Source organism: Panicum virgatum, chromosome 8K (genome assembly GCF_016808335.1).
Source record: "Panicum virgatum strain AP13 chromosome 8K, P.virgatum_v5, whole genome shotgun sequence".
Taxonomy (NCBI): domain Eukaryota; kingdom Viridiplantae; phylum Streptophyta; class Magnoliopsida; order Poales; family Poaceae; genus Panicum; species Panicum virgatum.
In genome coordinates, this window is record NC_053143.1 from 43,445,162 (window position 1) to 43,584,014 (window position 138,853).

General features: G+C 46.6%; 13 protein-coding genes, 3 long non-coding RNA genes and 2 pseudogenes across 18 annotated transcripts; 9 read left to right on the forward strand and 9 right to left on the reverse strand.

The window, feature by feature from the left end:
• Positions 1–2,139: 2,139 nt before the first annotated feature.
• Positions 2,140–8,203, reverse strand: LOC120644789 (CRM-domain containing factor CFM3, chloroplastic/mitochondrial-like). The gene is made up of 9 exons (XM_039921498.1): positions 7,403–8,203; positions 5,976–6,459; positions 5,758–5,888; positions 4,843–5,190; positions 4,250–4,406; positions 3,295–3,587; positions 2,967–3,026; positions 2,722–2,811; positions 2,140–2,589 (listed from the first exon to the last, which is right to left on the reverse strand). The coding sequence occupies exons 1-9, from the start codon at positions 8,186–8,188 to the stop codon at positions 2,200–2,202; spliced, it is 2,739 nt and encodes a 912-aa protein (XP_039777432.1). The 5' UTR covers positions 8,189–8,203; the 3' UTR covers positions 2,140–2,199.
• A 7,212-nt stretch (positions 8,204–15,415) lies between these two features.
• Positions 15,416–19,395, forward strand: LOC120644790 (protein WVD2-like 1). 2 transcript variants are annotated; one of them, XM_039921500.1, is made up of 6 exons: positions 15,416–15,611; positions 17,337–17,550; positions 17,634–17,911; positions 18,103–18,246; positions 18,349–18,420; positions 18,562–19,395. In XM_039921500.1, the coding sequence occupies exons 2-6, from the start codon at positions 17,382–17,384 to the stop codon at positions 18,958–18,960; spliced, it is 1,062 nt and encodes a 353-aa protein (XP_039777434.1). In that variant the 5' UTR covers positions 15,416–15,611; positions 17,337–17,381; the 3' UTR covers positions 18,961–19,395. The 2 variants fall into 2 exon arrangements, with proteins under 2 accessions (XP_039777434.1, XP_039777433.1); XM_039921499.1 differs by having other exon boundaries at positions 15,431–15,611; positions 17,325–17,550.
• Positions 19,396–21,113: 1,718 nt separating this feature from the next.
• On the forward strand, positions 21,114–26,205 carry LOC120644791 (GTPase HflX-like). 2 transcript variants are annotated; one of them, XM_039921502.1, is made up of 13 exons: positions 21,114–21,569; positions 21,845–21,987; positions 22,240–22,356; positions 22,946–23,060; positions 23,191–23,328; positions 23,575–23,670; positions 23,756–23,869; positions 24,076–24,144; positions 24,285–24,355; positions 24,437–24,530; positions 25,031–25,156; positions 25,269–25,358; positions 25,738–26,205. In XM_039921502.1, the coding sequence occupies exons 1-13, from the start codon at positions 21,162–21,164 to the stop codon at positions 25,834–25,836; spliced, it is 1,680 nt and encodes a 559-aa protein (XP_039777436.1). In that variant the 5' UTR covers positions 21,114–21,161; the 3' UTR covers positions 25,837–26,205. The 2 variants fall into 2 exon arrangements, with proteins under 2 accessions (XP_039777436.1, XP_039777435.1); XM_039921501.1 differs by having other exon boundaries at positions 25,031–25,186; positions 25,738–26,193.
• Positions 26,183–30,372, reverse strand: LOC120644792 (CDK5RAP1-like protein). Its single transcript, XM_039921503.1, has 3 exons — positions 30,049–30,372; positions 27,863–28,917; positions 26,183–27,004 (listed from the first exon to the last, which is right to left on the reverse strand). Exons 1-3 carry the CDS (start codon positions 30,285–30,287, stop codon positions 26,502–26,504), a joined length of 1,797 nt encoding a protein of 598 aa, XP_039777437.1. The 5' UTR covers positions 30,288–30,372; the 3' UTR covers positions 26,183–26,501.
• Positions 30,373–30,744: 372 nt separating this feature from the next.
• On the reverse strand, positions 30,745–54,033 carry LOC120644793 (disease resistance protein RGA5-like). Its single transcript, XM_039921504.1, has 5 exons — positions 52,878–54,033; positions 50,492–52,461; positions 50,360–50,401; positions 50,183–50,280; positions 30,745–32,232 (listed from the first exon to the last, which is right to left on the reverse strand). Exons 1-4 carry the CDS (start codon positions 53,696–53,698, stop codon positions 50,267–50,269), a joined length of 2,847 nt encoding a protein of 948 aa, XP_039777438.1. The 5' UTR covers positions 53,699–54,033; the 3' UTR covers positions 30,745–32,232; positions 50,183–50,266.
• LOC120644795 lies at positions 40,208–42,980 on the forward strand. Its single transcript, XR_005663958.1, has 4 exons — positions 40,208–41,200; positions 41,286–41,473; positions 41,548–42,262; positions 42,348–42,980. It is a non-coding gene; the product is annotated as an uncharacterized LOC120644795 (long non-coding RNA).
• On the forward strand, positions 47,800–48,040 carry LOC120644794. Its single transcript, XR_005663957.1, has 2 exons — positions 47,800–47,858; positions 47,890–48,040. It is a non-coding gene; the product is annotated as an uncharacterized LOC120644794 (long non-coding RNA).
• Positions 54,034–61,044: 7,011 nt separating the features above from the next.
• On the reverse strand, positions 61,045–63,334 carry LOC120644796. Its single transcript, XM_039921506.1, has 2 exons — positions 62,772–63,334; positions 61,045–61,502 (listed from the first exon to the last, which is right to left on the reverse strand). The coding sequence occupies exons 1-2, from the start codon at positions 63,219–63,221 to the stop codon at positions 61,323–61,325; spliced, it is 630 nt and encodes a 209-aa protein (XP_039777440.1). The 5' UTR covers positions 63,222–63,334; the 3' UTR covers positions 61,045–61,322.
• Positions 63,335–65,611: 2,277 nt separating this feature from the next.
• On the reverse strand, positions 65,612–67,436 carry LOC120646336 (non-specific phospholipase C3-like). The gene is made up of 3 exons (XM_039922949.1): positions 66,578–67,436; positions 66,295–66,465; positions 65,612–66,163 (listed from the first exon to the last, which is right to left on the reverse strand). The coding sequence occupies exons 1-3, from the start codon at positions 66,966–66,968 to the stop codon at positions 65,820–65,822; spliced, it is 906 nt and encodes a 301-aa protein (XP_039778883.1). The 5' UTR covers positions 66,969–67,436; the 3' UTR covers positions 65,612–65,819.
• Positions 67,437–69,938: 2,502 nt separating this feature from the next.
• LOC120644798 lies at positions 69,939–72,708 on the forward strand (annotated as a pseudogene).
• Positions 72,709–73,182: 474 nt separating this feature from the next.
• LOC120645787 lies at positions 73,183–74,266 on the forward strand. Its single transcript, XM_039922527.1, has one exon. It carries the CDS (start codon positions 73,220–73,222, stop codon positions 74,264–74,266), a length of 1,047 nt encoding a protein of 348 aa, XP_039778461.1. The 5' UTR covers positions 73,183–73,219.
• Positions 74,267–78,883: 4,617 nt separating this feature from the next.
• Positions 78,884–80,723, forward strand: LOC120644797. The gene is made up of 3 exons (XM_039921507.1): positions 78,884–79,467; positions 79,550–79,767; positions 80,464–80,723. Exons 1-3 carry the CDS (start codon positions 79,244–79,246, stop codon positions 80,514–80,516), a joined length of 495 nt encoding a protein of 164 aa, XP_039777441.1. The 5' UTR covers positions 78,884–79,243; the 3' UTR covers positions 80,517–80,723.
• A 1,352-nt stretch (positions 80,724–82,075) lies between these two features.
• Positions 82,076–82,552, reverse strand: LOC120646337. The gene is made up of 3 exons (XR_005664388.1): positions 82,387–82,552; positions 82,240–82,301; positions 82,076–82,151 (listed from the first exon to the last, which is right to left on the reverse strand). It is a non-coding gene; the product is annotated as an uncharacterized LOC120646337 (long non-coding RNA).
• Positions 82,553–82,716: 164 nt separating this feature from the next.
• On the reverse strand, positions 82,717–90,659 carry LOC120645789 (replication protein A 70 kDa DNA-binding subunit-like). The gene is made up of 9 exons (XM_039922528.1): positions 90,463–90,659; positions 89,393–89,476; positions 84,326–84,469; positions 83,824–84,097; positions 83,630–83,729; positions 83,322–83,540; positions 83,113–83,233; positions 82,869–83,026; positions 82,717–82,762 (listed from the first exon to the last, which is right to left on the reverse strand). Exons 3-9 carry the CDS (start codon positions 84,467–84,469, stop codon positions 82,717–82,719), a joined length of 1,062 nt encoding a protein of 353 aa, XP_039778462.1. The 5' UTR covers positions 89,393–89,476; positions 90,463–90,659.
• A 9,811-nt stretch (positions 90,660–100,470) lies between these two features.
• Positions 100,471–102,285, forward strand: LOC120644800 (annotated as a pseudogene).
• A 105-nt stretch (positions 102,286–102,390) lies between these two features.
• LOC120644799 (hexose carrier protein HEX6-like) lies at positions 102,391–104,513 on the reverse strand. Its single transcript, XM_039921508.1, has 3 exons — positions 104,242–104,513; positions 103,818–104,143; positions 102,391–103,663 (listed from the first exon to the last, which is right to left on the reverse strand). The coding sequence occupies exons 1-3, from the start codon at positions 104,378–104,380 to the stop codon at positions 102,593–102,595; spliced, it is 1,536 nt and encodes a 511-aa protein (XP_039777442.1). The 5' UTR covers positions 104,381–104,513; the 3' UTR covers positions 102,391–102,592.
• Positions 104,514–106,105: 1,592 nt separating this feature from the next.
• LOC120644801 (hexose carrier protein HEX6-like) lies at positions 106,106–107,983 on the reverse strand. Its single transcript, XM_039921509.1, has one exon. It carries the CDS (start codon positions 107,807–107,809, stop codon positions 106,250–106,252), a length of 1,560 nt encoding a protein of 519 aa, XP_039777443.1. The 5' UTR covers positions 107,810–107,983; the 3' UTR covers positions 106,106–106,249.
• A 1,635-nt stretch (positions 107,984–109,618) lies between these two features.
• On the forward strand, positions 109,619–111,088 carry LOC120645790. The gene is made up of 2 exons (XM_039922529.1): positions 109,619–110,552; positions 110,585–111,088. The coding sequence occupies exons 1-2, from the start codon at positions 109,683–109,685 to the stop codon at positions 111,086–111,088; spliced, it is 1,374 nt and encodes a 457-aa protein (XP_039778463.1). The 5' UTR covers positions 109,619–109,682.
• Positions 111,089–138,853: the final 27,765 nt, after the last annotated feature.

Here is a 138,853-nt window from a genome sequence, read left to right on the forward strand (position 1 = left end):
CGCCGGGCAGCGAGGCAATGCGGCGACGGGCGAGCGGGCGGCCGGCACGGACGGCGGACCCTCCTTGTGGCTCGGCGGCCTGCGCGCGCGCCATGGCGGCCGGCTACCCTCCTCCCTCCCCATCGCCTCCCTCCCTCTTCTCCATGCCGGCAAGCTCGGCCACGACGGTGGAGACCATGGCCGCAGCGGTGGAGGCCGCGCGAGATCCGGCCTCCCTACCGCGCCGGCCGTGCGGAGAGGAGCGGCCGCAGCGGGCCAAGCGCGATGACGGGCGGAGCACGCGGTGCCCAAGCGCGACGGCAGGCGGAGCGCGCGGCAGGCCAAGCGGCGGCGAGGCAGGCGGCAGAGGTGCGCGCACGGGCGGCCGGCTGGAGCGCCGCGGGCGGTGCGGAGGCGACGGCGGCTCGCCCTTCCCCTGCTCCAGCGGTGTCGACGTCGGGCGCGCGGCGTGCGGCAGCGGCGGCGGACGCGGACGCCATGGCCGCAGCTCTACGCCGAGCACGGAGCTCGCGCGCGCAGATGAGGACGGCGGGGCGGCCGTCCAGCGGCATCCGGGCGTGGGAGGAGGCGGGAAGGAACTGGCGTATGCGGGCCCCTCCTCCCTCGCCGGCGGCGGCCTCGTCCCTCGTCGAGTTCCGCCGGCCTCGCTCCTCGAGTAGCAAGTTGCGAGCTGGAGCGGGAGCGAAGCGGATCCACCGGCGGGGCGCAGAGCAAGCGGTGGGGGCGGCGCGGAGCTCTTGGCGGGAGCTGGGGTGGTGCGCGGGACCGCCTGCGGTGGTGCGGAGCAGGTGGCGTGGGACAGGGCGGGGGCGGCCAGGGACGGCAGTGGCGGGGGTGGGGGCGGTGCTCGACGGCGGCTCGGGACGGCGAGGACGGGGGCCGCGCTCGCCGGCAGCTTGGGACAGCGGCGACGGCGCTCCGGGCGGCCTTGGACGGCGGTGGCAGGGGCAATGCTTTACGGCGGCCTCGGCGCCTCCTCGCGCCGGCCATCCTCCTCCCCGGCGGCCATCCCCACGTGCGACGGAGCAAGGGCGTAGGAGGCGAGTAGGGGCCGGAACCGGGGAGGGGCGGGTGGGAGAGAGAGAGAGGAGGCTGGGAGTGAGGAGAACCGACGTGGCAGGCCACGTAGGCGGTCAGACCCGGTCAAAGGGGTTTTGGACCTCCAGTGACACTTAAATAGATTAGGGGGCCGAATTTGTATTTTCGGAGTTCGTGGACCTACTTGACACACCCTCACTAGTTTAAGGGCCCCAGTGCATTTTACTCTTTTTTTTACCCGTACTCCTGAACCCGACACGGCGGTTAGGGATGGCAATGGGTATTTGAAATCGAAACTCGAAGGGTTTTTACTCCATTAGAGTACGGATTTGAGTCAACTTTTAGATCTGTGGATTTGTTAATGGATACAAAATCCTACCTGTTGGGTTCATGGACACGAGTTTGTTCCTACGATACCCAAACCCGCAAACCCATCGGTTTTTTAAACCTGATCCAGCCTAGTACAATTGTTATTTTTATTTATGATTTTTCAATAAACTTAATATCCGTTCTCTCCCACTTTTTATTTTGATGAACTCTCAATGTTGCTTTGCAGTTATAGTGTTTTTATATGCATATAATGGATTGATGGTTTTGTTTGGTGTTATGAACATTGAATATAAAACTTGATATTTATATTTATATTTTCTCTATTAATTATCAGTGAACAATAGATTTCTTGCTCATCATGTATTTCAGTACGCTATAAAATTGATGCTTATTATATTAAACTTATTGATTATGATAAATATTAGTATAATAAACTATAGACCCATGGGCGACCCTGGGTACCTGCTAACCCGATGAGTACGTATTTGGGTATAAAATTAAACCCGCGACAGATAATAAATTTTTTAACGAGTTTATATTGTATTCGCGGTACGGATTTGGGCAAGTAAAACTCAGCAGCAGATTTAGACCCGTCGTCATCCCTAACGGCGGTTGGGCCGGCCGGAGTACGAGGACGTCAGGTTCATGATTCGCCGCGTCGGGCGATCCGGTGCGCTGCAGCACGCACCAGGCCCAGGCGCCCGGATCCGCCGCCCAGTCTCGGGCAGGGATCACCGCAAGGAGCCACAGCCACCACCCATGCCTGACAGCGATCGTATAAATCAACAGATAATGCTGTGATTTACCATCTGTACATACAGGAACCTGTATTTACAAGTGATTCGTGTTCAACAGCTCGGTCGGCTGCTCATCAGCGTGCGAGTTCCTGGCCTCACGTGCCGTGCTACACTCTCCAATCTGACCGCCTTCCAACCTGTACTCTCTGGCAGAAAACTCAAAATCCGCTTTTTCGCTTCGGAAATCACCGTCGGGAGCTCCGGCAGGCTCGTCTTCCTCGGCATCTTCGGAATCGAAGCTATCGTCGTCGTCGTCGACTTCTCCGGGGTAAAAATCGCCAGCTTCGTCTTTGGAGTCAGGGTAATTGGCCTCGTCGTACACGGGGTCATTGCTGTCGCTGCCGTCGAGCGAGGTCCCGCCCTCGGCGGTGGCACCGGCGACCTTGTTGTCAAAGCGCTTGAGGTAGGCCTCGTCATCCTCATCCTGCGCAGCAGCAAAAGTTGTGAAGAAGGTTTACAAAATTCCAACAGCAGGACATTGACGGAATGGTACAATCAGTTGACTTCACTTGACCACGCATGTACAGCCGTAATGTTCAGCATTCTCGGTGCTCACCTCCATGTCTTCCTCGTCGCTCGAGTACGCGGAGTCCAGCTTGGCATACAGCTCCTCGTCCCCTTGCTCCTTCACGCCCTCCATTTGGACCTGCAAAAAAAAAAAAATCAAAAGGATGCCATGGCATCATGTATCCAGTATATTTTTAGATAAAGGAATATTTCAGTATTCCGACTGCGTATCCAATATATAAATGAATAATAAATAGTTCACTCTGACCAAATCGGTTGGGTAGTTGTACATACCAGTTCCGCTTTCAGCTGCTCCACCTTTTTGTTCAACTTGGCAAAGTGACGACTCAGGGCCTGTCAGGGTTTCAAGGAATGGAACAAGTGAAGGGAAAGGGATGGAGATGAATGAGCATTTTACTATCACGAAAACATATGCCAGATGAATAACAGTAAGTCAAACAGAATATGAACCGATAATGTGACAATATGTTCCTAGTTTTTGAACACCTAACCTGTTCCCCTTGTTTTCAAACATATAACATAGATTGAACTGCTCCTTTGTTTTCAAACACCTAACTAGACTGAACTTGAGGAACCCAGCACAATAAGATATAAATAGTACCTGGTGTCTCTGAAGCTCAATGGATCTAGCTAGAGCCTTCCGCTTGGACAAGAGATTCCTCGGTCGGAGCGTCGAAGGGCGTTTGTAGTTCTTCCTGCGGAACACAACAATGGCGTAGCCTTTGGAGACTTTGTCCACAGAAACTAAAATACCACCGCTTTCAGCTTCAAGTGACAATGCTGTCTGCTTGACTTCTGTAAAAGATTTTGATTTCACTAAAATCTTTACTAATTCCCTGTACTTCCAGTGCAAGTGCATGTTTTCAATCGTGCCATCAAATACTCCTCTTCTGCCTGAAAGCGGTGAGAAGAACAAACTTTAGAAACTGGAGCCAAAGAAAAAAGTGATACAGGGGCCAAGGAAACTATATCTCATGGGAGTAAATAACTGCTCAGATTGCAACAAAAAAACAAAGAAACTTGCTGATCCTTCCATAAAAAAGAAAGGGATTGCAAGGTGGAGGATTGTTTTTTTGCTACTCCTTTCTTCTTAATACAAAGATACACAGCTCTCCTGCGTGTTCGAGAAACAAAAAGGAAAGGGATTGCAAGGAATGAGTAGTATGATCCAAATAGGTTTTCTATCACTAAAGAATGCAAAGGAAATACAATGACCCTTAAAATGTTGACATAGTTTACTCCCTCCGTAACTTTCTATTTGATATTTTAGGGATGGAGAAGTGTATGTTTTATTTGATGGTACAAGAGTTATACAGTAGAGAATACACATAGGTTCATCTTCCGAAATAGCCCCTACCACACTTAGTATGTGCTACTTGTACGAAAATCAATTCATTATTTGGTTACTAAGATAAAAAAAATGGATAGTTGACTTGAAGAGGCAAGCAAGCTGACAAAAATGCAATATGGCATATGGTCATCTTGTGCCTGTTGCTCTTTTCCTAATAAGTGTGCAAAAGTCCAACAAAAAAAATATAAGAGAAAGAAGGAAATACCAAGGAGCAGAAATGCCTTCATCCTTAGACCAAGTTTCCGAAACATGAACCTCTCTTCATCTGTTATTGTTTCAGGCGGCTTGGAACCTTCAGTTGGATTGAGGGCTGTCTCGACTTTTCCTAGTACCCTTTCAGCTTTGTCCATCTTTTTTTGTGCCTGTACATAAATGAAATGTAATCAGATCAATTCACATTGCATATCATGCATCATCAAGTGCATTTTATATGAAACATGCAAGCATTTTAACACATAAACTTAGTTGAAATGTCAGTGCACTAAATTACTTGCAGTTTAAATTGTGCACCAGATTTCTTCAAAAACAATTGTGCATCAGCACTGTGATGAAAAAAAATGAGCTAGGTCAACTTCCCTACTAGTTCTCAAGTTATATATGACAGAAAAAAATTGAATTAGGACATAATATGGTAATTTTCATTTCTAAATTAGAGTGTAATCCATACTCCATATTGTGATAGTTAATTTAGAAATATTGATGGACAGATTAAAAAGACTACTTTATTCACAAAACATAGCTCAGATAAGATGGATTCAAACATAGTGAGCTTAGATTATTCAAACTTGGGTCACTTACAAGTGCAAGCTTCCACTCTAGCTTTCGCACAAGGTCAGCATGTCTTGCAGCTGCAACTGTTCTTGCCATCTTGTCCGGATGATCCTCATCCAGTTTATTTCCATATTTAGAGTTAGCCTCAAGAGTCTCTTCTAGAGTACCAGCTAAAGTAGGTTGTACATATGCGTCAATGCTCGAAGAAAATGAAGACACTGCCTTTAATCGTGCTTCCTCTTCATCTTGTATGGACTTTGCTAATCTTTCTCTTTCTAGAAGCACCTCTGCAAGTTCTGAGGACAAGAAATCCTTCCCTCTGTAGAAGACTATATATTCGTTGTTCCTTGACAGCATTACACCACCTGTTAATTTCTGAGGTGGACCAAAAGAATATTAACTATGAATCATTAGTTCAATATAGAAGGCCTACCTAAAAACCTGGAGAAATGGAAAGGTGAAAAGAAACACAGAAACAGCAGGATAAAAGACTGTTCTCTATAACCAGGATCCAAAATGTAAATTTAGGGCTTCCTAGAAGATATGGTTTGTTTCTTGCAAAAAACAGCCAAACTTTTATTGAGCAAGAGCCCAAAAGATTTCATACACAGCGCATGCCATTCATTTAGCAAAGACTACAAACTTCAAGGTGCACAAACAGACAAGTATGAAAATAAAATAAAATAAAATAAACTAGAAGCACTTCTGTTGCACTTATGGATCCATAATGCACTATTGCTAATGATCAATGAACATTTCTAACTAGTAACTAGGCACTAAGCTGTACATATGCTAAACAAATTTCTAACAAGTTGCAGTGGGTGTGCGTGTGTGTGTTGGGTCTCTGTATACTCTCTTCTCTACTGTTAATACACTGATACACAGCACTCCTGCATATTTGAGGAAAAAAAAATTCTAACAAGAAACACTTTCTATACTCACTTTGATATCTTCAGCCATCCTCTCACTGGTGGTAAGTTGTACCCCTCTCTTCAAAGCAATTTTAGCAATTGAACTTTTCTCCCACAGCTTGACCATAGCATTGGCTAAGCCTTGCAGTTGTCTGCTTCGCCCTAACATCCATCAATAAGTGGAAAATCAAAACACAATAGCACAATTGATCAATAAAAGCTCAAAGTTTACTAAAGCAATAGAGTTACCAAGAGCAAAGTGAGGGGGCAGTCCCCGGGCAAGACGGCGTAAATTGGTCATGTCCCTTCGGCTAAGAGATGGCCGAACACTGTACGGAAGAACTCTGAAAGGGGGCTTGTAACCTGGAATAGTTGCAGGAAGCAAATCTGCATCCACTGGTAATGGATCAGATCCAGGCCAGTCACTGTACCTTGGGCCAAGTTCATCCAATAGCTTGTCAATTTCATCTTCATACTTGATTTCTGGCGCTTGTTCAACTATTTCCTCTTTCCCAGTATTAGCAATAAGAGTTCCATTGCTATCTTGTGCGCTGTCCACTTTCTCAGCAGGTCGTAAGGAAGAACTCGGAGACCCTTTAACTGAGGGCTTCATACCAAGGGACTGCGAAACCTTGTTTGACCCCTTCGCCGATTCAGCTTCATCATAGTCTATTCCCCTGTACAGAGAAACTGAAGTCCCTGACCTCCATATTACCAAGCCTCCTGTTTTTCTCTAATCACCGACCAACAATACACAAAGAAATAAGGGGGAAATGATGTCAGATTACAAGTACTTCAAGATAGTTCAGAAAACTTGAGTTTAGAATCAGTCAACTCGCCTCTATATTCAACTTATTCTTTCTCTTTCTGGGAACAGTTCAGTTTTTTGTAATAAAAAGAGGCAACAGAGATTCAAAAAGTATGGTGGTTTTTAAAAGATCTAATTTTAAACCAAACCCATCAATTTGTGCTATAAATATACTGCACTAGTTTATCTAAACATCCCATGATATGATCAGCATTTTTAATGCAATTTTCCTAGCAACTTTTGTCAAGTCGAATAAACAATAGCAATAGGATGTTGAATGCTGTTTCTAACTCAATTCTACAGTGGTAAAGAACCACAATAGGTGAAACTATAATCATTAGAAACTTTCAAGCACTACAAATATGCAATTCATCATTACTCTGTCTTGCACCAAAAGTAACCAAAAGCTTTATGATATAATGTGGTAACTACAGCAAACACCCAAAATGCATACATTTTCAGTGCAGAAAACCTTGGACCTTCGGGTGATGAAGGTAAAAGATGGCATAGAGGAGTTTGAACAATGTAGATTGGTAGAGTCGGCTGGTGATTATAATTCTCTCCTTAGCATTGATTGTAAACTGTAACAGACTACCGATCATTTCCGAATTTGTCTCAAGACAAGTTAACATTGTTCTTCTCCTTGTTAATGTGCAAACGTGTGCAATCTTCTTTTGTATTCTCAGAGAAAATGCTAAAACCACAGTAATTATGCACTGCCTAGGCAGGGTGCAAGCTAATTCTAAAAAGCACCAGCATACTTCCAGTAAGCTACATTTGCAGCTCTAGTCGGTTCAAGTAGTTTATAGTTTATACACGTGAATGGGAGCTACGCAAGCACAATTTCAGTGGAATCCGTGACACCCACCTCGAGTATTTCGTGGAAGAGGCGCATGTTGAGCGCGGGCGTGCCGGAGACCTTGACCCTGACCACCTCCTCCGTCTTCCATTTCTCCCTGATCTTCTCCACGACCTCGCGCGTGACCCCGGCGCCGCCGACCTTGGTCCTCGACTTGACCCTCATGGCCGCGTGCCGCAGGCGCCTGAGCTCGGCAGCGGGGAGCGTCAACTCGGCCATCCACGTCGGCGACCGCGCGGCCCGCGGCGCAGCCTCGGGCGGCGGCATCGGGCGCTCCCACGGGAACCGCGCGTCCCCGAGCGCCCGCCCCTCCTCCTCCTCCCCGGCGTAGGCGGCGGCGTCGGAGTCGAACCCGCCGCGCGCGTTGGGGAGCACGCCGTCGTCGGCGCGGAACACGTCCTCGACGGACCCCCGCGGCGGGCGCGCCGGCGGGGGCGCCGCGGCCGCCTCCGGGGAGAAGCCGGCGCGCTGGAGGCGGCGGAGGATGAGGGCCATGGTGGAGCGGCCCGAGGAGCGGCTGGTGCCGACGGCGCCCTCGTCGTCGGAGTCGGAGGAGGGCGAGGGCTCCGGGCGGAGGTCGAGCGCGGAGGCCGGCGCGCGGAGGCGGCCGCGCTGGCCGGCGCGGGACCAGGCGGAGAGCCACGGGTAGGAGGAGGAGGAGGAGGAGGAGGAGGAGGAGGAGGAGGAGGCGGAGGTGGAGAGGGGGCGGGAGGAGATGAGGAGGAGGCAGAGGCGAGGTGGGTGGCGGAGGTGGCAGGCCGCCGCCGGGGAGGACGCCATGGCCGCGGCGGCCATGGGTGGTGGTGGAGGTGGAGGTGGATGACGGGGGTTTAGGGGATTGGGGATATTTCGGGCCGCATGATGAATGCTTCGGCCGTCCGATCGGGGACTGACGGCTCAGATTGAAGATACTGAGCTGCTTAATTTTGAGGCACCGGATTATTTCGATTTCTTTTCACAAATCGTATCGCAAAGACGCAAAACCGCTGAACATAAAGCTGTAAAAATCCTCGCGGTCGAATTGGCTACAAATTTAACAGCACTCTCTTTTTTTAATAGCATGGCGTATTTATTTTGTTAGGACAAGCTTTGGGCTAAAAATTACCGTTGGTCTTTTTTAGGTTGAAACATGAATGTAAGCGCAAAATTAGTGTTCTCTGATAGTATTACTTTCATGTTCGAAAGTAATAGCTTTTGATTAAGTCTCTTTTTTATCAAAAAAATATATATTAGTAGAGTAGAGTCTGCATAGTGTTATGTGTGAGAGAGAAAGCGGCTGCAACTAGTAATACCTAGTTATTCCACCTTGCAACGTGGGCTTTTGATTAAGTCTCTTAGGGCCGGTACTAACTGTGACCGGTTTCTTTTGTAGCTACTTTTTTTTTCTTCTTAATGAAAAACATGTCCAGGTACGGTTGCGAAAAAAAGAACGCGTCTCCAAAGACCGCGTGATTCAAATTCAGAATTGCCTGTAAAGTGGCAAATAAATCGCACGAAACAAACGGCAGGACTTCCATTTCTCTCGGTCTCAGCTTCGACCGGGTCCGTTCATGGCCCAGGACGACCCTCTGCATGCGTTGATCGCAGTACAGGAAGTCCGCCTTTTTCAAAAAAAAAAAGAACAGGAAGTCCGGCACTGCAGTTCTGTCTACAGTTTTATACTGTAGCAGAGAGATGAGGGCTGGAGCGCTGTTTGGATTAGACGGTTGTGGGAGGGCCGGCTTAACCCTGTTGCAAATCACTGTACGAGTTTTATATCTTCCCAAATTCTGCGTGCGAGCGAGCGAGCGCGACCTCGTCGCTGGGTGGTGGTGGCGCAAGGGGGAAATCGCCACACCGATCCCCGGCCGGCGGCCGTCGCCCAACCGACGCGCGCCGGCTGGCCGGCCGGTGCAGCAGGATTATCGTTTATTTACTTGATCAAGATCATGAAACCGTCGATCGCAAGATGATCATCTGTCTGTCTGCCGGTCGGTCATCTTCTTGTCTGAACGAACGTCCGTGCGCACGAGGAATCCGGCAGCCGGCAGAGCCTCCTGATCGATGACGACGAACGTAACCACCGCTGCGGGCTGTTGCACTGGCTCGGTCCGGTCCTATTCAAACTCGATCATATACCGATCCGCTAGCTTTCCCGTTGGCGTCAACGAACCTCCCGATCGACCCGGGCTCCGATCCCCGGCCGGGAACGAAAGCGCCGCCGCAACCGCCACGCGCGCCCATTCATCGGGCGCCTCTAGCCGCCGTATCATCGCACAAGTACATCTACTGGATATAAAAATGTTCTAGAGATAAAAAAAATTATTTCAAAATCAAATAAAATGTCCCAAAACAAGATGAAAATATTCCCAAGGCAGAATAGTTCCGAAACATATTCCCGAGGCAGAACATCTCAGAAGCGAATAAAAATATTTTTTTTAAAAAATATCATCTGAATACATATAACCTAGCGTGGTTTAGTTTTGAAGATCTTGTCGTAACAAATTAATATAACTGTGCAATAGAAAATGCCACAAACAGAGGGTGACTGGAGTTTCGGAGAATTTCTAAAGTTTATCAAGGCAAAAATTGGAGGCTTGCCTGCCACACGTGCGAGAGCACCAACTTCCTTTTTCTTTTAGTAGATGGTAGTTCGCACTTCGCACGATTGGCACCAAAGAGCCTGCGCCGGCACCGGGCCTAGCTAACTACCTAGTAGCTCACTCACCATTGTCAGCCACCTCTCAGCCTATAGTACCAATCAACGTAATGGCCCCCTCCATGGACGACGTCGATCATCAGTTGCTTGCATTTTTATTATGAAAAAGCCGGTATCTTATTCCCTTTGACACTATTTCCAAACTCAGGTTTCCCGGGATGGAGCTCCAATTCTATGTATCCTATCGCATCGTCGCTTTCGAGCTTCGGTTTCATCATCAGCAAAACTTCTCCAGGAAAAGAAAAAGGTGCCTTGTCCACTTATGCAGTTGGACTGTTCACTCATGAGAGAGAGAGAGAGAGAGAGAGAGAGAGATGTATCGTCCCGATAATGCGTCTTTCAGAGAGATCGATCGACTGGACTGTTGATCCGATGGCCCCCCTCAGCAACCAGCTGAAACAAAAAAGGACTGGAATTTTTCTATGTACCCAAAAAAGTATTAGCTCATGAACTAGAGTTAATTCCTTGAATGCCATCAAAATTTATATCAATCCCTTCAATGTCACTGAAAATTAAGCTATCCCTTTGTTGCCATCAAAATTTAATGTTTTATCCCTTCAATGTCATTCCGTTCAATTCTGCTGTTAACATAACGGAAGCTACTGCGGACCCCACGTGTAAGTGAAAGGGAGGACTAAGGCGAAGGGCCGCGCGGACGGCCGGGCGGGCCGGCAGCAGAGCTCGGCGCCACGGCTCCTCTATCCCGCCATGGCAGGGCGCGCGGCCGGCCCCCATGGCGCTCGCGACCGGCGCCCTCCCTGCTCCCTCTCCGCGCGGAGGCATGACGCGGGCCGGCCGCCGGCGCTCCCTCACCCATCGCCGGGGACGGTCCTCCCCCTCCCTCGCCGGCGACTGGATCGGGGCGCCGCCGACCCTCTGCCCCCTCCCTCCCTCTCCGCCCACCCTCGCCGGCGCCGGATCCGGAGTGGCGCGCGGCCGGCCCCTCCTCCTTTCCTTCCATGGCAGGCGGCCGGATCCGGAGCAGAGCAGCGGCCGACGAGCGAGCAGAGGCCTGTTTCCGCTCCCCCCTGGCCGTGGCCGCGCGACGGCTTCAGCAGGCGGCGCGTCACCGTGGGGGCGGCGGTGGAGGCTCTTTGCGGCGGCGGCACCCGGCCACGTCCTCCTCCGGCGAGCAGGGCCATAGCGCGGCGGCCCGGCCGATTCGGAGTGGCCTCGACGGCAGAAGCGCACACGACGCCCTCCCTGGAGCTCGGGGGCGCTCGAGCTCGGCCTGCATCGACCTCTGCCCATCGGCTCGCCTCGGGGCGCCACGGCCGGCTCACCTCGCCGCGCCGCGCCTCCTTCCTCGGCGCCGCGCCGCCTCTTCCCTCCGCCGGTGACCGGAGCTCGGCTGCTGGCGGTGGGGCAGCTGCGGCGGGCGGAGGCCACACAACGCGCGGCGTGTTGCCCTCCTCCTCCGGCGCGCGTCCATGGCAGAGCGGCGCGGCGCGCCGGGGGGAGGGAGGGAGGAGGAGCAGGGGCCATGGCGCGGCGGGGCGGAGCGAGCGGAGGCGCTGTTGGGGTGCGGCGCGAGCAGAGGCAGCTCGCCACGCCGCCGACCATGACCTGTCGGCCTTAGTCTTAGTCTTCCCTTTCACTTACACGTGGGGTCCGCAGTAGCTTCCGTTATGTTAACAGCAGAATTGAACGAAATGGCATTGAAGGGATAAAACATTAAATTTTGATGGCAACAAAGGGATAGCTTAATTTTCAGTGGCATTGAAGGGATTGATATAAATTTTGATGGCATTCAAGGAATTAACTCCGTGAACTAGGTCACCACTTGCGGATTATTATGATTGTTCTAGTAGCCTTCCTTGTAGGTGATGCGTGGGTGCACATACAGGGTTGGTAGCAAGTCATGGTGTGCCGCGGTTCGGGCCTTGAACAAATCATACATCCACTGTGCGCAGGGAGACATGATTTTTTTTTTGGTTCATTTATTCATCAGCAGGTGATGATTGACCATGAAGATGAGAGATGGACAGGATGCACAGAGTCGCCCTGTTTCCTAGTCCTGTTTGTGACGCAAGGTCGTTGTTCCTTCTCTAGTCCTGTTTCCTTTTCTCCCTGGATTCCTTGTGATTTTTGTTTTGGAGGGTAAAAGACTTTATTTAAACAGACCGGCATGGCGATAACAATCACACGTGTGCAGTTGAATAACATTTGTCTGTCTAAGAGGGATTAGTCGGATCAATTTGTTTGATGTTAATCATTTGGAGTATGATTGAGATCTTATAATTCTGCCGGTTAGTTTGTGCTAATGGACTACTCATGCACTCTAGCTAGGAGTACACCTTAAATTGTCATTAAGTAGGACGCATGATTACTCTTATTCTTTTTTACATCACACACATGTCAAAGGAAAACCCTAATTTTCAGATACATTGGAGCGAGTTGCAAAGTAGGAAAACCCTAATTTTCAGATACATTGGAGCGAGTTGCAAAGTAGGAAAACCCTAATTTTCAAATCGGTGGAAGACATAAATAGATTGTTCTAGTCCTAGTGGATGGTGATGTGGATATATAGCTTGTATGTTGAGAGAAATAGAGTTAATGATTTTATTGGGTGCTATCTATATATGATATATAGATAGGAGACGAATATTTCTTGATGACAAATGAATAATTTATTAGCTAGCCCATAAATGTGTTTCCAATTTACATACTTTCGACCACTGCAACAGACTAATTTTCTAGATCTAATATTCTCAAAGACTCTTCCTGCAAGTCCTTACTGTAAGCCAATAAGTTTATGATCTATAGTTTGCAAGCCCTCCTGCAAACAAATGTGCAGTCAAGCTAGAGCTTGGTACAATCAGGTTATATGCATTTACCTTTCCTTGAGAAATGAATATAATATATTCTGGTTTGCTATCATTTATTGTATTGTTCTTTTTTACAACATGTTCACATTAGATACAATTTGTACATATTTGTTAGAAAATCGCCAATCCTATAAACATTTCGTTTTGTGACATTGATCATCTAAATAATTTCTATAAATATATACACAAAAATTGTGAAGTCCCCCAAGCTCTATAATTCTAGGCTCCTGAAGGTGCACAGTGCCTGCTTGAACAACTATTTGGTTTGAGATCACGTATGTTAACTTAGGATGGAAGAGAAGTAGACAACTCCACTCCGAGCTGAAGAAAATCCATCCAACTATAGCCTTTAAATAAAGTTCAAAGAAACTCTTGTACCAGATAGCTTCAAAAACCAAAGAGGACCACTAACTTTGGTTTGATTGCATCATGATAGAATATGTGAGTACTTCCACCACACCAAGCCAATTTAATTTCAGGCGTAGTCAAGGCTTAACTGGAGTCATCAATCAAAATAACCTATAGGCTTGTGCCTTCAACCAACTAATCAACTTCCAACAATATTTTTGAGGAGAATAGGCCAACGTTAACTAATTAGGTTCCCTATTACAATGCATGGACATATATATAGGTGCTCTAATCCTACCATCATGTATACCTTGCAGCGATGTTAAACTGTTTAACGAAGTTAGTAGAATTTCTTTTTGTTATGAAAAAGTTCACATTAGTGTAAAACTATATAACAAAGTTATTGTGAATCTTGTCTTTTGGAACACTACTTCCTGCTGCTAAGATATCCATTAGCTGAACTAATCAAACTAAGCCTTATTATACAAGCATCACTTTGCTTTTTTGGGGAGGAGGGGGACTATATGGTAGAGGACAGGATCTCCAGTTTTTTTTCGGGACAGTCATAAAGTTACAGTAAACAAGAGCTCTGCACCTTGTCACGCTACAGGAAATTTCATTAGTAAGCAAACTTCCGTTCCTTGTTTGAAAAGAATAATTAATAGCTAGAAAAATATCTGTCATTGAGTAAAGATCGAATGAGATGGATATCGAGCCCAGGTGGGCATGCAGTGAGGCTCAAACGCCTCCATGACATCAACACCTTGGCCTACTCATGCTTAAGCAAGGCTAAACTTGCTCCAAAAGGAGAACATTAAGAAGGGAACATTTTTAACCGTAGTTTTTGTTGTTGTGATTTGCACGAGTTTTCACGAAAATTTAGTTTCCACCATATATTAGTTCTCAACAACACCACACACAACTAAAATCTACCGTCATTGAACAACTACACATGCCAATTTTTCTTTATCCGATTACCATCAGTACGTGGACGTACCATTAATTGTTCAATCCTACATTCCTACCATGACATACATCATACTACTCACAACTAAGAAAAAATCCTGCTGCGCTACTATCAACTTTGTCCTTCACCTAGAGCTGGGACTTGGGCAGTGCTATTTTTGGGCGGGCTACGACACGATCATTTGACATAACCCAAAGCACGGCACGGCACGAAATATTTTGAGCCGTGCCGGTAGACACGAACATAAGGGCCGTGTCGTGCTTACGATCTCAGCACGATGGGCCGTATGGCACGGCCCGGCACGGCACGAAACAACTGACCCATACTTAGCCCGTTGTTCTACTATAGTAGTTAATCTTCCTTTTTAATTAACAGCAATCGTGGAAGTAAATATTTATTCAAGAAAATCACATAATTTTTATACCATCCATAGTTTATATGCTTCCTAATTGCAATAGTAACATTTGTCGATCGATGCATATAGAATCCAATTGCAAATATCTGTAGGGCCGTGTTTGGGTCGGCACGACACGAATACATGCCGGCGTGTCTTGGATCGTGTTTGGACTTAGTAAAAAACTTGTCACGGCACGATGTGCCAGCATAGCACGGCACGATGTGCCGACCCTGTCTAGAAATCTAGACACGGCACGAGGCACGAGGGCCGTACGCTCCAACACAGTCTGGTGTCCATTTCAAACATAAGATCCACATAAGATCCTTTTTTCCACACCAGAAATCTCATGTCCATTTCAAACGTTACTAATTACTCCCCCCCCCCACACACACACAAAACTCGTCGAATTTCAAACCGTTCTTTCAAAATTCCCACATCTCCCACCTGGCCTCCATCCATATCCCATCCCTTCCCTATTGACTCTTCTCCTCAAAAAAAAAAGGAAAAAAAAACTGGCATGGAGCAACCAACCACCTGCAGGAAGGGAGGAGGAAGACGACCGACCGATCGAGCTGCTGAGCTGCCGGCGACGACGACGAGGAGGTGGCGCCCGAAACGTTCGAACCAACCGCGGCCCGTACCGCCACCGTCACCAAAAGGCAGGCGGCAGGCGGAGCCCAGCGCCGGGGCAGTGGGGCCCGCCCGGAAAGAAAAGCGAGCCGGCGGCGGGCCCCACCCCGGAGGAGGCAAGGAAGGAAAGCTACCGGCGAGCGAACCCCGTTCAAATCAACGAACCCACCTCGCCACCACCACCACCACCACCTCCACCTCCTCCTCCTCCTCCTCCTCTGCTCCGATTACAAATACCACCACCGTGACGCCGCCATCCTGTGCGCCCCCGTCGTTCGAGCCAGCAGCAAAGTTGCGCTGCGTAGCAAGCAGCAGAGAGGTGAGGGACGACGCCTGGCCGGAGACGCAAGGTAATTGATGTGTTCGCTTTGTCACCCGTTTCCTGCTCTGAATTCTGAATTCTGATGACGCGTGCTCTGCTTGCGACTCTGCTTCGTGAATCCTGAGCCCTGACGGGGCTTCATTTCGGTAGCTTGGGATGTGGGGTAGTGGCAGGATCGTTGGGGGTTCTTGGAATGAACAGCTGCGAATGTGTGTCTGCATTCCGGCAGGTGTTAGATCGTCACAATTCAGAAGGAACATCTTTTTTCCCCCCTACGATCGTGTAGAGAATTGGAGGATTTGGTGTGGGTGTCAGGCTTTTCGCCCCTGCATGTCACGTGAAACAGAGTAGTAGTAAAGAAACACTTCATTAGATTAAGTTCACCCTGCCATCTTTTAATGTCTCCACTCCTAATCCTGCTTGAGAATCAACACACAGGAACAGCAGTTGACACCTTCCATTAAAAAAATACTAGTACATTCATGAAAGATGCAATCCTCTGCTCTCTCATCTTCTTTCCTCGTGCTGATATGTCATCCGCAAACACGGTTTTAGTCGCTTCGGTGCCGCCACCGTCCCGCGGGGTTTTGAGCCTGTCCTGGTGTCCCCTGTCACAAAGGATCTGCAGCTTGCACTAGTTTGGAGAGTTTCCAGGAGATAAAAGGGGATTAGCTTTCTTTTAGAATGGTTGCAGTGCTCTGAATTCTGATTAGTCATTGACTCGCTGTTGTTAATTCAGTAAATTATTGTCGACAAGTCTGCACTAGTTTATCGTTGCGAATATATGTTCAGTTCAGGTATGGCTATCAGCAGGATGGCCCTGCGCTAGATGCGATAATGTTTAATATTAGGGATACGCAAAGCCAACTTCCTTTTGGGAAGCCAAGTTCTTCTGAGGAAGTGTTTATTAAAGCAAAAGTTTTAAGGAAGTTGTTAACATGTCGCCTTTACAGGCTCCGGATCCGATCAGATGCTAACAAATTCTGCAATATTTTGTAACTACAACCGGGTCATATCAAAATCCTTAAATAATGCAAGCAGTGCCACTTACAAATGAGAACCATCCACTTTTGGAATTGCAAAGGATAATAACCAATTAAGAACTTTGGCATACTGAATAATCCTTTTGTCATGCTCAACATGTAGTACTATCAAACCTTCATATGTTTAATACTCAGATTCCTTCAATCATTCAGTTTGTAGTGTCCCTTGTCTTCATATATATTGTTTTTTAGGTCGCCTTTATTCCCTTGTCTTCTGTTCTGCAAATACTTTTATCCTCTTATGGCAATATGATGCAGCCAGTTTTATAATACATCAAATAAGTCCATAACAGATAACGCCATACCGACATACAGGATCTCAAGTAAAATAATTAATGGCTTGATCATTGTCAATTCTCGTGGCAGATAGGTTGTCAAAGTACATGAGTCATGCTATCCACCACTGCGATGTCATTTTATTGGTAGGTAGTGAGGAAATCATTGTCCACATGATGGATATATAAGGTTTTCATACAGTTGGCCTGTCCATGTCGGCGCTTCGGAAGATCGGAACATCCTGTTTCCTCTGTGGTCACACCGTTGCCTGTTTGCATGTCCTTGTTGTTTGAAAAAAAAAGGTTTCAGTTTGTTGTAACATTTAAGATTGTTCCTTACATGGTTATCGACAAGTGTTGATTTCAGTAGTACTTTTTTTTTTGGGAATCATTATGAATATGGATGTTGAAGTTGTGCTTCAGTCTTCTATACAGGACCTGGATTCTGCTGTTAGCCCTCTGGCCAGTGATACCATCACCATGGATGTGTCTGATGAGAAGTGTGCTCATCCGTCAGACCTTCCTAGTGCAGTTGATGTCGAGCAATCTGACAGTGGCAACCCTGAACATTTGGGGTCTGTTGCAGTCAATGGAGCAATTGGAAATGAAGGTTATTCAGGAATGGATTGTTCTAAGCAGACTGACGAAGGTAAGTTTATTGCGGTTGATTTTGATGGTTCTTCAGTATCAAGTTAGATGTGCAATGTACTGACAATGATTCCATAAATTCAGAGCATGGTGGAGATGAAGACTCTCTTGTTAATGCTGAAAGCAATGTTGATAAACAAGAGAATCAGGAAAAGATTCCAATGGAGGAAACAGCGATGAGCGATGGCACCTCGATCACATCGATGGAAGATGCTCTGGAACCAAACAATGATCTCCCTTCAGAGGGTGAAGATATGAGCAACAACCACACTCCTGATCTGTCAAACGGCAAGACTTCCAGTGGAAACAGTAACGTATTCCAGAGTGCAAAGAGTGTGTTGACTTCCACCAAGAAGGCGAAGGTAATTCTATCTCTTTAACCTGTCTTCTCATGCATAATTCGTTTATCATCTAGCAGAATTTCATTCATACACCCTTTTGTTACATTTCTTTCTTTTGCAAACTTTAGCTTCGATGAATAACCTGGTTCTAGCATATCTTCATGCATAATTCTTGAATACTAGTTCTGAATTTCTCTATATTTTCCTTACAGAAAACTTCATCTGCAAAAACACGGAAGCCGCTGCAATCTACTAATAGAGGTAATCAGGATGACGGGAAATCATCAACTGGAAAGCCCACAGTTCCATCAGGCCCAGTCTTCCGTTGCACTGAACGCGCCGAGAAGCGCAGAGAAGTATGTGTCATGTAATTATTCCTTGTTTATAAGAAAACTTGAAGCTTCCTTAGGGGATAAGGTAATGTGCTCACAATTATTGTCTTCATGTTTCGGTTGCAGTTTTACATGAAGCTGGAGGAGAAGCACCAAGCTATGGAGGAAGAGAAGATTCAGTTGGAAGCCAGGCTGAAGGTAATCTGTCCTGCTGCCATTTCAGAAATGCAGTTGATTCCGCCAGCGATAAACAATGGAAAACGCATTGATACATGCCGAACAATTTTCAGAACCATGTCTTGACTCCATATGTTTTTGCGTGCATCTCTGAATCTGCAGAAAGAACAAGAAGAGGCTCTGAAGCAGCTGAGGAAGAGCCTGACCATCAAGGCCAACCCGATGCCGAGCTTCTACCACGAGGCGGCGCCGTCCCCGAGGGCCGAGTTCAAGAAGCTGCCGACGACCCGCCCCAAGTCCCCGAAGCTCGGCAGGAGGAAGACGACCTCCATGGAGACGTCCAACTCCTCGTCGGAGAGCGAGGGCACGAGGCCCTGCTGCCGCGCCAGCCGCGACGGCCTCGACAGCAACTGCAAGTGCGGCGGCGGTGCCGGCAGCAGAGGCGGCGGCAGGGCGCAGGCCACGAACGCCAAGCCGGCGCCCAAGAAGCAGCAGCCGCCGCCGAAGCACCGCGCCCACAAGATCGCCGGCGAGAGCGCCATCAACATCGCCGTGCACTAGCTGCTGCTGCTGCTTCTGCAAGATGACAATGGCGTTTCCTCTGAAACTTCTTGCTCGTTTCCTCTGGCCGCATGCAGGACGACGACAATGGCGTGGGAACCTTTTTTTTCTAAGTTATGGGAGTGCTTGACGGCTTGTGGATTTGGTGTAGATAATAAGTTGTGGTGACGACGAAGACGAGCATGGGTGAGCGAAGCCAGTTGGACAGAGGTGGTGTTTATTTGTGTTATGCTAATTTTATTTAATCTGCTGTGCTGAGGGTGTGAGGGATGGCCTGTACTTTGCCAATGTACAGGGCTGTTTGTTTGTTTTTCTTCCTCTTAATTTATGGGAGATGTGGGGTGTTGGATGTAAGTTGTACAAGCAAAAACTGAGGGTTTGTTGGTGGTGAAGGCAAGGAACTATTTATCTGATTTATGCTCACTCACTGCACTAGAACTGTCTTGCTTTTTCTCTTATCTGAGTTTGTTTTGGATGCATGGATCTTTGTGCTGCGCAAATACAACGCGTGTGACATAACAGTTTGTTGTGAAAAAAGCTGCCAGCGATGCTATATTATCAAGGCAAGTCCTTATTTGCCAGCAGAGAGGTTTCACAGCTCTCTTTGTTTGGTATCCATTTGTCTCACACCAGTGGTATCCATTGTCTCACACCAGTGGAGATGTACGTGCAAATATTTAATTTTTCTTTTATATTCTTCTAAAGATAATACATGTCTCTTTTCCTTCCATAAAATAATAATGTCAAATATTATCCTTTCAAAACAAATAATGACTCAAATTATGGGCGAATGCATGTGCAAAGAAAAAGTAAAGTGTGTACCAAATAAAATTAATAAGCGGGTACAAGAGGTGAGTATAAAAATTGCCGGTGTAAAAAGTATTAGCATTTTGGTAGAAATATTTTTCTTCTATAAAAAAATGGATCTCCACCCCCTTTCGTCAAACCTCTTGGCATGACAAGTGGAACCTCCATGAGGAGTAATCTTAGTGAAAAAGAGTTTCAACTATTTCAATTTTTATAGTATAGATATAGATATAGATATAGATATACGTATGTATGGAACTATCTTATCAAGTTGTTATGGACATTAATTTTTGAATAATAAAACGAGTGATCAAAGTCAAATAAATTATAATTTGAAATAGAAATTCATCGTGTGCCATGATAAATTGTAAAGATGGTGCAACGTGGCCCCCCAGCAATGGACTAGAGCCATGTTACCTCTCTAATGGAAAATGATAAATTTATCCTATTTTTATGGGCAGCTGAACTAGCTACAAACTTTAAACTCTTCGTTTCCTAAATTCCTGCACCATCGAATGAAAAATATCTTTTTTTCCCTAGAATCTCAAGACAAATTTTTTCAGATATTTTTTTGCACCCAAAACCGGCCGAGATGTTTCGGCCCTGTCCTGCCAAGTAGGGATGAAAACGGTCGGGAACGGTCGGGAAAACCCCTCAACTGTTCCCGCAACTGTATTTTTTGGTCGGGAACGGAAAAATCGGACGGGAAAACGAAATCGGTATTACGGGATATCGGGAACGGAATCAATCGGTCGGGTGCATGCCGATTACGATCGGGAATCGATAACTCAAAACGGAAAAATACATACAACCACTTCAAACATTTAACTTGATAAAATAATTACAACTATGCATAAATAACATATAAACAAGACTCGTATAACTAAGAAACACAGGTAAAATGAATTACGAATTCACAATTCACGTTGGAACACATGCAAACAACAATTCACGTTTCCAACACAGGTAACACATCCGACTACGACAAATACGGGAATTCCCGCGGGAATTTTCCCGGCTGAAAACGAGAACCGTGAAAACGGTCGGGAAAACACCCCAACCGTTCCCGTTCCCGTTCCCGCCCGTTTTCCCGTTTTGTTTTCCCATTTTCCTATTTTTTTCGCAGAAACAGTTTACGATCGGTTTAAATGGTAAACGGAGCCGGTCGGGGCGGGATTTTCCCGTCCCATTTTCAACCCTACTGCCAAGTGGCTTTTGTGTCAAAAATACACTACCCCACCTGCCCTGCCTCACGATTCGCCCGCAGCACCGGGCCCACATCGTCAACGGCGTTGACCACGCCACGTCATCACCCGCCTATCCACTCGGCCGTTGGCGCTCACGGAACCACCACCCAGAAAGCCTCGCCCCGCTCGCTCTCCCACCGCCGCGCCATGAGCGCCGCCGCGTGCCTCTTCGCCGGCGCCGCCGCCTCCCCAACCCCCCGTTCCACCTCCGCGCCGGCCTCCGCGTGCGCACCGGGCGCGCGCTGCCGGCGGAGCCCTGGCCCCCTCCTCCGCTCCTCCCCGGCTCGCCGCCGCGGGCCGGCCCGGGCGCTCGACGAGCGGCTGCTCGAGGCCGCGGCGGCTCGGGATGCGGAGGAGACCGAAGGGGAGGAGGCGGGCGTCGATGTAGGAGGTGGGTTCGGGGACGCAGAGGGCGGTGAAGTGGGAGGGCAGGCGGTGGTGGAGGAGGAGGAGCGGCCGCCGGCGAAGGCGTTCGTGAAGAGCAGGCGGCAGAGGCAGGAGGAGGAGGAGTCCGCCGCGGGGCAAGACAGGTTCAAGCTCATCAACGGCAAAGAGGTAGCGGCTCGTGTAGCATCTGCTGCTTGGTTTGTGGTCTGGACGGCCTGATTGAGCTGTTTTTCTCCTAACTCTGCCGCGTGTGCGAAATCTGATAATCTGACGACATCAATCAAGTTCACCGGAGACAACTTGTGATTGTTTTTCCCGTTTAGTCCTTGATTCCGCAAAGTAGATATTTTGGGCAGTGCTCTGAACATTGGAGCTGTGAATTTGTGCTGCCTGGCAATTTCAGCGTGTCTGATTTCTGAACCTGCGTGCCTGGCTGCCTGCAGATATTTCAAGAGAAGGCTTATCTGGTTGGTGTCGAGTTCAAACAGAAAGGAGGGAACCTCTTCGGAATAGAGGAGTCTCTTAAGGAGCTGGAGCAACTGGCTGATACTGCAGGGCTCGTGGTCGTCGGCTCTACCTATCAGAAGTAAGCTTCTCTCTGCCAAGATCATCTATTGAGCCTGCCTTGTGCTCCACTGGCAATATGGTTTATATGCCCTCATGATAGATAAACACGGCTAGCTTTGGGAAAACTAATATGCCTGCTCAATCTGATGTTGCAAGTGGAATGGCATATACAAACCGCATGCCTAATGCCTTGCCTTTTTATTCCAAACTCAGTGTGAACTTCTGAGACCAATGTATTCCAAACTCCCTTATGCTTTCTATTTTCCATTAGGCTTTCTACCCCAAACCCAAGGACTTACATTGGTTCAGGCAAGGTTTCTGAAATCAGGAGTGCCATTCACGCCCTTGACGTTGAGACTGTAATTTTCGATGATGAGCTGTCCCCTGGGTAAGACTCTCAATCGTTACTCTGCTATGAGGTTCAATCAGTTTACCTTGTTCCTCATGTCTCAGACCGGCAAAATAACCCAGTTGTGTTCGAGAAAAAAAAAAACAGCTGTATGATCTTTACTTTATGTTGCTTATTATTATTAGGATCAAAATATTGGTTATCCATAGTGCTTGTTTATCATTAGTACATAGATACCTGAAAGGCTGAAACTGTTGCCCATAACTATGCTATTATTTTTATCAATTGGATGTAAGAATCTTGAAACTGATAAAACTTCCTCTATTGGAAAACTGTGTTATTTGTCAAACCCGTGGACCACATACCCATATACTAGGTCATAATTATGGTCCTATATACTACTCTGGAGTCTGGATGTTAGTACAGTCAAATTTCCATTTTTTGCTTATACTTAACCAGGAGATATTTGAAGAAGTTATCATATGATTTTGACACCATGTTCATGTGTTGATCATATTATGTCTTCAACTGCTCCCTAATCATATTTTATGAAACTAGTAACCACCTTAGCTTGGCCAAGTAGTTTCATCCCTGCTCTTATATCTCATATTCCCAATACTGATTTCAGACAACTACGTAACTTGGAGAAATCATTTGGTGGGAGTGTCCGTGTCTGTGACCGAACTGCTCTTATTCTGGATATTTTTAATCAAAGGGCAGCAACACATGAAGCTGCTTTACAGGTAAAGATCACATACACGCTAGCTTTACTAACAGTAGTACCTTGCGGACATGAAGTTTGCAGTTTTATGTAGAATGAACATAATTGTTGTCTGCATGAGTTACTCTATGTCATATCTCCTTTTTTTTTAGGTCACCTTGGCACAGATGGAATATCAACTTCCTAGGCTGACAAAGATGTGGAGTCACCTTGAACGGCAGGCTGGAGGTCAAGTTAAGGGTATGGGAGAGAAGCAAATTGAAGTCGACAAGCGCATTTTGAGAACTCAAGTAATATTTTGTGCTCAAATAAATTCATACAGGACTGTCATTTGCTGCATATACATGGATCATTGACAGGATACTCTAATCCTATGTGTGGAAAAAAAAAAGTAGATGGCTTGTAGACATTTTCCTAGTTATATGATAAACTCTGTCCAATAATGCATTTATAGGACTTTTATATTTTTGTTGCCATATTGTGCATTGCTGAACTTGTACTGATTATCTTTCAATGAACCCATATGTCATTGACAGATAGGTGCATTGAGGAAAGAATTGGAATCTGTTCGAAAACACCGAAAGCTGTATCGCAACCGTCGCCAATCAGTTCCTATTCCTGTTGTTTCTCTGGTATAACCATGCAAAATTCATTAAAGTAATCAAAATTTTCCTATTCTCTCGAAGCTATGAATGTATTCAGGCCCAAAATTTTCAGGTAGGGTATACAAATGCTGGGAAAAGTACACTCCTGAACTGCTTAACTGGAGCCGATGTACTTGCAGAGGACAAGTTATTTGCCACGTTAGACCCAACAACAAGGAGGGTTTTGGTATGTTACGAGAAAACACTCTTGTCCCATAAAAAATGAAAAATGAGAGAAAACTGTTCCACCAGAGTTATGTAAGCTGGACTGGATTAATTCTACCATTATGATTGTCATTTATATGCCTTTGAGAAGGATAAATTTTGTTATAATGATTCATTATTATCTGTACATATGACCATGACTGGAAGTAATTTTGCATTACTATGCAGATGAAGAATGGGACTGAGTTCCTTCTAACTGATACGGTCGGATTCATTCAGAAGTTACCCACTATGTTGGTATATATCCACAAAGCATATTCCTCTTGTTTGGATGTTATACTCCTGTAGATTGAAACTGCTAGTCTGCTAGATACAATGAATTCGCCCTACCTTTATGATGTCAACTTTTAATATATGAATTATCGGTACTTGTCCAGGTAGCAGCATTTAGGGCAACATTGGAGGAGATATCAGAATCAGCAGTTATAGTTCATCTTGTTGACATCAGGTATATATGTAACTAACAATAGGGAATGTCTGTTTGTTGTGAATTCATGTGCACTGTCTCATAGTGTATTGTGTGTTCCAGCCATCCATTAGCCCAACAGCAGATAGATGCTGTTGACAGAGTATTGAAGGAGTTGGATGTAGAGTCAATCCCCAAATTGGTCGTGTGGAACAAGGTTTGTCTGTTCAAATATTCAACATTGTTCTAATAACCTATTCAACATTTCTAGTTAATTTCATATATTGTAGAGAGTATAGACGAGATCCTGATGATAAGAGTCTTTGTGCGCCTAATTTGACTTTAGTGCTATACTGCTATTCTTATGGTGAAATTAAACATGGAAGCTCCTTGAACAAAAGTTGCTGCTGAATTTGAATTGATTTTCATTTCTGTTCTATCTACCATTCACTATAAATAGGTTCTATTTTTTCCTTGAATCTATTGGAGTAGTAAATCCCTAATAATGATATAAATGGTGTTCTTGCCTGTGGAGCTTTTGATTGGCATTGGCTCATTTTTTCTCTGTCCAATTTCCGCATTCAATCACAAGCATAGTTAGGAATTTGGGATAATAGCTGAAGCAAGAGATTTCATGAATACAATAATTTCTTCAAGTGCTTCCTTGATTACAATAATTTCTTCTTTGGACCTGAGTGCAAGTTGTATGTCATGCAGATTGACAATACTGATGAACCATTCAGAGTGAAAGAGGAAGCAGAGAAACAAGGGATAATCTGCATATCAGCAATGAATGGTGATGGTCTGGAAGAATTCTGCAACGCCATCCAAGCCAAGCTGAAAGTATGTGTTTTGCCCCTTTTTAGGAAAATGGTTTGTTTCTCAAACATGTCTCTTTTGTTATCTGGCAGTCTTAACTTATATGGAACAAATCATGTGTATTTGTCTTCTATAGGACTCGATGGTGCCAATAGAAGCTTTTGTCCCATATGACAAAGGAGATCTACTAAATGACATACATAAGGTTGGAATGGTTGAGAAAATGGTGAGTGTTCTGTTTAATAAAAGATGCAATTTCTTTGGTATTGGTTACTTTGAGAACATTATTTTCTTATGGCGAAATTTTATACCTCTATATTTTCATTTGTTCTAAGCTAAATATATCTTAAGTTAATTCTGTCATTTGTTGCAAAATAGATAATTCAGCATCTATTGCGAAAGCAGAGCATTAGTTATTACTTGCTATAAATTTTTTCTAGCATAATTACAAAACTTACTGCATGCCTGCCAATAAAGATATTATCTGGACATATACTTATTTTATAGTAATTTCTTGAGATGTTTTCGTTTCTGTTAAACAAGATCTTGTGTTTTGTGTTCTTATTAGGAGCTAATGATGACTTTGCTCGCAATATTTACTGCAGGAGTACAAGGAAAATGGGACATTTGTAAAAGCTCATGTGCCTCTACCTCTCGCAAGGCTTCTCACACCTCTACGGCAGCAGGTGGTGGCTGGCGTATGATGTGCATGTCATCCAGCAGTTCTTGATGCCAATGGCACTCACATAATTAGCTCATCTTGTAGATTCGCAAAAAGAATGTCCTTGTTGTAGAAAATTTAGTCATAGATTGCCTTTACCGTTTCTTTTTGATCTGTGGAGGGCATCAACACATGTGCACTGAATTAGAGAGCTGTATATAGCCACAACAGAATTGTAAATATTGTCAGCTGAATTTTATTCTTTTCCCATTCTGAGAATCATTCACTCTACGAACCCATGTAACTGTAATATCTGCTTGCATCCAACGAAAATAGAACAGAAACTGTGGACCCTCCGGTCACAGATTTGCAGATATATTCAATGTAGCTTATTATTCTCATTGAAAAACCATTTCAAGCTAAGTGTATAGTACAAGCAAGAACTTTGTCAATATTGTTTGATCTTTACATCGCGATACAACCTTCAAAAACATTGTAATCCACAAGACCAGCAGGCTTTATGCAGAAAATTCTTGACTCCACCCACTAAAAGCATAGCACCATGCTGCCATATCAAAACTAAACAACCAACAATTTACCATAAGGCCAAGATGTGTGTACCAAGTTAAACTTCTCTACATCAAAATTTAAGTCATTTGAAATATCACTACGCATTTAGTCCAGAACTGCTACAAATTTAACCACTACTTATGCAGCAACAGCCTGCACTTCAGATGCAGCACTTTTGTGGAACACGCTCAAGCTTGTGCGTGCAATTGGTTCCCCAAATAATGTTGCTGTAGATGACCTGAGAATTTTCACCTCAACAAAGTCACCAACCACTGGCTTCCGCGCCTCAACACCTTCAAATGTGTGTGGTATAGGGACACTGGCAAATGATACCTTATGCCCCCTATCAGTCTTGCCTATCAGCTCAGTTTTGGGAGCACGCTTGTTGGGTCCCTCGACAAGAACAAGCTGCACTGTACCAATTTGAGAGTCATAATTCTTCTTTGTGGTCTCACGAAAGGCATTGATCAGTTCCGTGAGTCTCCTCTGCTTGACATCTTCGGGAACATCATCCTCATAATTCCTGTGAGCATGAGTCTTTTCTCTCATGCTATATGCAAACATGTAGGCCATATCATATCCAACAGCCCTTACAAGACTGAGGGTCTCAGCATGGTCATCTTCTGTTTCTCCACAAAAACCTGCAATATGTCACGGACGTACTTCCAGAATTAAAACAGAGTAATCTAATTAAGTGTGTTACGAAAGAATCTTCAGGTTGGCTCAAAGATGATGAAACTAACAAAATTGCATGCCACCATGAATCACGCATGAAATGCAGGATATTACTGGTGGCATAAATAACGCCAAATGCTAGTGCTACTGATATTACTTATCAATCGAGCAATCTCAACCTCATTTGAGCAACTTTGTAGCATCATGATATAAAGCTGAAACATCTCAAGTTATTAGCTCTTTTAAAAAAAAAGCTAATTAGCTGTAAATTGTTGCTGTATTTCCAGCTTATCAATACACACAACTAAATAAATATCAAACTAATTTTGTTTTCATATTTCAATAAGGTATTCCACTCAAACTACAAAGTTTTAAGGAAAAGCAAGAGGAATAAAGAGAGGATTTGGATTCAGATAAGGCAAACATGGGGCATGGTCTGTATGATTCAGAGTGTATGGTACTCTAGATTGTAAATAAAGCATAATATATATTATAAACATCTGAAACTTTAACGAATAAAAAATTAAGAAGCAATAGGGACTTAACATTTGACCAAGAGTCAGCCTCAATGCAGCATGCCAATTTTATCTGGTTTGTCTTGCTGGTTATTAGTGACTGCATTTGGTTCTAACTCCTTACGACATGAGCCATTCTATAGTTGATAGAGCCTATTCTCATTCCTTTTGAGTCAGTTGTAGAAAAATACAATATCCAAGTTGAGAGTAATTTGTTCAGAAGACCATGACTACAGAAAATCAGGAAGCACATAGTTAATCTGCATAGCCAAGCCAATGCAGATTATGGGATAATAAAAGATAACTTACCAGTTATGAAATCACTGCTTAGCCCAACATCAGGAATGACATTACGAATTTTGTGCACAAGCTCTAAGTATGCTTCTCGAGTATAACCCCTCCGCATTCGTTCCAACACTTCTGTACTGCCTGATTGTGCTGGCAAGTGAATAAGATTGCATATGTTATACCTATCCCGCATCAAATACAGTAGCTCATCTGGGAAATCCTTTGGGTGTGGTGAGGTGAACCTGAACCGCATCTCTGGGTATTCTACAGATAACCGATCGAGGAGGTCAGCGAAACGCAGTCCCATATTTTTAACCTTGCACATGCTAGAAAATCCTTCACTAAGTTGCCAGTTTTTTCCAGGCTCCAAATCTTCTACTTCAGAAGTGTCATTGTAACTGTTTACATTCTGACCAAGAAGCATCACCTCCTTCACACCCGCTTTCCACAGCTCACCAACCTCTCGGACAATAGAGGACACTGGACGAGACCTTTCCCTACCTCTAGTGAAGGGGACTATGCAGAATGAGCACATGTTATTGCAACCTCTCATAATCGACACAAATGCTGTAACTGAATTGTCAGAGATCCTTACTGGGGTGATATCAGCATAAGTCTCCTCAAGTGAGAGAAGCGTGTTCATACCCTTATGCCCATAATCGACTTCCTGGAGCAGCCTAGGCAAATCCCTATATGCATCAGGTCCACAAACAACATCAACCATCTTATCAGAGTCAAGTATTTTCTCCTTCAGCCGCTCGGCCATGCACCCAAGGACAGCAACCTTTGGAGGCCGGAGTGATTTTGATCTCCCTTCAGCGACATTAGATTTCCATTCCCTTTTGAGAAACCAAAAGTAGTTGAGCCTCTGCCAGACTTTCTGCTCTGCATTGTCACGGATTGCACATGTGTTGATAAATATTATCTCTGCACTCTCAGGATCCGGCACAATTTCATCATAACCTTCTTGTTTCATGATAGAAAGCACAATCTCCATGTCATTTATATTCATTTGACACCCATATGTCTCGTGGTAGATCCTTCCCTTGCTTGACGTTGTTGGACCAGACACTAAACTAGACAAAGCACAAGAAAAGGCATGTGTTTTTTATGTTAGTACCAATTACTCCAGGCAACCGGAAATCAGAATGAAAAGCACCAATTGTGTATGGTACATTGGAACAACGAAACAAGTTCTGAAAACAAAACAAAGTTTTCAACTGTTTCAAATTCAGTAGCTTAAGAAACAGAACTATCTACGGCTCCAGAAAATTGAATAACTTGGAATTGATGCATAGATACAGCCAACTGCCAAGTACTAATTAGTACCGTTGCAACCTTCTTAAGCACCAAAGGAAAATTCAATAGTCATTGAAGCAACACCAAGCTAAAGAACCATACTATATCCATCCTTAGGCACCACTTGTGCAAAAAATCAACATAAACAACATCATTCATTTTATGCAAAACAAATCAATGCTGGTTTGCTTTACAGTTTTACTAGCTTCAGTGCATGGTTTCCCCATTGATCTACAACATCTTTTGTACAACCTTTTTCAAAACAGAAGTGCATGGTCCTCACATGTCACATCCTTCACGAACAAAACATATTGGGTCTGATCAGGCTGCTAGCAAGCTTCAAACTCCACAACAGACCTATCGCAAGCTTGGCATCCATAGAGTTATATAGCCAAAAAATACGCATGCCACCTATCAATTCTTCACATCCCATAGTAATTCACCCAGTAACCCCCAGTCTTACGCTACCAACTGCAATGTACGCAATCACCCATTCCAGCTCCACCACCAGCCTACTCGAGAACTAGTCCCACTCCACAGGCAGACAGAACTTGAGAACATGCAAGCAATATTAGATATCCACAGTGCATCATACAATGATACAATCTCCCTCTCTAGCCTCCAAGAAACAGCCATGTATTTTCTTCTCTATTTACTTTTCGTCTTTTCCTCCTTGGGCCCAAACCCAACTTGCATAAATTTGAGACACAAAATGGCATCACCGCGGCTCTATTCCCACTAACACGCACCAGCACTCGCACGAACACCAAGTAGCATGATTCAGGGTATCGCATTGCAACGCACCACTAGCAAAAGATCAGATTTTTTTTTTCAGACTACAATTTCCCTGCGGCGAGCAGGACGGAAGGTGGGGGAGGACGGGGAATGTAAGCGCAGCAGAGACTTACTCCGTCTGGGGCTCGGAGACGGCCGTGGCCGCGGAGGCGGCGAGCGTGCGGGCGAGGCGGCGAGGAGGCGGCGGGGTCCTCGGGAGCCGGCGTGCAGCGGCGGGGACGGCGGAAGGATGAGCTGGGGGAGCGGAAGAGTAGGGACGGAGCGACGCGAGGACCCGGTGGCGGTGGCGGAGGCCGCGGCTGCCCAGGCGGAGCGCGGCGGCGGCGGTGAGGGGGGCGAGCGGCGCCGCCATCGCGTTCGGGTGAGGTGGGGGTGGTGTGGAGAGGCCACAGAGCGAAAAAGCTCAAGAGGAGACGAGAGCAGGCGGCGGCTCCGCGAGGATAACCATCTGGGCGAACGGCGTCCGTCTGATCGGTGATGAGCGGCCACGAGAGTCGCTGTTCAGGACTCCATTCATGAGGAATTGGGGACACATTTTTCAGTCAAATCTTCGTGCATGCCATCTCTCCGGATTTCAAACTACTATGAAATTGTCATCACAGCTATGCCAATTTTTTGGGGGAGTGCTGTGTATCAATAGAAAGAACATTTTGGCTTTTATTTTATGAATCCATCGAGATTAAAACTAATCATGTATTCCACAAATTCAAGTCCTTGCAGGGGTCTTTTACTTCAAATTTATGCCAATGGCACGAGCGAGCGTGAGGGGATACGGTAGGATGAAGAAAAGAAAATGACTTCAGTTGCAATGAAGCAGAAATCACTACATTTTCTGACAAACAATACAAGCTTCCCCAAGAAAATCTGAGAGAAAAATGGGGAGCCTATATTAAGGCTGACATTATCGAGCTAGGGTCACCACAACCCAACAAAAGGGGAAAAATTCAACTGCTTTTGCACCTAGAAGATGTACTATTAACCGATAAAGAATTGAAGTGTCAATGTCGCTCAGTGTCACGTTTGCTAAACAAAATGCACATTCTGAAATTTTCTTTGCCATTACAGATCTTGCTCAGGCGTTTGGCTTTATGTTCATGATGGAGGCACGCTCTGGTTTCCTTCATGCCCAGATGGCCGCTCCATCTTCAGGAGGTGATGGAGGGCAGCGATAACGTGCTGACGGCTGGTTGGTACCCCAGTCTTCGATAGAGCTCTGCCGTGCTTGTCCAGGAGCACAAAGCAAGGGACGTATCTGATATCGTAGTGCAGAAGCTGCAAGTGCACGCATACAAATTGCTCTTAGAATATTGAAAATGTTTACCAAGTTATGCGGTGATGGTTCTGCATGTGATACAGAAATGCTAAAAAGACCTGAAACATGGAGACAAAAAAGTAGCCTTTCTCTTGGACATACAAGATGCAAGTTCAATTGTTGAGTAGCCAAAAAAAAAATGAAGAAAAGTTTAAGCAAATTAGAAAGTGAACAAAACAAAGGTGCAGGGTAATAGGACTAGTAAAAAATAAATGTACACATTCAAACGTAGAAGGGCTTTCAAATGTTACTACAAAATGCCAAGCCTAAAATGCCACAAAATAAAAGATATTGAAGAGTTCCTACAGCACATACATGATAGCCTAAAATGCCAAGCCTCTACTTTACATGGGAAGAACACTCTCAACAGCCTTTACATAGAAGTTTGGAGCAGTACTACTATGATCTTCCTGTGCAGACACAGAGAAGAGAAGAAAAGAAAAGATAATACTCCGGACTCGGTTGGTTGGTAAATAAGGACATATATTTTGTGGCAGCAGAAGAATAAAGTACGACTCAGTGATATAGAAATTTCATCGTTAGTTTCAGTCAAGGACCACAAATATAGAAACTTGTGGATATTTCAGCATTCTGACATGACATAAAATCTAGCTGTTCCATGCAAATGGGAAAAATGGCAGTTTCTTGCCAAATGGGAGTACTTGCTAATGTTTCCAAAAGGAACAGATTGCAGTAACCAAATTACATCTACAGCTAACACCCATAGTTGACCTTGAGTCCATGATTCATATGACAAGCAGGCCCAGCAGAACTATCTCACAACTCAAGAGCGTCTCCTTGATGACTGGCCGGAAGTAGTGCAGGTTGTTGGTCAGGCTGCCCTCGGCCACCTTGTCGTGTCCGGCGAGTGCCCGCCGGACCTCCTCTTGCACCTTCTGCATCACCGTCGGGTTCCGCATCAGCTCCCCCATTGCCCACTTGAGCGTCGTCGACGACGTCTCGCTGCCGGCACGCCAAACATGTCCTGTGGAAGAAACAGAGTAATCAGTACTACAGGGGAGTGCTGTAAATCAAAGTCAAAACTGAGTAAATAAAAGGAAACTTTGATAGTGGCCAATTTATTGAAGGAGCGAGTTCATAAATAACAACCGTGATCTACGTAGCCTCCACACTGTAAATTGGAGGTCACTCTCCCATTGTAAGCTGCTCAACAAGAAATACAAAAAAGCTCTCCTTTCCACTACTTCCTGTGAGTTCTCGTGCCTGCATTTCAGTGTGTCGTGTGTGCAAAGAACGCAATTTCTAACAAGATCAACCAAGTTGAGGAGCAGAGTTTCGCCAAGTATAGGTGGTGTTTTACCACCAGGTCTACCTAGAGATACCCTTAGGTAGAGAGATAATTATGGGGGATCGCCGAGATCAAGAACATGATGGTACAAGCAACATAAGGGTTAGACAGGTTCGGGCCGCAGATGTTGCGTAATACCCTACGTCCTGTGGGATTTGTATTCCTTCAGTTATAGCAATATGCGTAGGGGTTGGATATGTTCTAAATGAAGGGATCCCTTCCCGCCGTTATAGGGGAGCAGGGTTACAAGGAAATTCTAAGTCGGTTTTATCTCTTAGGATTTATCTCGAGAAGGTTCTGAGTAGTTTCCATCTAATCCGACTAGTACGAGATACCCTAGGGGAGCGGGTTACATGATATTCGATATCTCCTACCCTTTATCTCGCATAGGTCCGTGCCACATGAGTTTATACTATGGCCCCGGGTCTGACAAGTCCCCCGAGCTCTTCATAGCCGAGTAGCTGGAGATCTTCGAGTGCTTCTGATCCGTCATCGAGTAGTTCCTGAACTTCGTGCGATTCCGAGTACTCCAAGAACTGTGCCGAGGCTGCGAGGTGCTCTTCGCCCGAGCAGTTTCAAAATTTTTGGAGATCTTGATGTATGGTGTGCAACAAGTATTCGCACTCCATATGGAGTAGCCCCCGAGCCTTAGTTTGAATCGAAGAATCAGACATCTTGATGTATGGTGTGCAACAAGTAGTCGCACTCCATATGGAGTAGCCCCCGAGCCTTAGTTTGAATCGAAGAATCAGACTGAGGGTCAAATTTCAATTCAAGGTTTCATCCTTGAAAAAACTTTTGAAAAAGCAAATCATTTATGACTTGTATCCCGCACCCCCGAGACTTGACTCCAAATTCATGATTTGGAATTGTCTCAGTTCGTGGCATTTATCTCACTTTGATGGGTACCAAAATGGTCTCCTATTTCGGGAAAGCTTCCCTGAAAAATGTAACGCAGATAGATACTCTACATCAACTAGGCCTGAGAACACCTCCTCAAAGTAAGTTTGCAGTTGTTTTTTAGTGCTCATGTTGAGTCACGTGTCCTTTTACTATTCTGGAAAATCCGTCTGACTCTACCCGTGACTATTGTGTCGGTTGTGTCACTGGTTGAGTGATGCTAACCCTTTAGTCTCTATAAATAGAGTGCTAAGGATGTTCGAGATAACACCTGCCAATGCAAGGCATTGCTTTAGACTGGTGCTCCTTTCTTGCTAGGTCTGGTCCTCCTGATACGAGTAGTCTTCCTCTCGTAGCTGGTGCTAGAAAAGTACTTCATCCGTTTCAAATTATAAGTCATTTTAAAAATTTTGGAGAGTAAAAATTTTTTAAGTTTGACCAAATTTATATGATAAAATAATAACATTTATGATACCTATTAAGTATCATTAGATTTTTTGTTAGCTATATTTTCATAGTGTACCTATTTGATGTCATAAATCTTTATATTTCTCTCTATAATTTGGGTCAAACTTTGAGATGGTTTGACTCTCCAAAATTCTTGGAATGACTTATAATTTGGAATGGAGGGAGTACTTGCGAGCAATATGGATGGTTTTCTTTACCTGGATCTTTACTCTTGCAGCTTCAAATACCCTTGTCCTTGACATCTTGTACCTGTAGGGACGAGGATGGAAGAAACTTCAAGGAAAAGACCTAGCTGGTTACGTCACGCTCCAGGATATTCCAATATGGGAATATTGTCCCAAAGGGTGACCTGCCAGGTATGTTGATTGGATCCTATTGCAACATATAAGGAGAAATGGAAGATTCCTTGTCAAGATGCAAGAAGAGGACTTGTGAGATTTTCAATGTAATCTGCCTCCTTGCATTTGGCATTTTTCTCCCTGGATGTAAATGTCTTTATTCCTGAAAGTGATCGAGTGCTCTAGCCTAAGAGGGGGAGGGGGTGAATTAGGCACTCTAAAATCTTAACCTATAGCTCCAACTAGTTTGCACAAAACTTGAACTAAAATAAGCTATCTATATGTGCAACTATGATTCTTCTAGTGTGAAACTCTCATCCAAAAAGAGTTTAGCAACCTATAGCCAATCCTATCAAGATACTACTCTATGAAAGTGAAGGCACAAAGATTGCAATATAAAATGCGGAAGCTTAAAGGAGGGATGAGAGGAAGCAAACTCTCGACGCAAGAATTTATCCCGTGGTTTGGATTCCCACAAAGGCGCCCCTACATCCACGTTGTTGAAGCACTCACGAAGAGTATCGCTTCCCGGTAATCAAGTCTCTTCTGTGAACACAATCACGGTCACCTTGATCCCGTTTTCCACTAAGGGAGCTTGCCCACGAAGGAGGGGTCTCCGTCCCCCTCACAATATTGTTGACGCCGCTTGTGACATCTCAGAGTTTTAAAATGCTAATCAAGAAAACTTAAACGTGATTTCATGCTTAATAAACAAGAGAATTTCAAATTATGCATTTCATTTTGGAAAATAACTTATGTGTGTGCATATGTATGTGTGTATATGTGCATAGGTCAGGAACCTCAAATAACTTTCACACCAAGGCAAATATGCAGATGAAAATTGATAGACATGTTCACCATGAAAAGAATGGTAAATGTCCAGTTGAACTCTAGGGGTACAAATGTTGAAAATCACATGAAATGATAAGTTGTTTGATTTGTAGTTTTCGAAAATTTAAAATAACTTTTAAACCTTTGCTCGTTTAAACTTGTTCCTGAAATAAAAGTTGTAGGTTTTTAAGTTCTCTACAACTTTCGTATTCGAAGTTTTCTATGTTTCAAAAGGAAGTTTTGAGAAAATTTTGAATTTTGAATCAATTAAATCTCTCTCTCTACTCTCTCTTTTCCTCTCTCTCCCTCCCCTGTCTGCGCTGGACGCCGAGGCCGATGGCCACGGGCCGCGCCCTCGCCGTGCCACCAGCCGCTCCGTCCCGGTCCCTCCTGAAGCTTCTCATCGCCACGCGGCGCCATCTCCTTGCACGCACGCCGAGGACTGCCGTCGGCGTGCCACGGCGACGAACGAGCCGACCAGTGTCGTGCACCATTTTTTTTCCCCAGCCCGCTCGCGCTCTAGCCTGGCTCTCCTCCCTCCCCTTGCTGCGCAAACAGGTCTCCTCCCTCCCCCTCTGCTCCCCTCCCTGCTCCACGCGCCGAGCCGAGCCCTCCGCGGCGTCCAGAGCCGCCGCCGCCTGCCATTTGCGCCGCCCATCCCTAGGCTCCCGCGGAGCTCCCTCCTCCGGCCTTCCTCGCGCCCATCCAACCCCGCAGCTAGCACCCCCACCCTCCGTTGGTGCTCCCCGACCCACTCGCCGACGCCCAAGCCCGCCGGAACGCCGCCGCCGCAAGCACAGTCCACCGCCGGCCGCCCCTCTCCGCGGAGCCGCCGCCTCGGACCTCCTCCCCGTGAACCAAGGACACCCAGAGGTGCGGCTCAGTCCCCTCTCCCTTTTCCCCAACTTCTCCCCCACCGCCGGAGCCTCTCCTCGCCGGAAAACGGCCGCCCGACCCTCCTCTGTTCTCCAATGTCCGCCAGGGACCCACGCTGAGAAGAAACAAACTTCCAGGGGCCTAGATGCAAGTTTGCGTTTTCTTTTTCTTTTGTTTTCAAAACCAGCAAACTTGTAAATTCGAAATAAAATCGTAGAAAAATCATAAAAATACAAATTCAAATGTTTTGGAATCCTTGAAACAATATCTACAACTTTTGTTACATGCACATATTTATTTTCTGTCTGTATTTTAATCTACGAAAAAGATTAGGTTATATAGGCTATAATTATTCTAGGAGTTCTACTCAATGTCTATAGATGATTTTTGGCTAGTAGATACTTTATGCCATGTTTAGATGTTTGTAAAAATTTGAACACCAGTTGACACTTGTAACTAGATGAAACCATAGTCTTGGCTAAATCTAGTAGAATAATCTACTTTTTATTTCTGGATGTTATTTTATATATATGTGTATGAAACTTTTTCTGTATACTTATAATACTAAATTAACACCACTGTCCAAGTTTCATTATTTTTAGATTTGTGTAGCTAACTCTGTGAATTAATCCTTAAAAATGGTGCTATTTTGTGATAAATAGATGTTGCTGCTGGAAAAATCTGAAAATTTTACCGTGGCTTAGTCTTCTGAAGATAAGCTAGAATACAAATTTTGAGAGCCAAAAACACTTTGTAACTATCTGTACTAATTAGTCTTGTTATATGTGAGTAGGATTTGTCAATTTTATTACTCCTGATTTACGTCTAGAAAAATTCCGATAAATTTAAAGTGTGTTGAGGATCATATGTAGACTCCTCTGAAAAAATTTGAGACTTAGAAACTATGTGTAACTATAGTTTTGGACAAAGCATGATATCGTTATTTTTGTTAAAGAAAGCCACTTTTGTACGTTTTGCTATATAACGAAAACTCCACTTGGAGCTTATGCACTAACTAATATTATTTTCTACTCTATACACGATTGCCCAATGGAAGAAAAATGACAGTGTTTATTGCTGTTTTGAGTCTTGTTGGTTTACGCTTTTATGATGAAATAATTCATTAATTACTGCCATCACAACAACTCACCCATGTGCATTTCATATAGATACTACTACTCTCGCTGACGGAACATACGAGCTGGTGCCCGAGTCCGAGAGTGAGCAGTGTGAAGCTCAAGTGAATCTAACTGAAGCTACTAAAGACCCGAACCTGATTTCGGAAGAGCCCAGATCTAGTTGCGCCCAGGAAGGCAAGCCCCGGAGCATGTCCTTCTATTTTAAATTATGCAACTTATTATTGTTCCTATCTACTTGTGCATTTAAGTTACAGAATTTGACTGAAACCTTAGTTGCATGATCCTAGGTACCGATGCTTGAACACTAGTGTGTGTAGGTCGCTAGTTAGCTATGCTAATGGTTCGGTAGAAGTCGAGTGATTTCCAGTCACTCGCGAGAAATTATAGGAATTAGTTGTTTACTACTTGCTACCACTATAAGGTCTACGGGCAGGGTCGTGATACTCTGGATGCCCTGTCTGTTTAGTGAAAAGTGATAAGGCCGCAGTGTGTGATAGTGGTGGTTAAGCGTTTGAACGTACTAATCACATGCCGAGGATATGGTAATCGGTAAACTTAAGTACTGGATTGAACCGCAGCCGGAATATACTCCCCACCGTCTTGAACTCGTTCACATCTAGCTAATGGCGAGTACAGAGTCGTCGTACTGCTGTACTTGAGGGCGGTGGGCCTGTTCCGTGAAGCGGGAATTGAAGGGAAGAGTTGCACGTGTGACTCTGTGAGTAACCACGTGACGTGTGTTTAGGTCTGCCTGGCCAGGTTAACAAATTCGATTCGAATCGTCCGCTTCTCACGGTTTGGGACTGCTTAACCCTTCTGCTACATAGAGTAAGAAGTGAAAGATGATGATGATGAATATGGTTGATTGATGAAAAATAATTGTTCCCACCATGTATGCTATTGGATAGATGCTCACCTAGAGTGGTTAATTGAACTAGAACCAGAAAGCTAAAACCTAAGATTAAGGATCTACTCTGTACTGCTTTTTGGCAAAACAAACCCCTCAAGCCAAAAGACTTGCATGTCTAGTTAAAGGGCTAAGTATACCCTCAGTCGGGTAAGCCTTGCTGAGTATTAGAATACTCAGCCTTGCTTGTGGCTCATTTTGTTTCAGGAAATACTTTTGAGGACATGATTGCCAGCTTGACCTGGCCTTGCACCCTTCCGCCTGGTTGGTCCGTGGAGTGGGATCCGTCCCCGGCCAACGATGACAAGAGCGAGTGATGTCATGAATCGGGCTTCATCGTGACACCCCTTTCGTCGTTAGTTCTCGTGTGTACTTTCCGTTAAAATAAAGGACTCTGTTGAACTTCTTATGTGTTGGCTTTGAAAAGTACTTCGTTAAATTTGGAACTTGGTTTGTAATCCTGAAGTCATGTTAAACTCTATGTGTTGTAATATATTGTGAGGTGTTGTATTCTCTGGACTCGCCTTCGTGTGAGTTATGCTGCTTTGTTCGATCCAGGTTTAAGTGGTTTTATCGGGATTTTACCCGACAGCACTGCCGGATTGCTCCGTTTTAAGTGCGTGTTAACCCTGATTGTCGTTTTGATGATGGTTAGCGCACTTAAGCCGGTTTATGTCGGGCGGGGCTGCCACACCGCTCCACACCAAGCCTGAGGGTCGTTGACGTGCTGGCGAGCCACCAATGCTCCAAGGGGCCGGCGCACCGAGACACAAGAATGGTTCACTCTAGAACCAATGCACAAGGCTGCAACACCTTGCTCTCTCACTCACTTAGGAGCTAACCTAGCACTAACACTCATAAAGCTTGTGCCAAGGACTAAGGATTTGATCTCTAAGCTCTTGGATGGCTTGGAGGTGTTCTTGGGTGTGTGTGTGTGATGTCTTGGAACTCCAGCAAATTTCAAATGGCCGGGGTGAGGCATATATATAGCCCTCCAACATGAACTAGCCGTTTAGAGCCGTTGGGCACTTTTCTGCGTAGGCATCGGAACTTCCGGTGCAAGGGCATCGGTTCTTCCGGTCACATTGCGCTCTGAAGTAACCGTTGGTATCTCTGACACAACCGTAGCAAACTTCAGGGACCATCGGTTAAACCGATGCTAGGTAGTCTGTTAAACTGGTGACACTTGATCTGTTACAAAGCCATTGCACTCTTCTTTTCTTGCTGATGTCATTGATCTGATGCGTTGCTCCGACGGGCATCGGTTCTTCCGGTGCTGAAGGCCTGGCTACTGCGCACTTGACATGGTCTCTGGACAATAGTATGTTGAATGCATCGATGCTTGTCTTTGACCCATCAGTTAAACCGGTGCTACTGAGTTTTTCTCACTTGGCTCAATGTGCACACACAATTGCACCGATGCAAGGGCGTTGGTGTATCCGGTAACCATCGGATGCACCGATGGTGGGGCATCAGTTTAACCGGTGCAGCTGACTCTGCATTTTCTCGTCCAATTTGTCGCGGCGATCATTTGGATCCTTGAAATATATTCTATCTCTGGATTTTCACTATACTTTGGCACCTCTACGACTGATTGGACTTGTCATCTTGATGGTGGATTGGACTTGGCATCTTGATGATAGATTGAGCATTGCGTCTTGATGATGAATTAGATGTGTTGACTCATATCCATGGAACCTAAAGACTCCTACCAATGTGTTCTCACAAACTTATTAGTCCCATTGATTATGTTGTCACTCAATCACCAAAATCACAAACAATGGCCTAGATGGGGCCATGTTCCTTACAATTCCCAATATGGGGGTAACAAGATTTGAAGCTTTGTAATGGCTAATAGCCGAAGTAGTTGAAAATTATACTATTTTTTAGGGTCGAGTTGTTGTAAGCCCTTAAAAATGAGGGTTCCTTCATTTAAAATGTAAATCTAGGAAAATTTGGATATATTTTCGATATCTAGTAGCCCCCCCCCCCCGACTCTTTTTTACTTATTTCCGAATTTTGGAAATACGGTTCACAAGTTTTAAGGCCTCTTTTTGGTAACTACTTCAGGATAGGGTTCCAGAAAGCTGTAGCCTAATTGCGCCTTATAAGGGTCCGACCTTTCAGGTTTCCCTAAATTTACGGCGTTGCCCCTGATTAGGCTTATAAATCCAATCTCTTGATTCTTTATTTTATCTTGGCCGCTTTCGTTTTCCTCCGCCGCCATTTCTTCCGTCGCCACCTCCTTGTCTTCCTACCTTGTCCACGAGATCGTGAGCCCACATCCATAGCCCCCGAGCGTCAAAAGCTCGAAGAGATCCGCGATGGAGAAACCCACAGACTCCGGAAAGGGGAAGAGGAAAAAGCATGAAGATGAAAAGTCGGAGAGCACATCATGGCCGAAAAGTAAGTTCTCCGCTGAACATATGAGAGCTCATGGAACACAGATTGTTGTTGCATGCAGAGGGGGAATGCCCATGGCGGAGTGCTGAGGGTGAGGATTTTCCCGCCCCTAGGGATTCTGAGATTGTTTTGTTTGCCTCTTTTCTTGAACATAGGCTTTCAATGCCTATGAGCGGGTTTGTGGAGGGGCTTCTTTATTATTATATGATCCAACTCCATCACCTCACTCCAGCATCTATACTACACATTTCTGTGTTTGCACACTTCTGCGAGGCCTTCCTTGGTATTGAGCTGCACTTCGACTTCTTCAAGGCTCTCTATAGACTTGTGCCCCTTCCCTTTTCTGAAAGAATGGGTAGGGTAGGTTGCGGTCATTTGGAGCTAAATAAGAAGGTAATCGGGAAGTACTTGATTTTCCCCAAGATTGCTCTGAGCCCCCAATGGCCGAATGACTGGTTCTACATTAGAAGTCCCTCGACTAGTCTTTCTCAGTTCAGTGCAGAGCCAGCCGAGTGGCTTAAAAGTTGGTCCCTCGGCTATTTGCTTTCGGAAGATGGGTGTAACCGCGGCTTAAGTTGTGTAGAACTACACTCAGCACCAGATTCAACCACTCCAGAGGCGAGTACATTTTGGGTTCCAATACCAAGGGACTGAAGATGTTGATCGGTTGTCTACAGAGCCGATCGACCATGAAGCTGGTCTCAGAGTGATTCGAAGCATCTTCCCGCCACACTGTTCCTTATGTGCCCATGCTTTTCCAAGCGACTAACCCTCCCGCGGAGGTAAAGTTCCTGTTTTCGAGTGCTTTTGCTGCAATTGGTTATTGTAGTCGCGTAAGTTTTTACCCTTGTGTTTTTGCCTCCGCAGGCTGACGTGAGGGTGTACAAAAGTGATCCTCCACTTCCTGGGTCCTTAGGCAAGGATGGTCGGAATGATTTCCATGAATACCCACTTGGCTATGGACCTAAAGGCTTCTGTTATGGATGACTCCTTGTCCTCTTCCAGCGAGTCTTCTACTAAGGGACGAGGAAGAAAAGGAAGAATGAAGATCGAAGGTAAGCCTTGTTTCGTGTCTCCTCTATTTTTCCTCTATTGCAACAACTTCATAAATCATCGTTAAGCGTTGCAGGTCTTCAGGTGACTCTGGGTCTCCTGAAGTAGTCACTGGTCAGGGGTCCAGTGGAGATGTGATGAGCCCGAGTACTTTGGGTCATTCCACAGATCCGACTCCGTTGGACACGACTGCTTCGAGGCCAAATGTCCCCGCCAATAGCTCCAGGCGCGTGGAGGGGGTTGAAGGCACCAAAGAAGCTTGTCGTGAAGAGGGCAAAGATGTAAGTGCACGACTTACTGGGTTTTGTAATTTCGCCTGGCCTTGTTCTGATCTTTTAGCTTTTGTAGATGTGCCGCCGACTTGAATTCGCCGAAGGTGAAGGCGCGAACTACTCCTGCTCTGAGTAGTCCTGCGTCCGAGAGAAGAGGTCGTCTCCCGATCCAGTCTTGGCGCCCATCCACTCGCCTGCACCTATTGTAAAAAATGTGGCAGAAGTGCGAGCAGAGGACACACTTTTAGTGCAGGGAGAAGACGCGCCGGCGGTGCAGGCAGGGGATATGCTGGCGGTGCCAGCGGGGGACGAAGATGCTAAAGCCTGCCAAGGAATTCCTCGAGGGAACCCGCTACCATGGAGCCGGCTGAAGGGCCGTCTGGGAATGAGGGTCCTGGGTTCGTTCCTCCAGAGATGTTAGATGAGTTCCCGGATGGGCTCATTAATGACGATCTTCTAGAGGACAACCTTCTAAGGGAGATGAGGCACTCATTTAGGCAAGTTTACAAACATCATGTGGTAATGCTTACTCGGAGTAGTCGAGGCATCTTGTTTTTTCTTGTCAAGAATTTGTCTTGATAGCCTGTTTTTGCTATTTTTGCAGAAACTGACCCGGAGGTCGCAAATCAAGTCGTCCGATCTAGCTGTGATGTCGGAGCATCTTCAACAGTTTCCTGCACTCAAGCAGGAACTCATGGAGAAGGATGACTTGATTGCCTCGCTCGCAGAGCAATTGGCTGCAGCTCAGGGTGAGAGAAATTAGTCCCTTCAAGATTCTCCGTGACTCCGTGAGTTGAATGCTGATCTTGAGGGGTATAAAAAAATTGTGGGGCAGCAGCTGGAGCAAGCCGACAAGAAAATTGTTGAGCAGCTCCAAACCATCCAACGAACGGCTTACCCGGGACAGAGACCGGAGGGATCAGGAGATTCAAGGACTAGAGGAGGCAGGTCGCGCTGTACTGGGGGTAGTGCAACCGCTTCGTCCTAATCAACATGATTCCAGATCCGTCACGGAAAGGCTCAAAGAAGTTCTCGGGTGGCTGAAGGCCTTTTGGAAGAAGATGTCGTCAGGAGGGTAGGACTATTAGGGTGTGAGTATGTGGGGTTTGCTTATGTACATATTGCTCCCACTTTAAGAACACCTAACAATTGTAATCCCATTTGTGTTGGTGTTGGACCAATGGTTTTATCCTCTGAAGAGAGTCGTGCCTCATTCATATCAGGATTTGTAATTTTTTGTTCCGAGAGGATTATGCGACTCAATTTATTTTCTCGGGGGAGAAATGGGAGTTGCATTTCGCTGATTTTTAAGTAGTTGGGTGATAGCATTATCTTCCCATGCATCTTTCAAGTAGTAACACGGAGATGCTTTCCAACATATTCAAAGGTTTGAAGAGTGCACTGGCTTCCCGTGCGCCTGCTAGGCAGGGGCACAGAGGTGCTTCCTGGGGACGTCGTCTCTGGGGAGGCGACGCTTACCGAGTACTCACCCTAAGGGAATACTCGGAGGTGCCTCCAAATGAGTTCAAAGGCTCGAGGGTAGCACTTACTTCCCCTGCGCCAGCCAGGGTGGAGTCACGGAGGTGCATCCTAGGGACACTGGGAGGCAGCGCTGCTCGAGTGCTTGCCCTAAGGGAGTACTCGGAGGTGCCTCCAAATGAGTTCAAAGGCTCGAGGATAAAACTAGCTTCCCATGCACCTGTCAAGGCGTGGACACAGAGGTGCATCCTAGGGACACCGTCCCGGTGTCCCAGGGGAGGCGACGCTGCCCGAGTGCTCGCCCTAAGGGAGTACTCAGAGGTGCCTCCAAACGAGTTCAAAGACTCGAGGATGACACTAGCTTCCCATGTGCCTGCCAAGGCAGGGTCACGGAGGTGTATCCTCATAGGAGTGATACTCCAAAGGATAGGTAAGAGCTCGGGAAGTTAATGTATGTAATGATGACTATAGTTATTGAAAATGCTGGCTAATACAAAACTTTTATTCCGAGACTCTTTACCTAAACTCTTTTTGCACATGAGTGCCTACTGAAAAGCTTGTGTAAAAGTAGATGTAGAACCGGCGGCCGCGGGCGATCCTGCTTCTTCAGACTTGAGGGGCGTCGTCTGGGTTGCGCTGTGGGTTGGGTGGCAGCTGAGATGCTCCCAATGCTAGGCATAGGTTGCGTCACTCGTAAGCCGAGTGCTTGCCACTTGGGGGCCAAGGGTAGCATTTATGGAGGTTTTGCTCGATGCGCTCCTAGGTGAGGGCTGCTTTTTTGCCCTGCTGAGGTGGCGGCCTTGGTCTTGAGGGGCTAGCTTCCGAGTCGTGGGGCCTAATGTTTGGCCTCTTGCGCGGTTGCCTTTGGTGATCGTTGAAGATACGGTTGTTTGAGGAGGGGGAGTATCCCTCCGCCTCCTCGCACTCTTGGCGCTTGTTGATGATGATGGTACGAGCATCTCGCCCGATGTTGATAACGTTGCGGAGGTCGTTGTTGGAGTAGTCGTAGGATTCTCCAATGTCTTCCTAATCGAGTGCTCGTTGACGTCGCTCAGTGCGTTTTTGATTGCGAGCCCTGCGGCATGCCATCTCCTCTTCTTTGTTCTCGTCTTCCAGTTTGACAGTGACCGTGACTGCTGCAGGAGGAGGAGGATGAATTCTGTACTCCGGGGTTTTTGCTTGAGCAGGGGATAGGTCGTCGAGCATGTCTTCGTCGGAGAAGTACTGCTTGTAGTCGTTGGAGTTGTAGTCGTCGAGGTTGATCCGCTCGTCTTCGTCTTCAAGCTCCAGGAGCCGCAACATGTTGATCTCTCTAGATGGGTCCTTGGTGTCTTCTTGTTTTTGAGGAAAGGGGAGCGCCAGTCCTTCTTGGTAAGGTAGCTTCTCTTCCTCTTTGGGGCAATCTTCTGTTGGTTTTATAATAAGGGAAGGACTATTAGGGTTTCCTTCCTTGTTGGGTTTCTCCTAATTGGTTACTGGTTCCGAGATTCCAGGAGATCGGTTTGTACCCATCTGGGAAACCTAAAATGTTTCCAGATTTGTTCGGATTTTTGGACGTCGTGGCTTTCTTGAAGATGGAAGCCGTGTTTCGTGTTCCGAAAGGAATCTTTGGAGGGCAGTAAGTAGGTTCGGGTGGGGGTAGCCCCACTCGTGCCCAAGGTGTTTCGCGTACTGGCGCATTTTCTGTTTGGACGGTTGCACATTGGTTTTGCATCTTTTTGGCCTTCGAGATGTGCCAGAGTTCATTGATCCTGTTGGGTTGGACAAAGCTTTCCATGATGTCATGGTGTGGCAAACCACAGCCGGGAGGTGGAATGCACCCGCCTAAGCCCAGAGGGTGAGTACTCGGGGGTTAGCTAGGACTAGTTCGATCTCGCTGGAAGAACACGATGAACACAGCAGGTTTAGAGTGGTTCGGGCCGCCGGAGCGTAATACCCTACGTCCACTGTGTGTTGTATTGCCTTAGTCTCGAGAGAGTCTTCGAGTATATGTGTTCTAGCGGGTGTGCTCTCCCTTTAATATGTCCAAGGGGAGCACGTACACTGAGCGGGGCCCCGACATGTGGACCCGGCGATGTATTATAAACTACACTTTGGCCTTCAATGCCTTAGATCCTGGAGATCTTGTCGTCGGCTTCTGTGCGTAGCTTCTGACCAGGGATGGTCTTGAGCTGTCCTGTCAGAGTAGAGTCTAGCCTCTGCAGCCGCGCGTCGAGGTCATGATGAAGCCGCCGAACTACTGACTCAGTCCACTGTAGCAGCGTGCACTGTTGCTCCAATCAGTAGCTGGTCATCATGACTCGTCGCCCATGCGCGCGGCGCTGAGTCTTTAATGCTTGCCTTGGTAACTGACGAGCCGCCTCGGTAATTGGCGATCCACAGTGTGGACTGACAAAAGCTGCCCCGTGCCCAGAGGCAGCAGAGCCCGCCTCAACCACTCGCACTTAATACGGGTGGGTGAGGGAGCTTCCAGCGGATGGCTTGCGCCCGCGCACGCGTCTGTGTGACACGTGGCGGCTCCGGACCCCTCCCAAGCAGCTAGCTGAGCCAAGAGCTCACGGGTGTCCGGATAGGCACGTGGAGGTCCCGGACCCATCTGCGGTAGTCCAGATGGCAAGTGGAGGTCCCGAACCCACCTGCAGGGGTCCGGGTCCACGACCACAGGTGCTGAGCATTTCCACCTCTAGGACACGTGGTGACACCAGACCCATCCCCGAGCGGGAAGCAGGTCCGGGACCGTTGGTCCGGTGAGATGGAGTCGGACCCCAGGGGTCCGGCTGCTCAGCTCCTTAGGGCATAGTTACGGATAACTTCGCGAGTCTTGACACAGTAGGAGTGGGTACCCTAGCTGCAGGGTACCGACAAAGGCCCCCGGGCCCGCCTCGGGAGAGGCAACGAACCCGCAGGTGGGGCCACTACTGTGAGCAACTAGGCTGCTTCTGGCGCCCAGCGGTGCGCGCCGCAAGGGTCTTGTCCTGCGTCGTCCATCCTTTGGGTCACCTGCTGCCTCATCATGTTTGGACCTGCACATGACTCAAGGTAGATGCTTAGTAGCGTGCCCACGGGTCCCAAATCTTGTTGGCTGTAATCCTTTGAGATAGACAGCTAGGTTCAGTGAACGGAGCTCAAGGGACCGACCTTTAGGTTAAGAGAAAGTCCGGACCTCCAGGTTCCCTAGTCCTAGGTACTACGGCACTCATTCACAGGAGGTGGTGCGTGCAGGCTTAGGGTACGGAACCAGGCTAAGCGGCTACACGGCTCCGGACCTCCCCGGAGAATGAGTGCGCTTCCCTGAACCTGCAGGTTCCCAGGGGTCCGAACCCTTCTCTTCCATGAGGGGTCTCGAGCTAATTCACTAACTAGCCAACTCAATTCGGACTACAATCACCGCACAAGAGTAAGAAGCCATGTGGGGGTTAGCGCAAACAGAATGCGTAGATTGAAATTGGAATATAACATCCTTAGAGGCGAACTGAGAATAAACTTTTCCTTTATAACTAGATGTACATGAGATGTGCGATGTAAGCCAGAACACGGGTTTATGAGGCCGGAGTTGTCCGGACCTTCGGGCCCCCAGTCTTAGGTACTACTGTACTCGCCCTAGGGAGGTAGAGCAATAGAGCATGCAGGTTTAGGGTACGGAACCAGGCTAAGCGGCTACACGGCTCCGGACCTCCCCGGAGGGTGAGTACGCTTCCCTGAACCTGGTTCGCAGAGGTCCGGACCCCTCCACGGGGGAGGCTCACCGGACTGGACCACACGGAAGTACTACCTAGTTACAAAGGAAAAGGTTTTATTCCCTGCTGGGCCTCTAAGGGTAGGACTTACAGAGATGTAGAGTCGGGGGTGCGACCGGAGTCGGCTTTCCGCCGGAAAGAGCCACCAGAGTCGGCTTAGTGCGACCGGAGTCGGCTTTCCGCCGGAGCAGGCTTGGTGCGACCAGAGTCGGCTTTCCGCCAGAGCGGGCTTGGTGCGACCGGAGTCGGCATTCCGCCGGAGCGGGCTTGGTGCGACCGGAGTCGGCTTTCCGCCGGAGCGGGCTTGGTGCGACCGGAGTCGGCTTTCCGCCGGAGCGGGCTTGGTGCGACCGGAGTCGGTTCTCCGCCGGAGCGGGCTTGGTGCGACCGGAGTCGGCTTTCCGCCGGAGCGGGCTTCCTCACATGAGTGAGGTATGCTGTGAGCTGGGATTTGTCGCTCCGCCGCTCGCAGCTTGTGAGGGGGCCCTTGACGGGCACCCTGACTCTTGCCGATGTGTAGCGCGCGCCGCTGCCGACGGTGGCTGCTCCACGGGCACGGTTGCCCCTGGCGCAGGAAGGCGAGAGGCGTGTGGCACGGATGACGCCACACCCTCCGTCATCTCCATGTCGTCGTCGTGGTGGGAGTGCTCAACCACCCGAGCCATGCAGATGAGCAAGAGATGAGCTAAAACTAGCTAAAGGCCCACTACCTGGCGCGCCAAATGTCGTGGTGTGGCAAACCACAACCGGGTGGCGGAATGCACCCGCCTAAGCCCAGAGGGTGAGTACTCGGGGGTTAGCTAGGACTAGTTCGATCTCGCTGGAAGAACACGATGAACACAGCAGGTTTAGAGTGGTTCGGGCCGCCGGAGCGTAATACCCTACGTCCACTGTGTGTTGTATTGCCTTAGTCTCGAGAGAGTCTTCGAGTATATGTGTTCTAGCGGGTGTGCTCTCCCTTTAATATGTCCAAGGGGAGCACGTACACTGAGCGGGGCCCCGACATGTGGACCCGGCGATGTATTATAAACTACACTTTGGCCTTCAATGCCTTAGATCCGGAGATCTTGTCGTCGGCTTCTGTGCGTAGCTTCTGACCAGGGATGGTCTTGAGCTGTCCTGTCAGAGTAGAGTCTAGCCTCTGCAGCCGCGCGTCGAGGTCATGATGAAGCGCCGAACTACTGACTCAGTCCACTGTAGCAGCGTGCACTGTTGCTCAAGTCAGTAGCTGGTCATCATGACTCGTCGCCCATGCGCGCGGCGCTGAGTCTTTAATGCTTGCCTTGGTAACTGACGAGCCACCTCGGTAATTGGCGATCCACAGTATGGACTGACAAAAGCTGCCCCGTGCCCAGAGGCAGCAGAGCCCGCCTCAACCACTCGCACTTAATGCGGGTGGGTGAGGGAGCTTCCAGCGGAAGGCTTGCGCCCGCGCCCGCGTCTGTGTGACACGTGGCGGCTCCGGACCCCTCCCTAGCAGCTAGCTGAGCCGAGAGCTCACGGGGGTCCGGATAGGCACGTGGAGGTCCCGGACCCATCTGTGGGAGTCCGGATGGCACGTGGAGGTCCCGGACCCACCTGCGGGGGTCCGGGTCCGCGACCACTGGTGCTGAGCATTTCCACCTCTGGGACATGTGGTGACACCGGACCCGTCCCCGAGCGGGAAGCGGGTCCGGGACCGTTGGTCCGGTGAGATGGAGTCGGACCTCAGGGGTCCGACTGCTCAGCTCCTTAGGGCGTAGTTACGGATAACTACACGAGTCTTGGCATAGTAGGAGTGGGTACCCCAGCTGCAGGGTACCGACACATGAAAAGGTCGATATCGTCCGACCATTCTTCGAGGTCATCAAACTCATCTAGTGGGTCCAGACTATTTATGCGGTTGATGAGTTCTCGATCATTAATGGGGTCGAGAAACACTGGGTCTATTTGTACGGGGTCCGACCCGAGTGGTTCGAGTCCGTCCATAAAGTTGCCGAAATCTCTGTTGAGCTCGGCCTTACGATTGTTCAGAGTATTTTCTGCTAGGTTGATGCAATCTAGCAGAGTTTCATCTACTCGGCCGACTTGTCCGAGGAGATCACAGCGTAATGGGTAGTGCGACCTTGTGATCCGTGACGTCGCTGTACTTGATGTATAGCTGTTTCCTGGGGAGCTCTGGGCTATGTTGAGGCAATCTAGGAGGGAATTATTCACTCGATCCAAGAAGTCTGTGACGTGCTCTGTTTGGTCGCATTCCTCCGGGGTGAGGATGTAGGGAGCATCACTGTGTTTTTGAGTTTCTTGGGTCAAATTGACGCATTTGGCCATCTCCTTTGGCAGTTCACCCTCCGCTACAGCGGGGTTGTAGTCGTAAGAACTGATCGGGGCATGAGGGTTGGTCCAGTAGTTATTGATCAGATCATAATTTTTTCTTTCCGGGAGATCCTCGAAAGGGTTTTCTATCATGGGTGCTGAAGTCGCTGAGTTGTTGGAGCTAGGTTCCGTGACCTGGAGTTTGCTTAGGTTGCTTATAAAACCACCCGATCCGTCGGCGGCGCAGGTCCATGTCCCGAAGGTAAAGGTTGTGCCCTTCTCAAGAGCCCGATCTTGATTTGGGGAAGCCATCGAGTTCTTTGGAGGATCTGTCAGTGTTTTACCGTCAGGTCTACCTAGGGCTACCCTTAGGTAGAGAGATGATTGTGGAGGACCACCGAGATCAAGAACACGATGGTGCAAGCAACACAAGGGTTAGACAGGTTCGGGCCGCAGATATTGCGTAATACCTTACGTCATGTGGGGTTTGTATTACTTCGGATGTAGCGATATGCGTAGGGGTTGGATATGTTCTGAATGAAGGGATCCCTGTCCTAAGTCGGTTTTATCTCTTAGGATTTATCTCGAGAAGGTTCCGAGTAGTTTCCATCTAATCCGGCTAGTACGAGATACCCTACGAGAGGTTACATGATATTCGATATCTCCTACCCTATATCTCGCACAGATCCACGCCACATGAGGTATCCTGTGGCCCCGGGTCTGACAGTCAGAGCTATCATAGTACTAGAATATAACGCCACAGTTATATGTCGTTTCCCGGAGTAACACTAAGAAAATAGTTGTCCTTTTCCCTCCCCATATTTCGGACTTGCAGCAAAAGATGAACATAGCTGTTAAGAAAATGTACTAGTTGACTCAGGCAGGATTGTGAATATCTCCCTAAATAATTTGGATGCTCATGCATTACCTACTAACATTCAGGAATCATCCGCTCCTAGGGTCAAGTTGGCCGGAACAGTCTATCGGCCATCGAAATCATTTCTTCAGCCCATCATTCATCTGAACCTGAGAAACAAGCAGCGGAATTTAATTAGGATAGAAAAAAAAGGAGAGAAGCAAGACAGACCAACAGGAGCTAGCGCACCTTCATCTCCATCTTCATCAGGACATGATTTATCATCTGAGTCTGAAAGAAACAGAGGAAGTTCAGGTTAGAAGAAACGGGGTAAAAAACAGAGAGAGAAGCAAGAGAGAACAACTGGAGCTATAATCTTACCACGCAAATTAATAATTCTGAATGTGGGATTATTTGGATGGATTCCAGTCGCTTCCCTTAGCATAGCTGTCGCTTCATCAACCTCCTCCTTGCTGTAGAATTGATAATGAAAGTCAACTGTGACATCCTGGAGTGATGACAGGTATCCCAGACCCATATCAAAAGCATCATCAGTGCCGGTGATTTCTCTTTCCTCCTGCATATGAAGGAACTCGAATGCAAGCTTTGTGAGCATTGGCATAGCTCCTTGCAGAAACATCATATGTCCTAAAAGTCCCCTCAACTTGCACTGTTCCAAGCGTGGGAATGAACCAGCACCTACGGTGAATAATTTCCCATGGACTCCGAGGCGATTATTAGGGATACTCTCCAGTTTAAGATAATAGAGAGCTGGCAACCTTCCGAGGATTTCGAAATCCTCCTGCTGTACATCCCTCACGATGATTTCTAGGTAGGAAAGGTCCAGAAGAAGCGACGGATTGGGCATCCAAGCTGACAGTGTGGAGAGCCAGCAGCAGCTCATACGCAATCTACGGAGATGCGGAGGAGCGACCCAGCCATCCAAGTAGCCTTCACCTCTGCAGTCATACGTTGCAATATTTAGTATTTGAATCTTTCGGAGCATGCATAGGCACTCCACCAGAGATTTATTCAAGCTGTCATCCCATGCAGTACCGCTGCTGAAATACAGATTGAGAACCCTCAATTCCGTTAGATGGCCCAACTCTTTTATATTTCTTGCTGGGTCGTCCTTAACCGATAAAAATTCCAGCTCTTCAAGGGATGTTAGCCTTCCGAACCCTTTTGGCATTGTGACACCGGAGTTAACTTTTAGGCACATCAAATCTTTTAGCTGAACAACAGTCGATGGCAAGCTCCAAATGCTACTGCCAGCTACATCCAATATTCGTAGAAACCGCAGGTTTCCTAGTTCTTCAGGGAGCTGAAACCCTGATGAGCCTTGGATAGCTAGGTGCCTCAAGTGAACTAAATTTCCAAGACACTTAATGGAACCTTGTGAAATACAATGTTCATCAAATAAATGTAGTACACGTAAAACTCTAAAGCCATGAAGGGACGGTGCAATAAGATCAAAAGCAGATCCAAAGACAACAACTGATCTCACTCCTTGTGACATGCTTATTATTGTTGCCCCGAGCGTAGCTTGATCTGTGTTGCTATTTTGAAGGGACAACCTCCGATCCTTTTCTGATCGACAAGTTTGATTCATACCACTCAATATAGTAACAAAGTTTTCTTCGGCTGACAAAGAACAGATAAGGTCAAGAACCATATCATGTACACGACAATCAAACCAGTCCTTGCATGTATAACTGTACACGGGTTGGATCAAACTTCTATTTATGAGGTCATTTAAGTAACTCTCTCCAACTTCAAATAGGCTCTTCCCTTGTTTTCCAGACTGGATAAAGCCTTCACCTACCCACAACCATATCAAAGTATCTTGCTTAATTTCATAATCTTCTGGAAACACACTCATATATAATAGGCAATTTCTTAAGTGGGGCAGCAAATCATAATAGCTGAGAGACAAAATCTTCTTCATACTCTTGAAATCTTGATTATCCTCCATTAGTCCAGTTCCAATAGAGTTGTGCACCTCATACCAATCCATTTTATCTTTTCGTTTGCTTGCAAGCAAACTAGCAATGGTAATGATAGCTAGGGGTACACCGGCACATTTTTTTAGTATTTTGTTGGATACCTCAGCAAGCCCCTCGTCAGGACATTTGTCATTTTCTTCATTGCAAAATATTCTTCCATAGAATAATATTCTAGAGTTCTGAAGAGAGAGAGGTTTTAAATTATAAGCACCGCCAATACGATTAGCGACCCCCAAATTACGTGTAGTTGTCATAATTATGTACCCAGCATTTTTATCCGGCAAAGCACATCTAATCAACTTCCAGTGTTCGAAGTCCCATATGTCATCCATAACAATGATGTATCTGCATAGTAGGGTAACAATGTTATACTAATCCAAGGACTATTAAACAAGGATGACAATAGAGTTCAATAAACAGATTAAGTATACTTGTTAGGCATTTTTTTTAAACTTGGGAGTGTCCGTTTCACAATACAATTATAAATAGTTAACAAAACAAGAGTGTGTTTTCAGTCAAAAAAAAACAAGAGTGTGTTTTCTCTCTACCCGGCATGAAAGAGATTAAATGGTTGCAGGAGTATGTATACATATCATTAATGAGGGCTTGTATAATCATTTCACATTAATGTGTCTTTATACATCGCACCACCTTGTTTGCCAAATAATTGTGCACCTGTTGGTTTAATTAACAACGGAAAAATAGCTTCATGTAAATAAAATGGCGGCTACTAGCTAGTATGTTATGTGATGCTTTCATACCTCTTGCCTTGAAGAAATTGTATGAGTTTGTTGATGAGACTTCCCTCATCCATCGTGTCGTCATTTATTGTCATGCCAGCAAGGTCACGGAGCATGGCCTTGAAAAGATTCTTCATGTCAGGAGTTCGAGACACAGAAAGAAAAGCTCGGCACTCAAATGTTGCATTGATCTTTTCATACACTGCTTTGGCAAGGGTTGTTTTCCCTAACCCCCCAAAGCCAACAATGGAAACTATCTTGCCTTCATGGTTGGCCATTTCATCCCCATTGGTTAGGTTCTTGATAATCTCATCTCTTGACTCGTTGATGCCAACAAGCTCTTCTGCCTTCCTATACTGACCGCGTAAACGAGGATCAATAGTAGCCATGACAGGCTTTGCATCAACACCTCCCATCTTGTACCTACCACGCCGCTCGGCAACCTCTTTGACACGGATCTTCATGTCTCTGATGTCCTTACCAATCTTACGGCGAATCTTAGTCTCTGCTACGATGTTGAGGCTCGAATAGATGAACTTCTTGAAGCGACCTTGAGTGGCCAGCAGCTCACTGCCCTTGCCCCGCATCACCATATATGTGTCAATACTGTCCTCTATGTCATAGGACATGTGTCTCACCTCCCTGCCCCAGATCTTGTCCTGCTCGTCAAGCTGGTCTGCTGGTGTCTTGGAGATCTTCTCTAGGGCAACCTTCATGCTCTCAAGCTCAGCTATCAGGAATATGATGCCACCCTTCACATCCTTTTGCAGATTATACTCGCCGACGAGCAGGTCGCCAAGCTTGGGAAGGAGGCTAGGCAATGCCCCCATGAAGACCTCCATTATCCCTCTCTGGATGCAAGGAGCAAAAGTTGGTGTTGTTTTGTGTGTATGTGTGTGTGGGAGCGCGCAGTATGCAGTGTTGTATGGATCGACATGAACGGTGGTGCTTAATAAGCTGCAATCTTGTTAGAGAAATCTGACCTTACAGTCTTTTGCATTGCTAATGTCAGGCGCATCTTTATGCACACAATTTAAATTAATTGTGCCTCGATCCAATATACATATATACTCGAAACGTGAGCACACGGTGCGCTCCTCGAAAGACGCTTTCTTTGTCGGGAGCAACGACTTGTAGTGTGCGTCGTCAAGCTGTTCAGATGAGAACGGACGGGATGGCACCCGCGATTTCCGTTTAGTACTAGGATGGTCGCAGAAAGTAGCTACCGTGAGCATCCGGTAGTACTCCGGCGCTGTTGACTTTTAATCACGAGTTTGATCACTCGTATTATTCAAAAAATTTATGCAAATACACGAAAACATAAATCGTGCTTTAAATACTTTAGATGATGAAGTGAGCCATACATAATATTTTTTTAAAACTTACTAATTTTTTTTGAATAAGACGAGTGGTTAAATTTGTGACCAAAAGTCTATTTACAAACGGAGGGAGTAAATAACAACAGGCATACTCATAATGCATAGAATTGTTTTCAGTTGAATATTTTGTAACAAAGGAGGGTATTGATACAATACGCCACATGTACATTTTTTTAAGAAAAAAAATACAAGAAGCACATTGTATATTGATCGCCGGCGCCATTCTCGACACGGCATAAGAAAAATCTGATGCACGCAAAGCGGGACCATTATTTGGTCTGCAGTTTTGTTGCATGCATGTGCTCTGTCTCGAGCGCAACGTAAAAAAAGTCTCCAGCACGCGGGTCTGCAGTTTTGTTGCGTGCATGTGCTGTGTCTCGACGCGAACGTAAATAATCTCCGGCATGTGACGTGATGCAAAAAAAAAAAGGTTGGACACATGCATGCCGTCGGTGGAGCCGTGGAGGTTCCAGCGGAGGGAGAGGCGGTACAAAGTTCCATGGAGTTCCGATGCCCTTTGCCAATGTTTGTTTGCCGTGTGTTGTTTGTCGTGGGCTTTTCACAGCACACGGCAAAGTGCCAGCCTTCCGTAGTGATGGTGCCCGAGGTGGAAACTTCCAGCAGGGCATGCAGCAATTGCACCCGGCCGGGTACTACAATCCAGCACCCGCGCGCACACAGGGCCCGATCTTTTGATGGTAGGCCAAACAGTTTTGGCCCTCGACGTTTTGTGCCCAGTGCCCACTGCCCACTGGAAGGGGTGCCGGACGACTTGGGATGAACCATCTGCAAGAAACAAGCTCGGATTTGCAGCCGGAGGGTCAAAACTCGACCTCGCAGGGAGATGCAACGCAGCATGATATGGTGCTGGGCAGGAAGTCGAGGTTCCGGTTCCGGAGGTGGTCGCGGAACAAAAGGCTGGCAAAGCAATGGTTCCGGACTCTGATGTGCTGCCGCCGGTAGCGAACGAAGGTAAAGATTAGGAAAAATCCCATTTTGCTTTTGGTGCTACAAGCCGGGTCACGGTAAGGGAGAATGCGTGTGTCTATACTGTCTTGCAAAGTGTGTGAGAGTTCTGATCATCTGACTACCAAATGCCACTACCTCAAGGAGCCGAAAATAATGACACATCCATGTGGCTGTGGAGTTGACGGATTGGGGTTTTATTATGTTCCTCATGCGCCTTTCATTCTGGAGAAGACGGATGGAGAAACGGCTTTGATCAAAGTTGTGCGTGGGGGGCACACTTACTGTGACTCAACTAGTAGAACAATTGGAGAGATTGATCCCAGAAAGATGGAATTGGCAGGTGTAGCAAGATGATGCATGCATGTCGCGTGGTTGAAAAATAGATTTCCCTGCACCAGGATTCGTACTTAGTATCATTAACCGGAGCGACGCGACCAAACCAGTGTGGAGTGGATGTATCAATAGAAAGTTCTATTTTCTTGCTTTTAAAAGGTGTCATATCATCAATTATCAATAGAAAGTGTCTGAATTCATAATTAAAACAAATCCCTTCAAGGAATGGTGCCATTTCGATGCTTCATAAGTTGGTCAAGTTTATTTCAAGGAGCCACAACTATTATTTGGGATGGCAAGGAACTGCAACTTTTTAAAATAGCTTTACAAAACGTTAACCATTCGAACCATGGGTTTCACACAATGGGTACTTGACTTCATTCCCATCCTTGTTGACATGATAGGTAGCAAGTTGGCCAAGGTACTGTACCACCCTAATTTTAAAATTAGGAACCTAAATAAATTTAATTAGTTTTGCTGTAGGTTCGATAAGGATTTATTTAATTTCTCTTGAATTTAGAGCATTTATCGGGAATTAAATAAAATACTTAGCTATAAAATAAATATGAGGAAAATAGGTTTGTGCATTTTCATGCTGGTTTGCATCTTTTATTGCTTGCTGTTCAATTTAAATTCGAATTCTTGAGTTTGAATTTAAATTAAATGTGTTTGAATCGGTTTTGAAAATGGAAAGCCTTTTCTTTTTCCGTCTCTCTCTTTCAGCCCAGCCGGCCCACACCTTCTCTTTTCTTTCTTTCTTTTTCCTTTTCTCTCCCGAGGCCCAGAAAACCCCCGCCGGCCCAGCTTCTTCTCTCCCGACCCAACCCGGCACCTTCCCCTCTCCCTTCTCTCTACCGCCGACAGGTGGGCCCCACCTATCGGGGCCTTCTCCCCGTGGGCGAGCCGGACTCAGAGTCCGACCCGATCTTGCGCCGCCGCCTTCCTTCTTGGCCCGTACGCCAAGGGGCCTGGGCCACCCCAATATAAAGCGCCGCCCACACCCCCTGGAACCCCATCGAGGATCGCAGCCGCCACTTTCGCCACAAAACCCTAGTTTCCGCCGCCCCCTAGTCGAGCTCGAGCCGCCGCGCCTTGGTTCGCTGCTCCGCCGCTTCCCCGACGACCTAGAGCCGCCCCGGAGCTTCGCTTAAAGGTAGAGAGCTCACTCACGCCTTCTATCTTTTTATCTCGCCGGAGCTGTTCCTCCGCTCCGCCGCCGCACTCGCCTTCCACCGTGTCTACGCCCCGCGCAGACCCCGCCATCAAGTTTGCTTTGTTGCGTTCTCACTCCCAGTCGAAACTGCGCTCGATTCGAGCCCTAGACGGCCATTTTCGGCGAAGTCCGGCAACCCTGCCGCCGTGCGCCGCCGTCCCAGCTCCCCGCCGGCGTCCAGTGCCGTCACCAGTGCCGCCCACCCGCCCCTTTTAACCCTGGCCATCAGATCTTGATCCGTCGGCTCCGATTAGATCTATCCAAAGTCAACTAAACCCATGCCGGTCAACCAAGCCTGTTTTACAAATAAACTCCTATGTTTTATTAAAATTAACCCTCCGTCAGCTTCAATTGAAAAGAATTTACAAAAGCGCCCTTTCTTTTATGTTTTAGCCCCTGATCTATTAGGTTTTTTGCAGTTTAGTTCTAGAACCTTATTTAAGCCCTAATTTCCTTGTTTTAAATCCGTTTTCGATGATTCTTGCGCTTACGCGATCGTTGCAATGTGTACAATAGTTTTATATCATTGTTTTGTACTGTTCACATTGTTTAGTGTACTGTTTCTTATTGTTTGTACTTGTTTAATTGTATGTGTGTGTTTGGTGCGATAGACGATCAGCAGTACGAGGGCCAGCAGCAAGATCAAGGCTTTGAATGACCGGATCAGTAGCACTTTGAGCAAGGCAAGTGGACCCTTGATCATACTTTTGTTCCATGGAACACCAAATAATTCACATTTACTCTTTATGTACATGCATGTGTCTATAATATGACAAGATCCAAATTAAGGATGTGCCTAACTTTGTTTACCCTTTTCCTTGGTCAACTTAGATTTAAATTTATGTTGGGTAGCTTGCTAGAAGCCTTTACTTTGGGTTGTGGTTGGTTAATTATGAGACAAATGTTACACTTGTTTTACTTCATGTTCATGATGGCTTAATGTTGTTAATCAAGATCATATGTTTTAATTGGAACATGGAGAACCACCCGAGAAAACAATACAACCACAATATCACATGGCTCTGATCTTGACTAATTAATTAAAGACTATAACTTGTCACAATCTTACTGAAAGGGCAAGAGGAGATGCATCGATGGGGTATAGCTTGATCCTCTTGGGGCAATGATGGTCCTCATTAGGAAGTGTTATGACCACTTTAGCTTGAAACCTTAGCGGATTGTCATAGGATAGAAAATCTTTGTAAAGGCCTCGTAGCGTCCCTATGCAGTCATACCTAAGAAAGTGTGATATGGTGCTTGACCCGCACTTGCATGGTTGGGGTACAAAGTTCTTTGAACTTTTACGTGAGTTATGGTGAAACTGTACAACATCTGCAGAGTGTAAAACTGATATATCAGTCGTGCTCACGGTCAAGAGCGGCATGGACCCTCACATGATAATTGCACTTGAAGGTGATCTAAATCGATGCTTTTACTTGGTTATTGTTGTTTATATATGTTTATCTTGTGGGTTCAATGGTATAAACTTATACTTAGTTAATGCTTGCTAATAAAACTTGACCAATTAAAAGTGCTGAATGCAGTCGTGTCAGGTATTTCTTTGAATTAACCTTGCATGTATTATAGTTGTTTCCCTACCCCTTACATAATTGCTGCTCAGACCACAACAATTGTTCGGAATTCTCAGAAGACTTGAGGGTTTCTAGGCGTATGTCTCCCAGTCATCTACCTGTGATGTTGAAGATCCGCTGTTACTCTATAGACATTTACTTATTCGCTTAAGACATTTGGTTATGTAATAAAGTTATTAATACCCTCTTTCGTTATGCATTTATGATATATTCATTTTATAGTCTATCATATGTGTGTAAACTGATCCTGGCAGACATATGAGATGCATTCGGTTTTCCTTCATAAACATGGTGTGACAGAAGTGGTATCAGAGTAGTGTTGACTGTAGGACGTTAGCCTAGATAGAAATGGTCGAAAATTAAGATCTATCTTGCTTAGAAACCATGTTGTTCCATGCTTATTTTAAAAATTGCTTAATCCTTATTTATATTGATATCTTTTATCTCCTTGGTGCATACTTGTTTTTCTTCTTCTAAGTGTGTTTTCTAAAACAAATCTCTCTATCTTGTCCTTGCTACAGATGACCAAGTCTCGCCAACTGCTCGCAAGCACACTGGACCTATTCGTGCCTTTGCTCGCCGTATAGCTCCTGCATCTGTTGCGCTAGCCCCAGCTCCAGTGCCTGCGCCTGCTCCAGCTCAGCCTGAGGAGGAGGTTGAGGAGGTACCAGGGAGGGACTACTTCTTCCCCGAGGATCTGCTGCCGTCGCCAACGCCAACACAGGAAGACTCAGCACCGCCACCTGCACCTCCTGCTCCAGTAGCTCCAGCACCTGCACTAGGTGGAGGGGACACAGAGGACCCGGGAGATGATGAAGAGGAGGAAGACAACCAGGATGACGGCCCACCAGCACAGAGGGAACAATGCTGTGAGCACACCTCATTCCACGAAGACAGCTACTTCCCCATGATGCTGCAGGACACGTGCTTGACGGGCTAAACAACATTGTGGCCCCTATGTACCACACGAAACACTACGAAGACCCCGTGCTCGACGAGTACTACGTCACTCGTGTCCACGTCAGGGTGGATGATGGGCGCCGAGGCAGGAGGACCGTTTCAGTGCACAACTCCTCTACACCCATGACCACCTACCGCCACGCAGTCAGCAGTGCAGCCAGGAGGGCTCTCCGGTCTCTCTGTCACACCAACCGCCGGGGTCTGGAGGACACAGATTACCAGCATCTTCCTCGCCGTGCTCGTGGGACTGAGGACACAGAGTTGACACTTGGAGGAGATGGGGAGAGCCGCGTCAATGTCACTGTGCGGGCTCTCGCCACACTCAACACGGATCTGGAGCACGTCACTAACCAGCTGGACGAGACTCAGGATTGGCTGAGGGAATCTCATCACAGGATCCTCCAGCTAGAGGCCCAGCTTGCAAGGGAGACGCCCCAGCCTGTTCAAGAGGATGAGCCTCATCTTCCCGCCTTGTCACCCCCGCGCAAGGGGCTCCGTTTTGGCGACCGTGGCTACCAGAACCGCTTCTACTAGTTGTTAGCCACGGTCGCCAAAACGGAGCCCCTTGCGCGGGGGTGACAAGGCGGGAAGAGGAGGCTCATCCTCATGAACAGGCGGGGGCGCCTCCCCTGCAAGCTGGGTCTCAAGCTGGCGGATCCTGTGATGAGCTTCCCTCAGCCGATCCTGAGTCTCGTCCAGCTGGTTGGTGATGTGCTCAAGATCCGTGTTGAGTGCGGCGAGAGCCCGCACAGTGACATTGACACGGCTCTCCCCGTCTCCTCCAAGTGTCAACTCTGTGTCCTCTGTCCCACGAGCACGGCAAGGAAGATGCTGGTAATCTGTGTCCTCCAGATCCCGGCAGTTGGTGCGGCTGAAAGACCAAAGAGCCCTCCTGACTGCAGTGTTGACTGCGTCGCGGTAGGTGGTCATGGGTGTAGAGGAGTCGTGCGCTGAAATGGTCCTCCTGCCTCGGCGCCCATCATCCACCCTGATGTGGACACGAGTGACGTAGTACTCGCCGAGCGTGGGGTCTTTGTAGTGCTTCGTGTGGTACATAGGGGCCACAGTGTTGTTCAGCTCGTCAAGCATGTCCTGCAGCATCACGGGGAAGTAGGTGTCTTCGTGGAATGAGGTGTGCTCACAGCATGGTTCCCTTTGAGCTGGTGGGCCGTCATCCTAGTTGTCTTCCGCCTCTTCATCATCTCCTAGGTCCTCTGTGTCTCCTCCACCTGGTGCAAGTGCTGGATCTACTGGAGCAGGAGGTGCAGGTGGCGGTGCCGAGTCTTCCTGTGCTGGAGTTGGCGACGGCAGCAGATCCTCGGCGAAGTAGTCCCTCCTCAGCCTCCTCCTCTGGCTGAGCTGGAGTAGGTGCAGGCAGTGGAGCTGGGGCTGGCGCAGAGATACTGGGAAAGCTACAAGAGGGCGTCCGGCTGCTTTGACAGATCTGGGTGCAGGTGAAGTCTGCTGAATGGAGCTGCCCTCCGAGTTCACGTCTGTGTCTTGTTTTTGTTTGCTGCTGCGACAGCCATCTTTTGGATGCTAGCTTTCCTGTCCGTCTGTAGCTGGCCGCTGGCTATACTGTGTAAACTGGTAACCCCAGTAAACCTGGATCTCTTTTGCTTTCAATAGAAGCTGGGCCGGAGCCGGTCTTTGGCCTTTTTTAAAAAAATTTATGCCGATGACACGAGACGAGCGTGAGTGGATACGATAGGATGAAGAACAGGAAATGACTTCAGTTTCAATGAAGCAGAAATCACTACATTTCCTGACAAACAATACAAGCTTGCCCAAGAAAATCTGGGAGAAAAATGGGGAGCCTATATTAAGGCTGACATTATCGAGCTATGGTCACCACAACCCAAGAGAAGGGGGAAAATTCAACTGCTTTTGCACCTAGAAGATGTACTATTAACCGGATAAAGAATTGAAGTGTCAATGTAGCTCAGTGTCACGTTTGCTAAACAAAATGCACATTCTAACTTTGCCATTACAGATCTTGCTCAGGCGTTTGGCTTTATGTTCATGATGAAGGCACTCTCTGGTTTCCTTCATGCCCAGATGGCCGCTCCATCTTCAGGAGGTGATGGAGACCGGCGATAACGTGCTGACGGCTGGTTGGTACCCCAGTCTTCGCTAGAGCTCTGCCGTGCTTGTCCAGGAGCACAAAGCAAGGGACGTATCTGATATCGTAGTGCAGAAGCTGCAAGTGCACACATACAAATTGCTGTTAGAATATTGAAATGTTTACCAAGTTATTCAGTGATGGTTCTGCATGTGATACAGAAATGCTAAAGGACCTGAAATCTGAAGAAAAAAACAAGTAGCCTTTCTCTTGGACATACAAGACGCAAATTCAATTGTAGAGTAGCCAAAAAAGATGAAGAAAAGTTTACATGAATTAGAAAGTGACCAAAACAAAGATGCAAGGTAATAGGACTAACAAAATAAATGTACACATTCAAAAGTAGCAGGGCATTCAAATGTTATTACTGGTTTATAAATTCATCATGTGAAAAAATAAATGTACACATCAACGGGCAGCAGGGAAACGAAGACAACAGCTTAAATTGTAATAACAGAGAATTTTCAATACATTCCATGCTCTTATGGACTTCAGTGAAAAGAACACGACTATTATCCTAAGAGATTGTGTATTCTTTGTACGGAAAGTCTACAGGTCAGTTCTCAACTCAAATATGACCAAAAAACAAGATAACAAATGAAGATATTGAAGAGTTCCTACAGCACATACATGAGAGCCTAACATACCAAGCCTCTACTTTACATGGGAAGAACACTCTCAAGCCTTTACATAGAAGTTTGGAGCAGTACTACGATGATCTTACTGTGCAGACACACAGAAGAGAAGAATAAGATCATACTCCAGATTTGGTTAGTTGGCTGGTATATAAGGACATATTTTGTGGCAGCAAAAGAATAAAGTACAACTCGATGATAAAGAAATTCATTGTTAGTTTCAATCAAGGACTACACAGATACAGAAACTTGTGGATGTTTTCAGAATCCTGACATGACAAACATAAAATCTAGCTGTTTCATCCAAAAAAGGGAAAACTGATAGTTTCTTACTCGCCAATGTTTTGAAAAGGAACAGATTGCAGTAATCAACTTACATCTACAGCTAACACCCATAGTTGACATTGAGTCCAAGATTCAAATGACAAGCAGGCCCAGCAGAACTATCACACAACTCTACACACACACACACAAAATTCTCAGAGCAAGTTTTCCATCAACCCTCAAGTAAACCTATCCTGAGCTGCAGCTGTGCACAAAATAATCGCGCAATGCATCAATCCACACAAATAAATCAGAACAAAACTAAATCCGATTAAATTTCCATCGCAAGGCTTCAGAATTGGCTGTTGAGAAACACACCACCCAACCCAATCGACAGCACAAATCTTCAGAACTGGCTGAACGAATCCACTGGCAGGAAGCGCCTCACCTCGGGGAGCCACCGGTCGTCCTCCGCGTCGGCGAGCACGAACGCGGCCGCCCCGCCGGCCCGCTGCTCCTCCTCCAGCTCCCGCACGAGCCCCTGCAGCGACGCGCAGAGGCGGCAGCGCGGCGAGTAGAACTCGAGCACCGTGGCGGGGCCCCCGCGGACCAGCGCCGCCGCCAGGGCCCGCTGCTCCGCGTCCCCGCGGTCCGCCTCCACCTGCACGGCCCCCCAACCTCTCCGCCCCCCGCCGCCGCCCCCGGCGGCGGGGGCGGGAGGCGAGGGGAGGTCGCCGGCGATGACGAGGCCGCGCGCGAGGGTGCGGATGGATTTGAAGAGCCAGGGGAGCTCGAGTCCGCCGCAGGGGCTCGGGCCGGGGTCCGGCGACGGGCCGGGGTTGGGGCCCCACGGCCACTTGAAGCAGATGGACGGGGGCGGCTTCGCGGCGGCGCCCATCGGCCGCCGGCGAGGGGGAGGGAGAAGGGGAAGAGGCGCGCGGCGCGAGGCTCTGTGCCGGGAGTCGCTGGCAGTGGGCCCTACCAGACGCGCAGCAGCAGCAGCAACACACACAACACAACGAAGGGAATGGCCATCTGGCTCATTATCAGGCTTCTTCAAAAAAAATTATTAAGTTTTAGAAATGATTCTACTCTGTCTACGAGGCCCTGTTTAGTTAGCAAAAAAGTTTCTACAATATCTATCACATCATATTTTTGAACACATGCATGAAAACATTAAATATAGTTAAAAATATTCCATTTGTTCTAAAATGTACGTCGTTTTGGCATTTTTAGATTCATAGTATTTGTTATGCACCTAGATATAACATATGTCTATATACATAGCAAAATATATGAATTTAGAAAAATCAAAACGACCTACATTTTGGAACGATGGGAGTAACTAATTATAGAGTCTAACTGATTAGCACGAGATGAATCTTTTAAGCCTAATTAGTCCATGAGATATTATTTGTCAAGTAACAACGAAATGTGTTATAGTATCAAAATCCAATTTTTTTTCACCAACTAAACACACCGTGATGGTATCTATTCATGTCAAAATGTTGAAACCCATGTGAATGTGAAAAGGATAGGCAATCTACATTCCAAACATCAAATTAAAGATGGCACACTTAAGCATATCATGTTACCATCTAAGAAACTTTGCGTACCAAAAACTATATCACCACTGTTGCAGAGTAAAGTGCAGAACCTAAAAATTTTCTACCGACAACCCATAGGTATATAAATAGCTCGAATAAATGCAATCTACATTCCAAAAGTACAGCACCAAATGGGTTGCAACCAAACCGATCAAATATAATCTACATTCCAAAATTCTATATTTGATTCACTGCTTCGTATGAAAAGCACGAAATAATTATTTCTACCGGATAAAAAAAATACTAGCCAATCAAAAGATTTTTACATTCCAAGAATTTGCATGGAAATATATCTAGTAGTGTGATGCGGGATTCTTCTAATGTTTTGTCGTAGCACTTGAGAACAGTAAAGTGCCATGTGTCAAGATATCACAATGAAATAAGCTAATTATGGCCCCACATGACTGTAACTATAAACTTTTCCCCGGGGGGGGGGGGGGGGTGGGAGCAAGAAATATAAGAAAATTACCTATTTGACATTAGAAAAGATGATATTTGCTCATTTAACACCGGATGTTTAGAACTTGGCTATATGTCTCCAACTGAAAATTTTGATGCCTACTTGACACTCCGCTTGCTTCTGTTAGATTCCACCGTTAGGCGTGTGGGCCCTATAGCGTGAAATGACCCATATGCCCTTCTGCAACACGTGAAGATAGAGAAGAGACCAGGCTTGCTCTGCTCGGTCAGCGGCGAGGAGGAGAACGCACGCAGCCACTGCATGCGCTGTTCCAGCGGCCCCCCGACCCCTGCTCTGTCCCTCCTTCAACGACACCTCCTATGGAGCACCTCGGCCTCGCCAGCGCCGCGCCTCCTCACGGCCTCCGCAGTCGCTGGTCGCCGCCGCCACCTCGACGCGCCCCACCCCTACTCCGGCCCTCTTCCAGCAGCGCCGCCTCCGAAGCACCTCAGCACCTCCGCGGCGGGGCGAGCTCGCGGCGGACGTGAGGTGTCCCTGCGCGGCGGGACTACGGCAAGCCGGACGTGCGACGGAGCAAAGGCCGCGGCCATCCCTCTCTCTCGCGCCGGGGCACCACCGCCTGGAAGGGCATATTGGTCATTTCGCGCTGTGGGGCCCACACGTCTAACAATATAATCTAACAGAAGCAAGCGAAGTGTTAAGTAGGCAACATAATTTTTAGTTGGGGACATATAGGCAAGCTCTGAATTTTGGGTGTCAAATGAGCAAACCTTATCTTTTCTGGTGTCAAATAGGCAATTTCCTCAAGAAATATTTAGGTAATAATACAAACATACATCTGATGGCTTTTCATTTGAACTAGTAGATGGAAGAATACTCTAGTATCACCGCAATAAGGCACTTGCTGCTGTCCCTTTCTCTATGCTTCTATCACAACCATGTGAAATACTCTCTCCGTGCTGAAATTCAAGGCATTTTGATTTGTTATGAGTCAAACCATTCTAAGTTTGATCAAATTTATAGAGAAAAATATCAACATCTGACACATCAAATAAGTAAATTATTATATTTCTTAATGGAATTCATTATTTTTATTTGATATTCAAAATATTATTACTCTTTTCTATAAATGTGACCAAACTTAGAACGGTTTAACTTAGAACAAATCAAAATGCCTTAAATTTCAGTAATAATATTTTGGTTTAACTTAGAACAAACCAAAATATTATTACTCTTATATTTAAGAACAGAGGGAGTATAGTGGCAACAAATGTTCATATCAGTCCATCTTTATTTCTCGCTTAACACTGCAACAAAACCAATAAATTGAACACAACACCACACTACAAAACCAATCTTTCCTTTACAAAACAACAAACAAATCAAGCAAAGCAATCCACAAGCATATGCACACTTACAAAAGGCAACGCTCGGCGAATCCATCGATAGCGACGCACACCCCTTCTAATTACGCACGGAAGCAGGGGAAGCAGATGCACAGCTTGGATGCAGGCGGGGCCGGCGCCGCCGGTGGCGCCGCCGGCTGGACCTCCGGGATGTAGGACTCGTCCATGCCGCAATCGTGGCACCGCCGGCACTCCTCCCTGAACTTGGCGAACGCACGTTGGCAGTAGTCGGCGGCCTCGGCGATGGTCATGCCCCCGACGAGCTTGTCGGTCTCGTAGGCCTCCGTGGCGTGGTCGCCGTTCAGGGCGGCGCCCAGCTGCACCAGCTCCGCCTGGAACTCCGAGATCCCCCGGTGCTCCTCCGCCTCCGCCGACGACCGCAGCAGCACCGGCTCCGGCAGCTCTTCTGCAATAATCCCCATCAGTTATCAATTAAACATGATCGATCTACAGTCAGTTAATGGATCGATGCAAGATTGGTAAATGTTCATCGCATTGCTTGGCCAAATGATCTTGGCACTGTCGTCGATCACGTACCTGGGCAGTCGGTTCTTGGAGTGGTGCGAGTGAGCACGGTCTCGAACGTGCCGGCCCAGGCGTCGCGCTTGGTGAGGAACTCCTTGAGGTTGAAGATCTTCTTCACCGTCGCCGGGATGGACGAGTGCTCGTACTGCGACGTCGGCTCCGGCCCTGGCGGCCGGTGGATCACTGCAAGTAAAGACACAGTGCTTCGTCGCATCACGATCTGCCCATGGCCATGGGTGGGCGGCAGTGAGCTAGGTGAGGCATGAGCAAATGAACATCGTCTTGGTCATCTTACCCGTGCCCGGCTCGATCCATGGCGAGACGAGGATGGCCGGGACGCGGACGCCGAGGCGGTCGAAGGCGAAGCTGATGGGCGGCGCGCTGACAACGCCGTCGGGGCTGGGCACGCCGGCGACGGGGGTGGGGACGTGGTCGAAGAAGCCGCCGTGCTCGTCGTAGGTGACGACGAGGAGGGTCGACCGGAGCGCCTCGTAGACCTCCTTGACGAGGCGCTGGCCGTGGGCGACGTCGTGCGAGGGGTGGTCGTCGTTGCCCGGGAGGAGCGGCTTGAGGTCCAGGTAGCGCTGCTCGATGACGACGTAGTTGGGGAGCTTGCCCTCCTTGCAGTGCCGCTTGAAGGCCAGGTCGTAGGGGTGGAACTTGTTCATGTACTTGAGCTGCCGCATGTTCCTGCATGCGCAGAATTGTATTGTTTGGGATCATCCAAAGCTAAGTGATGAACCACGCTTCAAATCCAGACCAATACACAGTATGTGTGTTAAGTAAATTAAGTAGTACCATCATCTCCTACTTTTTTGTTGTCGGTTTTTATTCATTTACTGGCCTCATGCAAATCACAAAACGTTAGTAAAATCTGATGTACAAACATGTGCTAGATGTACATGCATGTCCAATGTTACCGTCAGAAAATTAGGCAGGGAACTAAAGCAAAAACATCTTCCTATTAGGCTCCTTTCAAGCCTCCACATGAAGTCACCTAGAATCCTAGGTAGACACTCTACAAAAATAGAGAAGTTCAAGAAATTCTCACAAAAATCAGTAACATCCGGCCATCCGACAACTCTAATTATAATATCCATTGGATCTATTAACTTTCCTAATAAATAACCCACCTCTGACATTATAAAAATAGACTAAAGTAACCCCTAAATATGTATCTAAATTACCACCTTGCCATTATAAAAAAATCTAAAGTAACCCGCTAATCTTCTTGTAAATTACCCATCTATGCCATTATAAAAATAATGCAAATAACACCTAAATTTGCATATAAATTATCCAATTATGTCATTAAAAGTTAAAGCAACCCCTAAATCTGAATCTAAATTATTTAGTTATAATAAAATATTAAAGTTCACCAATATAAAATTTTGAATTAATATTTCTATTATTATTAATATATTATTTACGATATTGTTTATATAAAATATTATGCATGATATGTGTCACTATATATATTCTTGTATGATGGAAAAGATAAGAATATCAATTCATAAACAAATGGTTCAATTAAATATACATAGACATATATGTAGGTGTGATGCAAACTGAAATCTATTGCAACTAGATAATAATAAATATATATTTTAAAGCATGCGTTAGAATATTTAATAGATGAAAGATGACGTGAGATAGATAGTTATATTAATTCTAGTAGCCCATGCGGGAGCACGGATTGATAGGCTGGTATAACAAAATTCAGGCCAGCTGCGGGTCTCTACATCCACTCGATCTTAAAAATACCTAATGCAGTAGAATACAAGTAACGTTTTGCACTGGTCATTGACCTGGACATGGTTAGGATCGGACCATGATGAGAATATCCGTCTAAAATGTCCTATGTGCATCAGTTCATGGTCAACGCGTATCAGTATGTGAACCAACCACGCATGCAACGTTCTTATTGGCATCTAACCGACTGCCAACAATCAAGATACATATAAAAAACAATAGCAGAGGCACATATACCCTGTTTATCCGAATCTCACTGCTCTGTGCGCTCTAAGCACAACCTGGCAATTATTACTGTTTTTTGAGTGGTTATCTTGTGTAGTCTGTAACGCTAAGTCAGATGAACAATTGAACATACCAACTCTTCTTCAGTACCTATCATGTTCCCCATTTTGTTAATGACACGATCGATGACAATGACTTATGCTTAATCTCCCCCATTTTGTTTTAACCACAGATCGGTGACATTGTTAAAAAATGTCAACAGAGGGCAACAGTACAAATCTCAAGAGCAGCTACTGTACGTGTGCATAGCATTGCATCAGACAACTGTAAAGATTGAAAGTTAAGCACTCACTCACCCATGAAACGAAATCCCTAGAAACTTGACTCGCCCGCGCGCACCGACCACAATCGATCGGCAATGACGCTCTTGAAGTCTCCCATGGTACCTCACGTACGCACAGGGACAAAGGCCTTATGAAGAAACAAGCTGGAATGGATCGGAGGAGCTGATGAAGAAACAAGCTTGATCTTTCAGCTCGATCAACTTGTCAGCCAGCCTGGAATCCCGTTGCTATTACAATGTCTTGTTTGTTGGCTGTCCTTTTCTGCTCTCATCTCGTTCTACTAGTTTCTCTGCTTACCGTGGTCCCTTCCCCATCATGAGTGTTTAGCTCAAGCACATCAGACCAGCACGGGGTCCTTCACCATCATTTTCAGGCTGTTGAGGTAGTTGTATTTTCTTTGGTTACATGTACTTTTCTAGCATTATTTGGCAATTACACGAATTGCTATCATGTTCTATAGGAGAAAGCAGAGAAAAGAGTGTTAATATTTTTATATATAATGCCTCCAAAGACTAGCCTTCGTGTCCACGACAAAGTCGTCCAATACAATTGCAAAAAATATCAGCTGAGAATATGAATACCCTTGTTGAATGTGGGACTTGATTCTGAATGGTCAAGATTAACAACAAAGAGCCTGGGCATGTTTGTTTCCCTAGGGCTAAACATTAGTCCTATCATATCGGTCGTTTGAATGTTATTTATGAGTATTAAATAAAGTCTAATAACAAAACCCATTGCACAGGTAGTGCTAGCTAATTCGCGAGACGAATCTAATGAGTCTAATTAGTCCATAATTTACTACAGTAACCATCCGCTAATAATGCATTAATTAGGTTCATTAGATTCATCTCGCGAATTAGCCCAATGGATCTATAATTAGTTTTATAATTAGCTTATATTTAATTCTGCTAATTGGCATCAAAACATTCAGTGTGACAAGGTTAAACTTCCCTTGCGAGCCAAACACGCCCAATTGATACGGGGACAAGAGAGAGAAGGGGATTCTTGGTTTGGGAGGAAGAAACAATTGGAAAGTTAGATTTTTCTTAGTTTCCATCTTTATCAGAAGGTATGCGGCATTGCCACGCAGGCCAGTATGAGACCACTTTATTGTAATACATTTACCTCATTGATAATTTATTTGAGTACAACTTAAGTACAAGTGGTTGGTCGTTGCCATCCCACGGAAAGGGGGAGGGTATCTTTTCAAAAAAAAAGAAAGGGGGAGGGTACGGTTGGTCGTTGCCAACAACCCCCTTCTATTTATGCCCATTGCCTCCCGGCCGGCACCCGGTAATAAAATTGGCAGGTAGCTTTCCCTTAAATAGTCCTCACTCCCTCCGATCCTCACCCATCCTCGTACTGAGCTTAACGAATAGAGCGAGCGATCGAGTCACGCGCGCGCCGTGCAGAACCAGCAACCTAGCTATGCTTCATCCGAGAGCATGGACATCGGTCGTCAGCTATGGCGGCGAGCTCGCAAGCTCGCTGACTAGCAGTCCAGTTCGCGTCCTGATGGCGGCCGTGATCCTGTGCGCCGGCGCCGTGGCGGTTCTGCGGCGCACACGCCGGCGGCGGGACGTGTACCTCGTGGACTACGGATGCTTCCTGGGCGAGCCACGGCACCGGGTGCCGACCGCGACGGCCACGGAGCACGCGCGCCTGATGCCCTACCTCGTCGACAGCGAGAGCCTCGACTTCATGCTCCGGCTGCACGAGCGGTCGGGCATCGGCGACGAGACCGGCCAGCATCCCGGACTCCCTGCGCTACATGCCGCCCGAGAGCGGCGCCGCGGCGTCCCGCGCGGAGGCCGAGCTGGTCATCTTCTCCGCCGTCGACAGCGCGCTCGCCCGGGCCGCCCCAGCCCTGCCGCGCGGCGCCGCGGACATCGACGCGCTCGTCGCCGCCTGCAGCTTCACCACGCTGGCGCCCGAGTTCGCGGACCTCGTCGTCAACCGGTACGGCCTGCGCGCCGACGTGCGGACCGTGAACCTGTCCGGGATGGGGTGCAGCGGCGCGCTCATCTGCGTCGGCCTCGCCAAGCTATGCAGCACGGATACGGATACACATATCGGTATCGGAAGAATACGCATATGCGGATACAGCAATTTTCTAAAAACCCCAATACACGGAAACGTTTTACTATTTTTTTAAATAAATAAATAATGCCACATATTAAGTTTGTAAAGCAGTAAATTATCTTGCAATAGTAATTAGGAAGAGATGGGCCGTCGGCCTGCTGTTTTACGGCCCAGCTAGCCACCACTTGCCCTAAGCTCTATTTATCCTACAATCCAACTCCTCCGCCGCCACTGCCGCAACTCTTCCTCCCCCTCGCACTCTACTCCTGGCAGGACCCAATCCGTCGCCGCTGGGCCCGATCCGCCGCCGGGGAGGGTGGAGGAGACCTTCCCGCGGCCGAATCTTGCCGGAGATGGGGGCGCCGCTGCTCCATCCGCTCCCCTCTCCACGGCGCATTGCCCCTGCTCCGTCTGCTCCCCCTCCATGGCGCACCATCCGGCGCAGCACGGGCGGACCGAGCGGCGCGCGCGGCCGGCGAGCAGGGATGGAGGGAGGTGCGGAGGAAGATGGCGAGCTCCGCCATGGCTGCAGGGGCGCCCTCCTCCGTCTTCCTCCCGGCGGCTCCCTCCGCCGACGTGCCCGAGCGGGAGGAGAAGAAGGCTGCAGGGTGAGCGAGGAGCCGCGGCGCCCCTCCCCTGCCCTCTTCCACGGCGAGCCCGTGCCCCTCCGCCGGTGAGCCATGCGGTTCCTCCCCTACCTCCATGGAGAAATTTGGGCCGGGTCGTATCTATGGCAAGGATACGTATCCATTCCTCAGTTTTCGGCTCATTTAATCTGGGATACGCGGACACGCCACGGATACATATACATGCCGTATCCGTGCCGTATCCATATTGGATACGTATTCGACACGGGATACACGCTTACACTGGCGTATCCGTGTTTCTGAGTCGCCAAGAACCTCCTGCAGGTGGCGCCGCCGGGGACGCGCGCCCTGGTCGTCACCACCGAACTCCTGTCGTCCATGTTCTACGCCGGGACTAAGCGCGAGATGCTCGTGCCCAACGTGCTCTTCCACATGGGCGCCGCCGCCATCGTCATGTCCAACTCGCCGGAACGTGCCCGCTTCCGGATCGGCCATGTCGTGCGCACGCTCACCGCCGCGCGGGACAGGGACTACCGCTGCGCGTTCCTTGTATCTCAACCAAGGGTATTCAAATGAATACCCATTATTATTTAAAAAAACTTCACGTATTAACAAAGAAAAATAGCTTAAAATTTTTCAATGTTCATGAAAAATGCGAAACATTGAATATCTATATCTCAAAACAGATTAAAATTAAAAATAATTAAAATAATTTAGGTTGTCAAATAAACTTTTATTTTTATACCTTTTAAATTTTTTGAATATCTATATCTCAATCAAAACCTGGGCGCGCCAGGAGGAGGACGACCAGGGAGTGACCGGCATCAACCTCTCCAAGGAGCTGCCGGCCGCCGCCGCGAGGGCGCTCCAGGAAAACCTACTCGCCTTCGCCCCGGCCGTGCTGCCGGCGACGGAGCTTCTCCGGGTGGCCTTCTCCTCCCTCCGACGCAAGTTCCTGGGCAAGGCTGCGAAGCGCTACCGGTCGGCGTTCCGGCGGGCATTCCAGCACTTCTGCATCCACCCCGGCGGGAGCCTGGGTGCTGAGCGAGGTGCAGCGGGGGCTCGGCCTCTCCGACGGCGACATGGAGGCGTCGCACATGACGCTGCACCGGTTCGGCAACATGTCCGGCAGCTCGCTGCTGTACGAGCTGGCCTACATCGAGGCCAAGGGCCGGATGAAGAAGGGCGACCGGGTGTGCATGATCGGCTTCAGCCCCGGCATAGACTGCAGCAGCGTGGTGTGCGAGTGCATCAGGCCGGCGGCGCGCCCCGACGACGGACCCTGGGCCGGCTGCATCCACCGCTACCCTGTCCCTTGGAATCTTTAACCATGGAGATCGGAGATTGGGCAATATATATATATTGAGCTCTTGATGAAGAACTTTTGTTTAAATCTGTTTCAATTCTCTGTGTGTGAGCTTTGTTTGCTTGAGACTGTTTTAAGTCTGGTAAAACTCTGGAATAATCAAACGGTTGGATACATCATGGATGTAGAGACCGGCCAGGTGTTCGACAGAATGCCTGCATGGTCGTCGAACCAAGAAACCCCGCGGTGGCTCGGGTCATGGGCGGCGAGGGGTTTCGGCGTGGGCACATCCGATGGGCTCCTTCATCCCCTGCATTGTGAGTGCATTCTCTGCGGTCGTATCGTCTGTGGTGAAGCGTGGCCAAATTGGCCGCCGCTGTGGTTTTGCATGCGAGGCGTTCGACGAAACACCCCGTAAGAGGTCGAGGCTGGAGACTGCCATGGTGGTGGCGTCGTGGGCGGGCCTCCCGTCGGACATCCTGGGCCTCGTCCCGTACTTCGCATACCGCACGAGCGTCGGCGCCGTGTGCCACCACTGGCGCTCCGTTGGGCGCTCCAACATCCTGCTCGGCCTGCACCCACCGCTGCTGGTGCTGGTGCTTCCCAGGTTCAGGCTCTAGTGCTTGTGCTTTGGGGTGCCGATGAGGGCCACCTGGCGTGTCCAGATGCCGCAGGAGGTGGCAGCAGGTGATGTCCGATGTGTCGGCTCTTCCCAAGGATGGCTTGTGGGCGTGGCACCCGTCAGGGATCATGGGGCCTATTACAGAAAATTCGATGGCGAGTGCTTCATGGTGAATGCCTTCTCGTACGAGGTGGTGCATCTGCCACATCTGAGCACGTTCAACCATGGGCTTTCTGGTTACTCTCGTATGGCTCTCCCGGTCAACAATGGCTTTGGTGAGGTCTACTTCACAACCAATGACAAATATACAATGTCGCTCCGCAAAGTGGTACTATCTGCTTCACCTGACTCAGGGTCCAAGTGCATCGTGGTTGCTTCGTCGTTCCACACCATTACACAAACACTTGCTCTCTGGCAGCCTGGGATGAAGTCTTGGCATGTTTGCGATGGCCTCCCAATTGTTGGGCCCAAAGATTTTTCCTTCTACCAGGGGAAGCTGCACGTGCTCTTGAGGTTCATTCCACGCCTCTATGCCTTTGAACTCGAGGAGGATGATCGTGGGGTCGTCGTCTCTCGTGTTGTGCATTGTGTGATTGAGCCACTTCATGAACACCGCATTCAGGCTCGTGGTGTATTGAGTTGCAACATTGTGGTGTGGCGTGGCAACCTATTATTAATCATCAGAAGGTATGATACTACTGAGAAGTTGTGTACCCAGCGCGCCCTTCATCAAGTTCAAGTGTTTGCACTGGACTTCAGCACAAACCCTTGTGGACTCACAGAGATACACAGCTTTGATGGTGATAGTATCTTTGTTGACTCATGCGGGTGCAATTCCTTTCCTGCTGGTCTGTATGATGGGGTTGAAGGTGATCTTGTGTACTTTGTTGATCAATATAGTAAATATGAGTATGTGGGTGGTTGTTTCAACCCTTCTTATGATACATTTGTGTACAATGTGAGAAATGGTACAGCAAGGCCTTTTGCTGTCGAGTTATCACCAGATAACTTTGGGGTACCAAGGGGCAAGTTGGATATTCCGTTGTGGTTGTTAACCTCCAAATGAGCTGCTGCTGAGCAAATGTGATCTTATAGGCTATTTTTGGTGCTGCCTTTTGCTGTCTGCGTTCTGAATACTATGGTACTGTCGTGTGGCATCTCCATTTGTAGCTGCATATGTTTTGAGGGATGTCAGAATTGTAGAACTATAATTCTTCAATGCTCATTTGTCTCGAATGCTTCTACATGCAGAGTGAAGTGGCACATCTGATGGTGTTCTGTTTCTCTTTTCTGCTTTCTACGTCAGTGAATACACTGTGTTGCTGTGACTATGCGTATGAAGCATTGCTGGAATATTATGCCTTGAGTAGTGGCATACTGCCTCTTTGAGCATGATCGACTAATTAGATAAAAGATATTGTGCAAAATGGTTGGAATAAACATCCTTCCTTTCTAATAGAACATAACATTGCCATATTAATATGAATCATGAGTACATAAATCTTTTTTATTCCGAAAGCGGTTTGATTTGGTTCATACTAAATAAATCTTTCGCTTGTTCATAAAAATGTGAGTTCGATGGGCAGCTGTTTCCGTTTTGTCGGTCCTGCCAAATGCCAATTAGGGACACACACCAGCAGCCCACCACGATTGGACCTGGGGATATTTTTGCTGGAGAAGCATGGGCCAGCTGCCCTGTGCGGCTGTGCCAGCAGTGCAGACGGCAGCAGACTGTGCCATCTCCAGAGCTTCAGATATTGGAAACCTGAAAATTCTCTTCTGCAACTGATTGACTGCCTGATTGGTTTTGATGAAGTCTGAGACTCTGAGTGGGCGAACTTTGCATGATGGAGAAGTAACCATTGTGTGATTTGCTCCCTCGGGAATCATATGAGTATGGAAACGCCCAACGTATTACTCATGAGTGTGGCAACGTCCAACTTCTGATACAAGAAGTCTATCACAATTCGGTTCTTGCTCCTTTGCCCTTTATAAATTTGATTGAGTTCACAGGCTCGCAGCTCTATACCTAGTGTGAAATGAGGCGGCAAAATAACATGGCTGCTCAATGACACTTAAGATGGTGGTGGAAACTTAAGATCGCCGATCATTTGATCAGCTCCAATAACTTGTGCACAGGGGTTGAGAGCCTTGCATTTGTCTGTCTCCAGAAAATTTCATTTAACATTTTACATTGCCATTCCGTAAAATAATCTATTTTCATGAGAAATTCTAATTATGTTTTCATGCTTTTTTCTCAAACTAGTAAAATAATCTAATATATTATTTTAGTGTAGGACTTGAAGTCATTTATCATAATGCAAAGTTGGGGAAAAATAACTCAAATTACATGAGGCGATGAAATAAAAGAATTTTATTAGAGAACAAAATGAACCAAATGATATTTCATGTAACCATGCCATAGTGAGTCTCGTGAGTGAAAACATAAAAAAGGATTATGTGTAATTTAGAACCCATGATTGGTTTATTTTTTTATATGGCATGTGAACGTAAAGATGCTTACATTGCACTTTATAATATATTTTTTAAATAAAAAAACAGAGTGGGAATTTATATTGTACTGGTTTTGTTGCGGGTTTGGTCTCTATAAACTTAGCAATATTGAAACAAAGATAGAAATATGATTGTAACAGCACAATCATGAAAATTTCTATCTTTAATGAGACTGCTAGCCCACAAGAGAGAGATAACTTGAGTAGGGGACCCACAAGTGCAACCATGAAACATGGCCACAATGGCGCAGAAGCAAGAAGCCGCCGCCCTCCAAACGGGATGGACGCTGATGGCAACACCTCCAGTGGCATCCTCTTAGCATCTCGGTCAGATTATTCATCTTTCATATATCATATTTTCTCTCTCATTACTAGCATTACATTTTATGCTTTTGGTAGTCACTGTAGCAAATTACTCAAAGGATAGACACTACAAGAAATCCTTTAATCCATGACGATTTTTTGTGACATTTACAAAAACAGTCATAAACAGACAAGATCTATGACGATTTGTGAATTTTCGTCACAAATTTGCAAATAGCCCATATGGGCTCTAACTTAGGCCCGATATCTGTGACAAACCTCTAAAAACGTCACAGAACGAAAATAGAAATCGTCATGGATTATATATCATGCTCAAACCACAATGGTGATACACCAAAATGCATTATAGTTAACATGAGCCCACGCATCAGCGTAAGATACCGAGTTCACATATGCATCCAAGTTCAGATACCAAGCTCTGATTATCTTTGTGGGCTTAGTCCGCTTCCTAGAAAAAAAACCAAACCTAATCCTTTTTCCATTAAAATCATAGGTTTGATTCCTTTCAAAACTATCCAAATATTTTTTTTTATTTTTCTAAATTCTTTGGACCGAATTCTTTTCTCTATTCTTTTAGCCCACTCAAATCATCATTTTTCTATGCTCTTTATTATTTTGCTAAAGGCCTATTTATTCCCTACATTCTTGTGTCACCGCAGCCCGGGCCCAACTCCGGCCTTTCTTGATTCGGTCCACACCAGAAAAATAGGACAAAAATTTAAAAAAAACCACCGCAGCCCAGGCCCAACTCCGGCCTTTCTTGATTCGGTCCACACCAGAAAAAATAGGACAAAATTTTTTAAAAAAACCTGGCGCACAAAGGAATCAAACTCATTACCACTGTCTACGACCAAAGGAGTCCAACCACTGCGCTAGGCACTTGTTTGTGTTCAGTGGGCACCAAAATGCATTTTATACGAATAGTTACTATATAGGAAAAAATATGGCGTGCACAGAATTCGAACCCGAGACCTCAGCAATAGGCTGAGCACGTGTTAACACTAGCGCATTGTACTGGCATTTAGTTCTATTTATACAATATTAGTCCACGTGGATAGAGATGAAGAATAGATGCATAGTTCGTCTTTTCTTTTTAATCCAGATTTAAAATCTGTAATCGGTATTTCTACCTCATTAAAACTCCAAATTTGATATTTCTTTTTTTTTGAATTTTTCTAAACTCACATTCTTTCATTTTATGGTATTTATTTTTATGTTAATTACTATTTATTATACCTTTTACATGTGATTTGTTTTCTTCCACCCTAGTAGAGAATAGAAACATATGTTTTTGTAGAAAAATTTGTTATGTAACTTCATATTTTATAATATTATGGCGAAAATAAGGTTGTATCCAAATCCGAGGTTCATACGAGTTCAAAAATATAATGAGTTACTCAAATCTCAAAGTTTCACTTGAGTTTTAAGAAACTATGTGAGAGATTTATCCTTTTATGAACAATGTATGATCCCACTTTACTAAAACTATTTAAAACTTTGATGTGAAGATTATGTACCAAAAATATGTTATCATGTCAACTTTTAGAATTTGTTGACCAAATTTAGATATTGCAATTATTATGTGGTAGTTTGGAGAAAAAAGTTTGAATTTTCCATAGAAGATAATTGAATTTGTCATCTATCTCTAAAGATATGGACTAGAATAGAACATATGAAACTAAATATAATTTTTGTACAATTTTTGTGATCTTTTTGGTGGTGCACATAGTTCAGCTTGAAATTACTTTCAAAAAGCACACAGAAATTCATTTAATTGACAATATATACCAAATCTGTTCAAAAATTCTTGAAACTCTTGTATAACAATTTATATGTTTTCTATTACATGTAAAAAATCTATTTGGGTATATAAGAATATATTACATGTAACAAAACTCATAAGGCAACCTTAATTAGTTTTTTTAGGGGGTTCTCACACTCCATTAAGTAACCAAATAAGAATTACAAACGCCATCTGGCGGATCAAACAACCATACATGCCGACCAAAAGAGCTAGCTAAGGTGCTCCTCGCCAGAACATGTGCGTCGTGGTTTGCTTCTCGTCGCTCGTGGACGAACTCCATCACCAGGAATGCCTTTGCGTCTTCTCTGAGTTCTTGTATAATTTGGCCATAAGCTCCCATAGTGGACCCTCCCGTCATACACCGTATTGCGTTGGCGCAGTCACTCGCCATACGAACCCGGTTGAGTGAGAGGTCTTTTGCTAGTGCCAAGCCTTCTCTGAGGGCCAGGACTTTCATTGTCTCTGGGTCAATAATTCCTCGCATTACAACAGACGATGCTCCCATAAACTTCCCATAAACTTTCTAGATGCATCTCTGGCAACTGCGGCAGCTGAAGCCCCTCTCGAGTTTTTGGATAAAGCTGCATCAACATTAATCTTCACTATCCCGCCAGGAGGTGGAATCCACTGCGGCACCCTGCCCTTGCTTGCTGTGATCTCCGATTGGGGACTTGATAAGTCTAGGTCAGACATGAACCTATCAACAAAACAGTGAGTGGAAAGTGGACTCTGGAAAATATTTTCGTAGACAGCTTTCGGTTTTGCATGCCAAACTGCCCACATTGTGACCACCACTCTCCTTGACTCTTCCTTTGGCAAGGAGGAGATATTTCTGCCAACCTTAATTAGTTGAAAATCGAAAAGAATATTAAAATGTAATGGGCCACGACAACCTCAAATCAGTCCAAATCATTAAATCAAAGGCCCAACTCGACACTGCCTTGGTCTAAACCGTCGGATCAGAGTGGACAGCTAAGATGCATCCAATATCAAATAAATATCGGGTCGTTCCGGCACTCCGACGGAAACCCTAACCCTTAACCCCTCCCTCCCTCAGATCCGCCGCGCCTCCTCTCACAGTCGTCCTGCCTCCCTTCCTCTTTGTGGCCGGCCCCCGCTACCAGCAGCGCCCCCTCCACTGCTCCTCACGTCCCCGCTTCCTACCCCGGCTCCACGCACCCCCGGCTCCACGCACCCCCGGCTGGCCCATAGCGAAGGGTCGCACGACACCGGCCTCGCGAAGCCTTGAGCCCGGCATGGAGGCGGCGCGCTGGTGCTGCTCGGAGAAGCACCGTGCAGCGGCGAGTTGCTGCTGCGATCGACAGATTTGGGGGCGCGGTCGATGGATCTGAGCTGCTAGCCTGCTACCAGGCAAGGCGTCGTCGGTGGGCCGCCGCTGCACATGGCCGCATCACCCCGCGTCTGCCGCTGCTCCTTCTCCAATCTAGCGGCGAGAAGGGGTCGAGGGGCTCCAGGCCTGCTGCTTGCGGCGGCGGGAGGTCAACGGCGGGCGCCGAGCGTACTCAAGGTAGGCAGCCGCAGCTGTGAAATCACGGAGGCGCTCGGCCTCCGCGGACGCCGACAACACGGACGCGGCGACGAACGACATGGCAGATCCAGGTTCAGGTGCGTCCCTCCTTCATCCCCTTTTCACCATGTCCTCTGCATCGTCCCTTCCTCCTCTCATCCCCCTTTACTTTCTTGCTAGGGTTCTACTCCGGCACGCACGGCTCGACAGCCAAAGTGATGCTCCTCTCTCCCTCCCCACTCAGATCTGCGCCCCTCTCCTCAACCTCGTAGGATCCAGGGCGCGTCCACTGCGATGGGTGGAAGTCTCTGGATTGTTTGATTGGCTTCACTTCTTCCTCTTGATTTGGTGCTCTGCTCGGCCGATGCCAGCCTCGGGGATGCTGAACCGTGGTACAGGTGAGATGCTGTAATGTGGTTCTTCAATTTTGACTGGTCTCCGCCAGTGGTAATGTATTCTTGTGCGAATTATTTTCTACGCTTAAGACGTGAAGCCAATCCTGGTGCATCTAGGGCCCTTATATGGGAACTAGGCTGTGAGATTTCAGTATTTCTTATTTCTTTGCAGAAAAGGCAAAGGTATTCATGGTTGGAACTGCTTTGCATAGAAATTTACTGTCCTTTAAGGTCAGCTCCTAGTCGGCATGTAGAAGTAGTTGGCTGAGTGTCTTGATTATTCAGTGTTCTGATTTTTTAGCAGTAGAAGCTAAGCTTGGTTTAGAATGATAGTGTGCCTATGATTCAACTATTGTCCATGGTAACCCATTGGTTTCTTCGCACACTTGTACTGTCTTGAATGGAATTATACTGTTGTGAATTATCAAATGCTAGAAGCCTACTTTGCGTTAGACCGTTAGCGCTCACACAACTTTTTTGTCATTCTGGGCAAAAGCTTATGTTAAACAAATTTAAGATCTTGCACTGTAAAATACAATTGGTGGCCGCCCATCTTTGTTTAGGATATGTGTATGCAGATTGAGATAGAACTCGTCGTTGATGTTTCTTGTGAACAAGTGATTTATATGCTGCCCACTACACTACCAGCTAATCATTTTCATCTGGGTTGTTTGTGATTTTTTCTCATGCTCATTGCAGCAAGCAAGGAGACAGGTGAGGGACGGATGAGCCTTCAAGGAACAAGCAGCTAGAGAGATTGGTCGATGATAAGACTCTGCAGAAGGAAGCAGAAGGCGGAAGCATTTTTTTTGTTTTTTCAGAATTGTGAGATGTTTTGCTAGATTAACTAGAGTTACACTGATTTCTTGATGAACTGAAAAACTTTGATGTTGTATCATGTATGTATGTGATTAGTTGTTGGATTAGAATGTATGCTATTTTATTTCTTGATTTGGGCTGAAATGATAATGCATTATTTAGAAAAATGGGTTGTATTTTAATAATGGCCTAGATGTAAAATGGGCTCTGCTTTTTTCATGAGTAGAAACTTAATTGGGCCATATGCAAATGGGCCCAAATTGACTCGCTGCCACATCATTGTCCACCTCAGCATCCATGTGGGAGCCACATGGGCTGCCACGTCCAATGCCACGTTGGCCGCCACGTCAGATGCCATGTCATTGATAGTTGAACATGTGGCATTACCTGTGACAACATTTGTGACATTTATTTTCGTCACAGATATTGGGCTTGGGCTGGCTAAGTGGACTTCGGGCCATTTTGTGACAATTGAGAAACGTCATAGATTGTGTCAATATGTGACGATCACGTAAAAAATGTTACTCGATTTAATCTTTGATGCTCAATCCATGATGGTACCCGAAATCATCACGAAATCGTCATAGATGGCGTTTTATGACGTTTTTTCAACAATATGTGACAAATTTGTTTCGTCATAGATTAAATGATTTCTTGCAGTGAGAGTTGAGAAAGGAACTCCCCTACATTTAAGTACAAGGAAGGTGTGTTTTGGTAATCATTAAAAATTTTGGTAGTAGGGATGGAATTAGTAATCTAAACTAGAACAACTGGCGCGGCTTTGCTGCGCCACAACCTGTAGGCCAGTGCAGTGGAACTTTTAGTTTTTTGTCATCATTTCTGTGATACGTAGAAGCATGGGCAACGTGGGGAGTGCAATAGAGAGAAGTATGTGGAAGCTGTATGAAAAAAGCTTAATTATTTAGCACTTGGAGTCAGGCTTTGTGGCAGACACACAATTATTTTTGTTATGGCATATATGATACACCAAAATATTACAGACTTTTGCTGTATCTTTGGTTTGCGTAGTTGCAAATAGCAGAAGTTTTGGGCTTGCTGAACATTAGAGCTATTTCTCTGAACTAATCAGCATTTGTCTTGTGACCATCACCATATGTACAACAAAATACGGTGCATTTACTAAAACACCTAGATTAAGCTAAGATTGTAGGTGATATAGGTACGTAGATACATATCCAAAAGAGGGTGACAAAGATGTCTCCTGGTCCTGTGAACAGAAGACAAATTAATGGACAATTAATTTTTTTTAATGAAAAGGAATTGAAAGAATTGCAGTAAGTTTGAGAAATTAGTACCTTTGTAACTGGTTCTGATCTATGAATGTGACCTTTTGGCTCTCTGACTGAGATGTTCCTTTTCATGTGTGTCTTGAAGCTATATGAAAAGATTGTACGATAAATACTAAGATGAAAGGGTTGAGCTATATAAATCAAGAGGAAGAGCATGAGTTTTGAGTTAGTTGAATGCAGCTGTTGAGCTCTATTTGAAGTACCTGTTCTTCATTCTTCATATCCAGTGTTTTTCTTGCTGTCTTGTCTTGTAATATTCTGTAGAAAATTTTCATGGTCATTTGATGAGTTTGTTAATACAATAGGTGAAATTAGTGAATGATATATTAATTTGGTAGGGTAATACCCAGTCAGTTCAATTTGGCTGTCATCGATATTGTAAATCTGCTGACTGCTAGAAGATGTTGACTACAAAAGAGATAAGAAAAAATGTAGCATTAGTACTGTAGTACATTAAGTTGGTAAATATATAAGTAGATATGAGAAAATTGACCTTGTTTTCCCATGGCTTGGGACAAATAGGTACCAGAGGTGGAAGGTTGTGTTCCTCAGAAGTTGAGGTGGTAGAAGATGCTGGTTTTCTCTCTATTTTAACATTTGGGATCTGAAACTGCTTTCCAAATATTTTCTTTATATTCAATACTTCAAACATTGTATCATGAGCAATAAGTTTCTTCTCCGGGAGTACTCGAACAATAAAAGTGAATTTCTGACCAACAAGTGCTGAAATTTCTGGTGGAGTGTTGCTTTTTCTATATGTAGTAAGCAACTTTTCTGCAAATTTACCAATTAGCTGCATTGCTCGATCTTGGAATAGCATGAATCAGAGCTGCCATGTTGTATCGCTTGCAATAAGACAAACTTTGTACCTGTAAAGGAGAATGAAATAGTTCGTGGGAGGTGCATAGAATTTAATTAATTGATTTGTATGCAAACAAACTGAGTCCACTGTTGGTTAGAGAATATATAACATACCTATGCTCAATACTTGTTCCTGTGCAACTGTCCTTGGAACAATGATATTTTCCTCCATCAAAAATTGATCTTGAGCCACAAGTTGTGCAGGCTGGATAGCACCAATATTGGTTCTGGGCTACTTGAATTATTACTGCAGTGCACTCAAACTTGAAGCCCTGCAAATGCCAATTTTTTAAATAGGAGAGTAGGCAAACAAATGTAATGTAAATATTGACCAAATAGTTTAGTTGTGTTCGTGTACCACATGATCAAATGGATTGATTTCTCTTAGCTCTAACAAACTCTTTGTTTCAATTTGTCTCTGGATTTCTTCATGGTTTTTGAGATGCAGTTTTTTAACTGGTTCTGCTTGGATTGGTAAACTGTACGAATTTTGAAGAGTTATCAATCAGTAGCTGTAACATATAAGAAGTGTGTATGATAGATTTTGTGATTAGTATAATGCCTTACCATTTGTAGAAATCTCTTATTTCAGTGACATCATTTTCATTGACATACCATCTGCATGCAGCTATTCCACTTAAGAAAGGAGCTGACCCCTTGTACTGCTTCATAGAAGTTCCAACAAATATTGCTATAACAAGAGACTTTCGTCCAACTTCATACACTGTGTCCCCGTCAAATTCCTGTGCTCTTGGTCCAAACAATGATAGTTCGATCATGTTTTCACTGCGTATAGTTATTTGAAAGGAAAAAAGAAGCATTAATTAAGTACGGGAGGAAACGAATAATATGCAAATATAGATGTTGTAGTATACCTGTGATCAACCAAATGGATTATCCTTCTCAGTTTAATAGTGCCTGAACTTGTCTCCAATGTTGCCGCATTTGAAACAGCTGTGATCTTTCCTATGACATCTGCAAGGAATGGGCATTGCCTTATTAAATAAAAACATGAAGGGAGATTTATGTAGCTCAAATCGATATTATGTTTTTTGTTCTTTGTACGTACCTAGGAATGCGCCTTGGTTCCCAATGTATTGATTTAACTCCGATATTGGTGTCAATGAGAATGTATATTTTGGGAAATCAGGTGCTGGGTCTTTTGGTTCTGCAATTTCTGTGTACTGATTTAGCCTGATCATCAAGGGATTGTCAACAGCTCTATATATTGCCTTTGCTCTGTCTAATGTTATTCTTCTTATGGAGATAATTTGTCCCTCATGCAGAATAGGTTGAAACTTCGAGAGAATATCATCAGGTACTTCAGCATATATGGAATCACCCTGTCAATGTATGTGTGTTAATAAAGAAGTAGGAATTTATTGATAGTAGGTAAAGTATGAGTGGTGGAGATCCTCTAATTTAACTGTACGAATGGTGTGACGTGAGTACAGTAGGAATGAAGTACATTTGAAGTTCTACCTTCTGGATGAGTTATCTGTAGAATTGATGTACATAATATAATAGATGTTGGGTTTATTGTCTGATAGACTAATAGCAGAGCAATGTACCTTTTCATCAATAAGCACCATATCTAGATGCTTGATCTGATCTTCATCGTTCTTTCCTCTATATTCCCATAGTCTTGAGACTCTAACACATATAGTGTTAGAGCATAAACCTGGCCGTAGATCCGAAATAAAGTTGATGCCCATCTGAAATTGAAATATAGAATTACTGAATTAGTTAGATTTAAGATCTGTGCTACTGAATTGATGAAATAATTTCCTGGTAAACTATATTTGTAGTTGTTGTTCCACATGAGCCATCTTCATTTTCTATTAAGATTTTTAGCCCTTCTTTGTTTGTAACTCGTGATATTGCAACATATAGTTGGCCGTGAGTAAATACCGGTTTCTTTAGGTACACTCCAACATTTGACAATGTTTGTCCTTGACTTTTATTGATTGTCATTGAGTAGCATACCTTTATTGGAAATTGTCGTCGATTTAACGTAAAAGGCCAGTGAGGTCCTCTTGTTGTTAGATTTATTCTTGGTATGTGCACTGTTTCACCAATATGTGTTCCTGTTATTATGATAGCTTCGATAACATTATCGCCTAGGTTGCTTACTATCAGTCTAGTTCCATTGCATAGTCCAAGATTTTGGTTCAGATTCCTTAATAGTATTATTGGAATACCTACTTTTAATATTATTTTGTGTGTTGGAAAGTTATTAGCATTTAGTGTGTTAAGGTATTCTACAGGATATAATATTTGTGCATCATTTGTGCTATCTGAACATTTTGATATTGTATCTGCACTATAATATTCTCTTTCTTTTCCAGGAACTAAATCTATCATGTAGTTATTTATTTCGTCCATTATGTCATTAGTTGTCGACAGTATTGCTCTTTCCTTTACATAATCAGGTTTATAGAAGTTTTCTTTGAAATCAGGATATGCAAATTCTACCAAATCTTGTATTTTATTCCCTGTAGTTTGTATAAGCATCTCTGCAGGTATTTTTATTGTTTTGATATCTATGTAATCTTCTGCACTATTGTTGTGTGTTTCTGAAATGGCTCCATTTCCAACACTTAGTATCCAGTTGTTAAAATTTTGCAAGTCTATATATTGTGGATCATTTGGATGTAGCTTTCGTAATCTCATGTTCTCAGTTAGATGGATTTTGGTTACATGATTCCATAAGTATGATCTTACTATTGATGCACCAATAATCTGTGATTTTGATCCATTTTCAATCACTGGTAGTATTTGTTTTGGGTCTCCACTGAGAACAACCACTTTTCCTCCAAATGGTCTATCTCCCGCTTCAATGTTAAGTTGGGACATTATATCCCTTAGTGATCTATCCAAAGCTTCAAAACATTGTTTGTTTGTCATCATTGCCTCATCCCATATTACAAGTGTTGTTTCTATAAGTAGTTCAGCAAGTTTGCTACCTCGTTTTATGTCACACGTAGATAATTCATCAATATCTATTGGAATTCGAAATCTTGAGTGGGCTGTACGTCCATTTGGTAGTAATAGTGAAGCAACTCCTGATGAAGCAACGGTGAGTACTATTTTCTTTTGTGCCCTCAAATATGATACAATCGTGTTCCATAAAAATGTTTTTCCAGTTCCTCCATGGCCGGATACGAAGAAAAACTTAGGTTCATTATGTAGTACACTGTTAACTATTTGGTGAAAAGCATCTTTTTGACTTTGATTTAACTTCCAATATGACATGTTTGCTTCTTCTTCTAGAGACTCAGTGTCGTATGCCATTTCCTCTTGTCTGAGTCTATTCACAGAATATGCATTGTGGGTGTTCGATTTATGAGGAAGATTGTAATTCTTTATATTTGCTCCGTTTTTCGATAGAATATCTTCTAATTCTTGTGATAGCAGGTCTTGTAATTCTGTGTCAGTAGGGTGATATATCATTGGATAGTATCTCATAGTTAGTCAGTGTTCGATGTCATCTACCATTTTTCTCCAATTTTGTTCATAGAACATATGTTCATCATTTAAGTTACAAAATAGTAGCATAGTTACAAATAAATTCCGTAACTGTGGAGCTGTGGCCCAATTTGCGGCCTCATCAAATGTATGGTACCATTCATTGTCATCATTTAATAGACCTTGTGCCTGACATGCTTCTTTGAAGGTTTTGTATACAGTGCCATTGTAAGTTCTTATGTCTTCATAACTGGTGGCTCCTTTTATTATCATTAGAAGCATGCGTAGATAAAACCTTTCTCCTTCTTTTGGATGAACATAATATAACCTCCCTATTTGGAATCCTTGCTTGCGCTTAGTCCACTTCTTGTTTTTGTTGTCCCATATCCATTTTTGAGGAAATTCACAATATGTTAGTTCTCTTGCCTCTGGATATTGCTTATTTGCTTCAAACCATTCTGTAAGCATTGTCTTTTGATTTTTGGGATCCCTTATAATAGATTGTAGTTTGGCATCACCGCTGAAGTTAACTATATTCATTAATGGTAAATAAACTGGCAATCTTTGAACTGATGGCCAATGGTGATGAATGTCATAGCCAAGTAATCTCCACATTGCATCTTGTTCGGAGATGTATCTACACTCCAAGTATTCTTTTATCTCATCGATGTCTTTTGTTATTTCATTTATTGGTGCATCTTCACCTCGTTTAATTCTTTCAAATATTATGTTTGCATGGTCAGGACCTTTGTTTACATATTTACAAAGATATTTGAGAAGTCTACTCTTATTAACAAACTCAACATTTATATGTGCTTGGTATATTTTCAATAGATATAAATTGTGTGGAACAATCCATCTATTATCTAAGTTATGGTTATCTCTCCGAATATAAATACCAGTGTCTCGTCGACGATATCTAGTGAAACCAATGTCTGTGAAATATGTTTCGTTCTCAAAGTCTTTAGGATAAAATTTAGAGTATTTTCCTTTTTTCATACATGGGCAGTTGAAATTTTTGTCCCCACATGGTCCGTGAACCATATGTTCTGCGATAAGTATGTATCCTAAAGGATCTTTGCTTGGATCAGGTATTTCAGCAGAAATTCATTTATCTATAATTTCAGGAGTTATTTCATTATTTTCCCTATCTAACCACAGTAGTATATGAACATGAGGTAGTCCTCTTTTTTGGAATTCTATTGAATATAGTATTGCTAATACAGGTCCAAAGATACAGCCTGAGCGTAAATCATTCAGCAGTTGTTGTAGCTTCATATGGAAAACGCGTACTATAATATCTGGTCTATCATTAGGTTGCTCACCAGGTAGAATAGCTAAGCTTATCTCAGGCCACTTTGGATTGCATGTAAAAGTGATAAAAAGATGTGGTGGTCCATATACACGACATATTGCTATACCATCATGGTAGTTCTGTAGAACATAACGTCTACAGCCGGTGTGGCTAGAAGGTAATAATACTCTTTTCCCTATTTGATTTCCTTCACTAAGACCTTTTTCTATTGCATCAAAGATACCTTGAATATATTCTGCTCTTAGTTTGGATTGGTTTTTAGCAATAAACATAAGTCTATCTTCGTCTTCCATTGCACGTGCATCGACAATTGCTTGTTTTGATAATCTACCGTAGCATAGATAAGGATTAGGCTGGTTTGGTCGAAAGTGCATGTGATATTTGAAATACTCATGGATTGTTAGCTTATTTCTCTTTTTTTATTGCTGCTCTTTTGTTGATTATCATAGGTTATACCAAGTTGGAATCCTCTTTCCCCGTAAGGAAATAATAGTGGATATTGCAGTGGCATATAAGCTGGGTGAAATATTGATATGCGTTGTAGTCCTCTTGTTTTGTTACTAACTATGACATCTCTTTTGTAGTTCTCTAAGTTTAGGTCTCCTACTATTAGCATTGCTAATTCATCTGTGTGCGGCATTTGAAATTGTATTGGATCATCTTTATTTGCTCCTATGATACGGATGCTGATATCTATACCTTTATATTTTTCAAACAGATCACGTGCATGGCGAAACACCTTAACTAATGGATTGTGTTTATCAAGCATTTTCTTGAGTTCTTGCACTATGTAGGGGTCAATATCAGTCTCTTCAGTTTCTTCGTTGGTTAATGCTCGTATTCTATTTTGTATCTCATTTTTTGTATCAAAAATGTATAATTGAGCGAACTTTGGAATCGTATCTTTTTGTGGGAGCAACGATCCAATATGGTGATGTATCTGACCATTTACTCGAAAAACATAAGGACCTTCACCCCTATTGAGTTTTTTATCAATATTTCTGCCCATTGATGTAAATGCAAATAAGCTATTGTATTGTCGAATTCTCGTTATGAAATGTTTTGACATACTATTTTCTTTATCATTTAGTAGGGTAAAGAGAAAATCCGGTGGTTGTCTAAAGGCCGGTATCTTGATACTTCCATATTTACAACAGTTAGAGTACGTTATTTGGTTACCATCATGCTTCTGATGTTTTTTGTTGGGTTCTTCAAACCAAAATATGGCATTGCAGTATTGGCATTTGTACTTTGGTACACCCAAATATGATCTATCAGGATATGTTTCTTTTAGGTACTTTATGTATTCAGGAGAGAATGAAACCATTCCATGGGTTGAAGATAGGTACGACTGTTTGGAATCAATATTTAGACATCTTTTTTTAGTAAGTATATCTTCATTTTCCTTGTCTTTTCTTCTTTTTTTGTTACTGCTCTGTTGTCCCCTTTCGCTTACCTCTTTATCTGCCATTCTTTTATCTTTTATTTTTTCCTTTCTTATTGCCCTTAATCTTTTACTTGTATTATGGATGTAGTCAATATCTTTATCGTCTAGTTTTCTTTTCTCAGCACCTATTTGTAGTTGTCTGTCCATACTTGTACTGTATTTGAGTTTTTTTTTCTCAGCACCTATTTGTAGTTGTCTGTCCATACTTGTACTGTATTTGTTAAATGATATGTTCATGCAGAATGTGATGTTTAAATTTAGTATTATTACTATTTTAATAATAATCCTTCCAGCATTTGGAGTATATTAGTAACCTAAGATGAGTATATAAAATATATGTTATTTTTATTATGCCCAATTTGTACATAGAACGAAATCAAACTGTATATGCTGAGGTAAGCTGCTTACTTCCTTTGTTTTGTTTTCTTCTCTGCTCTCAGGTGGCTGAAATCACTGGGGACTCTTGTAGTTTTATCCTTTTTAAACAGCGTCCTGTGTCATATTTGTACATGATTAGTACAGTAGATAATATGTTACTTTTTTAACTACTACTGCAATAATAACTTTTCGGAAAAAAATTGTATTAGATACTGTCTATGTTGGTCAACTCTTGAATAAATATGTACATTTGACTGCACTAAACTTTTTTCAGATTCCGATCAAATATAATAATTGCAATTTGGGTACTTCCAATCAAGAATAAGCAGTATTACAAATCAAAATAAGGTGCAGTGATCATATTCTTAATGGAATCAGCCCAAATTAATCTTTCGTGATGCTTGAAGTGCAGTACAAATTGTTGTTAGATATTTGCTTCAGCACCTTGTCAGCATGCAATACGTGCAAGGAGCCTGGTGGCCATCTTATGAGATGCCATAAAGTTGAGTGGCATTGATGGAACCGAAATAAAAGAAGGAACAGCGAACCAAATCCATTTGAGAGTGCGACAAATTTGAGCAGCGGTTGTCCTTGATCCAGACACGTGAGAAGGAAACAGAGCATTCCTGATCTCTCCACAGCACCAGCAGAGCGCGAGAGGAGGCGACGGCGCGTTGAGCGGGCTGCGCGCCGCTCATTTCGGCCAGGGTACGTAGATGGCAGCGGTTCGGCCAGGCCTCTGCGGGCGGCGGCGCGACCAGCCCTTGGCAGCAGCGGCGCGGCAAGACCCTGGCCCCGGCCGCCGCGCGTTATGGCTATGGTGCGCGGCCAAGATTGACTCGGCCAGCCCCAATGGGGGGCGCTGCGGCAAGCCCCGGCCGGATGGCTCAGCGCAGTGTCGGTATGGGCGGTCTCAGGCGGGGCTGGCGTGCGGCGGCTTGGCCGGCGAGCGCGTGGCCTGTTTCGGAGACTCCGGGCCCGCGACGGTGCGAGGGTGGCCGCCAGCAGTACACGCAATAGGTAAAAACAACCTAGGTATGGAGCGGAGAAGGGGGACGGGAGGTGAAAATCATGGGAGAATGGTGGACGATTTCTCTTACCACAGATCTGGGTCCCGGAGTCGTCGTCTGCTTCGATTCGTTGGTGCGTGATGCCCAGATGTCGCGGTGGGTGTGGGTGAGCAAAAAGCTTGACGGAACTTTCCCTCTTTGCTTACGAAGACGAGATTTATTCGGAGTCTACAAGTCTTCTAGTCCACCGTAGAAAGCTCTCGATGGCACTATATCTGATGTTAGATTTAAATCGGACGGCTGGTATTCAATGTAGACGTGGCCCAATGGGAGGCCAAAAATCGCCCCCCAATTAGGTCTTTTAAAGATAGGGAGAGCACCTCTAGTTATCAAAAGAATAGTTGTTTAGTATTAGGGAGAGCAAGTAACCTGCTTACTCCCCCTTACCTTGCTGAGTATGTTGGGGCCTTGGGGGTCATCGATGACGTTTTGCCATGCCAAGGAGCGTGACACTTTTTTCTTTCCTAATGAAGTATTTTACTTGCATTGTGAAAACAACATGACCAAATGGTATTTCTAAAACCATCATAATTTTATTCCGAAACTCTAGATACAGGAATAGACTCTGGCGTTGATCCGAAAACAAATTAAAATATTTAGAAGGACAAGATATGAACCACATGATTGTTGTAGCATGGAGCTTAGCCACATCTCAAGTTTCCATTTTGAAAACATGAAGTTAGAAGTTAAGGTAGTAATAATTAATAGTAATTTAAAATAACATAATATTTTTTCTGAAAGATAAAGAACGCAATATCACAGGTGTTGTTTGGGTGCTGCCGGTTGCTGTCTGTCGTGGTGTGGCAAACCACAGCCGGGTGACGTAGTGCACCCGCCTAAGCCCAGAGGGTGAGTTCTCCGGGGTTAGCTAGGACTAGTTCGATCTCCTGGAAGAACACGATGAACACAGCCGGTTTAGAGTGGTTCGGGCCGCCGGAGCGTAATACCCTACGTCCACTGTATGTTGTATTGCTTGCGCTCTCCAGCTGGGTCTCGAGAGAGTCCGAGGATCTGTGTGTGTGTCCGTGTGAACCTGTGTTCTAGCGGGCGTGCTCTCCCTTTTATATGTCCAAGGGGAGCATGTACACTTAGCGGGGCCCGACATGTGGACCCGGCGATGTATTATAAACTACACTTTGGCCTTCAATGCCTCAGATCCGGAGATCTTGTCGTCGGCTTCCGTGCGTAGCTTCTGACCAGGGATGGTCTTGAGCTGTCCTGTCAAAGTAGAGTCTAGACTCTGCAGCCGTGCGTCGAGGTCATGATGAAGCGCCGAACTACTGACTCAATCCACTGTAGCAGCGTGCACTGTTGCTCCAGTTAGTAGCTGGTCATCATGACTCGTCGCCCACTCGCGCGGCGCTGAGACACTGCTGCGTGCCTCGGTAACAGACGAGCCGCCTTGCAAACAGGCGGGCTTACCATATTGTCATGTCACGCCTGTCCAACCCGTGAGTGGGTATCTGATGCCCTGCTCTGGCAGCGCACGCCCCAACCACCAGCGTTTAATGCGGCAGGAGGGCTGGCGATCCACAGTGTGGACTGACAAAAACTGCCCCGTGCCTAGCGGCAGTAGAGCACGCCTCAACCGCTCGCACTTAATGCGGGTGGGTGAGGGAGCTTCCAGTGGAAGGCTTGCGCCCACGCCCGCGTCTGCGTGACACGTGGCGGCTCCGGACCCCTCCCGAGCAGCTAGCTGAGCCGAGAGCTCACGGGGGTCCGGATAGGCACGTGGAGGTCCCAGACACACCTGCGGGGGTCTGGATCTGCGGCCACAGGTGCTGAGCATTTCCACCTCTGGGACACGTGGTGACACCGGACCCGTCCCCGAGCGGGAAGCGGGTCCGGGCCCGTTGGTCCGGTGAGATGGAGCCGGACCCCAGGGGTCCGGCTGCTCAGCTCCTTAGGGCGTAGTTACGGATAACTACGCGAGTCTTGGCACAGTAGGAGTGGGTACCCCAGTTGCAGGGTACCGACAGAGGCCCCCGGGCCCACCTCGGGAGAGGCAACGAACCTGCAGGTGGGGCCACTACTGTGAGCAACTTGGCTGCTTCTGGCGCCCAGCGGTGCGCGCCGCAAGGGTCTTGTCCTGCGTCGTCCATCCTTTGGGTCACCTGCTGCATCATCACGTTTGGACCTGCACATGACTCAAGGTAGATGCTTAGTAGCGTGCCCACGGGTCCCAAATCTTGTTAGCTGTGATCCTTTGAGATAGACAGCTAAGCTCAGTGAACGAAGCCCAAGGGGCCGGCCTTTAGGTTAAGAGAAAATCTGGACCTCCAGGTTCCCATTCCTAGGTACTACGGTACTCATTCACAGGAGGTGGTGCGTGCAGGCTTAGGGTACGGAACCAGGCTAAGCGGCTACATGGCTCCGGACCTCCCCGGAGAATGAGTACGCTTCCCTGAACCTGCAGGTTCCTAGGGGTCCGAACCCCTCTCTTCCATGAGGGGTCTCGAGCTAAGTCACTAGCTAGCCAACTCAAATCGGACCACAATCACCGCACAAGAGTAAGAAGCCACATGGGGGTTAGCGCAAACAGAATGCGTAGATTGAAATTGGAATGTAACATCCTTAGAGGCGAACTGAGAATAAACTTTTTCTTTATAACTAGATGTACATGAGATGTGCGGTGTAAGCCAGAACACGGGTTTATGAGGCCGGAGCTGTCCGGACCCCCGAACCCCCAGTCTTAGGTACTACGGTTCTCGCCCTAGGGAGGTAGAGCATGCGGGCTTAGGGTACGGAACCAGGCTAAGCGGCTACACGGCTCCGGACCTCCCCGGAGGGTGAGTACGCTTCCCTAAACCTGGTTTGCAGAGGTCCGGACCCCTCCACGGGGGAGGCTCACCGGACTGGACCACACGGAAGTACTACCTAGTTACAAAGGAAAATGTTTTATTCCCTACTGGGCCTCTAAGGGTAGGACTTACAGAGATGTAGAGTCGGGGGTGCGACCGGAGTCGGCTTAACATCGGAGAGAGCCACCAGAGTCGGCTTAGTGCGACCGGAGTGGGCTTTCCGCCGGAACGGGCTTGGTGGGACCGGAGTCGGCTTTCCGCCGGAGCGGGCTTGGTGGGACCGGAGTCGGCTTTCCGCCGGAGCGGGCTTGGTGCGACCGGAGTCGGCTTTCCGCCGGAGCGGGCTTCCTCACATGAGTGAGGTATGCTGTGAGCTGGGATTTGTCGCTCCGCCGCTCGCAGCTTGTGAGGGGGCCCTTGACGGGCGCCCTGACTCTTGCCGACGTGCAGCGCACGCCGCTGCCGACGGTGGCTGCTCCACGGGCACGGTTGCCCCTGGCGCAGGAAGGCGAGAGGCGTGTGGCGCGGATGACGCCACACCCTCCGTCATCTCCACGTCGTCGTCATGGTGGGAGTGCTCAACCACCCGAGCTATGGAGATGGGCAAGAGATGAGCTAAAACTAGCTAAAGCCCCCCTACCTGGCGCGCCAAATGTCGTGGTGTGGCAAACCACAGCCGGGTGGCGTAGTGCACCCGCCTAAGCCCAGAGGGTGAGTACTCAGGGGTTAGCTAGGACTAGTTCGATCTCCTGGAAGAACACGATGAACACAGCCGGTTTAGAGTGGTTCGGGCCGCCGGAGCGTAATACCCTACGTCCACTATGTGTTGTATTGCTTGTGCTCTCCAGCTGGGTCTCGAGAGAGTCTGAGGATCTGTGTGTGTGTCCGTGTGAACCTATGTTCTAGCAGGCGTGCTCTCCCTTTTATATGTCCAAAGGGAGCACGTACAATGAGCGGGGCCCCGACATGTGGACCCGGCGATGTATTATTAACTACACTTTGGCCTTCAATGCCTCAGATCCGGAGATCTTGTCATCGGCTTCCGTGCGTAGCTTTTGACCAGGGATGGTCTTGAGCTGTCTTGTCAAAGTAGAGTCTAGCCTCTGCAGCCGCGAGTCGAGGTCATGATGAAACGCCGAACTACTTACTCAATCCACTATAGCAGTGTGCACTGTTACTCCAGTCAGTAGCTGGTCAACATGACTCGTCGCCCACTCGTGCGGCGCTGAGACACTGCTGCGTGCCTTGGTAACAGACGAGCCGCCTTGGAAACAGGCGGGCTTACCGTGTTGTCATGTCACGCCTGTCCAACCCGTGAGTGGGTATCTGATACCCTGCTCTGGCAGCGCACGCCCCAACCACCAGCGTTTAATGCGGCAGGAGGGCTGGCGATCCACAGTGTGGATTGACAAAAACTGCCCCGTGCCCAGCGGCAGCAGAGCACGCCTCAACCGCTCGCACTTAATGCGGGTGGGTGAGGGAGCTTCCAGTGGAAGGCTTGCGCCCACGCCCGCGTCTGCGTGACACGTGGCGGCTTCGGACCCCTCCGAGCAGCTAGCTGAGCCGAGAGCTCACGGGGATCCGGATAGGCACGTGGAGGTCCCGGACCCACTTGCGGGGGTCCAGGTCCGCGGCCACAGGTGCTGAGCATTTCCACCTCTAGGACACGTGGTGACACCGGACCCGTCCCCGAGCGGGAAGCGGGTCCGGGACCGTTGGTCCGGTGAGATGGAGCCGGACCCCAGGGGTCCGGCTGCTCAGCTCCTTAGGGCGTAGTTACGGATAACTACGCGAGTCTTGGCACAGTAGGAGTGGGTACCACTGTCTGAGTTCTGAATACTATGGTGCTGTCGTGTGGCATCTCCATTTCTAGCTGCATATGTTTTGCGGGATGTTAGAATCGTAGAACTATGGTTCTTCAATGCTCATATGTCTCTAATGCTTCGACATGCAGTGTTTAATTGGCACTTCTGATGGATTTGTTTCTCTTTTCTGCTTTCTATGAGTGCTATCTGTGACTGTATATGTACGATGCAAATGGCTGGAAAAGAATAAACCTGCTTCGTTTCTAATAGAACAGGATATTGCCATATTAATATGAATCATGAGTACATAAATCTTTTTTCCAAAGCGGTTGCATTGATTCATACTAAATAAAAGTGAATATTGTTCTATCATGCTGCAGAATCATTTGCCTGCTCAAAAAAATGTGAGTTCTCGCGTCAGTTTGTGTTCCATACACAACGACTATTTTGTATGTACAATTTTCAAACTAGAATCGAATCACACTAGAGCATTGGAATGGAAGGAAATAATGTAAAAAAAAGTATGTTATTTACTTACGTCCGATCGATCGGACGCCCTATCCACCATGCCACTGCACCCTTCTCTTTCCTCCCCCTCTGCCACCTCCTCACTCTTTCCGCCGCGACAGGCTCGCTCCCCCTCCCCCTCCCCACGAATGGTGCGGCGACGCCGCCGCGTGGCGAGGACACTGGCAGGCGGCAGGGCGCGGGCCGCCGCTACCTCCACCGCCGGGGGCGCATCTGGACGCGGGGCAGCGAAGCTTATGTGGTGGAGATCTGGGCTCGCGCGGCCGGGCGCGGGCGCTGGTGGAGCACGTGTGGCGGCTAGGGCAGAGCTTCCCGCGCCTAGGGGCGGAGCTCACCGGCAGAGCTCAGGGCCCGGGCGGCGGAGCACGCGCGGCCGGGCGCGGGTGCAAGCGGAACTTGCGTGGCGGCCAGGGGTAGAGCTCCCCACGCCTAGGTGTGGAGCTCGGCAGCAGCGTGGCCGGCCGCGAGCCACCTTTGGGCTTGCTCCTGCGGCTTCCCCCCTCGCTGGCCGATGGATCGGAGGAGCTCCGGACGGCATCCACGGTGGGCAGCAGGCACGTTTGGTGCATTGTTGCAACTTTATGTTCCATGTGTTTAAGTTGTTTCAGAAGAATGTTGAAGTGTTTCATGTGGATGTTCCAAAATTAGATCTAGATGTTGCAATATTGCGTGTGCTTCACAGATATGTTGCAAGTGTTTAATTCGGATGTCACATTTTTGTTGAGATGTTTCATGTGGATTTTAAATGTTCCATAAAACATGAAACAAATGTTGCAGCAGATTTTTTTCTCATCATCAACGGATGGCTAACAACAATTTTTCAACATGTTTTTTATTGCCGCAAACGCTGGTTTTTTATGTTGCAAATATTTCAAACAAATATTGCAACACTATATTCTAAGTGTCTCATTTGTTCTAGTCATGTTGCATGCAAGATAAGACTATATGTTGCGGTGGGATTTTTCTCTCTAGTGGTACGTCCGATGGCAGCGCCCAGAACGGACGTGCGGGCGCTAGCAGCTCCGCTTACTTTGTTTCTGATTATTGCACCCCTCATGACAGATTTTTGTACAACATGAGAGATGATGGTATGATGAAGCCCTACTTTGCAGGATCTTGAGTTCGATGGGAAGCTGTTTTCGTTTTGTTGGTCCTGGCAATTGGACACACCAGCAGCTAGCCCACCACGAATGGACCTTGGGGGATATTTTTGCTGGAGAAGCAAGGGCCAGCTACCCTGTGCCGCTGTGCCAGCAGCACAGACGGCAGCAAACGACCGTGCCATCTCCAGAGCTTCAGATATTGGAACCCTAAAAATTCTCTTCTGCAACTGATTGGTTTCGATGAAGTCTGAGTGGGCAAACTTTGCATGATGGAAAAGTAACCATTGCGTGATTTGCTCCCTCGTGAATCATGAGTATGGAAACATCCAACATATGACTCATGAGTGTGGCAACGTCCAACAACTTGTGATACAAGAAGTCTATCACAATTTGGTTCTTGCTCCTTTGCCCTTTATAAATTTGATTGAGTTCACAGGCTCGCAGCTCTATACCCAGTGTGAAATGTGGCGGCAAAATAACATGGCTGCTCAATAGACACTTAAGATGGTGGTGGAAACTGAAGATCACCGATCATTTGATCAGCTCCAATAACTTGTGCACACGAGTTGAGAGCCTTGCATTTGTCTGTCTCCAGAAATTTCATTTAACATTTAACATTCCTATTCCATAAAAAAAGTGTGTTCCAAACACATCAACACAACGTTTTCCGCATACCACACCGTCGTAGGTGGCAAAATTCATTAGCCACCGCCGACCATTTCCACCACATTCGCACTGTTTGAATATAGAAGGTGATGTAGAGCTCCATTTGGACGTCAATATTGGAAGGTATGATATTGAAGTGGGTTCAATACCAAATCAACCATCGTATTGAAATGAATCATGATTCACATTCATTTGTTTAGATGACCATTAAATTGGCTTTTGAAATTCTTAAAAGCAGCTAAATTTGATTCATATTTGGATGTACACAAACCTGGGATTAGCATTTCGGCATGGCAGATGTCCAATAGTCCAAGCCAAGCACAATGAGCCTACTGGCCGCCTGTGCACTGGGTTCTCCTGTGGTGGCGGCCCGACGAAAGAGCATGCACGGACGCAAGGAAAAATAGGGAGCGCTGGCAGTGAGGAAGAAGAAGAAGAGGGGGCCGCAGCCATGAGAAAGTATGATAGTATTTTCATGCATTTTTCTCAAACTAAGAAAGTAATCATTAAAATAATCTAATATATTATTTTAATGTAGGACTTGATGTCATTTATCATAATGCAAAATTATGGGAAAATAACTCAAATTACATGAGAAAATAGAAGAATTTTGTTAGAGGAAAAAATGAACCAAACGATATTTCTCATAACCATGCTACAGTGAGTCTTATGAGTGGAAGCATAAAAAAGATTATGTGCAATTTAGAACCCATGATTGGTTCATTTTTTTTCTTATGTGACATGTGAGCGCAAAGACACTTACATTGCACTTTATAATATTTTTTTAAAAAGAACATAGTAGGAATTTATATTGTACTTGTTTTGTTGCCGGTTTGATCTCTATAAACTTAGCAATACCTCTTGAAACAAAGATAGAAAGTGTGATTATCTCAGCACAAGCATGAAAATTTCTATCACTAATGAGACTGCTGGCACACAAGACTGAGATAACTTCAGTAGGGGACCCACGAGTGCACCAATGAAACATGGCCACGAGGCGCAGAAGCAACAAGCCCTATAGAGGCGGAGCCGCCCTTCGAAGGGGATGGATGCTGATCGATGCCAACACATGAGTTCCCCTTATCATCCCTAGCAGACTACTCATCTCTCGCACCTTATATAATTTTTTCTTTCTCCATTACAAATAATAATTTTTACTTTTTTGTAGTGAATGCAGCAAGCAGATTATTCAAAGAATAAGATAAAGAAAAGGAATTCCTCTATATTTGAGAAAAAGAAAGGATGGTTTGGTAATCAGCAAAAAAATATTTGTTATTGGGGATGGAATTGGTGGAGCAACTCCAATTACCAATAAGAATGTTTTTTGGTATTGGAGAAAAAGATGAGTAATTTGCTGGAGATGCTTTACTCCCTTTTACTGCTGCGTAGTGGGGGTCATCGATGGCGTTTTCGTCTAGCGAGTAGCGTGACACTTGTTTCTTCCAAATGAAGTATTTTAGTTGCATTGTGAAAACAACATGACCAAATGGTATTTCTAAAACCATCATACTTTTGTTATGAAACTCTCCATACAAGAATAGACTCTGGCGTTGGTCCGAAAACAAATTAAAAAGTTTAAAAGGACACGATATGAACCACATGATTGTTGTAGCATAGAGCTTAGCCATGTCTCAAGTTTCCATTTTGAAAATATGAAGTTAGAAGTTAAGGTGGTAATAATATTGTAAAAGAACTGAATATTATTTCTTTAAAGATAAAGAACGGAGTAGTGCAAGTATTGGTACAATTTTCGAATGCAATAAGGCCTTGTTTGGCTCCATGACTTTTTTCAAAAGTCCCTATCACATCAAAAATAATCTTACTATTTTATAATATTAAATAAAATCTGTTTATAAATGTTTTTTGACAGCTGAGTGCTTTTTTCGTGAGACGAATCTAATGAGCCTAATTAATTCATAATTTGCTACAGTGATGCTACAGTAACCATTCGCTAATCATAGATTAAAATATCTCATTAGATTCGTCTCGCAGTTTAGCCCCAGGATTCTGCAGTTAGTTTTATAATTAATATTTATTTAATACTTCTAAATACTAAAAAGTTCCAGAGACTTAAAAAAAATCCCTGGAACCAAACAACCCCTAACCGTGTGTTTGGTTGCGGGATCACTGGGTTGGGTTGGATCCAACCCGGATTTTGAGGACGGAGCCAACACATCCATTGTTTGGTTGCACTTCTGATTTTGAGGACGGAGTGAACCCATTCCATGTTTGGTTGAAGGAACTGGGAATACGGGTTGGATGGCATGATAACACCGTTAGTGAGGGTCCCACTTGCAACCAATGGACCCCACCTGTCAAGCTCTCATTTTTTTCTTTTTATTTTTTTCCTCTCACCCTTTTCTTTTTCTTTTTTTTCTCTCCATTTCCTTCTTCCTGAGCCCGAGCGCCTGCCCACCTTGCCGCCCCCACCTCGCCTGCCGGCCCTGCTTTGCCGCCGGCCGCCGCGCTCTCGGCCCGCCGGCCCCATCCGCGGCCTCCGCCAGCCGGCCGACCACGGCCCCGCCCTCGCGCCGCTCGCCCGTCGCCGGTGCCGTGGCCGCAGGAGCAGTCGGCGAACTCCGCCCCCCGCGAGCGCCCCCCGCCGCGCGCCGCCGGCGTCCGTGCTCCGCTCCCACGTCCGCGTCCCGCGAGCCCCGCTGCAGTCCCGCGCGCCGCCGCGTCCGTGCTGCAGCTCCTGCTCCCGCGCGCCGCCGGCGTCCGCGTCGCCGGCGAGCCCGGCCCCTGCGAGCCCCCCGCCCGCGCGCCCGTCGTCCGCGCCACGCCGGCGAGCTGCAGCTCCAGCCCCCGCGGTTCCCTGCCCGGCAGCACGGAGAGAGATGGGGGCACGGGGCAGCAGAGAGGAGAGACGGGAGAGAGACGCCGCGTGAGAGCGGAGCCGAGCGAACTCGTCCGCCGGATTTCGTGAGACAGAGCTAACCCGCATATCTACCGAATATACCTCTCTTGGGTCCGCTCCGTCCCTTGCTGCCTCCATCCAAACACTCCGAAAAGAGGTCCGACCTATCCGAGTTGGACTCATTCTCCCAACCAAACACACGGTAAGATGGCCGGCCACAACTAAAAAAAGGCCGGCCACAGACCAGGTCCCCAGGGACTGAAAAGCAGTCAAGGCCCCACGTGCCAGCAACTCTAGCAGCCTCATTAATTGCTCGAGGAAGCCGAGGCAGCCAGCGGCGGCCGGCGCTTGGGGCTCACCTCCCACAGGGCGCTAGGATCTCGGACGCCGCAACACCCTCCGGCGGCCATGGATCCGGGCAGAGGAAGCCTAGGACGGAGTCGTGACCCACCTCCACACGTCCGCACCCCCCACCGGCGCCGGGGCGCGCGATCACGGCCGTCGCCGTCGGTGGCCTTGGTGCAGGCAAGGCGTTCGACGGAATGCCCCACTGCTCCTGAGCCGCCAGGGCCTGGCGCGGGGCACGGGTCGTGGGCGGACCTCCCGGCTGACATCCTCGGCCTCGTGGTCGGCCGCCTCCCCCGCGCCGACGACCGCGCCAGGCTGCGCTCCGCCTGCCGCGCGTGGCGCGCCGCGGCGGGCCGCCCACGGGCGGCCGCCGCCGCCGCTCCCGCTGCTCGTGCTCTCCAACTTCGCCTTCTCCTGGTTCTGCGCCGACGGGGCCATGACGGGCTTGCGGCGCATCCCGCTGCCCTCACGGGAGCTGGCGGTTGACGCTCGCTGCGTCGGCGCCTTCCAAGGGTGGCTTGCCTGCGTGCAGCTCAATAAAGGTCGCTACTTTGGTGACGGCCGGTGCTTCTTGATGGACGCCTTCTCCCGGGATGTTGTCTGGCTGCCGCCACCCTCAGTGGCCACCCATTTCATTGATCAGTACAGCAGATCTCTGCCCATCGCCAATGGCTCCGGTGCAGTGCATTGCACCGTTAACGCCGCCCAGTATGTGATGTCGTTCTGCAAGGTGGTCTTGTCCTCGTCACCAGACCCTGGCTCCAAGTGTGTTGTGGCTGCCATCTCTGTGCACAGGAGTGCTGCTAAGCTTGCTCTGTGGCGGCCTGGGATGACGTCATGGTGCGTGTGCCATGGAGGCTGCATTAGTAAGTTCAGTGATATCGCCTTGTACCAGGGGAAGGTGTACATGTTCAGCAAGCTCACCATGAACCTCTCTGTCTTTGACATCTCTGAAGATGACAGTGGGCTGATGGTTTCTCGAGTCGAGCGCTGTGTGACCAGAGTGCCTGAGGTAAATGGTAGCTATGGACAGAGGTGGAACATGGTTGAGTGGCATGGGAAGCTGTTGCTGGTTGTGACATACCTAGGTGCACAAGGCTCTCACAACATTTGTAAGATTGGGGTATTCCAGGTGGACTTGAGCACAAACCATTTCAGATTGACTGAGATCAACAGCTTGGATGGCGACTGCATTTTCATCAGTCCATGCAGCAGCAACTCATTCCGTGCGTGTCAGTATGATGGAGTCGAAGATGATCTTATCTACTTCATTGATGGTGGAGCTGGTGGCCTCTTACCTGCTAAAAATGGGCCCCCTTTTCATCGATTTGTGTACAACATGAGGGATGGTACCATGGCACCATTTGCTACAGAAATACCAGAGGGCAAACTCCAGGCACTTGATGGCAGTCTGATGAATCCGAAGTGGCTTTTTCCTTCTGAATGAACTGGTGCAGATCAAATCTAGTCCTTATGAGTAAGAATGGATAAGAAGCGCTTAGGCTGCTTGGTGTGAGGCACCAGGCTATTTTGTTTGTGACTGAGAACATGTTTATGCTGTTGTTTCATGTATGATTCCCATCATGCCTGTCTGAATTTGACGGCTTTCAGTATCTTACCTATATGTGTACTTCTTTTTAAAATTCCTTTGTAGATTGTTAGTGGCTATGCATTGTTGTGTTTTAACTTGAATGTGGTGATGGCATCTTTTGCCCAGGAAATGAATCTCTGCACTTTAGCCTGAATTTGAGCTGTGTGATGCACCTGGTGCTTGCTCTAGTTTCAGTCTGAATTTTATTTTCCAGAAGTTCATGTTTTGTTGGTCTTGCCTTTGATGATGCATTATGATATCCCTGTCAACCATTCAGTCTATCTATCCAGTTTGAATACTACAATCAGCATATTCTTGTGACTAGTTGGACAACTCATGCAGTTTCCGTAAGAGCTTAATGAATTCTGCTTGTGAGATGAACACCAGGATGCATTAGCTCTTTCCTGGCCCTCCGATCTACAACCCAGATGAACCTGGTCATCTAGCTAGAGTTTTTTTTTTCACAGCTTGTCGCTCGCCTGCGATTCATCCACACCCACAACCCGCCCCCAGAACCAGTGCTCCCTCCACACCTTGCCGACCTGCTCGATGGGCATCCCCTTCGTCTCCGGCAAGAACAGGTACACGAAGCCCGTCATCACCACGATCCATCCGGCGAAGAAGAAGAAGAGCCACGCCCTCATCCGGCACAGCATGGCGAGGAACCCTTGCGCGACGAAGATGGTGAACACGAACCCGGACGCCACCGTCACGCTCTGCCCCGCCGCCCGGATCTCCAGCGGGAACACCTCGGTGGGCACCAGCCACGTCATGGGGCCCCACGACCAGCTGTAGCCCGCCACGTACACGCCGATGAGCACGAACAGCGCCGCCGCGTAGCCCCGGCCCACGCCGCCCTCGTCGCCGAGCTCCGCCGCCATGATGGCGCCGATCAGGAGCTCGGAGGCGAGCATCTGGAGGCTGCCGGCGATGAGCAGCGTGCGCCGGCCGAACCGGTCGATCACGAACATGAACACGACCGTCGACGCCGTGTAGATGACCACCGTGATGACCGTGGAGAGCAGGGCCAGGCTCTCGCCCATGCCGACCGTGCGGAGCAGCACCGGCGCGTAGAACCCGATGGCGTTGATCCCGTTGAGCTGCGTGAACGCCGGCATCAGCACGGCGATCGCCAGCTGCGGCCGGTACCTCGGCTGCGAGAGGATCATCCGCAGGCCGTCGCCGCCGCCGCCGCCGCGCGCCGCCGCCACGATGTCGTCGAGCTCGGCGTCGACGGCGTCGGTGCCTCTGATCCTCTGCAGCAGCGCTCGCACCTTGCCGCGGTCCGCGCCCTGCTGCACGAGGCTGTTGGGCGTCTCCGGCAGGAAGACGGCGCCCAGCGTGAAGAACGCGGCGGGGACGCAGGCCAGGCCCAGCGACAGCCTCCAGCCCCAGCCGCCGGTGATCTTGTCGGCGCCGTAGTTGATGGCGTTCGCGGCGAGAGATCCCAGGCACAGGGTCAGCTGGAAGCCGTTGCTGAATGCTCCTCGGTATCGTGCAGGGGCCATTTCAGACAGGTACAGAAGCACTGCCTGCAGAATTCGTTTCAAAATTCAAAACAGTTTATTTCTCCAAATTGGTTAGATAATATTGACATCACATCGACATATATGGTTTGATTTGAATTCAAATTGATTTCTTTTTACAGAATTTTTGGGAAAGAAAATCTATGGCACTTGTTCTGACCTGATTGGCGAAGCCAAGACCGACGCCGAGCAGGGCCCTGCCGAGGATGGCCATGTAGACATTCACGGCGCCGCCGCTGACCGCCGCGCCGGCGAGGAACGCCACCCCGCCGACGATCATGGACGGCCGGCGCCCGCGCCTGGCCGTGAACCACGACGAGAGGAGCACCGCGGTGAGCAGGCCGGCGATGTACAGCGACGAGGTGAAGAGCGTCAGCAGCTGGCTGTCGAACCTACAGTAGTTGCTGACGCGCACGTCGCCGTGCATCCGCCGGTACACGTCCGGGAAGAACTCCCTGAGGAACGGCCCCATGGATGACACGCCGCCTGGCGTACGTGCAAGTGCAAAACCCTTCACGATCAGTCACTCCACAGGTGAAGAACTCACCAGATTTTGTGACATGGCCATGGAGAACTGAACTCACCTGAGGTCCCGAGGTCGTAGCCGAAGATGGCGCCGCCCAAGGCCGCCGTGACGCAGGAGAGCGCGACGAACAAGGTGATCCTCCCGCCGTACTGCCGATCATTGCCGGCGGCACCGGCGTCGACGAGACCGACGGCCATGGTCCGCAGCTGTGGCCGTGAGCTCTGTCAGTGAGGCTTCGAGCCCATGCTCTTTGGTCTGTGTTGACCAGCTGCTGGCTGCTGTTGCCATTTGCAGTCAAGCTTGATGTGCCCTTGCTTGGAGCTTTGTATGTGCCGGCCGTCGGCAACCTGTCTGTTTGTGCATTTTTGTACGAATTTTCCCAGGCGGCGCTTGGCTTATTGGTTATTGCAAGAGTTCACGCCATAATCATGATCACGTCGTTGCAGTGCACTTCAAAAATATCTAAAAACTGAGAAGTTTTTCTTGCCCATTACTTCAATTATTATATCGTTCCATTTTTGTCACTTTCATCCTACTGTATACTCCGCCACTACATGGCAAGGGTATACAACAATATTCATATCCAATATGTATATTTGACCACTAAATATTCATATCCTTTTTCACCTTCTCTTTTCTAACTTTTATGTGTTCCAATTTTTGTCTTCAACTTTTTGGTTTCTTCAACTTTTTCTTGAAATTTTGTGTCAAAATATTTATCTCCAACTTCTCTATCTTAGAATCTTTTGCATAAACTTTTTTGCTCCTATTTTTTTTTGTACAAAATTTTTGCACGACGACTTTTCTTCCCAAAATTTATTGGTGTCAAAAAATCTATCTCCAATTTCTTTTCCCTTTCTCTTTTTTAATTTTCTTCCTTGCCCAGTTCCAACAGGTGACTAAGTTTGTTTACGAAATTTATCTCCCACACTAGGTATTAAGTTTTGCTTCCAAAATTTTTACTTCTAATTTTTTCTCTAAAAATTATTTATAAAATATTTATCTCCCAAGTTTAATCTTAAGTATTTTCTTCCATTTTTTTTCTTTTGAATTTTCATTCGTAAAATTCTAGTCTCCCAAATTTTGTTCCTATGTTTTGTTTTCCAAAAAAAATCTCTTGCGATTTTTGTTCCAGATTTTTTTGAAGTTTCACCGAAAGGTTGTTTCAAAATTATTCCCAATTTTTTTCTTGATTTTTGTTTCTTACATTTTATTTTTTTCTACAGTATATCTTTGCGATTTGACCAAACTTTTTTGTATATAAATATTTGTATCTAGTTTTTGTGCGTATAGATCCTTCTTCAATTGTATGCTCTATTGGCTTTGGGGCCTGGGATGCGTGGCTTAGCTGGGTTGGGCGTTCACTTTGAAGCCTGCTTTGCCTTAGCGCGTCCTTCAATTCTTACTGTACGTCATCGTCATCTGTTTGCTGGCGTAGAGCTGCGGAGCCATCATCTGTTAGTACTAGAGATCGACGGTACGGAACGCTCCATATGGTCGCCCGTAAACCGGGCTAGCAATGCATCGTGGTATTAGGCTAGTCTCAATAGAGTTTCATGACATTAAATTTTATATCACATCATTAATTTTGGTGACATGGTGAAGAGAGAGGAGAAAGTTTCAAAGAGTTTTATCTCCATAAAACTTAACCAGTACAGTTATCCAGCTCTCAATCTTGATAATTGTGCTATAAAATAGTGCATTGAGACTTACCTTATTAGAAACAGGATTAAAGTAGTTTACTCGCACTCTCATATAAATTAATTATAATTAGTTACAAGCATCAAAGTCATTAGGGCCTCCAAAGAAAATCCTAAAATCGTATCACGGTGATGAGCCTGGCTTATGCTATCAATTTAGAATTAATTAAGTTATTGATGATTAAAGCTAGAAAAAGTTTTGACTTCTATAACAATGTTAAATAGAGATAAATTTTGGATTGGAAATATAAAAGTATTGTAGATAGTCAAAATATCAAAAGTTTGGCTACATCGTATAAATCTCATCCGACCAACTTAACAATTCAGTGCACTGTAAAAATGTACAGTATAAACGGCTGAAACCTTTTACAGCTTCTCGCTTGCCTGTGCTTCATCCGCCCCTATGACCCTTTTCCAGAACCAGTGCTCCGCCCACACCTTGTCAATCTGCTCGATGGGCAGCCCCTTCGTCTCCGGCAAGAGCAGGTACACGAACGCCGTCATCACCGCGATCCACCCGGCGAAGAAGAAGAAGAGCCACGCCTTCATCCGGCACAGCATGGCCAGGAAGAACTGCGCGACGAGGATGGTGAACACGAAGCCCGACGCCACCGTCACGCTCTGCCCGGCCGACCGGACCTCCAGCGGGAAGATCTCGCTGGGCACCAGCCAGCTGAGCGGGCCCCACGACCAGCCGAACCCCGTCGAGTAGACGCCGATGAGCAAGAGGAGGGCCAGCGCGTAGGCCCTGCCGAGCCCCCCCTCGTCGCCGAGCTTCGCCGCCATGAGGGCGCCGATGAGCACCTCGGCGGCGAGCATCTGCGCGCCGCCGGCGAGGAGGAGCGTCCGCCTGCCGAAGCGGTCGGCCGCGAACATGGAGGCGAGCGTCGCGGCGGAGGAGATGACGACCAGCACGATGGTGGAGAGCAGCGACGCGCTCTCGCCCATGCCAATGCTGCGCAGCAGCACCGGCGCGTAGAACCCGATGGCGTTGATCCCGGTGAGCTGCGTGAAGGACGGGATCAGGACGGCCATGGCCAGCTGCGGGCGGTACCGCCGCCGCGTCAGGAGCATCCGCAGGCCGCCGGCGCCGCCCTCCTGCGCCGTGGCGCTGGCCGCGACGATGTCGTCGAGCTCGGCGTCGACGGCGTCGGTGCCCCTGATCTTCTGCAGCAGCGCCCTCACCTCGCCGCGGTCCTTGCCCTGCTGGACGAGGCTGTTGGGCGTCTCCGGCAGGAAGACGGCGCCGACGGTGAGCAGCGCGGCGGGGACCGCTGCCAGGCCCAGCGAGAGCCTCCAGCCCCACCCCGCCGCAATCTTCGCGGCGCCGTAGTTGACGACCGTCGCGAGGAGAGCTCCCAGGCACAGGCTGAACTGGAAGCCGTTGCTGAACATCCCCCGGTAACGCGCCGGCGCCATCTCGGACAGGTACAGCGGCACGGCCTGGTTGGCGAACCCCAGGCCGACGCCGAGCAGCGCGCGGCCGAGGATGGCCATGGACACGTTGGCGGCGCCGCCGCTGACCGCAGCGCCGGCGAGGTAGGCGGCGCCGCCGAGGGCCATGGACGGGCGGCGCCCGCGGCGCGCCGTGACCCACGACGCAAGGAGCACGGCGGTGAGCAGGCCGGCGATGTAGAGCGAGGAGGTGAAGAGCGTCAGCAGCTGGCTGTCGAACCGGCAGTAGTTGCTGGCGCGCGCGGCGCCGCCGCCGGCCTTCATCCGGCGGTACACGTCCGGGAAGAAGGCGCGCAGGAACGGGTCCATGGACGACACGCCGCCCGCGGTCCCGATGTCGTAGCCGAAGATGGCGCCGCCCATGGCCGCCGTGACGCAGGACAGCGCCACGAACGCCGTGACCCCGCCGCCGTACCGCCGCCCCGCGTCCTCGCCCCCGCCGCCGGCGGCCGCGAAACCACCGACGGCCATGGTCGTCCCGCGCACACGGTGACTGAACTCTCGTGCTGACTGGCTGCAAGCTCTTATCGTTCCAAGATATGATGCCGCCCTGTGGTCAAGCTTGATGCGACACCAGGGCCATGCTCGGGGACCGCGGGGGATTTGTCATCGCCGTGTGCGCCGCAGTGCCAATCTTCAAGGGAAGTGGGTGGCTTAGCTGCTGGTGTTGATGGTGATAGTTGGGCAGCATGTGCGTGCCCTTACTTGAACTATGGAGCTGCTGAGTGATGCCGTTTCAAACTTGGGAGCTGTCGGCTGTCGCTACCGCTGCGAGAAAGGAAAGCTTACTCTGCTGTGCAGTGACAGTGAGACTGACACTGAAAAATGTCACACGTTTAACTTCGGAGGAACTGGGATCATCGGCGGAAATTGATCTCTGCAACGCTTTTCTACATGCATCAGATGGTCTACATGCAAGTTTTAAATTGGCACATCTCATGCTGTTTATCCCCTCTCACTATCTCTGTTTTACCTTCTGGATTTGCTGTTGTTTGTTGTGACTGGATGCATATGGAGCATGACGAGCTGTTCTGCTGTTGCTAGAGGCATGCTGTCACTTCGATCGGGACCTCCTAAAATGATAGGCGGCATGTACTATAAATCTGGAATGTGTTGTCATTGTGTACTATAAAATGATAGAGCCAAATTACAGATCTACCAATATCCATCATTGTACTTCCTCCGTTCCAAAATGGCAAGTCATCCTAGAGTAACAAATTAACAAGAAGGTAAAATGACCATATTTAACTCTTTTATTATTCATAGTTGGCACTAATTGATTCCTGCATACATATGCACTTTCTAAATAGAGTAAGATGATTTATTTTTTTTGGATAAGTTTTGAATTCTAGAATGACTTGCTTCTTGGCATGGAGGGAGTAGCTTCTTATATTATTTCCTCTAGGGTCTCTAAGGACCGTTTAGCAAGCCTCTGCCTAATTTTGTCTGTCTATAAAAACTGATCCTCTAGGAGACGCGTGATTCCATAGCTGAAAGTGATTTTCTATGATTAGTGAGATTTATGAAAATAGATCCGACGGTGTGAGAAGTGAATCACAAGCAGCTATTTTTTCAGCTCTTTACCTAGGTCCTTTTTGGATCAATAGCACTAATGCTATTTAGCACACTAGACTTTAGCACTCCAAATAGCACATTGCAAAATATAGCACAACAAGTTGTTTGGATGCAAGAGCTATTTTGCCTTTATTGCACTTATCCCAATCATTTAGCTCCACTTTTCATTCATAGATCCCCTCCAAGAGGTGGGGTACATAGCGAAATATATAACATCAAAAATTACCTCCAAGAGGTGTTTATTTTTTTGGGGTGTGCTAATTTCATTTAGCACCAAATAGCACATGTTGTTTGGATCCTTAAATGCTATTTTGGGATAAAAGGGTGCTAAAAAATAGCACCCATGATCCAAACAGGGCCCCTAGTTTATTTTATAAAATCACTTCAGCATAGAATCTCTTTTCTTAAAAATTCTATTTGGCAGAGAGCTTTCCAGCGATGTCCTTTTTCTTGGTCAGTTTTTTTCTTTCATGCAAAGATAAGCAACCCTCATGCGAATTCGAGGAAAAAAATCAGTTGAACTAGAAATCATCAAAAAAAAATCAGAAGCTATATATGAACATTATTATGGGAAATAATTCTTCCGCTTTTGACCATTTGCCTATTTTCCTCCCCACCTACTTGCTCTCTCTCAAAGGAAAAAAAAAGGAAAACAAAAGAAAAAAACTGGTCTCCGCCGCCTCCTGCCGTCCACGCCACCCGATCCGTGCCGCGGCGCCCCCAGTCCGTCCGGACTCTCCTCTCCCGGACGTGAGGAGCCCGGGCGGCCATGGACTCCGGTACAAGAAGCTCAGATGAGAGTCGGCTCCCGAGCCTACACATTTGCATCTCTCATACGGAGCAAGCCGCCACGCTCCCCCGATTCAATTTTCCCCAACTGCGCCGCCGCCGCCGGGAACACGTCGCTATGGTCCGCGATTGGTCCGGCTTGCCGGAGGAGCTCCTGGTCAGCTTTCTGCTGGCGATGGACGTCCCCGCCGCCGTCCACTCCGGCGCCGTCTGCACCTCCTGGAACGCCGCGTACACCGCCTTCCGCCGGCTCCGCGCCCCGTCGCCGAGGAAGACACCCTGCCTGCTCTACGCCAGCGGCGCCCTCGCCCCCGGCGCCGCCGCGCTCCACTGCCCGGCCACCGGCACAACACTACAGATCCCCTTCCCTAGGGCTCCGCTCCACCGCAGGCCTCTGCTGGGCTCCGGCCACGGCTGGGTGGTCACCGCCGACGAGGCCTCCAACCTGCACCTCCTCAACCCCGTCACGGGCGCCCAGGCCGCTCTCCCGCCCGTCACCGCGCTCCACAACGTCAGGATGGGCACGGACCAGCGGGGCGGCCCCGTGTACGCCGTCTACGAGGAGCCGGGCTCCAAGCTGAAGATCCTGGAGATCGACCGGGCGCATGAGTACCTGTACGACCGGGTGGTGCTCTCGGCCAGCCCCTCCGCCGGCCGCGCCTGCGTCGTGCTCCTCCTGCACACGCCGATGGGCGAGGTCTCCTTCGCCAGGCTCGGCGACGACCGCTGGACCTGCTGGGTCGACGCGCCGGGTGACGGCACAGAGCTCTTGTGGAGGCGGTTCTACAAGGACGCCATGTACAGTGACGTCGACGGCTTGTTCTACCTGCTCCTGATCAATGGATCCATAGTTAGCTTGGAGCCTTGGACCTCAACGGGTCCTCGCCGGTGGCCCGCAAGATCCTCCACAGCGTGCCGGGAGCATTGCACGCTCCGATCAAGTACCTGGTTCAGACACCGACCGGTGGCATTTTGCAAGTGTGGAGGTTGAAGAACCATGTCGAGTCGCTAGAACCGGCGGATATTCTGCAGGAATACATGGACAAGGAAGGGGGCCAGGACCCGTGTCTAGAGCACATCACCGTTGATATAAAGATCTACAAGGTTGACCTCCATGGTCAGAGGTTGGAGTTGATGAAGGGTTTGCCAGACCATGCGTTGTTTCTCGGCTTCAATGCCTCGATGTGCCTACCAGTTAAGGAATTATTCCATGGATTAAAGCCGAATTGTGCTTACATAACCGATGACTGCCTGAAGTGTATGAATTTCAGGAAGTATAGCCAGCGGGAAGTTGGTATTTGGAGCATGGCGGAGCAAAGCATGTCCAAACTTGTTGATGTCTCACCAGTTCTTTATCCTTGGCTGAATTGGCCATCTCCTATCTGAATAAAACCATCCTTTCTAAGTAGGGGGAGATTGCTGGAAAACCGTTGCACTTATTTTGTTAGATATGATCCGAATTTATAATGTGTGTCTTGTGGGGACGTCTAGAGGGCCCATAGTTCGGGTTATGTGATTAGCAGATTTATTTCCGTGTTTGACTGCAGTCAGTTCAGTCCAACTTATATATACATCTTGTAAGCCGCACGGGAAGGGTTGAGGACTTATTATATTCACTGCATTGTAACTCTCTCATTATAGTGAAGATCGCCGGTTGGCGTCCGTGGTTTTTTTCCGCAAGGATTTTCCACGTAAAAATCGTGTTTCGTGTTTGATCTTATTTTCGCATTATTTACTAACAAGTGATACCAGAGCCGTACACGAGATTGATTGAAAAAAAAATTAGGGTTTCGTCCCTATTGGTCGTGCACGGCCGCCGTGAGGTCATCGACGCCGCCATCCTGCTCGCGCGGATAATCACCAGTCCCGACATCGAATCGCTCGCCTGCGCCCTGCGCCCAGGCACCGCTCCAGAGCGTCCGTCCTCCGCCCGAGCATCGAGGGAGCGCTGCCCTCTGTGCTGGTTTTCTGTGCATTCAAAGGAAATCGTTGCTGCTGATCTGCTGTGAATCGCAAGAATCAAGTAGCGCAAGCATCCAGACCACGCCGCTGTGCGTGATTTTGTTTTTTCCTCAAATTGAAGATTTTTGCTTCGTGTACACGGGAAGCGTACCAGGAGTTCTTTAGTTCTTTGCTGAAGGTTGCAGGTTATTTCTAGGATTACATAGTTTCATACCCAGATTATTTACTACAGATTATTTTTCCTTGTTATTTTTTCTAATGGCTTCGACGAAGTATGACCTTCCACCTTTGGATCGCACCACAAGGTTCGCTGTATGGCAAGTCAAGATGAGAGCTATGCTGATCTAGACTGAAATGGATGATGCTCTTGATAAATTCGGTAATAAAGATTCAAAGTCTTGGACCGATGAGAAGAAGAGAAAAGATCGTAAGGCCTAGTTTCAAATTCAACTTCATCTCTCAAATGATATTTTGCAAGATTGTTTGCCGGAGAAAACTGCAGCTGCTTTATGGCTCAAGTTAGAGTCAATTTGCATGTCTAAGGATCTGACAAGCAAGATGCATATGAAGATGAAGTTATATATGCACAAGCTCCAAGAGGGTGATTCTGTGCTTAATCATCTTTCGGTCTTCAAGGAGATTGTTTCTGATCTACACTCTATGGAGGTAGATTATGATGATGAGGATTTGGCTCTTATTTTTTTGTGCTCACTGCCTAGTTCTTTTACAAACTTTAGAGATACATTATTATACAGTCATGATACTCTAACGCTTGATGAGGTTTGTGAGGCTTTGCAAGCTAAGGAAAAGATGAAACAAATGGTGTCTTCTGAAGGTTCAACTTCCAATGGAGAAGCTTTGTCTGTTTGTGGCAGGACACAAAAGAAATAAAATAATTCTTATAGAGGCAAGAGCTCTAATGGCTATCATGGTCGTTCAAAGTCAAGAGACAAGGATGAGAAATTCTGCAGATATTGCAAGAAAAACAATCATATCATATTTGAGTGTATTAAATTGAAGAATAAAGAAAAGAGAGCTGGCACATATAGACCAAAAGGTAAACCCAATGAAGAAGGTAATGCTTATGTTGCTACCGATGGTAGTTCTGATGGTAATGAGGTTCTTGTTGCTTTTGCTGGATGTGCAAATAGTGGTGATGAATGGATTCTTGATTCCGCTGCATCTTTTCATATATGCATTAATAGAGATTGGTTCATCACATATGATTCTGTTAATGCTAGTTCTGTTAAAATGGGTGATGACAGTCCATGTCAGATTGTTGGTATTGGTTCTGTTCAGATTGAGATGCATGATGGTATTATCAGAACTTTAACAGATGTAAGGCATATTCTAGATATGAGAAAGAATCTTATTTCTTTGAGTACTCTTGATGGCAAAGGGTACAAGTACTCCGGTGGAGATGGGGTTTTGAAAGTGTCAAAAGGCTCTCTTATTGTTATGAAAGGTGATTTGAAATTTGCCAGCCTGTACCGTCTTCGTGGTACTACAATTACAGGTGATGCTGCTGTAATTTCTAATTCATTATCCAATTCTGATGCTACTAATCTTTGGCATATGCGTCATGGGCATATGAGTGAACTTGGTTTGTCAGTGTTGAGCAAGAGAGGACTTCTCGATGGGCATAGCATCAGCAAGCTAGATTTCTGTGAGCATTGTGTGTTTGGCAATCACAAGAGGGTGAAGTTTAATACCTCTACTCATACAAGTAAAGGTATTTTTGATTATGTGCATTCTGATTTATGGGGACCATCTCGCAAGCCTTCTCTTGGTGGTGCTCGTTATATGTTGACCATAATTGATGATTATTCTAGAAAGGTATGGCCTTATTTCTTGATAGATAAATCGGAAGCATTTTCAGCATTTAAAGAGTGGAAGATTATGATTGAGAATCAAACTGAAAAGAAGGTTAAAAAGCTTCGTACTGATAGTGGGATGGAATTCTGTTCTAAAGAATTTAATGCATATTGTAAATCTCAAGGTATTGTTAGACACTACACTGTTCCTTACACACCTCGACAGAATGGTGTAGCTGAGCGTATGAACAGGACTGTCATCTCTAAGGCCCGTTGCATGTTGTCTAATGCTGGTTTGCATAGACATTTTTGGGCTGAAGCTGCTTCCACTCCTTGCTATCTCATTAATCGATCACCCAGTATTGCTATTGATAAGAAAACTCCAATTGAGGTATGGTCTGATTCTCTAGCTGATTATTCACAATTGAGAGTTTTTGGTTGTACTGCTTATGCTCATATTGATAATGGTAAATTAGAGCCTAGAGCTGTTAAGTGCATCTTTCTTGGTTATAAATCTGGTGTTAAAGACTATAAGTTGTGGAATTCACAAACTCAGAAGGTTGTGATTAGCAGGAACATTATCTTTAATGAGTCTGTTATGTTACCTGACAACCTATCTATTGATGCTCCTGTTGAGAAATCAAGTGTGCAGGTGAAGCATTTTTTTAATGTTGATAGCACACCGGATAATGATAATGCTGATGTTCAAGATGCACCTATTATTGATGATCCACCAGTTGTTGTTGATTCATCTGTTACTGAGCATTCTTCTCCAGTTGTGCAGCCTCCACAACATTCTATTGCAGTTGATAGGGCCAGAAGGGCTCCTAAGCCAGTTAAAAGATTGATAGAAGAATGCAATGTTGCTTATGCTCTGAGTGTTGCAGAAGAGATTGAAGGTGTTGCAGAACCTTCCAATTATTCTAAGGCTATTACTTCTGCTGATTGCAATAATTGGTTGACCGCTATGCAAGATGAGATGGAGTCACTTGAAAAGAATGGTACTTGGGATTTAGTTAAATTGCCCAAGGATAAAAAGCCTGTCCGTTGCAAATGAATTTTCAAAAGAAAGGAAGCTATGTCTCCAAGTGAGCCAGCAAGGTATAAAGCAAGGTTGGTTGCTAAAGGCTGTAGTCTGATTCCAGGTATTGATTTCAATGATGTCTTTTCTCCAGTTGTGAAGCATAGTTCTATTCGCACATTACTCAGTATTATTGCTATGAATGATTATGAACTTGAGCAATTAGATGTTAAAGCTGCTTTCTTACATGGGGAGTTAGAAGAGGACATTTATATGGACTATCCTGAAGGTTTTGTTGTTCCTGAAAAAGAAAATCTTGTTTGTAGATTAAAGAAATCTCTTTATGGCATGAAACAATCCCCTAGGCAATGGTATAAGAGATTTGACTCATTTATGCTCTCTCATGGTTTTAGGCGGTCTGATTATGATAATTGTCTATTTGAAGACAGTTAAAGGTTCAGCTATTTATTTGCTTCTTTATGTTGATGATATATTGATTGCTGCAAAAGATAAATCAGAAATAGCTAAATTAAAGGCATAATTGAATAAAAAATTTGAGATGAAGGACTTGGGTCCAGCTAAGAAAATTCTTGGTGTGGAAATTATCAGAGATAGAAAATCTAGTATGTTATACCTCAGTCAACGAGGTTATATTGAAAAGGTTCTTCGTCGTTTCAATATGCATGATGTAAAACCAGTGAGTACTCCATTAGCTGCACATTTCAGATTATCTTCAGCTTTATGTCCAGTGTCAGATGATGATATTGAGTACATGTCTAGAGTTCCATATTCGAGTGTAGTTGGTTCTCTTATGTATGCCATGGTTTGTTCTCGTCCTGATTTATCTCATGAATTGAGTGTTGTCAGTAGATACATGGCTAATCCTGGTAAACAGCATTGGAATGCAGTTCAGTGGATTTTCATATATCTGCGAGGTACTTCTAGTGCTTGTTTGCAGTTTGGGAAATCTAGAGATGGACTTGTTGGTTATGTTGATTCTGATTATGCTGGTGATTTGGATAAGAGGAGGTCTCTCACAGGTTATGTTTTCACCATTGGTGGTTGTGCTGTTAGTTGGAAAGCAAGTTTACAGGTTACTGTTGCTTTGTCCACTACTGAAGCTGAATATATGGCTATTTCTGAAGCTTGTAAAGAAGCTATTTGGTTGAGAGGTTTATACTCTGAACTATGCGGGGTTTCTTCTTGCATTGCTATTCATTGTGATAGTCAAAGTGCTATTTGTCTTACTAAAAATCAGATGTTTCATGAAAAAACAAAGCCCATTGATGTGAGATATCATTTCATTCGAGGCGTTGTTGCTAAAGGTGATGTTAAAGTATGCAAGATAAGTACTCATGACAATCCTACTGATATGTTGACTAAGCCTGTTTCTGTAGCTAAGTTTGAGCTATGCTCAAGCTTGGTTGGTGTTAAAGTTTAAGTCCTAGTGACTTTTGGCGCCGGTGATTATTTATTATTGAAGTGAGTTCATTGATGATACTTCATTCGCTACAAGATGGAATTCGTCTCAAGGTGGAGTTTGTTAGATATGATCCGAATTTATAATGTGTGTCTTGTGGGGACACCTAGAAGGCCCACAGTTCGGGTTATGTAATTAGCGGATTTGTTTCCATGTTTGACTGCAGTCAGTTTAGTCCACCCTATATCTACATCTTGCAAGCCGCACGGGAAGGGTTGACGACTTATTGTATTTCCTACATTGTAACTCTCTCATTATAGTGAAGATCGCCGGTTGGCGCCCATGGTTTTTTCCCGCAAAGGTTTTCCATGTAAAAATCGTGTCTCGTGTTCGATCTTGTTTTTGCATTATTTGCTAACATATTTTGTTTATGATTATTGGCGTTTCTAGTCAAACAGTTGTGACAATTGATTTAAGAACAACACTTTCTAAGCGTCTTTCATGTTAAACCTTATTAAATCGATTTATTTCTATAAGTTTTTTCTTTGCAGTGAACATCAACATGTGAATGTTATTGTTTTATGTTTAAGTTTAGAAAATAGAAATTGTTCTTCTCCGGATTAAGTACCGTCAAGAGGTGATGTGAACCTAGCATGTAAACCTAGCACCGGACAATATCATCATGGTGAGCCACCATGGCCACCGCCATGCGGTCACCGGATAATGCCGCCCGCAAGTGAAACTAGTTGGGAAGAAGTTGTTAACAAGGGATTGCTCGGAGAAATAGGTAAAAGGAATTTCCATTCAAGATGTCATAACTGATCCATTCTCATCCTGGGAGCAAGCCTCACACTACGGGAGGAGGGCAGGGGTGCTAATATTCTCTTCACAAGCTAATTTGTCCTTTAAGTATTTTCTTTGCTTAAATTTGTATAAAATATGAGTATGGTTCCTTTTGAGCCCATCCCAATACATTAGCTAGACTAAATTTTAAGACTTTTTACCACCCCTAACAGAGGCGGCGGAGTAGGATGCAGTAATAATGCATCACGGTAACCTTCTATGCTTATGCATTTTTAGATTGTTTTTACCTCAGATCATTATTGGCATATGTCCGTTCTTTTGTTTTTCCATGTATGTGTGTAACTATACATCCGTTCTAGGATCAGTCCCATGACTACTGCATTCTCTATAGTGTTGTACTACCTGTATATATCTGTACCTTGATGTTAAGCGTGTCGCAGTTCCAGTCCTCTGTCGCGCAACGCAGAACACTAGAAACCACCAGGCCACCATCATATTTAGAGATCTCAAAGGGGGAAAATGAGAAAGTTTTAAGGTGAAATTGCTGAATATGTAGAGCTTTCCTGGGAATGGAAGAATTGCATGCCCCTGAACATGTCATTGGGCCAAATGGTTGTGATAGGTGTGTGTTGGGCCTGCGAACCCAACTCGAGCCCAAGTGGAGTACATGACCCAGCCTGTGTAACTGAATCGCTGACTGAAACTCTAAACTCCCCATCCTCTCTGTTCTCATGTTCTTGTTCTGCTACTGTCCTCCCCCAATTTATCTGCAATTTTCCTACTATTCCAGATTCACGGTACGGGCAATTTACTAACATATTTTAACCGCCTATCATTTGAAGAACTAAGATCCCGCTCCAAGAGAGAACATGCCCCTAACAATGCAGAATATTTCATCATGATCCATATGAATCCAGTCACAAGAAACAGTAGCTCCAGAAGGTAAAACAGAGAAGATGAGAGGGGATAAACAGCATGAGATGTGCCAATTTAAAACTCGCATGTAGACCATTTGAGGCATGTACAAAAGCATTGCAGAAATCGGTTTCTGCCGATGATCTCAGTTCTTCCGCGGTTAAGCTATCCCTCAGCATACAGGCAGGAATATGAGAATGGAATGAACATGCATAACCCTTTGCTAGCGCCCCCTCCCTCCCCGGTGGTGGGCGCGCGGCGGAGCAGAGCCCCAGCGGAGCTCTCCTCCCCCGCGGCCCTCCTCCCTCCTCTTCCTCCCTGCTCCCTCCGCCGGCCTTCCCTGCCCTCAAGCTCCGGCGACGTAGAGCTTCACCGTGCGGGTGTGCGTGCGGGTGCGCGGGCCTTCGTCTCCCCCTCCGGCGGGCATGCGGATGCGCGCGGCCGTTGAGCTTGGCGACCTCGAGCTCGGCCGCGCCGAGCTCGAGCGAATCTGCGGTGGCGGCTCCTCCACGGCCCTCCTCCCTCCGCCAGCCTCGAGCTCCACAACATCAAGCTCAGCGGCATCAAGCTCCACCACGCCGAGCTTAAGCCGATCTGCAACGGCGGCTCCTCCGTGGCCCTCCTCCCTTCTCCTCCCTTCTCCCTCCGCCGCGAGTTCCGCCAGCCTCGAACTCCATGGTGTTTAGGCGGCGACGGCGAGCTTCGCGGCGACTCAGCGCCACCATTCTCCCTTCCCTCCCTCGCTCCCTCTCTCTCCCCGTGAAGGCCAGTGTGGCGGAACCACCCAAAACTACTGGGCCCGGGTGCACTGATCTTTGTTGCTAAGCAACTCTGACCCAAATTGGCACTCACCGGTAGTTCCTCGAGTGAAGCCTCGATTAAAGCCACGCTATTCCAGGATCAGCAGACAACACTCACATGAAGGTGAGCCCAGAGATTACAACACAGAACACTTCATACAACTCAGAGTGATTGCAGCGGAAAAGAAATTTATTACAAACCATGTTCAGAATAGTAAAGTACTACAGAGTTCCATATACTCAATTTATTCAAGTTTCATTGCTTAGTGGAAGCATTAAAAGATAACTAGCGAAACACGTGACGCATCGATAAAAGCCCGTACGAAAGCGTCACTCAGCAGGAGGGCGATCAGCACCAGCTGAAGGGCCATCCCACTCAACAGACCAACCCGGAGGCAAGGTACACGGCCAAGTAAGACTCGCAAACAGATCCTCGAAGTTAGTACCTGAAAAACAGTGCCACAAGCAAAGCTGAGTATACTAATACTCAGCAAGACTGGCCCGTCTCCGGATATAACATAGTCCGATAACTAGACATGCAAGGCTTTTTGGTTGGTGGGTTTGTTTTGCCAAAATGCCGCTAAATGTTGATCCTTACTTTCAAGTTGTACTTCGCCATATTCTAGTTGGATTAACCATTCTAAGTTTGCAACTAACTCTACACAAATATGGTAGAGCAATCATTTAATCAACCAGCAGTATTATCATCATCATGTTACACTTGTTACTCTGTGTGACCGAAAACATTAAGCAATCTCATGCCGTGAGAGGCGGACGATTCCGAATCGAATTTCAACCTGGCCAGGGGAACCTAGACCACACGCATGGGGATCGACTTCGCTCCCGCCCACGCTACAGTTCCCCTTTCTTTCCAGTCCGTGGATCCGGCACACCCTCCCCGACTACAGAGCCCGACATCTCTGTACCCGTACGTCGCGACAAAAAAAAAATATAACCCTACTTCTACCAGGAGGGTGCGAGATCGTTCCACTCGCCGGTCCAATCAGGTACTTAAGCTTACCGATTACCATATTTCTCGGTATGTGGCTAGTACTTTCAAACGCTTAACACAATGAGCCACACACCGCGACCTTAGCCATTTTTGACTATACCAGCGGGGTATCACCACTACACAACTCCGCCCGTTGTCTTTATATTTCAGCAGGAATTAAAGTCAGTACAACTCCTATTTACTCGCGAGAGGCAGGAAACCCCTCAACTTTTACCGTTCCTAATTAGCATGGCAACTAGTCGATAAAAGATCCGGGATCAAACATAGGTACCTAGGGATCATGCATCTAAGATTTTCGATCAACGCCTAGAAAACTTAAATGCAGAAAGAAACTACTACGTGGACATTATAAATAGATAAAAGAATAATAATTCGGAAAATAAGGCATAATGCACCGGGGCTTGCCTTCTTGGGCACTGTCAGGCAGAAAAGCCTCTGGGGCTTGGCCTAGGTCTTGAGACAAGCTAGCACAATTCAAATTGACCTCCTGATCCACACGAGAGTCCGCGGGCACCAGTTCGTAGTCACTGTCCGCGAGATTAACCGTTTCTATATGCAATGCAAGATTATGAGTTATTCTTGAATAACAATTTCTTTACTTCACGATAAAGTTGTAGTTCAACAAAGTTAATTTAGTGATGATTTCAACATTTCATTTCATGGGCAGTCGTTTATAGAGTAGTAACCATAATTATGTTTCTTCAAGAAGGAGTGTGGGTTTGTTTTTCCTTTCCAAATTAAAACATAACATGCTATCAGTATTTCATAGCAACAACTCTACTCATGAACTCGTGATGAAAAACTAAAGTAACACCGATCCAAACTTAAGCATTGATGGTATAAACTTCAGCCTTTAACCATAAAGCAATTACCATTGTTAACCATGTAAGTAGATTATTCTAGTTGCTTCACCTTTTTTCCCAGAACGTTTGAAATGGTTTCTGGTGATACAAATTTTATGGGAGCATCTATCAAGTATCCACTTAGTACTGTAATTTTTCCAGATTTTATTCCCTTATACAGAAGAGGTGACAAAAAGAACAAAAACAGCAAGCCATTAACCAAGATTAATTCTATAGAGAGTTATACTAGGAATATGATTCTCAAATTTTTACCAGAGCCTATTAATAAGCTAAAAATACTCCAGAAAAATTATCAAGCTTTATATCCACCAGATAATTTAGTTATGCGATTAATTTATCACGAGTTAGCATAAATTTCTCACAGTTTAAATGACCAGAAAAGCATGTGAACTTTTTATTACAAACAGATCATACTCTACTCAAGAACATGCCAAAATATCAAGATCAGATAGAGTGTATTTTACTCAGAACAAAAATGGTAAAACTAACCATAGGATGCTAAGCATGATTATTCACCAAAGCAAAACTCAGTAACTGCAGCTCAAAAATTTTTAGACAGAAACACAGAGCTAAAAAGAGACTTCAGAGATAAATATAGATTTTTCTGAGCATAAGAACTATATATGAAGAATTAAGTTGATTAAACAAGCATAAACCATGGTATATAGCAAAAGAACTCTAATAAATCTGAAATGTAGGGATTAGCAGGGATTCAGTTGCACATGCATGCAGTAAAAATTCTAGAGCAAGTTCATGTGCATATTTTCCAGTATTAAATTGAGAAGGTTAGCAACAGATTAGAGAATCTTGATTGTTCCATCATGATAACTGTTTTGGTTGGGTGTCATCTTTTTACTGTAATCTTAATATTCCATTAGTGATAACATATCCAAAAATAAAGGTCATTTGTTGAGTAGAACTTCCTGAACATGCATAGGTCGATTTTCTTATTCTTTTTCCTACATTAAAATTGGTTGAATTTTTGCAGTTGTGACTTTTACAAAATTTGTAGATCTTGTTACAAGGATTCCAGATCCGTTGAGTTTGCATTTTTACAATTTTTCTATGATTTGTTCTGCATTTTAGAAATTTACTGGTATACACTGGAAATCTTGCAAACACACCCTTAAACAAAAAAAAAGAAATTACAACCGGGCCCTTCGCCGGCCTTCTCCGCCGCTGCAGCTCGCCCGGTGGTGTTCTGCTAGGCAGGGCTTACCGGGGCTGCAACGGGGAGGCGCGTGGGAGAGTAGGGATCGAGGAACACCTACCCTGGTCGTCGTTCGAGTGTTTGGTGCACGGACTCGAGCTCGTCGGCGTCAATGGCGGGGCGGTTGTTCGGTTGGCCGGCGTTGTAGGTGAAGGAGGGCTCGGGGTAGGGGAACAGGGCGCGCATGAGCACCACGTGAGCTTGAGGATGCGCCTGGGGTAGCTGTAGTGCTCGGTCTCCCTCGGAGCTAGCCGGTCCGCGGCGAGCTCAAGCTCGCCGGCGGCGGCGCAAAAGGGGAACGGCATCGGGAGAAGGAATGGGTTCGATTCCGCGCACGTGGAGCTCAACTGGAAGGTGGAGAAGCTGCTGCGGTGGTTGAATGGGACAATGTAGGGCTGTGGTGGCCGGTCCGCGCGAGCTAGATCTCGCTGGCCATGGTGGAACGGCGGGAGGAGGAAGAAGGAGGAGAAGGCGCGCGACGGTGGAACACTGTAGCACCCCGTTGTTAATTTTTGGTGCTAATCGTGTGGTTAGTCGCTAATCAGGGTTGATCGCCGTCATTAGCGCTAATCAGTTTCCAGAGTAACTTTCGAGTTAGCCGCGTTTGATCTCGTTTTTGTCCTTAATCCGGGCTTCGAATCAATTTTCGCCCAAAAGCAAAGTTGTAGACCTTTTTGTCCTCTACAACTTTTGTTTTGGTCAAAATTCAAGTTCCTATATGGAATTTTGAGTTTCAATTGGTCAAAGTCCAGTCAAAAATCAGTTAAAACGATCACTGTGTTGCGCTGTTCGTTACTGTGCTCGCCGCGACCGATCACCGGCGACTCCACGCGTCGCGCGCGCCGGCGATCCTCGCCCTCCGTGCGCGTGGCTTATCCAGTCGCGGGCCCTGGAGGCTTCTCGTTCCTATCCCTTTCTTCCTCCTTGAGCTAGCAGAGAAGCCGAGCCGCGCCATCGCTCGCCCTCCGGCCATAGCTCGCCACCCCGCCTCGATCCTTCGCGCCAGAGCCTTCTTCGCCTCGCTCTTTGCCTCCTCCACCCGTTCCGCAGCTCGGCCGTGCCCAAGCCTGGCTGGAATCGAACCCGTCGAACCCGGCCACCATTGAAGCTCCACCGAGCTCCGCCCCCTTCGTCGATGTCCGTCTTCCGGCCTTCCTCCATCCAATCCATGAGCACGGTGAGCATCCCGGTGACCTTCTCAAGCTTCCCGACCCCCTTCCCCGGCTGAATCGCCCGCCACCGCCGCCGGCTCACCGTCGCGCCGCCGCGGGCGCTCTGCACCGCCGCGCGCGCCGCTGCGGGGCCGCCCTGCGCGGCGCCGCGGGCCGTAGCCACGCGCCCCGGGGCCGGTAGGCCGCCCTGGCCGCGAGCCAGCGCCGCAGCACCGCCGGCTAGCCCCCGCCGGCGGGGAACGCGCCGCCGCCGCCTCCGCCCTGGATGCGCCGCCGCCAGGCCATGCGCGCGCCCCTGCGCCACCCCAAGCGTGCGCCCCTGCTCCCCAGCCGCCCTGGCCGCGGTCCAGCCGGGCCGTGGCGCCGGCCGGCCACCGCCGGCAGGAGCCGCCGCCGCGAGCCCACTTGGCCGCACGCCGGCCATGGCCCCGGCGGACCGAGCAGGTGAAGCAGGGGAGGCGGGGGGGGGGGGAAACTGGGAGCTGGGCTCCCACTTACATGTGGGACCCAGCTGTCAGGCCCCCCCCCCCCCCCCCAATGTTTTCTTTTTTTGGTTATTTGGACTGAAATCTTCCAAAAATCGTAGAAAAATACAGAAAAATGCTAATAATGCAAACCAAATTTTGTTAGTCTTCTTAAATCCAGATCTTCTGAAGAAAAATATTTGTGCAGATGAAATGTCACTTTTGCTCCTGCTAAAATTTCAGTTTGGGTTTAACCTAGTTTATTTTATGCCAGTTGTTCTGTTGCTCAAAAATTTATGAAAAATTCACAGTGGCTTACTCCTTACATGTGTAGTCCACTGAAAAATTTCCAGGTGCATATCCTGTATGCATGTTTGTGGATCTTTTGTTGCTCAGTTTATTTTGCTAGGGCAAAAAGAAATGTTTTCCTTTTTGCAATAAAAATTATAAATTTTTCTTGCATGGCATCTTTCCTTACGTGTAGACGTCGCGAGTGAAGCCGTCTACGAGATGATCGCTGAGCCGCTCCAGGAGCCGCAAGCAGGGGAACCACAAGCCGAAGCAGCCGTCGAGCCAGATCCAGAAGTCGCTAACCCTGCTGACTGGCAAGGCAAGCCCCGGTGCATAACCCTTAATTTCAGTATTCAATAATTGTTATATAATTATTGTGCATTTAAGTTTCTAGGAGTTGATTGGAACCTTAGATGCATGATCCCTAGGTTTCCTCAGTCACTCTACTAGTATACAGGTCGTTAGTACTGCAATGCTTAATTAGGATTCGGTAGAAGACGAGTGATTCCTGTCACTCGCGAGATATAGGTCTTGTTACTTATGAGAAAGTTGCTGGAGAATGAATTTTCTTGAGAAAAAGAAAGGAAAAATGGAGACCGGGCGGAGATGGATTGGTTATGGATATGGAAGTTATGGGAAGTGAGCCTCCGCCTGTGTCGATTGAGGACCGTACCGTTGTTGGCACTACTGATCGAGGATTGAACAGTACTAACCGCATGCCGGGAGTAGGAGGTAGTCGAAACCGGTAAGCTCAGTACCATATGTGCCCCGGTAGGCGGACTTGATACTGTCTTCACCAGTGGAGCTAGTATTCAAACTCATGGCTGACCCTTCGTTGGTATCGGTGGGGCTAGCAGTCCCGGGTCGCAGGGCAGTTCGCCTATTCGGTGTGCATATGTGAAGGGTTGGTGTGTATAGCCCGACGGGGCATATACGTGCCGTGTTGGTTAGGTCCACCTTGCAAGGTTAAATCGAATCGATTCGCCGTGACTCGCGGATATGAGAACCTTGATCTCTCTGTCACATCGTAGTAAAGAAGTGGAATGAGTTTGAACTGAGAATGTTGGTTGTGGTAAGCTGAAAAGATAATGTGATCAACCATGTATGCTCTAGAGTACTAGGCAAACCTAAGTTATAAGGGTCAACTCAATTGGCGCTAAAATATTGAAAGTAAGGATTCAGTGCTAGCTGCTCTTCAGCAAAATAACTCCAGAGCCAAAAAGCCTTTCATGTCTAGTTAATGGGCTAAGTATACCCATGGTCGGGTAAGTCTTGCTGAGTATTAGAATACTCAGGCTTGTTGTTGCCATATCTTTTAGCAGGTTACGTTCCGGAGGACTCCGAGGAGTTCTGCGCCTCGTGGATCGGGCAACCACTTCCTCCGGGTTGGTCGGTCGAGTGGGTCCCGTCTTCGCCGTGAAGTGCGGGCAGGTGAGCCTCACATCAGTGGGCAAGATGTGAAGTTCATCTTCTGACGTCGACGTTATCTATCGTATTGTTTTGAAGCTTGTTTTAACTCTAAATTACTTTCCGCTGCGTTTGAACTCTGAGGTTTGACTTGTAAAGCTAGCTTGCAAACACTTTTTGTAGTTTAAGTTGGTGCTTCTATTTATCTCGGGTTGTAAATGTCTTTAAAAGCTTTTGTTGCCGGTAATCATCTGTGCTCGTCTTTTGGCGAGAGTTCCTGTGTAATCGATCCTGGTTACAGCAGGCGGTCTGAGTGTACTGGTTGAGTGCAGTAATTCTGGTTTGAGTTTAAGTGTTAATTATTGCACTTGATTGGTATTATTTGGACTGTTCTGTGACAGCTGGCATCAGAGCTAATTGCACTGGGGGGTGATTACTGGTGTACTTAACTATGTTAAGTAAACTTTGTTTTGCAAAAATTTCGGGTTTTCGAAAAGTTGACACTTGATGCGCTAAGGAATAGAGTAGATAGTTCGTATGCCCTAATTATGTTCTATAAGTTAGGTGGCATCTAAGTATCTATTTTTATTCCAGCACTTCCAGCAGTTACTTCTCGTTAAACCTTACTTTTATGCACAACTACTATTCTGTAACGACGCACCTACGCTGAGGTAAGCAAGGTGGGTATTCTGATAGTCCTTAGAATAGCCCACGTGTTTCATACGTGCGCGGGTCCCGTATGTTGAGCATACGAGGAGGTGATAAGGCTCAATTCAAACGAGCCTGTCGCTATCTGCCGCCTGATATGGAGTGCGGATTTCTTACCGTGTGATTGTGATCACGGCCATCTCGTAAGGCAATGTTACGAGGTGAAGACTCGTTATGCAGTTGGTCATAACCGTGTACCTTGGGACACGTGTACCCTTGGGTGTCCCGTAAGGCGATTTGTACGGGAAGTGAATACGTTGCTTCGGTAATGTATGCAGCGCTGCCCATTCAGCGTCGAACGTTTGGGTGCCATCTCTATAGTGGATGGTAATGTATGTGTGAATATGTGGGAAACTGCATATGCGTTACCCGTGTGGCGTAGGACACATGGGGGCCGTTCGTGTGTGCTGGCACGAAGGGTCCAGAAATGGATATTTTTATCTCTCTTGTTGTCTTGGTTTGTTTGCAGGAACACTAACTACGTAAGCACGTTATGAATCCTTGATCGTAGGAACGACTAGTATATATAGGGAGAGTACGTAATTGTGCCACTAGTCGTCTTCGTATACCATAATTGGTAATTGTTTGGGTGAGAACGATAGAACGTGCATGCATCTTACATTTTCGAGTTGGTTGGTCGCTTCGTAGTTAATAGTTATGCAACCTTAAGACTGCAACGTTATAGCTAGCCGAGTTACCAACCTGCTGTTCAACCCGAGTAGATGTGGTTTCAACTAAAGCAAACCATTTTGTTCTCTTGGAGAACCATATCGCGAAGGGAACGATTCATGCTGTGTGTTCATATTAATTATGCACATTCTTTATTGCATGGATTAGTCCCGATAGCGGAATGGCTAACCAAGGGATGGTGCTTTTGCAGATGGGCAATAACAACACTGCTAACCGTGGAAATGAGGGTCAAGGAGCACAGCCACCACCGTCTCCCTCCTTGACTCAGGCTATTGCGGCTCTTATCGCCGACCGCAATGAGCAGACCGAATTGTTGAGGCAACTGGTGCAAAGCAATGCCGGCAGAGGTCGACAAGCACCACCAGCAGAAACTGACTACGTCAGTTTTCTTGCTACTCAACCACCTCTGTTCCACAAAGCCGATGATCCCCTTGAGGCAGATGCTTGGATTCGCACCATGGAGGACAAGTTTGGCATTCTTAATTGCACAGAAGTGGACAAGACTGCCTTTGCAGCGCAACAGCTGAGAGGCCCGGCAAAGATATGGTGGGCTAGTCATTTAGCTATGCAACCTACAGAGAGACAGATTCCCTGGTCAGAGTTTAGAGAGATTTTTAAGGCACATTATATTCCAGAAGGTTTCATAAAGGTGAAAGTGGAGGAGTTTCTAAATCTGAAACAAGAGAACAAATCGGTGATGGAATATGCTAATATTTTCAATCATCTTGCGCAATATGCTGCACATCATGTAGATACCGATGAAAAGAAGCAAGATTGTTTCCGGAAAGGGTTAAATACTGAATTATTCATGCGTTTAGCAGTGAGAACATTTACCAGCTACAGTGACTTGGTCAGTAAAGCTATTCTCCAAGAAGATGTGATGCTGAAGCATGAAAAGGCGAAAAAGAGGAAGAAATCACCTATTGGGTTTCCTGGGAATGTGGTGCAACGCCTACGCCTGGGATCCACTAGCTTTTCCCAAACTCAATATCAACTACAACAGGGGATGCCTGAACATGTGGCTCCTTCACAGTTGGAGCAAAAGAAACCAGTATTGCAGTATGTTTTTCGCTCCCACCCTGACCCGTGCAAGCATCACCTAGCCGAGGGTTGCCATCACTCGGAGAATATCTGTTACACTCCACCCAAGTCGAGAAAAGGCCCTAGCAATACAAATAAGAAAAAGAAGGTGCCGTATATTAAGGATGGTTATGTGAGTTACACCACTTGTGAGGACGTGCCAGAAGGGGAACACGTGATGGAAGATATATTTTCCCTCAATGATCATCCAATTAGGGTTCTATTCGACTCTGGTGCTTCGCATACATTTCTTAGTAAGGCTTGTGCAGATAGGCATGGAGTGAAAGTTGATTGCATGAACACTTCATATAAAATTCAATCCCCAGGTGGTCAAATTATCACAAACCAAATGGCAAGAATGGTACCAATCAACTTGGCTGGGAGAATCTTTCCGACCAATTTTATCATTCTCCCACATCAAGGGATTGATATCATATTGGGTATGAATTGGATGAAGGCGCATGGAGTGGTGTTGGATACTCAGGCGCATGCTGTTCATATCAATTCAAGTGCACATGGTTCTACGGTGTTACTTTTGACCAAGTACAAGGCACACAATCCGGCCATAAATAAAGTGGAGGGTAAAAGCTTGGAGAACATACCTGTAGTGTGCGATTATGCGGATGTCTTTCCAGAGGATTTACCTGGACTGCCACCTGATCGGGACGTTGAGTTTGTTATTGAACTCCAACCGGGTACCGCACCTATCTCTAGAAGGCCATATCGGATGCCACCAAATGAATTGGCAGAACGGAAGGTACAATTGCAAGACCTACTGAATAAGGGTTTCATTCGTCCGAGCTCCTCACCATGGGGATGCCCAGCTTTATTTGTGAAAAAGAAAGACCAAAGTTTGAGGTTATGTGTTGATTACCGGCCTCTAAATGCGGTTACCATCAAGAATAAATACCCATTGCCTCGCATTGACATTCTCTTTGATCAGTTAGCCGGAGCTAAGGTATTTTCTAAGATAGATCTTCGATCCGGTTATCATCAAATAAAGATCAGACCTCAGGACATTCCAAAGACTGCTTTCTCTACTCGATATGGTTTATTTGAGTACCTAGTCATGTCTTTTGGGTTGACTAACGCTCCAGCTTATTTCATGTATCTTATGAATTCGGTTTTCATGCCTGAGTTGGACAAGTTTATTGTGGTATTCATTGATGACATCCTGATATACTCCAAGAATGAAGAAGAGCACGCCAAGCACCTTCATATTGTTCTTCAACGTCTACGAAAGCACAAGCTGTATGCAAAATTCAGCAAATGTGAGTTTTGGCTTAAAGAAGTTCCTTTCTTAGGCCATGTCATATCTGCAGAGGGTATTTCAGTTGATCCAGGAAAAGTTCAAGATGTGTTGGATTGGGAGGCTCCGATATCAGTTAAGGAAATCCGCAGCTTTCTAGGACTAGCTGGGTATTATCGTCGATTCATCCCAGAGTTTTCAAAAATTGCTAAGCCTATGACCGAGCTACTCAAGAAAGGTGTCAAGTTTCATTGGAATGACAAATGTGAAGAGGCTTTCCATACTCTGAAAAAGCTTTTAACTTCTGCACCTATCCTGGCTCAACCCGATACATCAAAACCATTTGACATATACTGTGATGCATCTGGTACTGGTATTGGTTGTGTCTTGATGCAGGAGAACCGAGTGATTGCATATGCGTCCAGGTCACTCAAGCGCCACGAGGAAAATTACCCAACCCATGATTTGGAATTAGCTGCTGTAGTTCATGCTCTGAAGATATGGAGGCATCATCTCTTAGGTAGTCCTTGTCGCATCTACACTGACCACAAGAGCCTTAAGTATCTTTTTACTCAACCTGATTTGAACATGCGCCAAAGGCGATGGTTGGAACTAATCAAGGATTATGAACTTGAAGTGCATTATCATCCGGGTAAGGCGAATGTAGTTGCAGATGCGCTAAGTCGCAAAGCTCACTGTCATTGCATCTCAGCTACACCATTAAGCGAGTCTCTTTGCTTTGAAATGGAAAAGCTGAACTTGAGCATTGTACCACATGGCACACTGGCCCATCTAGAACTCACTCCTACTCTTCGTGATCGAATCATCACAGCACAAAAGAAAGATAAAGGAATAAATGAAATTCAGAGGAGATTATCAGAAGGAGGTTCGAAAGTAAGTTGTTTTCACCAAGATAGTGAGAATGTGTTATGGTTCAAGCACCGACTAGTGGTGCCTAAGGATTTTGAGCTCAGGAAGCAAATTCTTGATGAAGCTCATACCTCTCGACTATCAATTCATCCTGGTAGCAACAAAATGTATCAAGACTTGAAACAACAGTTTTGGTGGACTCGGATGAAAAGAGAGATTGCCAAGTATGTGTCAGAATGTGACATCTGTCGTAGGGTCAAAGCTAGTCATCTCAGACCAGCTGGAATGTTGCAACCTTTGAGTATTCCTGAATGGAAATGGGAAGACATCAGCATGGACTTTATTGTCGGTTTACCCCGAACTCAAAAGGGTTATGATTCGATCTGGGTCATTGTAGACCGCCTGACCAAATCCGCACATTTTCTTCCAGTTAGAACAATTTATCGAGCAAAGAAGTATGCCGAGTTGTATATGGATCGCATCCTATGTTTACATGGAGTGCCAAAGACTATCATATCAGATCGAGGGACTCAGTTTGTTGCTCGCTTCTGGGAACAATTACATACTTGTTTAGGAACTCGATTGATCCGCAGCTCAGCTTATCACCCTCAAACAGATGGCCAAACGGAGAGAATTAATCAGATTTTAGAAGATATGCTTCGTGCGTGTGTTTTAGCCTACCCGCAGAAATGGGATGAATGCTTGGCATTAGCTGAATTTTCTTATAACAATAGCTATCAAGAAAGCATTAAAATGGCACCATTTGAAGCTTTATACGGTCGTCGATGCCGTACTCCACTAAATTGGTCCGAAGTTGGAGAGAGGACTATTTTTGGACCTAACATGGTTAAAGAAGCCGAAGAACAAGTTCATCTGATTCAAGAAAACTTGAAGATTGCACAGTCCCGTTACAAGAGTTATGCGGATAAACGGCGTGACCCACTTGTTTTTGAAATCGGTGACCACGTCTATCTGAAAGTCTCACCGTGGAAAGGCGTGCAAAGATTTGGGATAAAAGGAAAGCTAGCTCCCCGCTATATTGGTCCATATCCAATTGTCGAAAGATGCGGTCCTGTAGCTTACCGGTTGGATCTTCCAGCAAAATTTTCGGCAATTCATAACATCTTCCATGTGTCACAACTGAAGAAGTGTTTGAGAATTCCAACTGAAGCTATTGACAGTGACTCAATTCAATTAGAATCTGATCTCACTTATCCTGAGCGTCCAATCAAGATACTTGATCGCAAGGATCGAGTTACTCGTCGCACAACCAACCGATTCTACAAAGTTCAATGGAGTAATCACTCCGAAGATGAAGCTACTTGGGAGCAAGAGGAATTTCTTAAAGCCAAGTATCCTGATTTCCTAAGCTCCTATCCAGGTACTCCACCTTTCAACCTTCTCTTCTTATACGTTCCCTCGTGCGTGAATCTCGGGACGAGATTCCTTTAAGGGGGGAAGGCTGTAGCACCCCGTTGTTAATTTTTGGTGCTAATCGTGTGGTTAGTCGCTAATCAGGGTTGATCGCCGTCATTAGCGCTAATCAGTTTCCAGAGTAACTTTCGAGTTAGCCGCGTTTGATCTCGTTTTTGTCCTTAATCCGGGCTTCGAATCAATTTTCGCCCAAAAGCAAAGTTGTAGACCTTTTTGTCCTCTACAACTTTTGTTTTGGTCAAAATTCAAGTTCCTATATGGAATTTTGAGTTTCAATTGGTCAAAGTCCAGTCAAAAATCAGTTAAAACGATCACTGTGTTGCGCTGTTCGTTACTGTGCTCGCCGCGACCGATCACCGGCGACTCCACGCGTCGCGCGCGCCGGCGATCCTCGCCCTCCGTGCGCGTGGCTTATCCAGTCGCGGGCCCTGGAGGCTTCTCGTTCCTATCCCTTTCTTCCTCCTTGAGCTAGCAGAGAAGCCGAGCCGCGCCATCGCTCGCCCTCCGGCCATAGCTCGCCACCCCGCCTCGATCCTTCGCGCCAGAGCCTTCTTCGCCTCGCTCTTTGCCTCCTCCACCCGTTCCGCAGCTCGGCCGTGCCCAAGCCTGGCTGGAATCGAACCCGTCGAACCCGGCCGCCATTGAAGCTCCACCGAGCTCCGCCCCCTTCGTCGATGTCCGTCTTCCGGCCTTCCTCCATCCAATCCATGAGCACAGTGAGCATCCCGGTGACCTTCTCAAGCTTCCCGACCCCCTTCCCCGGCTGAATCGCCCGCCACCGCCGCCGGCTCACCGTCGCGCCGCCGCGGGCGCTCTGCGCCGCCGCGCGCGCCGCTGCGGGGCCGCCCTGCGCGGCGCCGCGGGCCGTAGCCACGCGCCCCGGGGCCGGTAGGCCGCCCTGGCCGCGAGCCAGCGCCGCAGCACCGCCGGCTAGCCCCCGCCGGCGGGGAACGCGCCGCCGCCGCCTCCGCCCTGGATGCGCCGCCGCCAGGCCATGCGCGCGCCCCTGCGCCACCCCAAGCGTGCGCCCCTGCTCCCCAGCCGCCCTGGCCGCGGTCCAGCCGGGCCGTGGCGCCGGCCGGCCACCGCCGGCAGGAGCCGCCGCCGCGAGCCCACTTGGCCGCACGCCGGCCATGGCCCCGGCGGACCGAGCAGGTGAAGCAGGGGAGGCGGGGGGGGGGGGGGGGAAACTGGGAGCTGGGCTCCCACTTACATGTGGGACCCAGCTGTCAGGCCCCCCCCCAATGTTTTCTTTTTTTGGTTATTTGGACTGAAATCTTCCAAAAATCGTAGAAAAATACAGAAAAATGCTAATAATGCAAACCAAATTTTGTTAGTCTTCTTAAATCCAGATCTTCTGAAGAAAAATATTTGTGCAGATGAAATGTCACTTTTGCTCCTGCTAAAATTTCAGTTTGGGTTTAACCTAGTTTATTTTATGCCAGTTGTTCTGTTGCTCAAAAATTTATGAAAAATTCACAGTGGCTTACTCCTTACATGTGTAGTCCACTGAAAAATTTCCAGGTGCATATCCTGTATGCATGTTTGTGGATCTTTTGTTGCTCAGTTTATTTTGCTAGGGCAAAAAGAAATGTTTTCCTTTTTGCAATAAAAATTATAAATTTTTCTTGCATGGCATCTTTCCTTACGTGTAGACGTCGCGAGTGAAGCCGTCTACGAGATGATCGCTGAGCCGCTCCAGGAGCCGCAAGCAGGGGAACCACAAGCCGAAGCAGCCGTCGAGCCAGATCCAGAAGTCGCTAACCCCGCTGACTGGCAAGGCAAGCCCCGGTGCATAACCCTTAATTTCAGTATTCAATAATTGTTATATAATTATTGTGCATTTAAGTTTCTAGGAGTTGATTGGAACCTTAGATGCATGATCCCTAGGTTTCCTCAGTCACTCTACTAGTATACAGGTCGTTAGTACTGCAATGCTTAATTAGGATTCGGTAGAAGACGAGTGATTCCTGTCACTCGCGAGATATAGGTCTTGTTACTTATGAGAAAGTTGCTGGAGAATGAATTTTCTTGAGAAAAAGAAAGGAAAAATGGAGACCGGGCGGAGATGGATTAGTTATGGATATGGAAGTTATGGGAAGTGAGCCTCCGCCTGTGTCGATTGAGGACCGTACCGTTGTTGGCACTACTGATCGAGGATTGAACAGTACTAACCGCATGCCGGGAGTAGGAGGTAGTCGAAACCGGTAAGCTCAGTACCATATGTGCCCCGGTAGGCGGACTTGATACTGTCTTCACCAGTGGAGCTAGTATTCAAACTCATGGCTGACCCTTCGTTGGTATCGGTGGGGCTAGCAGTCCCGGGTCGCAGGGCAGTTCGCCTATTCGGTGTGCATATGTGAAGGGTTGGTGTGTATAGCCCGACGGGGCATATACGTGCCGTGTTGGTTAGGTCCACCTTGCAAGGTTAAATCGAATCGATTCGCCGTGACTCGCGGATATGAGAACCTTGATCTCTCTGTCACATCGTAGTAAAGAAGTGGAATGAGTTTGAACTGAGAATGTTGGTTGTGGTAAGCTGAAAAGATAATGTGATCAACCATGTATGCTCTAGAGTACTAGGCAAACCTAAGTTATAAGGGTCAACTCAATTGGCGCTAAAATATTGAAAGTAAGGATTCAGTGCTAGCTGCTCTTCAGCAAAATAACTCCAGAGCCAAAAAGCCTTTCATGTCTAGTTAATGGGCTAAGTATACCCATGGTCGGGTAAGTCTTGCTGAGTATTAGAATACTCAGGCTTGTTGTTGCCATATCTTTTAGCAGGTTACGTTCCGGAGGACTCCGAGGAGTTCTGCGCCTCGTGGATCGGGCAACCACTTCCTCCGGGTTGGTCGGTCGAGTGGGTCCCGTCTTCGCCGTGAAGTGCGGGCAGGTGAGCCTCACATCAGTGGGCAAGATGTGAAGTTCATCTTCTGACGTCGACGTTATCTATCGTATTGTTTTGAAGCTTGTTTTAACTCTAAATTACTTTCCGCTGCGTTTGAACTCTGAGGTTTGACTTGTAAAGCTAGCTTGCAAACACTTTTTGTAGTTTAAGTTGGTGCTTCTATTTATCTCGGGTTGTAAATGTCTTTAAAAGCTTTTGTTGCCGGTAATCATCTGTGCTCGTCTTTTGGCGAGAGTTCCTGTGTAATCGATCCTGGTTACAGCAGGCGGTCTGAGTGTACTGGTTGAGTGCAGTAATTCTGGTTTGAGTTTAAGTGTTAATTATTGCACTTGATTGGTATTATTTGGACTGTTCTGTGACAAACACTGGGGGTTCTTATAGGCCAAGGAGCTCCTGGGTGAGGGAAGTAGCACCTGGGGGCGGTTGATTTGGGTCCGGGGCGCACGACGGCGAGCGGGCGGAGTGGCCAGCGGCGCGGCGCATGGCGGTTGTGGCGTGGCGGCTCGGGAGCGTGCCTAGGACGCGTGTGAGCGTGGGAGGGTGCCAAGGGGCGGGCCAGGTGGCGCTGGGGGTTTTCCCCGGGTCCATTTGGCCGCGGGCGCGCGGTGGACGAAGTCCACCGGCGGCGTACGGCGGGCGGCGCGAAACAGAGCAAGCCGGGAGGAGAGAGATGGAGATAAGGGCATATCTGCGATTTTTGAATTCCAGGGACCTCTCGGTAATCTAAAAATATCTCCTATTTTGAGGGCTCAAATGAAAAAGTGTTGAATACCAATTTCGCATAACTTTTCAAGATCTACAACTTTCGTGTTATGCAAAGTTTCATTTGAAACTCACATTGTGAACTATTTGTAAATTTACAAAGTTGCACAAAAGGACTTTGATTTTATTTTGTTTTTGATTGATTTTTGGCTGAAGTTCAATTGAGCACATGTTAATTGAAGTACCTTTCATAAGCCAACAAAAATTTTGTGCACCTTTTTGAATTGAAATTTGAGTAGCTTTTCATTCTTTTTCCTTTCTCCTTTAATTTCTTTTATTCACTTTGACTTTTATTTGACTCCTTCTTTATGAATAAATTTTCCCCTTTTTTCTTTTAAGTTTAGTAAGGTACAGTGATGGTGTTTAAGGGTACTGACACCTGAGGTGTCACAGCCAGCCTTCCTCTCCCCCGGCGAGTAGGGGCATGCCGCCGTGCTGCCTCCGAGTGCGGGCGAGAGGGCCAGGACGGTTGGAGCTACGCGCGGCCAGCGGTGGGCCGGTAGCGGATGTAGTAGCGTCCCCCGATGCGGGTTCCCCGTCCACTATCCGTGTCCTGTGTAACTCCGCCCCCCGCACCCCTAGGCATCCGTGGTTTTTCCCTTTCACCTTGGGAGGGTTTTCCACGTTAAATCCTCGTGTCCTCTGTGATTGATCTACTATTTCGTGTCATTTATTTGCCATCATTTTGTGTAACAAGTGGTACCAGAGCTGGTTTCAGATTAGAGTTCCGCGATGGCATCGACGAAGTATGATCTACCACCGTTGGACTATAAGATGAGGTTCTCGCTGTGGCAAGTCAAGTTGCGGGCTGTTCTGGTGAAATCTCAGGATCTTGATGAGGCGCTGGAAGGCTTCGGGAAGAAGAAGAAGGATGAGTGGACCGCTGAGGAAAAGCGGAGAGATCATAAGGCCCTGTCCCTGGTTCAGCTTCATCTATCTAATGATATTTTGCAAGAAGTGCTGTAGGAAAAATATGTTGCAGAACTTTGGCTCAAACTGGAATCGATCTGCATGTCCAAGGATTTAACTAGTAAGATGCATTTAAAGATGAAGCTATTCTCGCATAAGATGCAGGAGGGAGGTTTAGTCTTGAACCACATGTCGGTCTTCAAGGAGATCGTTGCCGACCTAGGGTCGATGGAGGTTTAGTATAATGAGGAGGACTTAGATCTTCTTCTGTTATGTTCACTGCCTAATTCATATGAAAATTTTCATGACACCATACTTTTAAGCCTTGATGAACTAACCCTTGCAGAAGTTTATGAGGCACTCCAGTCCAGGGAGAAGATGAAAAGCATGGTTCAGTCTGATGTGTCGTCATCCAAGGGTGAAGCATTGCATGTCAGAGGCAGATCTGAGCAGAAAACCTACAACGACAACAATGATTGTGACAGGAGCCAGAGTGGTATAGGCCGCTTTAAGTCCAGGCCCAAGAAGTTCTGCAAGTACTGTAAGAAGAAATCTCATTTCATTGAAGAATGTTGGAAGTTGCAGAATAGAGAGAAAAGGAATAGTAAAAATAAAACCGATGTTAAGGCCTCCATCGTTTCCGGTGCTGAAAACTCTGATGAGGGAGATTGTCTTATTGTTCTTGCTGGTTGTGTTGCTGGTCATGATGAATGGATACTTGATTCTGCATGTTCATTTTATATCTGCACTAACAGAGATTGGTTCAGTTCTTATAAGCCTGTGCAGAGTGGGAATGTCGTGCTTATGGGAGATGACAACCCACGTGCAATCGTGGGCATTGGCTTTGTTCAGATCAAGACACATGATGGCTGGACACGCACGCTGAATGACGTGAGACACACACTAGACATGGCGAGAAATCTCATCTCGCTCAGCACACTTGATGAAGAAAGATACAAATACTCCGGTTCAGGTGGAATTTTAAATGTATCAAAAGGTTCTCTTGCTTATATGATTGGTGATATAAATTCTGCAACATTATATGTCCTGAGAGGAAGCACATTACATGGTTCTATTTCCGCTGCTGTTATTAACGATGAACCTAGTAAGCTTAACCTGTGGCATATGCGTCTTGGACATATGAGTGAACTTGGTATGGTAGAATTGATGAAGAGAAACCTGCTGGAAGGCTGCAGTCAGAGTAACATGAAGTTCTGTGAGCACTGTGTTTTTGGTAATCACAAAAGGGTGAAGTTCAATACCTCAGTTCATCGCACCAAAGGTATACTTGACTATGTACATGCTGATTTATGGGGTCCTTCTCGCAAGCCCTCTTATGGTGGTGCCCGATACATGCTTACAATTATTGATGATTACTTTAGAAAAGTGTGGCCTTATTTCCTGAAAACCAAAGATGATACCTTTGCTGCTTTTAAAGAGTGGAAAACTATGATAGAAAGGCAAACTGAAAAGAAGGTAAAAGTGCTTCGTATTGATAATGGTGGAGAATTCTGTTAGCTTGCTTTTGATGATTACTGCAGGAAGGAAGGCATTGTCAGGCATCACACCATCCCACACACTCCGCAGCAGAATGGTGTGGCCAAGCGCATGAACAAAACCATCATCTCGAAGGCTCGTTGCAGGCTGTCCAATGCCCGTATGAACAAGCATTTTTGGGCAGAAGCTGCTAACACCGCATGCTACTTGATCAACAGGTCACCTTCTATTCCACTTAATAAGAAAACTCCCATTGAGGTATGGTCTAGCACACCTACTGATTATTCACAGTTGAGAGTTTTCTGCTGCACTGCTTATGCTCATGTTGATAATGGAAAATTAGAGCATAGAGCTATTAAGTGTCTGTTTCTTGGTTATGGTTTGGGAGTAGAAGGATATAAATTGTGGAATCCCAAAACTGAAAAGACTTTCATGAGCAGGAGCGTTGTTTTCAATGAGTCTGTGATATTTAATGACAGCTTGTGCACAGATTTGATTTTAGATAATTCTGATAAGGAGCAGCAACATATCAGCATGCAAGTGGAGCTCATGGAAATGGAAGACCAGGAAAATGAAATTGTTGATGACGAAGCACATGAAACTGTTCAGCAACCATCTCCTGTTTTGCAGCAAGATGATCAGCCTATTGGACTTCGGAAATCAAAGAGAAGCTGTCGACCTCCAGTCCATTATATTGAAGAATGTAATATGACTTATTATACTTTGAGTTGTGCTGAGCAGGTGGAGAACACTCATGAGCCGGCTACATACTCTGAAGCTATTGATTCTGGTGATAGCGAGAAGTGGATCTCAGCTATGCAGGAGGAGATGCAGTCTCTCGAGAAGAATGGTACATGGGAGGTTGTGCACTTGCCTAAACAAAAAAAAAGACTATCCGTTGCAAATGGATCTTCAAGAAAAAGGAGGGTTTATCTCCTAGTGAGCCTCCTAGGTTCAAGGCAAGGTTAGTAGCAAAAGGTTTCAATCAAATTCCTGGTGTTGATTACAATGATGTGTTCTCTCCGGTGGTAAAGCATAGTTCAATTCGTACATTCTTCAGTATTGTTGCTATGCATGATCTTGAGCTTGAGCAATTAGATGTGAAGACTGCATTTTTACATGGAGAGCTCGAGGAGGAGATATACATGGACCAACCAGAAGGGTTCATAGTGCCTGGTAAGGAAGATTATGTTTGCAAATTGAAAAGATCCTTATATGGTTTGAAACAGTCTCCTCGACAGTGGTTTAGGTTTGATTCATTTATGTTATCACATGGCTTTATGAGATCTGAATATGATAGCTGTGTTTACATTAAGCTGGTTGATGGATCACTTATATACTTGCTGTTATATGTTGATGATATGCTGATCGCTGCCAAGAGCAAGAAAGAAATCACTACATTGAAGAAATTATTGGGTAGTGAGTTTGACATGAAGGATCTTGGTGCTGCTAAGAAGATTCTAGGTATGGAGATTACTAGAGACCGAACTTCTGGTTTACTGTTTCTTAGTCAGCAGAATTACATTAAGAAGATTCTTCATCGTTTCAACATGCATGATGCAAAGCCTGTTAGTACTCCTATTGCATTTCATTTTAAATTATCAGCTACTCAGTGTGCTAGTACTGATGAGGATGTTGAGTACATGTCAAGTGTTCCATATTCTAGTGCTATTGGTTCTTTGATGTATGCCATAATTTGTTCTTGTCTGAATTTATCTTATGCTATGAGTTTGGTTAGTAGATATATGGCTAATCCTGGTAAAGAACACTGGAAGGCTGTTCAGTGGATTTTCAAGTACCTCCGAGGGACATCAGATGCTAGTTTGAAATTTGGCAGAACAGATAAGGGACTTATTGGCTATGTGAATTCAGATTTTGCTACTGATTTG

Coding starts and splice junctions, on each gene's coding strand:
- LOC120644789 (XM_039921498.1), bottom strand. CDS start 8,188: ATGGCCGCCGCGGCCATGGCGTCCTCCCCGGCGGCGGCCTGCCACCTC. Junction 4,407..4,842: donor TAGAGTGGAAGCTTGCACTT/GTAAGTGACCCA, acceptor ATTTATGTACAG/GCACAAAAAAAGATGGACAA. Junction 3,027..3,294: donor TTGAGCTTCAGAGACACCAG/GTACTATTTATA, acceptor AAACCCTGACAG/GCCCTGAGTCGTCACTTTGC.
- LOC120644790 (XM_039921500.1), top strand. CDS start 17,382: ATGGATGTGTCTGATGAGAAGTGTGCTCATCCGTCAGACCTTCCTAGT. Junction 17,551..17,633: donor TTCTAAGCAGACTGACGAAG/GTAAGTTTATTG, acceptor CCATAAATTCAG/AGCATGGTGGAGATGAAGAC. Junction 18,421..18,561: donor AGTTGGAAGCCAGGCTGAAG/GTAATCTGTCCT, acceptor CTGAATCTGCAG/AAAGAACAAGAAGAGGCTCT.
- LOC120644791 (XM_039921501.1), top strand. CDS start 21,162: ATGAGCGCCGCCGCGTGCCTCTTCGCCGGCGCCGCCGCCTCCCCAACC. Junction 23,870..24,075: donor CAACAACAAGGAGGGTTTTG/GTATGTTACGAG, acceptor ATTACTATGCAG/ATGAAGAATGGGACTGAGTT. Junction 24,531..25,030: donor AATTGGTCGTGTGGAACAAG/GTTTGTCTGTTC, acceptor TATGTCATGCAG/ATTGACAATACTGATGAACC.
- LOC120644792 (XM_039921503.1), bottom strand. CDS start 30,287: ATGGCGGCGCCGCTCGCCCCCCTCACCGCCGCCGCCGCGCTCCGCCTG. Junction 28,918..30,048: donor GTCTCCGAGCCCCAGACGGA/GTAAGTCTCTGC, acceptor TGCTTTGTCTAG/TTTAGTGTCTGGTCCAACAA. Junction 27,005..27,862: donor AAGCAGTGATTTCATAACTG/GTAAGTTATCTT, acceptor GACATATTGCAG/GTTTTTGTGGAGAAACAGAA.
- LOC120644793 (XM_039921504.1), bottom strand. CDS start 53,698: ATGGAGGTCTTCATGGGGGCATTGCCTAGCCTCCTTCCCAAGCTTGGC. Junction 52,462..52,877: donor CAATTTCTTCAAGGCAAGAG/GTATGAAAGCAT, acceptor CCTACTATGCAG/ATACATCATTGTTATGGATG. Junction 50,402..50,491: donor CAGAATTATTAATTTGCGTG/GTAAGATTATAG, acceptor TGTTTCTTTCAG/ACTCAGATGATAAATCATGT.
- LOC120644796 (XM_039921506.1), bottom strand. CDS start 63,221: ATGGGCGCCGCCGCGAAGCCGCCCCCGTCCATCTGCTTCAAGTGGCCG. Junction 61,503..62,771: donor ACGACCGGTGGCTCCCCGAG/GTGAGGCGCTTC, acceptor GTGCACTTGCAG/CTTCTGCACTACGATATCAG.
- LOC120646336 (XM_039922949.1), bottom strand. CDS start 66,968: ATGCGGCAGCTCAAGTACATGAACAAGTTCCACCCCTACGACCTGGCC. Junction 66,466..66,577: donor ATGGATCGAGCCGGGCACGG/GTAAGATGACCA, acceptor CTTTACTTGCAG/TGATCCACCGGCCGCCAGGG. Junction 66,164..66,294: donor TCCAAGAACCGACTGCCCAG/GTACGTGATCGA, acceptor GGATTATTGCAG/AAGAGCTGCCGGAGCCGGTG.
- LOC120645787 (XM_039922527.1), top strand. CDS start 73,220: ATGAGGGCCACCTGGCGTGTCCAGATGCCGCAGGAGGTGGCAGCAGGT.
- LOC120644797 (XM_039921507.1), top strand. CDS start 79,244: ATGGCCGCATCACCCCGCGTCTGCCGCTGCTCCTTCTCCAATCTAGCG. Junction 79,468..79,549: donor CATGGCAGATCCAGGTTCAG/GTGCGTCCCTCC, acceptor CTTTCTTGCTAG/GGTTCTACTCCGGCACGCAC. Junction 79,768..80,463: donor GATGCTGAACCGTGGTACAG/GTGAGATGCTGT, acceptor TGCTCATTGCAG/CAAGCAAGGAGACAGGTGAG.
- LOC120645789 (XM_039922528.1), bottom strand. CDS start 84,469: ATGGGCATCAACTTTATTTCGGATCTACGGCCAGGTTTATGCTCTAAC. Junction 83,730..83,823: donor GAACCAAGGCGCATTCCTAG/GTACGTACAAAG, acceptor CATTCCTTGCAG/ATGTCATAGGAAAGATCACA. Junction 83,234..83,321: donor ATAAGAGATTTCTACAAATG/GTAAGGCATTAT, acceptor AAATTCGTACAG/TTTACCAATCCAAGCAGAAC.
- LOC120644799 (XM_039921508.1), bottom strand. CDS start 104,380: ATGGCCGTCGGTCTCGTCGACGCCGGTGCCGCCGGCAATGATCGGCAG. Junction 104,144..104,241: donor CTACGACCTCGGGACCTCAG/GTGAGTTCAGTT, acceptor CACGTACGCCAG/GCGGCGTGTCATCCATGGGG. Junction 103,664..103,817: donor GTCTTGGCTTCGCCAATCAG/GTCAGAACAAGT, acceptor CGAATTCTGCAG/GCAGTGCTTCTGTACCTGTC.
- LOC120644801 (XM_039921509.1), bottom strand. CDS start 107,809: ATGGCCGTCGGTGGTTTCGCGGCCGCCGGCGGCGGGGGCGAGGACGCG.
- LOC120645790 (XM_039922529.1), top strand. CDS start 109,683: ATGGACTCCGGTACAAGAAGCTCAGATGAGAGTCGGCTCCCGAGCCTA. Junction 110,553..110,584: donor TCCTGATCAATGGATCCATA/GTTAGCTTGGAG, acceptor CTCAACGGGTCC/TCGCCGGTGGCCCGCAAGAT.